The sequence below is a fragment of the Schistocerca cancellata genome, chromosome 1, assembly GCF_023864275.1.
Source record: "Schistocerca cancellata isolate TAMUIC-IGC-003103 chromosome 1, iqSchCanc2.1, whole genome shotgun sequence".
Taxonomy (NCBI): domain Eukaryota; kingdom Metazoa; phylum Arthropoda; class Insecta; order Orthoptera; family Acrididae; genus Schistocerca; species Schistocerca cancellata.
Genome location: NC_064626.1, coordinates 331,947,486 through 332,091,664, shown reverse-complemented (window position 1 = coordinate 332,091,664; position 144,179 = coordinate 331,947,486). Strand labels below are relative to the sequence as shown.

The 144,179-nt window shown below is 40.7% G+C and overlaps 1 protein-coding gene across 2 annotated transcripts; it reads left to right on the top strand.

Annotated features, from left to right (window-relative positions):
- Nucleotides 1-54,302: 54,302 nt before the first annotated feature.
- Nucleotides 54,303-141,239, top strand: LOC126173278 (GDP-mannose 4,6 dehydratase). Of its 2 annotated transcripts, none has more exons than XM_049920945.1 (7): nucleotides 54,303-54,440; nucleotides 94,517-94,759; nucleotides 94,848-95,040; nucleotides 95,121-95,353; nucleotides 95,875-96,090; nucleotides 118,506-118,574; nucleotides 139,533-141,239. In XM_049920945.1, the coding sequence occupies exons 2-7, from the start codon at nucleotides 94,652-94,654 to the stop codon at nucleotides 139,593-139,595; spliced, it is 882 nt and encodes a 293-aa protein (XP_049776902.1). In that variant the 5' UTR covers nucleotides 54,303-54,440; nucleotides 94,517-94,651; the 3' UTR covers nucleotides 139,596-141,239. The 2 variants fall into 2 exon arrangements, with proteins under 2 accessions (XP_049776902.1, XP_049776901.1); XM_049920944.1 differs by having other exon boundaries at nucleotides 54,312-54,576.
- Nucleotides 141,240-144,179: the final 2,940 nt, after the last annotated feature.

Below are 144,179 nucleotides of genomic sequence, written 5' to 3'. Positions count from 1 at the left end.
ATGTGGCGCTCTAAGAGTTTTCTGGAGTCACTTCCCACTATTTCTCGTTGAGTAGAGATTTCGTCATGTGAAACACAAAATGTAAATATCACATAACATTACAGTTAAATATTGTGTGCTTTTAAAGTACAACTTTTTATTATTTCCTATTTTTTTAAATAAAAAACAAAATGGGAGTTCGCTTCTATGCACTTTCCCCTTCAAATGTCACTGCTGCTCGTTGGCTCACAGCAACTTAAGCTTGTTGTGTAACCACACCCACAGAAATAGCGACATAATCGAGAAAAACCGTCAAATATTTATAATAAGTAAGAATATAACTATCACTGCTGGTCTCAGAATCCATCACATACGCGAAGATAAAAAAAGAAGAAACAGTTTAGTTACGACAAGCTTTGAAACTGTTACCTTCGACATGGTAATCTGATGCTTCTAATCACACGACCAAACGTAACGATGGACACACTGGAGTAAAGTTTTTTTCATATTTAGATCTCCTGATGACTATGTTGTTAGTTGATATTTAATTATAAGAAATCTTACCAAGGGTAACACGGTTGTGATAAAACTTCAGTGCACCCAAAACAATTTTAGTAAGAAAACAAATACCACCTGCATGTAAGGGAAACATAGCGCTTGCCAATTGGTCTTCTGGTTCTGCTTTTCATTGGTCACTTGGTTAGAACTGGGAAGATGTGTTGTGAGTAGTGGTGTTTCTGTTCTCACCAACAACTACGCTATTCCCTGCCTGGACCGAGCGAGGTGGCGCAGTGGTTAGCACACTGGACTCGCATTCGGGAGGACGACGGTTCAATCCCGTCTCCGGCCATCCTGATTTAGGTTTTCCGTGATTTCCCTAAATCGCTTCAGGCAAATGCCGGGATGGTTCCTTTGAAAGGGCACGGCCGATTTCCTTCCCCATTCTTCCCTCACCCGAGCTTGCGCTCCGTCTCTAATGACCTCGTTGTCGACGGGACGTTAAACACTAATCTCCTCCTCCTCCATTCCCTGCTTCCTGACGTGTTTCATGCACGAATCAACACAACATTCAATTCCAGTGCGATTTTATTTCATTTCTGAAAAAAATGAAAACAATGGCCAGTAAGTACACTGCCTCTAGAACTAGGAGATTAGCAGCAGGTGTGTGTGTGTGTGTGTGTGTGCGTGTGTGTGTGTGTGTGTGTGAGTGTGTGTGTGTGTGTGTGTGTGTGTGTCATCCCAAGAAGGAATAAATAAGTAAACGTAATATGTGTAATAAAAAAAGCAAGTTGTAAAAAGTGCATAAATTGTGAGACCAAGAATTGTATAAATTGTTTATTATATGCAGGAAAAAGCTCCATAGTGTGATGTGGCAGCTGCTAAACTGAAAATTATTTATTGAAAATGCCTATATCAATGAATATAATCAGATTCTAAAATCTTGGAAGAGTGGCAGGTCTGCTGATGATGTTTACATGCCAGCTGTTGGTTAGTTTGCCATTGCAGACACCATTTTCGTCTCTGAGTTTTCTTTCTTTTATACATATGTTCGTTTCTCTTGATTTATCCCTTTGCGAAATCTATTTTTGGGTCCAGCATTTGGGTCTCGTCTTCCTTGTATTTAACTCTTGTCACATCTCTAAGGCCATAACCTGGACTATATTATTCATATTCTCCCATATGATCTCAACTCATGCCATACTGAAAGCTGTGCAGCTTTGTAGAATCAATGGCGTCATGTGTGAAGGTAGCTCCTGATGCCATTACAGCAAGCCACAAGCCGTGGCACAACATTCGATGTGTATGTGTGAAGGTGGCTTAAGTTCTTCAATATTTCGCAACATGCCACGTAAAGTAGAACCCATAGAAAGCGAGAACGCTCTTTGTGTAATAAGCAGAAAGCAAGGCGCCATACTGTTTTTGTCACGTTCAGTAGAAGCCCGTATTCGGCGGGTTTTATGTTGTATGTTAAATACTATGAATACAAACTGTCTCTAACACCCAAACCTCCAGATGTCAGACACTCAGATCGGTACCAAACGTTGTATGTGGGTCACTCCAAAAGAAATGCACACTATTTTTGTAAAAATACAGTTTTCATTCTGCATGTGTAAAGTTGTACAGTGTGTAGATACATCCTTCCCGCTTGTTTTCAAATTTATTTCAACCTGTTACAGTGAGTGGCGTCGTCACAGCATGTCTTCAAGATGACTGCTACATTTGACGTTCGTCACAAGCAATGTGCTGTCATAGAATTCCTGTGCTGTGAAAACGAGACAGTGTGAAACATCCACAAGAAGTTGAAAAAGATGTATGGAGATGCTGCTGTTCAAGTGGGCACGGCAATATTGAGGATTGTCCTCACAGTGGCAGACCTCGTACCGCACACACTCCAGACAATATGCAGAGAGTTAACGAATTGGTGACTGCTGACAGACGCATCACAGTGAACGAATTGTCACGCTACATTGTGACAGGGGAAGGAAGTGTTTGCAGAATACTGAAAGTGTTGGCATGAAAAAAGGTTTATTCCAGGTGGGCTCCCAGGATGTTGACAGTGGCTCCCAGAGAAACAAGAAAAACGTTATGCAGCGAACTTTTGAAACAGTACGAGAATGGTGGAGATGAATTTCTTGGAAGAATTGTGACAGGTGATGAAACATGGCTCCATCATTTTTCACCAGAGACGAAGAGGCAATCAATGGAATGGCATCATGCAAGTTCACCCAAGAAAAAAAAATTCAAATGTCAGTCAAAAAACCATGGAAGCGATCACAAAACTCGGATGGACAACACTGAAACACCCGCCTTACAGTCCTGACCTGGCTCCATGTGACTGAAAGACTCTCTTCGTGGTACAAGGTTTGAAGATGATGACTCCCTTGTGCATGCTGCCAAACAGTGGCTCCAACAGGTTGGTCCAGAATTTTACCTTGTGGGTATACAGGCGCTGGTTCCAAGATGGCGTAAGGCAGTTAAGAGGGATGGAAATTATGTGGAGAAATGACAATATTGTTCCTAAAGGATGTATCTACACACTGTAAAACTTTCAAACATGTAGAATAAAATAGGGATTTAAAAAAAATAGTATGCATTTCTTTTGGAGTGACCCTCGTATGTTGATGGAATATTAACCAAAACACCGATTTAGTTCGTGCTGTGTGTTGTCATCCAGTAGAAAATGCGTAAATGCTAATTAAAAATACCATCAGGACTACAGAGTACAGGAAAGGCATATCTGTGAGTAATTGTTTCGAAAACTTCCCTTGGGGAGTTGATACAATGTGAGACGGTTCTACGAAAGGTGATGTGTTCAAACCCTGCTGACGACAATTTCTTTTTAACTGTGTATGCATGAAACTGTTATGTAGGAGAACATTTTCTGACATGTAAAAGGGCTTTTCCGAGTTTGTAGCAATGTTCTATTGACAGTCTGCTTTCACTTCTTAAGTTGAAAGTAGCAAACCTTATAGAGTACATTTGTATAGATGGGTGTGGTGTTCTGTTGGACATGTGAAACAGAACACCACACCTGTCTATAAAAAACAAACTCTGTAGGTTTGCTACTTTAAACTAACGAAGCGAAAGCAGACTGCCAGAAGAAAATTGCTACAAACTCCGAAAAGTCCTTTTACATGCAGAAATATGTTCATCCCTATAGCAGTTTCATGCATAAACAGTTGAAAAAATATTGCCATCAGTGGGGTTTTAACACATGACCTTTTGTAGACGACATGGCGCTCTACCAACTCATCTACACAATATCTGCAAATAAATTGCACACAAACATGCTTTTCCTGTGCTTTGTAGTTTTGGCGTCACTTTTAATTACCGTTTACAGATGTTCTACTGCACGAGCACAAAATAAATCGATGTTTTCTTGATACTCTGTCAACATACAACGTTTGGTACTGATGTGTGTGTGTGTGACATCTGGGAGGTTTGGATGTAAGCGCCAGCACATTGACTGTCACTAGAACAGATCTCTGTAGGCTAATTGATTGATTGAGGGGGTCATGGGAAATCGTTATTCGTACGATTTGTTGTAATAAAATGACGGGAAACGCCGTATAGGTGGTTGAAGAATTTTCGTATGTAGTTATTTTCGCGTTATAGCTCTCATGTTATGGGAGAAATCCCGTTTTAAGGCGACCACCCATTGACGGAGAGTTCATGAAAACGTGTCACTCTTTCAGGGATTTGTTATAATTAAATATCAACAACATTTTGCCTTTACAACATTGAACACAAAATGCGAGGAGGCTTGAGGCTGACGTTTAGCATAGCGTAGTTGGTTGAAATGTTACCATCTGAAACCAAGGTGTGGGTGACTATTAGGTTCGCGCCTTTTTTCTATTTTTGCGTTTTCTATAAGGTTGTGGGAGTTTCCTATGACATTAATAGAATTAATTTCTTTAATTCTTCATGCTATGCAAATGTAAGTGCGCACTCTGTCAGGGGTGAGTTTGTTCGATTTGGTAAACTTTTTTAAGCTGATGTCCTTCTTGAGTGGCCATGTATGTTACATTTTTGTCTTATTACACGTTCAGGTATGTTGGAATTTTTTATTTATGTATACCACAGACAGAACAACATGACAAGCATTAGGAATTCTATGAATATCTATTTTCGTTGAACTAACTGCATGGTTTTTAGAGCCAAATGAAACTGACATCTGGCGCTGGATAGTGCTAAGAGCATAGAATCACATTAACAAGTTTCGTCGTGTGTGCCGATGTCGTTGTATGTCTGCATGCATGCCAACGTTAGCTTTCTCGTCCCGTTTGGTGAAGGCTTTAGGGTACATTTACACTGCAGCCACATTACTGGTACCTCACTGCTCATAACTGGCACATCGCATCTTGCTGCTAGCAGGGAGTTTTGTTGCACTTACCCACAGCCTCACTGCTAGCACATCACTACTTGCTGGTCACACAGCGTCTCTCTTTCCTGTTAGGAATCTTAACCCTGTAGTTGCTCACATCGCTAGTTGGGTGGATTACTTGCAGTGTATTTCCTATGCCTCATCTGACGACAGTAATATAGTTTCGTTGACGCCCACAGTTTGATTACTGAAAACGAGAAAGAAGAAATGTTATGAATGCAGCCTTTCAATGTAGATCGTCCACATGGCAGATAGTTTCATGGGTTCTAACAACAGCTCAAAAATATCTAGAACATTTTTTCAGCTAGTTACACATGCTGTAACACATTTTCCAGTACATTTTAAATATTATGGACCAAGAACAACTTAAGATCTGAAGATTAGACCTAAAATTATTAGCATAATTTCTGTTGAAGAGCGATTCGTGGGCCTACTCACTCTGCAGTAGTAATTCGTCAGTTTTTATCCATATCTGCTTCATACACCACATCTGCCACTTTTAGATTTTTGTGCCGATATTCTAACGAAAAAAGACGACAAATTAAGTCAAACAGGGGCACTAATTATAAAAAATTATTACATCTAATATTATCCATCGTGAAGTAGTTACGATGATCTGTATGCCTCTCATTCCAAATAGCTCCATGTCCAAAAACAGCTGAAATAAGTTCCTGCTTAAAAATCGTTACTTATAGTTCTCACAACATTACTGTCTATGTATGTTGGCTGCATTGGTAGGACACTGAAAAGTTACACACAAACTCTCTCTTAATATAATACTTATAACGTTTCAAGTGCCAGTATTAAATGAGGAATGTAGGAATATACGACAGCTTCCTACAGCTCTATCAGTAATGGCAAAGGTAAGATTAATCTAATAACAGCTTGCGCAGTGACATTTCAGAAGTCCTTTCTCCCATGGTGCATACCTTAATGTAAGGTATGCACGCTCTGCTGTGCACTTCACTTTAGTTTTCAGAGTACACATGTAGATGGAGATGTAAAAATAGATGTTTGATGTATGAGACCACCTCAGGGTTACACTGTCCATGCACAAGGAGGTTTGCATGCTCTAGATCCAGAGGGCTCTGCTGGTGGCAGCTTAGCTAGCAGAAGGGTCACTCAGGTTGGACAGGCCAAAGGGGAGGAGCCCGATAACGTTTGTCCCACAGTGGCCTATCGCTCCCCCTTTCCTATCCAAAACATGTCCTCAACATGTCCTTTTCCTGTCATTTCTTGTTATATGTACAAGACCTCAACAGCAGCGACAGCAGAGAAAGAGTCTTCCGGAAGGGTGAAACTAGTGGAAGAGGCACCTTTTCTCTTTGGGTACAAAAAGAGTACAAATAGTGACTGTACCCCAAAGGGGCGGCTACAGACAGCGTCTCATAGTGAGCGGCTGATTTTAGGCTGGGCAACCTTCTACCTATGTGGTCAGTAACGGGAAACTATCACATTACATTCCCAAGCAGTACATGGTATGTCTCTCCATGCGAAAGATTCCAGAGTTAAAACTTCCCTCATTTGCATCTCTGGGAGGGGATCACATTGAGAGTAGACACATTTGAAAGGAAGAAAGGGACAATGGAGGAAGGAAAGATTGGAACATGGAATGTGAGGACACTACTGCAAGCAGGAAAGCTAGAGAATGAAAAACAGGAGATGAAAACGAACAGATTAGATGCCTTTGGTTTGTGTCAAATGAGATGGGAATAGAATGGGGAGATAGAAGGTGGAGATTATAATCTCTTTTACTCAGGGGAAATCAAGAGTCGTGAAAACAGAGTGGGAATATTGATAGACCAAAAGCTGAAAAATAAGGTAATGAAGGTACAATATACTGATGGAAGACTGATGATGATATGGCTGAAGGGTAGTTCAAAAGATTTGATGTTAATACAGATATGTATGCCAACCAGCCAGCATAGAGATGAGGAAGTGGAAGAATTTTATGATAAAATACAAGAACTCATCGTGAAAGAAAATAGATGCCTGCATTATCATCATGGGAGACTGGAGTGCAGTGGTGGATGAAGGAAGAGATAAATTACTTTCTGTAAAGAAAATTCATTAGCAGTGGGTAACACTTTATTTGAACACCACAAAAGGAGGCATTACACATGGATATCAAATTTGAATAGGGAAAGATAACAGCTGGACAACATCCTGATACAAAAAAGGTTTAGGAACTGTTTGAAGAATGCCAAAGCATATCCAAGAGGATATGTAAATTCAGACCACAACCTAGTAGTGGGAGAAATACAAGTGAAGTTGAAAAAAGTCTGGATAGGTAAAGAAAATGAAAGACTTAACATAGAAAGACTCTAAGGGGCAGGAAAGGCATCAGATCTGGAAAACAGATTTATGGAAAAATGGGAAAGAGGTAGCATTGATGAAAGTGTTAATGACAAATGGACAAAAATGAGGAAAGGACTCATGGACTCTGTCAAAGAAGTTGTAGGAATTAGAGTATTCCAAAGTACCAGGGAAGAATGGATAACAGAAAATATGTTGAAAAAGATGGGGAAAAGGAACAAGAGATGCTACTGGTCTGTTAAGAACTATAGGGGAAATATCTTTGCTGTTTTTATAGCTTTAGAAAAGGCTTTTGACAAAGTTCAGTGGAACGAGATGATGGATATTTTGAAAAGGAAAGGAGTAGATTGGAAAGAGAGATGGCTGATACACAGTCTATATTTACACCAGAAAGTAAGATAAGGATCGAAAATGAAATGCCAGGCAGAAGCAGTATTGGACGAGAAGTTAGACAAAGTTGTTGCGTTTTCCCACTGTTGTTTAATGCATACCTTGATGGGATTATTACAAAAGGCTTAGATGGGAAAAGAGGAATATGTATTGGTGGAAAGAGAGCAGAATGTATAAGATTTGCTGATGACATGGTATTAGTGGCAGAAAGTGAGTGGACAGTGAATAACATGCTGAAAGATCTGGATGAAGCTTGTGTGGAATATGGGATCCAAATAAATAAGGCAAAAACATAGAGTTTGGTCATGAGTGCATGACACAGACTGTTCACTATTAAAATAGAAAAGGCTACCATTAGCCAAGTAAGTGCATTTAAATATCTTGGAAGCACAATAACTGAAGACTTGAGATGTTACCAGGAGGTGGAAACTCAAATTGCCATAGCGAAAGAGGCATTCAACAGAAAGAGGAGACTATTATTTGGCAAATCAGAGAAAGGCCTAAGGAAAAGGCGTGGCAAACGTTTGGCCTGGAGTGTGGCACTATATGGGACAGAAACATGGACGCTGAGATGAGAAGATCAAAAAAGGTTAGAAAGCATATGAGAAGAGGATGTGGAGGAGAATAGGGAGGATAAGCTGTATGGAAAGAGTGAGTAATGAAAGAGTATTGGAAAGGATTGGTGAGAGAAGATGTCTGCTGAAGGTTATAAGAGAAAGGAAAAAGAACTGGTTGGGACATTCATTGAGAAGGGAGTGGTTGCTTGTAGACGCTTTGGAAGGACTGGTTTGTGGGAGAAGACTGAGAGGAAGAAGGAGATACACGATGATAGACGACATAAAGGGAAGAGGAAATTATGTGGACCTCAAGAGGATGGCAGAAGACCGGACAACCTGGAGAACTAGCATGTGAAAACCTGCCTTTTGGCAGAACACTAATGATGATGATGTTTAAGAAACTGCAGAACGATGAGCAGTCGAATACAACACTGCTAGAGTGACCTTGAAACAGCTCAAGTGTCGGGACATATGTCGATGATCATTACACAAAACACAGACTAGCTTGATGATATCACTAACTGGGGAAGATCGCAGCTAACAGTGGGATGAGCTGCAAAGGTGCATGTTAAATGGGCCAGTGAGACTCTGTGGGATTTGTTTTATTATTTTTTGGAAAGGTGGTGACATAAAAGAGCGACAAAACAATAATTCTACATTTGCTATGGTTCTACACTCTAAATCGAACACCACAAAAATCGAAGACCACTCGACCATAATGACATGGTACCACTAAGAGTTCTTCACGTATTTCAAATATTACCTCCTTAATAACGTTCACCACAACTTTTCGCTGAATAATCTCTGTAGTAACAAATGTTCTTGTCATTTATGTACCATTGTTGTTGTTGTGGTCTTCAGTCCTGAGACTGGTTTGATGCAGCTCTCCATGCTACTCTATCCTGTGCAAGCTTCTTCATCTCCCAGTACCTACTGCAACGTACATCCTTTTGAATCTGCTTAGTGTATTCATCTCTTGGTCTCCCTCTATGATTTTTACCCTCCACGCTGCCCTCCAATACTAAATTGGTGATCCCTCGATGTCTCAGAACATGTCCTACCAACCGATCTCTTCTTCTAGTCAAGTTGTTCCACAAGCTCCTCTTCTCCCCAATTCTATTCAATAGCTCATCATTAGTTATGTGATCAACCCATCTAATCTTCAGCATTCTTCTGTAGCACCACATTTATGTACCATTATAAGTTGAATATATAAGTATCAGACAGAGTTGATCGCTTCTAATGCATTTACCATTCGACCTTGTAAACAGAATATCCTTCCATGTTTCCTCCTTGCTTATCGATGACTGGCAGAATAACAAATAAACGCTTTGCCCTCTTTCACTGGAATGTTTATAATTACTTATTTTCCTCTCTCCTCATACAATAATTTAAAATAATTTTGGATTATTGGCGTCTCATTTGCAACAACATTGAGCAGAACAATAGAGAACAAAGCAAGGATATTAATGTTAGGCGGCCCCTAGACGGTCAATAATTGAGGTGGATCCAAGTAAGGGACCGAGTCATTGCTTGTTTTATTAATAAACCCAAGTAGGTCACCAGCATGTTAAACTCTGTTACCTGCAGCTGTAACGAGTAATTTCATGCTCTGGTAATGCCCACAAGTGAACTTTGGAGGTACTGTTAAGTGTTTGTAGAAATGGAAAGATTAACTACGGAGTTTCCCAGTAGGGCATTTATGACTCATGTTAATTGCAGTTCACTTCTTGTGGTATTTTACGATTATACTTGTCGTGGCGAAATCGCCGATAGTATTTTCATAATTTAGCTTGGGAAGTCATTCTGTGGTTATGGTGTTTAAATCCCCAAATATTCTCTTACTGCCTTTGGTGAGGTTGCCTTGCAAGAGTTGTTGATTTGTTTCTTGTCTACCCCACCATACTGCTGTTTGGTGCGGTGCAGTATAGTCGAAGTGTTCCATAGTACCACATCTACTCCCTCGCCTGTTTTAAGATTTGCGAACCGCATCCATATCGACGGATAATCCCAGTATGCTATTTGAGTAAGTTGGTTGCGCTGTGTTAACGTTTTGTACATCGTGGAAAATCTTTCCCATGCCGCTTGTGATCCAGAAGGATGCACAGTGCACAACAGTGTGTGAGTTAACGAGCATTTTGCTCTCATTTAAGTATATGGCCGAAAGAGTCAGCCTACAAGAATTGTGAAATGAACCCTGTCGTCGAGGACTGTGTGCCACTCAGAGCGCAGTGTCATCACACGATGGGGAAATTCACAGGCGTCTATTGTCTATTGAGGCCTAAGCGCTGTAGTGTGCGAGTGAGACAGACGAGAACCTATGTCATAGGGGAACCCAGTAGAAGCCGTTTGTGGCTGCGGAGACGTAGCAGTGTTAAATATGGCGGACCTAAGATCGGCTATATAGGAAACCATTTTTGGAAACTATTTAATTCTATAGTAATGCAGGGAATGAAGCCACAGTAATTTTAATATGGCTTCCTCCATAAATTTTCATGGTGATCCCAATAAAACTTGAATATTGATCAAATACCGGGTGATCAAAAAGTCAGTATAAAGTTGAAAACTGAATAAATCACGGAATAATGTAGATAAAGAGGTACAAATTGACACACATGCTTGGAATGACATGGGGTTTTATTAGAACCGAAAAAGTACAAAAGTTCAACAAATGTCCGACAGATGGTGCTTCATCTGATCATAAAAACTATAATTAGCATAACAAAGTAATACAAAGCAAAGATAATGTTCTTTACAGGAAATGCTCAATATGTCCACCATCATTCCTCAACAATAGCTGTAGTCGAGGAATAGTGTTGTGAACAGCACTGTAAAGCATGCCTGGAGTTATGGTGAGGCATTGGCATCGGATGTTGTCTTTCAGCATGCCTAGAGATGTCGGTCGATCACTATATACTTGAGAATTCAGGTAACCCCACAGCCAATAATCACATGGACTGAGGTCTGGGGACGTGGGAGGCCAAGCATGACGAAAGTGGTGGCTGAGCACACGATCATCACCAAACGATGCGCGCAAGAGATCTTTCACGCATCTAGGAATACTTTTTTTTGTTCTAATAAAACCCCTTGTCATTCTAAGCATGTGTGTCAATTTTTACCTCTCTATCTACATTATTCTGTGGTTTATTACGTTTACAAATTTATACTTAGTTTTTGATCACCTGGTATATAATAGTTTAGGATTTAATGTTAAAGTAAAATTAACAATTTGTGTAACAAAGACCTGAATGCTAAAGTCTGAACGCTTTGGTCGATCTTAACGATCGATATTTCATGTAGAAGAGCATGAGTAAAATGATAAACGTTGTAAATATCAAATCTGTGACTTTATTTGTTTAAAATATATAGCAAATTTAAATTGTCAGTATTTTTAATTAAACATCACGTCATCATTTGCTCCACACAAAACACATTAAACAATGACAGCAGGACACCTTATTGAATCATTAGGTTATATAATATTTGTCATGAAGTTAAGTGCATAATAGTTACTTTTATTCTTTATTTATTTATCAGAAAGCACACTGGTGACATTCAAAGTTAAGAAGGAAATTGTACTGGTTTTATGTAAAACAATTTAACAATGGGTATTATTTTTACTTTATTTAGAATGTGAAAGTGGTCAAGCTTTGATTATTTAAATATGTTGAAATGTAAAATAGTGTAGAATAAGCTGTAAGCAATCAAATGGACGGCTTCACTAAAGGGAACTGCCCTAGTCAGTGGAGTGAGGAAGTTCGTCGTGCGGGAAATGCGGCCGGGGACGAGCAGTGGGGGAGTACTGGTGCAGATACGAAAGTGGACAGTTCGGCTGGAGACACCAAAAGGTACAGTTCGGACTGAGACGCGAAAGCGGACAGTCAGTCTTTAGGCAGCTAGGAAGTGAAATGAATTAAAAAATTTCGCGTTGTGTGGTATTGTGGGACTTAGCCTCTGAGTGGTGAGCAGCTGTGCGTTTGATGTGAACTCTAACATTTCGTGTAGATAACTTGTATTTCGCGATGAGATTGTGAATGATCGAACTGTGTCAAATGGATATGTGCTCTCGTGTAACTGTAACTGTAAATACGACCACTTTCGCTATTAGTTTGCTTTCTGAATAAACATAATTCTAACCAAATCGCAACTGCGTGGTCTACATCATTTATGGCTCGTTAATTTAGTTCCTGATATTACCGTTATTATATGTTATCTTAACTTTGTATTTCGCAAACTTGCCATCAGCCAGACAATTTAACCACAGAGTCACAAGTGTCTAATTTAGGGCGTGTAATGTGACATGTGCAGTTCAGTCCATAAAAGAGTTTGAGCCAAGACATTTCGGCAAAGAGGAACAGCATGTGAGCCCGAACATCTTTGGGACGTTAGCTCACAAGTGCATGACCATGACGAAATCAAAGGACATGTATTGTATATTATTTTATGTAATGGATGTAACCATGGAGCTTAATAGTTGATTTTTTTTAATTTATATTGAAAGGAAAAGATCTACATACCTGGTTAATTATAACATCTATACTTAATTATTTGTCACACTTATCTGGGTGTCTTATGCATCACATGCAGGGAGGCTTATGGTGTAAAGTGTTTAAAAGGAAGGAAATTATTATCTGATATGGTGCAGATTGTAGAGGCTACAGGGTTTGAGTGTATGTTCATAATAATCAGATTTTATTGCATTTAAGTTGTTGTTATAATTAACATTTTGTGATCAATATTTTATTGATTTAGAGATTACAGAAGATACCATAGATGTTAGTGATGTCCTGAGGTTAGTTAGGTTTAAGTAGTTCTAAGTTCTAGGGGACTGATGACCTCAGAAGTTAAGTCCCATAGTGCTCAGAGCCATTTTGAACAGATGATATCCAGGAAAATTTTGGTATTGCCATGTGTCATTAGAATCTTTTATTTAACCTTGCGTTATGAAATTCGTATTTTTTTCGTTTGATTCAAAAGGATTTTGTGTTTTAAACGCTGTAAATTGACTCTGAGAGCTGCTTTTTGATCTGTTATTATTCAATAGACTGTTGATTAAATGATGCTTCATGAAGTTCCATTAAGAAACTATACTGAAGATCTTGCTGTTCATGATAACGAATGTTCACTTTCTATTTTAAAATCAAGCTAATAAAGTTGTAAAATTTAAAAAAACGCCTTTATTAGAGAAATGGTGTCTGCCTGTAGTCCCCACAACTTCCACATACTCACGGTATTGGCCTTCAGACATTGTCTGATATTTTCCCCAGTATCTATACCAGCTAATGCCTGTGGGACCACGTCAATGTTCATACATTACCTACTCACAAATAATTGTATTATTTCACGACACATTTCTATAACTATTTATCAAATACACTAACTTGACTTTCCACCTGTAAATTTAAAGTCTTTGAAAGAATTGCCATTCCCAAAGTGTTGTAGCATAATAGGTAAACGCTAACTTGGTGGAAATATGTCTCTCATTATAGTATTTTGTTTTTTGATCATGGGGATCTTAGCATCCATGGAAATTGAACTAGGGGTGAGGGGGAGCTGGAGGACACTAAAACGTAATTTTTCACATAAAAGAATTGGTTAGTTTTGATACAAAAACATTATCTCCTAGAGAACTGATGGGTATTCAGTCAGTATTTGTTACATGAACATTACTTCAGTACTGTACTAATAACAACAAACAAACTATTATACAGCAATTGCTGAAGCCAATGCAGTGCCACATTTGGTTAAGTGACAGGTTCTAGACTTGTATAAGAATTTTGAAACAAATAAAAGCACCATACATCAGAAGCGAAAAGGGAGGGAGATTGGGGAAAATACCTAAAAAAGGGGATGCCTAAATGTGTTGTTAACTATTTCCAGTGATGTATCAAATGTTTGAACATCAAACACAAAGTGTAGTGATAATCGTTTTTTATTTCCAATCTCAGTTCCATCAGGCCGTTTTTGTGAGTGATCTTTAACTCTCTTTAACCCCATTTTTCATCCACTTTTTTTCTGCTTCCAATAAAATAGAGTAATAATCACAGCAGCAGCGTCTTTATCATCGACAGTCCGAGCAGCAATATTACTGCCTAGTACTATAGAGCAGTGAGGGAAGAAACTTAAAAAATATTGCACAAAATTATTGTACAGTGTTATTGACCATCTGGGGTTCACTTTAGTTTTTATCATAGAAATAATTATGCAGTCTGCAAGAGTCAATTCACAAGCGAGTCTGTGGACAATACAATGTCTCCCTACCATTCACTAAAGGCAGGGCATGCACCAATAGCGACTTCTAAAAGAAAAGGGCTTTTCTTGTACAGTATTATGTTATATGCATACAACTTGTAGTACATGATCACCTCATGATTTGCGGGATGCCTTCCTTTATGCTGCACAGATTGCATAGCCTTTCTTTCTTGGGCTTCCTCGGTCAGCCAATTATTTACTGTTTTTATTTGCATATGGAAGCTGTAATATATATATATATATATATATAATATATTACAACTACCACTAGATGATAAACAATTTTGTTACAGAAATCAATACAAGAAAAGTTAACCACCAAAATGTCCACAGTGTCTTTAAATTTTTTTTTTCCTTTTTCGAAGCAGTTTCTTTCCAGTTGAGTTTCTGAAGCTCCCATGAGCGGTGTTTCCATAGTCCAACAATTAATTATGACATAATAATGGTAGGCTACTCTGTATTGACAGGGCACTTGTTAGATTACCACCAGTCAAAGCAGCTTAACAGATGTAGTTCACTGCACAGCATGTCTGGTGCGGTCAGTGATATCCCCAATGGAACTATGACGACCTGACAATTAATTAGGAGACTGAAGAGACCAAAACACATATAGGGGCCCCACAGTGACATATATTACATAGAAACTTTTCACACTTGATGTGCTTGCAGCTTCACTCTTACCAGACGACATTTCATTATACAATAGTTAAAATCCTTGTTCACTCAGCTCATGTATCAGCTTTATATATTTGCGCTTGTGCTATTAGGTTTCTATTCCATTTTAGTGATAGAATACTATACACTCATTCACACATCGTACGTCTATGATCACTATGAACAGCAGATTTCACATTAATAAAATAGTCCATCTATAGCTCCTTATATGCACAAATTAACATCTTACTAAATGCTTATTTCATACATACACTCATTTCAATACATTTGTTGTGTCCTTTAAAATTCTAAGTTAATCACATGTAACTCACGTATGTTATGCTAATATTTTGAAGTTGGACTCTCTTTTTCCTTATTGGGCTCCCACAGATGTGATATGGTGCAGCGCATCAACTTAGGCTGCCAAATCAATTGAATGATCCAATCTGGACTGAACCATATGCCTTCTCTGCAGTTTACTTGAAATAAAAATCTATCACTGCCGCTACTACTTCTACTATTACTATTACTACTCAATAGTTAGGTTGAAGTTCAGTTTTAGAAACACAAGTCAGAAATTCTAACTATTTCAAGCTACTCATAAAAGAAGAAAGGGAACCACTTGAAGTAGAGCTCATCAAATTAATATTCACATCCTTCACGTTCTAGCAACAGTGTGAATCTACATGCTAAAAAAATTTCTATTTCCTAGTACTTTTAGAGCATATTATCTACTAATTCATACACTCCTGGAAATTGAAATAAGAACACCGTGAATTCATTGTCCCAGGAAGGGGAAACTTTATTGACACATTCCTGGGGTCAGATACATCACATGATCACACTGACAGAACCACAGGCACATAGACACAGGCAACAGAGCATGCACAATGTCGGCACTAGTACAGTGTATATCCACCTTTCGCAGCAATGCAGGCTGCTATTCTCCCATGGAGACGATCGTAGAGATGCTGGATGTAGTCCTGTGGAACGGCTTGCCATCCCATTTCCACCTGGCGCCTCAGTTGGACCAGCGTTCGTGCTGGACGTGCAGACCGCGTGAGACGACGCTTCATCCAGTCCCAAACATGCTCAATGGGGGACAGATCCGGAGATCTTGCTGGCCCGGGTAGTTGACTTACACCTTCTAGAGCACGTTGGGTGGCACGGGATACATGCGGACGTGCATTGTCCTGTTGGAACAGCAAGTTCCCTTGCCGGTCTAGGAATGGTAGAACGATGGGTTCGATGACGGTTTGGATGTACCGTGCACTATTCAGTGTCCCCTCGACGATCACCAGTGGTGTACGGCCAGTGAAGGAGATCGCTCCCCACACCATGATGCCGGGTTTTGGCCCTGTGTGCTTCGGTCGTATGCAGTCCTGATTGTGGCGCTCACCTGCACGGCGCCAAACACGCATACGACCATCATTGGCACCAAGGCAGAAGCGACTCTCATCGCTGAAGACGACACGTCTCCATTCGTCTCTCCATTCACGCCTGTCGCGACACCACTGGAGGCGGGCTGAACGATGTTGGGGCGTGAGCGGTAGACGGCCTAACGGTGTGCGGGACCGTAGCCCAGCTTCATGGAGACGGTTGCGAATGGTCCTCGCCGATACCCCAGGAGCAACAGTGTCCCTAATTTGCTGGGAAGTGGCGGTGCGGTCCCCTACGGCACTGCGTAGGATCCTACGGTCTTGGCGTGCATCCGTGCGTCGCTGCGGTCCGGTCCCAGGTCGACGGGCACGTGCACCTTCCGCCGACCACTGGCGACAACATCGATGTACTGTGGAGACCTCACGCCCCACGTGTTGAGCAATTCAGCGGTACGTCCACCCGGCCTCCCGCATGCCCACTATACGCCCTCGCTCAAAGTCCGTCAACTGCACATACGGTTCACGTCCACGCTGTCGCGGCATGCTACCAGTGTTAAAGACTGCGATGGAGCTCCGTATGCCACGGCAAACTGGCTGACACTGACGGCGGCGGTGCACAAATGCTGCGCAGCTAGCGCCATTCGACGGCCAACACCGCGGTTCCTGGTGTGTCCGCTGTGCCGTGCGTCTGATCATTGCTTGTACAGCCCTCTCGCAGTGTCTGGAGCAAGTATGGTGGGTCTGACACACCGGTGTCAATGTGTTCTTTTTTCCATTTCCAGGAGTGTATTTACAAAAAATATGCAGTTGGACAGTTGACTCTTGACCAAAATCAGCTGTCTTCATATTTCTTGTATGAAGAATAATTATTATTGGCTTATCTGCAGCTTATTCACCTCAAGTAAAAGTATTGATACATCGTTACATGCAATGGTAGCACTTCCTATATGTACTGTTTTAGTATGTAGGAATTTGAAAACTGCTATCACAGTCCCAACACAACATTCATTACCTGCACTAGCTCATAGAATTTGCTATTTCACTGTGTATAATTTTATTTCTGTGTGGAATCACAAAAGACATCAACTTCGTATACAAAGCGTGTGTCATGTAAGATATAACACCCCTTTTATTTCGTGAACGATTACACATATCGAAATGCTTGGATCCTTATACTTTTATAACTGAATTCTATAGCTCTTGAGAAGACAGTTAATGATATAGCGTTTGTTACTGTTTATGTTGAAACCTGTCATAAAACAATCGAGAAATGTCCTAGAATGTGAAATAATGGTGGCCAGAAATGGCATTTATGGTGCAAACACTGCTAAGCAAGCATCTCCGAATATGCTGCATAGTTGTATACTATAAGATACGACTACACTGTGAGAACAAAGCTTTATTTCCCCCTGAACCAACTTAAACTTAGATGCAGGATCACCTACGAATGTATATGGAAATACGACACAGGCTAGAATCTAGCGAATCACAATCAGCTTAGGAAAACTGTTTCACTTTGTATAAACTCCCAGATTTACGTGCACTGAAACAGAGAAATCAATTGGTCGTTCTTCAAAAATAGAGAGATCTAACATGCGCAAAGGCAAATACTGCATTAAATACCTGAATGCTAGAAGGAATATTTGACATATCTTTCCTTATATGTGGCTGTGTACTTCTTACAGGTAAAATAAATGCTGTTGGATAATTGTTTCAACCACACTGCCCGAAATTATATCATATGGGATACATTTTTTGAATTAAACATTTTATTAAAAATACTTTGGTGACCACCTGTACACTGCAAAATAAATATTCTTCTTAATGAAGAATGCCAACAATGCTGAAGGTAAACACGTAATGGCAATGTTAGCAGCTACGTGCAATACATAATGTCGACTTATTTGACATTGCAACGCAATTTTGTACCCACATAAATGAAATAAACAATATACTAACAATGATTTCGTAACCACCCAGATCACATAACATAAATTTTGTCTTCCAAACAGATAACTTTATCGTTTATTGAAGCATGTGTTCAAATTGTGACCATGGACTGAAAGGCACATTTGCAACGCCTTTCGAAAGAATTATGAACAAATGTGGATGCTATGGTAGAGCATACACTGGGGATTCGACGACACATATCACTGGAGTAGCTGGGACTTCGTATTAGAGTGCATTTTTCAGTGCTCCACAAAGAAAGAAATCAAATGGAGTCTAATCGGGGGACCTCGCAGGCCATTTGACAACAGAACTGTGTCGTATCCAACGTCCAGAAAAGTTCTCATTTAGTATTTGCGAGCCGGCCGGTGTGGCCGTGCTGTTCTAGGCGCTTCAGTCTAGAACCGCGTGACTGCTCCGGTCGCAGGTTCGAATCCTGCCTCGGGCATGGATGTGTGTGATGTCGTTAGGTTGGTTAGTTTTAAGTAGTTCTAAGTTCTAGGGGACTGCTGACCACAGATGTTAAGTCCCATAGAGCTCAGAGCCATTTGAACCATTTTTTTAGTATTTGCATTGCAACATGAGACAAGTGAACTGGACAAGCATCGTGTTGCAGCTGCATACCCTGTCGAAAATACTATGGCACCTCTTCTAGGAGAACTGGCAGAGTGTTCGTCAGAAAGTGTGTGTACGAATGTCCAGTTAGAACGCTTGAGATGAAATAAGTTCGCACAACGTAATTTCCTAGAATTCTGCACCATACGTTAATGCTCCATGGCTTTTGATGAAGCTAGTGGGGATTTTCAGCTCCCCACTTGTGCATGTTATGCAAACTTACGTTAGTGTGGTTATTAAACATTGCTTGGTCGGTAAAGAGCACACGTTGGAAAAACGAAGGATCGTCTCTCAGTTGCTGAAGAGCAACCTAACAAAATTCTGAACGTCGTTCGAAATCACGATCGTCCAGTGCCAGGTGTAGCGACAGGTGTTGGGGATGGAAACTCTGTTGATACAGGATGCGAATGACACTCGCCTGGCTGATTCCACCTTCCTTGACAATATGCTTCGTACCACTATGTAGATTCATTAGCATCCTAGCCAGAATAGCTTCTTCGTGTTCTCTGTCAGTTGCAGTCTTCTTTCTTTCAGTTGCAGTCTACTTTCTTGTCCTCTTTTTGACGTTCAAGCATCCTGTCCGCACTAGCTTCTGAATAATTCCTGCAATTTCCTGGCGCATTGGACATAGTAAATCCGGAAAGACAGTCCTATATCGCTGTACTGCTTTTACGGCATTTCATTTACATTCCCCACATAAAAGTATTATATCCATCTTCTTCTCATTGGTGTACACGTCTGCATGCAACGAATGTTGAAGCAGAAATAGATGGCCTACAGTGCAGACAACGAAACAGACAAATGTGTTGACATTCTGATGCAGCCGAGCACTAGAGCCCTACTTGGCGATGTTTGCACCACGAATGCTGATTCCAGCCATTGTACTCTCATATTCTAGGACATTTCTCGATTTCTTTATGACAGGTTTCAATGTCAACAGTAACAAATGCTATATCACTGTAGTGGTCTTCTCAAGAGGTATCGAATGCAGTTGTAAAAATTATATGGTTCCCATTAAAAAATACCTACTTACTTCAATATCTCTGTTGATACCAGCTCTAAAATCATTAACCAAACAAAAAAGTGCTTGCCTTTCGACACTTCTGCATTTTCCGAAACTTGCGTTTCGATATTTGTAACTGTTCACAAAATAAAAGTGGTGTCAAGTCTTACATACATATTTTCAGTCATCGTAAAATGTACTTGATCACGTAGCTGAATGAATACAAAGACAACAACATCCACTTTGTATTACTGTTACACCAGTGTAACAACTTAGTTGATTACACTTGCAGGAAATACTTAGCTTATTTTTTCAATGAGTGTGCACAAATACACATTTCCACAGTATGAGATTGTCTCTTTCTGTTATGTAATACACGTTCATGTAATATCTATACTTTATTAGCCGAGTAAGTGGGATGTGATCCTATACACAGTATGTCATACAGTGCCTACGTTGTTTCTTGCATTACATTGCTTAGTTAGTTTCGTGCTCAATAGATCATTTTGTTTAATAAAGTGTAATGTCGTGGAATGAGTAATTTTTACATTCACATCACAAATTAATTTGAAAATATGGGTACATACTGAACATTTACAAGTTTTTAATTTAGTTTAATTTTTTTCAATATACACACACGTGTTAGTAATTTCTCCCCACTACCTTTTACTCATTACAATAAGAGAAATTTTCTGTGGAGTAGAAGTAGATGTGAAGGAGAAACTTTTTCAATTTGTTTTAAAAGTTCACTTTGCTGTCTGTCAGACATTGTATATGACTGGGTAAGGGGTCAAAATTTTTTGTTGCAGCATTGTACATCCATTATTGTGCTAAAGACAATTTAATTTGAAGTAATTAATATCATTTTGCTTCTAGTGTTGTAGTTATGTAGATCATTGTTCCTTTTGGACTACAGTGGATTATTTACAAATACATTTCTCAAGGGAATGAATATACTGTGAAGCAGTAGTCAGAATACTCAATACCTTAAACAGATGTCTACCAATAGTCATGGGTGGGCACCATGTGTTATTTTTATGGCACATCTTTGGGCAATGAAAACTTTTTTTCTTATTGATGTGTTACCCGTAACATTATTCCACCTGACATTATTGAATACAAATATGCAAAATACGTCAACTTACTGATTTGTCTCTTCCCAAGATCTGCAATGATTCTAAGTGCAAATGTGGCTGCACTAAGTTGTTTTAGATGCTCCAAAATTTGCTTTGTCCAGTTTAAACTCTCATCAGTATGGACTAAAATCATTGAAGTCCCCACCTAATTTGTTGTTTCATCATGTTTACACTTAACATTGGTGTAGTACCCCTAGATGTGCAGAACTGAATATGTTGTGTCTTTTCAAAATTGAGAGTTAAACCTTTCACAGGAAACCAGTCAACGATACTTTTAAGAATACTGTGCACAATTTCTTCTGTTTCTAAAGATGTGTTTCGATTGATAACAATACTAGTGTCATCTGCAAAAGGAACTAGTTCTGATTGTTTATATGAGATGGGAAATCGTTTATATATATGAGGAACAAAGTGGATGTACGACTGAGTCTTGGGAATGCCGTAAGTGATTTCTTCCCAGTCAGAATTACGTCATGGGATTGTATTGGTTGAATTAATAAGTAAAATTTTCTGCATTGTTTTGATTGGTTATGACATTACTGTTGGTTGCATATACTATCAGTCCTATAAAACTTCAATTTATCCAGGAGAATACTGGATGAATGCCTTAGATAGGTTGCAGAAAATACCGGTTGATGCTATTTTTTATTTAATGCCTGTAAAATTCGGTGAGTGAACATGTAAATGGCATTATCAGTAGAGCAAAACTTCTAAAACCCAAACTGTGATTTGGAAAAAGATATCAGTAGTCAAACAGGTTCGTAATTATTGACATCTCTCCTGTCACCTTTCATAAAGAGCAGTTTAAGAAAGCTATATTCCAGTCTCTCTGCGAAAATGCCTTGAGTCAAGGATTCATTACATACACTCCTGGAAATTGAAATAAGAACACCGTGAATTCATTGTCCCAGGAAGGGGAAACTTTATTGACACATTCCTGGGGTCAGATACATCACATGATCACACTGACAGAACCACAGGCACATAGACACAGGCAACAGAGCATGCACAATGTCGGCACTAGTACAGTGTATATCCACCTTTCGCAGCAATGCAGGCTGCTATTCTCCCATGGAGACGATCGTAGAGATGCTGGATGTAGTCCTGTGGAACGGCTTGCCATGCCATTTCCACCTGGCGCCTCAGTTGGACCAGCGTTCGTGCTGGACGTGCAGACCGCGTGAGACGACGCTTCATCCAGTCCCAAACATGCTCAATGGGGGACAGATCCGGAGATCTTGCTGGCCAGGGTAGTTGACTTACACCTTCTAGAGCACGTTGGGTGGCACGGGATACATGCGGACGTGCATTGTCCTGTTGGAACAGCAAGTTCCCTTGCCGGTCTAGGAATGGTAGAACGATGGGTTCGATGACGGTTTGGATGTACCGTGCACTATTCAGTGTCCCCTCAACGATCACCAGTGGTGTACGGCCACACCATGATGCCGGGTGTTGGCCCTGTGTGCCTCGGTCGTATGCAGTCCTGATTGTGGCGCTCACCTGCACGGCGCCAAACACGCATACGACCATCATTGGCACCAAGGCAGAAGCGACTCTCATCGCTGAAGACGACACGTCTCCATTCGTCCCTCCATTCACGCCTGTCGCGACACCACTGGAGGCGGGCTGCACGATGTTGGGGCGTGATCGGAAGACGGCCTAACGGTGTGCGGGACCGTAGCCCAGCTTCATGGAGACGGTTGCGAATGGTCCTCGCCGATACCCCAGGAGCAACAGTGTCCCTAATTTGCTGGGAAGTGGCGGTGCGGTCCCCTACGGCACTGCGTAGGATCCTACGGTCTTGGCGTGCATCCGTGCGTCGCTGCGGTCCGGTCCCAGGTCGACGGGCACGTGCACCTTCCGCCGATCACTGGCGACAACATCGATGTACTGTGGATACCTCACGCCCCACGTGTTGAGCAATTCGGCGGTACGTCCACCCGGCCTCCCGCATGCCCACTATACGCCCTCGCTCAAAGTCCGTCAACTGCACATACGGTTCACGTCCACGCTGTCGCGGCATGCTACCAGTGTTAAAGACTGCGATGGAGCTCCGTATGCCACGGCAAACTGGCTGACACTGACGGCGGCGGTGCACAAATGCTGCGCAGCTAGCGCCATTCGACGGCCAACACCGCGGTTCCTGGTGTGTCCGCCGTGCCGTGCGTGTGATCATTGCTTGTACAGCCCTCTCGCAGTGTCCGGAGCAAGTATGGTGGGTCTGACACACCGGTGTCAATGTGTTCTTTTTTCCATTTCCAGGAGTGTATTTCAGATAAGACCACACGTATTATATGGGAATAAATATTAAGTACTCTATAGGAAACACCATCAAAACTGGATGAGCTTTTCTTTTTGAAAAAAATGTATATTTTTCTTAATTTCAAAAGGAGAAGTAGGTGATCTATTCATATGACTGAATTTTACGAATGGGTACAAAAATATCGTTCTATAAACATGTATTTCAATGTATTCTCCTTGGAGAGATACTAATGTAGCCTGCAGTAATTATGTTTTTGTAGTTATTTCCGCTAAACTCACCTTCTTTGTCTCAGCATCATTCCCTTGAGACCCTGTAGTTTTTGCATATAATAACCTTAGCTGTAGTTCTTTCATTAACTCTATATACTTTCACATATAAATAGTTCCTTAGGTAATGCCATGCACACTCTTCCTTCTAGTATATAGTTACATAGCTCACTGTGTAAATAATTAGTTTCTTTAGCTGTATGTAATGTAGTAAGTGGTTGTAGATGGCTCGTAGCTTTCCTGCTCCTTTAACTGTAAGTTATATATTCTTTTCAGTGGTGGATAATTATACAAATGGTATGCTATGTGAAATGGAGGCGATATCTCGACCAATTGTTTCCAATCCGCAATAGGATTAAAACCTATGGGTACTGTACTTACACTTCAAGGGGAAAACAAAGTAAAATGTAAATAATCTTTACACAGTACAAGACATTGTAACTAAAACTAATAAAATCGTATGCTATACACATACAGCTCTGCAAATATCAATGTAGCTATGGTGATATGATTCAGAAACGTTGCAGTCGGTTTTGCGAAAAGAAAAATATTCCTCTAAGGTATAGTTTTAATACCAAACATGTTTGCACTTAGGATTCACTGTGTGAACTTCCATAAGTGGCTAGATTCCATTTGAAAGGCATTTCCCTGTCGCTATTTATATGGTCTCAAAACTACCATATATAATACGATAATTTAAATATTTTTGGGTGCAGCACTACTGCTTATTTCCCTTCCCTTCTATACGAAAAAAATCCCACAGTTCATGCAAATGTGCATCGATTTCAACAGAAATTACGTTGAAAAATAGCAGCAAGTCCAGGCGTTCCATCTGTGTATCATTCATTGCCAGCAAACGTGTTTTACATGTGAAAAGAATTGGAGACTTTATTTTATGGACATGACTGAAACTGTTTAACCAGTTATAATTCTGTCACCAATGTCTTTATCTTTTGTTCGATTTATATTCATCATAACTGAGTAATTGTTTTATCATACATAATTTCGAAGATCTTTATGTGAGAATAGGCCACATAACTTACCTGAGTAGGGCTGCTCTAATAAAAAGCAACCAGAATGTAGGATATCTATAATTAAAAATGGGCCTGAGTATAACAATTGCACATTACAGTTTAATTGTTCTAATTTAGTTGATTTAGGGTAGCTTCATAATAAAACTTCATCTCCTTTATTGCCGGCCGCGGTGGTCTAGCGGTTCTGGCGCTGCAGTCCGGAACCGCGGGACTGCTACGGTCGCAGGTTCGAATCCTGCCTCGGGCATGGGTGTGTGTGATGTCCTTAGGTTAGTTAGGTTTAAGTAGTTCTAAGTTCTAGGGGACTTATGACCTAAGATGTTGAGTCCCATAGTGCTCAGATCCATTTGAACCATCTCCTTTATTGTAAGTGCAGGTGCATTTTAACTGACTGTCAAATGATTTTTCTTAATTGCTTTGACAATCAACATTATTACAGTTTGGCAAATCTTTCCCTCTAATGATTCATCGCCAAGTGGTGTCGAGGGTTATACACTCCTGAAAATTGAAATAAGAACACCGTGAATTCATTGTCCCAGGAAGGGGAAACTTTATTGACACATTCCTGGGGTCAGATACATCACATGATCACACTGACAGAACCACAGGCACATAGACACAGGCAACAGAGCATGCACAATGTCGGCACTAGTACAGTGTATATCCACCTTTCGCAGCAATGCAGGCTGCTATTCTCCCATGGAGACGATCGTAGAGATACTGGATGTAGTCCTGTGGAACGGCTTGCCATGCCATTTCCACCTAGCGCCTCAGTTGGACCAGCGTTCGTGCTGGACATGCAGACCGCGTGAGACGACGCTTCATCCAGTCCCAAACATGCTCAATGGGGGACAGATCCGGAGATCTTGCTGGCCAGGGTAGTTGACTTACACCTTCTAGAGCACGTTGGGTGGCACGGGATACATGCGGACGTGCATTGTCCTGTTGGAACAGCAAGTTCCCTTGCCGGTCTAGGAATGGTAGAACGATGGGTTCTATGACGGTTTGGATGTACCGTGCACTATTCAGTGTCCCCTCGACGATCACCAGTGGTGTACGGCCAGTGTAGGAGATCGCTCCCCACACCATGATGCCAGGTGTTGGCCCTGAGTGCCTCGGTCGTATGCAGTCCTGATCGTGGCGCTCACCTGCACGGCGCCAAACACGCATACGACCATCATTGGCACCAAGGCAGAAGCGACTCTCATCGCTGAAGACGACACGTCTCCATTCGTCCCTCCATTCACGCCTGTCGCGACACCACTGGAGGCGGGCTGCACGATGTTGGGGCGTGAGCGGAAGACGGCCTAACGGTGTGCGGGACCGTAGCCCAGCTTCATGGAGACGGTTGCGAATGGTCCTCGCCGATACCCCAGGAGCAACAGTGTCCCTAATTTGCTGGGAAGTGGCGGTGCAGTCCCCTACGGCACTGCGTAGGATCCTACGGTCTTGGCGTGCATCCGTGCGTCGCTGCGGTCCGGTCCCAGGTCGACGGGCACGTGCACCTTCCGCCGACCACTGGCGACAACATCGATGTACTGTGGAGACCTCACGCCCCACGTGTTGAGCAATTCGGCGGTACGTCCACCCGGCCTCCTGCATGCCCACTATACGCCCTCGCTCAAAGTCCGTCAACTGCACATACGGTTCACGTCCACGCTGTCGCGGCACGCTACCAGTGTTAAAGACTGCGATGGAGCTCCGTATGCCACGGCAAACTGGCTGACACTGACGGCGGCGGTGCACAAATGCTGCGCAGCTAGCGCCATTCGACGGCCAACACCGCGATTCCTGGTGTGTCCGCTGTGCCGTGCGTGTGATCATTGCTTGTACAGCCCTCTCGCAGTGTCCGGAGCAAGTATGGTGGGTCTGACACACCGGTGTCAATGTGTTCTTTTTTCCATTTCCAGGAGTGTAGTTTAACTAATCCTTCTCATGAGACATAAGTTCGGTTGGTGTGAAACCTGTGGGTCAGTGTGGAAGGTTATTCACTATCTACTTGAAAGGAGCGAAAATCTGTAAATTGTTTATTGATTGGAGCAAATTGCCAATTGGTTTGATCAAACTGCTCATCTTGGTTTTTAAACTGAGTGTTCATTTGCTGACTATTTTGAACAGTTTGTTGAGTCACACTGTCAATCTGTTGATTAAACATCTCAACATATTGTAATATTATGTTCATGCCATTTCACATATCTGCCCATAGACCTTGTATTACCAGTAATGAGCGATTACTGCTAACTGGATGTTGATTGTCTAACAAGTGAATTGTGAGAACTTCTAATTTCAGCACTATTTGTTCATATTCATTTTATTCGTTATATGAGTTTGGACTGAGGAGGCTTGCTAGGGTCGTCACTGCAGTTATGCAAAGCTGCTGTACCAGTGTGGTGTAGTGGTTAGTGCATCCACCTATAATCTGTCCAAAATTACTTTAGGATTGACAGAGAGTACAGAAATGGTGGTGGTCTTGGTGGGGGGTGGATTGGGCGAGAGAACCCACACAGCAAGCCCTGGCCACTTTGCGCCAATACTACACTACCTGCAGTTTGCAGCAAATTCTTGAAGTTGCCAAACCTTCACCCCACACAACACTTCCTGCTTGCAGTGGCCTTCAGTAGCAGCCAGTTTCCTGTCCTGTGTGATCCTTGGGCACTGTGACTTTCTGTGTGTTCATTTTTAAGTTGTTGAAGTTGTTACTGTTATTCATTGTTATTGCTACTTGGTACTCAACGGCGTCAGTGGGAAGTTCGTCGAAAGCTGTAAATGCAGAAGTTCGATGTCGTTCTTTTTGCCATGGGGTTGCCTTATGAGGGCAATCAAGAGAAATGGTTTGCGTGTTATGTGCCTACCTTGATAATGAAAAACTTGATGATGGCTGGCTGCTATCCGTTAACAAGGTGTTTGACAGAACTACTGCAGCTTTGAGTATAGACAAAAACACTGTTGTGAAGATCAGGAAGGAAATGTTCAACAAAGAAAGGGGAGCTCAAGAACATCGAAACTGAACACACCTAGGAAGAAAGGTCATATGGATAAGCGGATTGTCAATATCGATTCGTTTGTAGAGGATGCGATTTGTCGTCACGTTTATGATTACTACCACAGGAACATTAGACGTTCAGGAAGTTGTTGGTCACACTCAAAGAATCAGGGTTTTTTCAAATGAGCCACACATCCTTGTCCACATTTTTACACAACCTTGGCTTTCACTATGGACATTGCTGTGACCTTAAGCTGTTGATGGAGAGAGAGGATATAGCTGTATGACAATGCCAATTTTTGAGGGTCATCCATAACATAAATATCTACGAAGTGGTGTGACTTGACGAAATGTTGTGGTCACGATGTCTAGCAGGGCTAGACAGAGGACACAGCTAAAGCAACAATGAAAATGCCTTCTGACAAGGGTGTCAGACTTATTCTTCTTCACGCAGGCATCTCCAGGGTTTTCTGCCAAACAGTCTCAAAGAAAACAAGAGATTATCACGAAGAAATGAACTGCGTTACATTTACAAAGTGGTTCGAAGATTCACGAATATCAAATCTTGGAAAAAGTCAACAACTGTAGTAGATAATGCTCCTTACCATTCAGTTGTTGTTGATAAGGCACCTACCATATCAAACTGAAAAGAGGAAATGATTCATTGGCCCAGTGTCATAATGGCGTTGTCATTGATGACATTTAAAAGGTGGAGCTCATGGAAAAAACATCTCTCCATAAGCCACAGTTCCCTTGTACGAAATCGACGAACTGGAAAAAAAAAATTGGCAAACAGTCGGTAGGCTATCACCTTACTACCATCATTTCAACCCAATGGTGTTAATATGGGTCAAATTAAAGTGTTACGTTGCCAGGAATAATAATAATGTTACCCTCGCTGTAGTTGAAGCACTTACAAGTAAAGCTGTCAGGAATGTCACCACTGAAGACTGGAAGAAAGCCATCAAAGATATGCAGGACACCATGAAAAGGGCATGGCAGATAGAAACTCTTTTGGAAAATGCAGTGGAGGAGATTACAATTTCACTATATGACCACAGTGACAGTGACAGTGATAGTGACGCTTCATGAAGCGGTCATGCCAACAATAGTGACATCAGTGGAGTTTCTCCATTATTTCCAGAGAAATCGAGCACAGGCGGATCCAACAACTGTATGTGTATGGTGTGCGCAGTTTACATTTGAAACTGCCTACGCAACGAAATATACCTTCTTAAGTTTTCCAATTATTATAATAAAGCCTCAATAGCAACTAATTTAAGAGGAAATTCATCTCAGACACAGGGTCCAAAAGATATTATGTTGTACGTTAAGTAGACCCTAGATAGTCAATAAAATTACGCAATATTTCATAGTGCACAGTGTTATTGACTGTCTGTAGATGAGGTTGAAGACTGTGCAATATGTTGCTGGATCTAATGAAACTAGAAAATGGGAAAAATTGCTTAGATTGTATAGTCTCTGGCCGATACTGTACATATGTTTATCTTTTCAGTTCAGTGTCTTTTTGCTAAACTATTTATTTTGCACGATTTGGTTTGTTGTGAAATGGAAATAGCTTCGAAATCAGCAACCTTCTTGTTCATTTGAGAGTTATTATAACTATATTGTGGTTTGTCAGCTGTACAGTGTGTTAAATGAAACGAGTTTAGTACTCACAAAAGAAAAGAGAGAATTACAATCAGTTGTTGTCCAAATGTAGAGAAATGTACCTGGAAGCATGTAACCTTCCATTAGGAAAGAAATTAAATCTATTATGGGCGAATTATAAGAGAGAACTGAAAAGAAATGTGAGTGCATCAAAATGTGAAGCTGTTGCTGATGAGCTACTGGAGCCAACACACTGACAGTTTAATGCCATGAAATTTTTGCAACTTTTTTAAAAATGTTGGATCTAAATAAATGAAAAACTTAAAGAGATGTAATCATAATTATAAATGTAACCATTCACTAAAGTACATCAAACGAACTAGGGCCATTCCTCAGATATTTTTGATAATCATTTGGCTTATCTCAATTCACTTAGTAATTTTCATGTGTCAATATTCCTTTCTTCTTTACCACTACTTCTTCCATCTACACTTCGTCTTTTCTTTATGTGAGCGCAAAGACAGCCCAAGAGCCAAACAATAGCTGGTGTTCATGTCCACCATGTTTTCACGTCTGAAATATGACACTAATATTGTACAATATCGATTCACTGTCTGAGTTAATATTATTTCCCATTATTATTGATAATCTAGGGACCAATTTAAGAGAGTAGTAACTACAAAAATAACAGCCATTGCCACAAGCTAGTTGTAGCTTTCCTTAATGTTGTGTGCAAAACTGAAGGCAGATTAATGACCTTATTAGGAGAAACTGGCCACTGAATATGGGAGAACACACAAGTCTTTACTTTGGAGGTCTGTAAAAAATAAATATTTGCCATCACAGCATACTGCGTGCAACATTTATAGTAGATTGCTTATATTATTTCTTTAAAAAATGAATACAGATTACGAACATTTTAGAGAGACTGGCAATTAAATCACCACATAATACCTCCCATATTCAATTGCTGGTTTTTCCTAGTCATCTCTATTATATTGATTCATTTTTTCACACAACACTACAAAAAATGTTTATTGTGGATATTGCAAGTGGTACCTTGTGACGCTGAATATTTATTTATAGCTCTGGTCAGGTATACTGACAGATAGTTATTAGTATACTGTTGCCAGACTGTAAGTCACAGGACTGTATAGTCATTTGCACCTCTATTACGTGTTGTAATAGTTTCTACTTTCGTTAAAATCAATATAATTACGTTTTTATGGTGAAATATTAATTTAGGTTATGTCAGTCATTTTCTTATGTAAGCGATGTACATGTGCATTACTTGAATTAAAAAACATTTTAAAAGTCTTGCGAGTCAATTCATTACTTGCAGTCTACATTGTGTAGAATTATTACAGACAACATTAGGTATTATAATTTTATATCAAGTATAAATGTACATAAATGAGTGATAAAAATGCATGTCAGGCTAAAAAAAATATAACCACTAGAATTTAAAGCAAATTAGCATGCTAAAGAAATTACATAGTAATTAATATGATACATTCTAAATGCATTATTGTTAACTCTATGATAGCTGAAATCTATTTCTGCAATAAAGCCAGATTACTGTGTGACAGATTGCTGTAAATACCTGCTTTGCATTTCAAATCAAACAGTCGTTCAGCACACCAGTTACCCATGGAGTCCAATCTGTATCAGTGTCTTAATCAGAGTCGTTTGATTTGCTTGAAGAGCATTGTTGTTTGGTATTTTTCCTGGGAGAATCGAAAGTTGGGTAATTTCCTTCAAGATGTAAGTAGCCTGTTTGTATCTTGGCAGCACTATAGACTATGTTAATATCTTTGACAAAGCTCTGTGCCCTTGGCAAGAGATTCTGTGGTTGGAGAGACTAGCAGTTAGCGAGTGGATAGAGAAGAGTATGGACATGTTTTTTCCTTAGTGGAGCCTCTGTGTTAGTAGGACATGCATTGTAAAGTGAGATGCAAGGAAATGTATGATGACATATGCTTGATTGGTAATGTCTGGGCAGTGGAATTATTGGCAGCTATATAATTTTTGGACCTGGATGTCACAGGAATAAGGTAAAATTTTCTAAATGCATTGTTTGTTCTTCAGAAAAATCTTTCTTTTGATAACCATATGCCTCCTAGTAGTTAGAGTCTATAGTACTTAGAATCTTTTTATTTACCTGGCTGTAGTTGCTGCTTACTGTAATTGCTGTAGTTTATGCTATGAAGATTTTCTGTGAGGTAACTGACAAAAAAGGAGGTTTCCACTATTGGGATTCGTGACTGAAATGAGTTTAGGCAATTAACAGAGTTGGAGGTATTCTCATATTTCTTTCATTTCAAATGTTTTGGATTTTTATTATTGTTAGGATTTCTTGGAATTCAGGGCCACACTTTTGCGTTAATTATTGGGAGACATGTTGTCACTGTATAGCAATCAGATTACATTGGTCTTTATATTGTATGCAACAAATGAATAGGTTAAATTTGACTTGTCTTTGTCAAAGAAAATTCTGTAGGTCAGTGTTTGAATGATAAAAATAATTAAAGACTTAGTTTCACCTGCTGATCCTCAGCCAAGGATGCTTCACTGGAATCTTCAGATTTCCTTGTAATCTGAATAATTAGAAAGTAGTTATTGTTTACGGCTAGCACGTAATTGTAAGTATGGAATTTCCTTTGTAGTTGTAGTTTCTTATTTTTGTACTTTATTCCCATCAGCAAAATGGCTGTGGCGTTCATGTGAATTTGCACTAAGTATCTTGCAGTCTCTTTTGTAACTAATTAGATATTTATTATTTTCAGTGCTATTTTAGTGTTTCTTCTTATTTTTGCTTTTCAAATGGTTTTTGTGTGTTATTGTGCAAAATAGTGTGATAATCATGGCGAGTGAAAAGCGTAACACTATGCTGTAAAGCAAATTGAGAAATGACAGCAACAATGAGTGTAACTTGTTAGCACCACCTAGTAACGAACTGACAAATGTTCAAGACGATAATTTGATATTAGTGGATAGAAACTTGGACCAGACAGTAAATAATGGGGTAGAAGTTAAAACAATCAGTGAACAGAGAACTATTGACGATCGATCGGTCAGTAACAGTTCGCCTCAGGAATGCGAAATAACAGAATAAAACCTTGCAAATACTTTAGATTCAGGTTTTGCATCAATACACTTTTCTCATTTAAGTCAAGGCACACTCTTTGCTTTTCAAAATACTAATATTGCCGGTGCTAACGCGCTGATGAAGAACACAAGAAACATGTTTCAGTCACTAATGCATTGGTATTGCAATTAATTTAAAAATTTGATGAAACAGAGAAATAAACACAGCAACAACTTCAAAAGTTAGACATAATTGACGATATTAAATAAACACTTGAATAAACATGTGAATGTTCAACTGCAGAGATATACAAAATCGAATCGAAATATCAAAACATTTCAGAAGATGTAAAAACACAAATTGGTGAGCATTTTCAGTCTATTTTATCGCAACATGAAGACACGTTACAGAACAATGAAGAAGCAACGAAAGAACTGCAGATCACTGTGTACGAAAATCACGATACATTGTAGGCTAAAATTGACTCTGTTGCATCTACTGATATGGTAGCACAACTTGTTAAAAAATCAGGAAAACTTAAAGGACACAGTATATACGATTACAGCACAAATTGACACTCTAAATCTTAGTTCAGAAAAACACATGGAGGAAATCAGTACATTATCAGAAAAAGTAACTGAGCTTCCGGATCAGTGAAAAAATTTATCTATAAAGGTAGATGATGATTTGCATGATACAAGAGGAGTACGAGACATTAGGAAATTTAAATAGAGTCAAAAACAAATTAATATGCAACACAAAGCAGAAATATGGGAATTACGAGACCAGTTTGGCACAGGTGATACAAGAATTACATATTTCAGAAGATACTCGTGTTCCAACACGGGAAGAGGGATCTAGAAATACTGAAAAGTCACACACTAATAATTCATGGTATTTCCGAGATCTTGAAAGGAGTGATCATGGTGCACTGAGCCTTGAAGTGGTACCACCAACACAATCTAAGAACGAGTGATTTGCGACACTGTGACATGATGACTTCGACTAGAAGCTCTACATCACAACGCGTAAATTTAAAACATTCAAGAATTCTAGTAATAATAAATGTCCACGAGATTCGCTTCATCAATTTTCTCATTGTTTTCCTCCTAATCGGCCATTATAGCATAGATTAGAATTTATGTGTGGCTATTTAGAAAATGAACAAGCTGTAAGAATGCGATCGGTTATTCGCTATCTAAAACAATATACCAATGACAAACAATATCCTAAAGAGTGTGCATTATTTTTGATAGTATGTCAATTAGGAAACAGCTTGCTTGGAACAACAACAAAAAAGTGTTTGCAGGCTATGTTGATCTGGGCAACATTGTGAATACAGATGCAGAAGAACAGGCTACTGAAGCTTTACTTTTTCAGATAGTGTCATGCACTGAAAGTTTTAAGTAACTAATTGCATATTTCTTTGTGCATAAACTATCATCAGAGATAATGACTGAAATTGTGAGAGTTTGTATACTGAGATAGTTTTCTGTGGGTATTCTTGTAAGGTTAGTGACATGCGATAGTGTTGCTGTCAACATTCATACACTGAAAAGTCTTCAGTGCTCATTGAATCTGGATGATTTTGACCCTTATGTCAAGCATCCTCCCAATGACCCTGATGTCCACACCATTCTTGATCCATGCCATGTGCTGAAATTATTTAGTAATACCTTAGCTGAAAAGAAAATTATTGATTGTTAAGCTGGATGTGAAGTGAGACTTTGTATTATTTACAAGAGTGTGAAACTTTAAAAATTGCCAATTTATTCTCTGGTTCACATGTGAATTTCTACAATAAAAAAATGAACATCTCTTTAGGAGCCCAGACAATAAGTTCCAATGTTGCTGATGCCATTTAATTTCTAGAGAGTTCCCAGCACCTAGATTTTCAGGAGGTTTTTGCCACTGTAGAATTTATGAGAATTATTGACAAACTTTTTGATGTGCAACTCTAGGAATGTTCAAATTAAGGGCTTTAGACAACCATTGCGAGCTGAAAATGTAAATTATTGGACGGAATTTCTTTGTCACACAGAAAAATTTCTTCAAACATTAAGGGTTGATGGTGTGTCTGCATTAGTACATTCATGAAAAACATTTGTGCTGGGATTTTTGATGTGGATACATGGTGTTAGAAACCTCTCACGAGAGTTTGTGTTTTGGGATACTGAATGTCAAAAGTTTTTTTTTAACATAAAAACTCTCACATGATCATCTAACATTTTTAGATTTGCTGAGTGCTAGGAACTTATTACTGTTCCTTGCATGTAACTAACTGATCATACTTACTGTAAGACTCCTGCGGCAAATCCAGCTGCCTTTACTATTAAGGTTGACAGAGGTGGTTCGCTTCTTCCATCTGTAGCAGTGTTTAAAATAGTGCAACATACAGAAAAATGCTTTCGTTCCGCTCTAGTAAGATTTACCTTAAACTAAAACCATTCTTGTGACAGACTTATTAACTTTATTCGTTGTTTCTTTGGTGAACAACCAATGTATGTGGCAAAACACGTATTGTAGTCTGCCACAGATTGTGAAGACATGTTTGAGTCACAGTTAATACAATATATTGCTACTCGCACCTTCAGATTAGATTAAAGGCATGCACAAAAAAAAAAAACATCTGCTGCACAAGGTAACTATTCTGGCATGAGGCAAAGGTTGGGAAAGCTAATTACTTTTGCCAGTGTATGACATGTGAATATATATTGTATGAAGAAAAACAATAAATTAAAATTTGATGTTGACATGTTACTAATTTTACCACCTCATGCCTTCCCCAAAATTCTTGCCTGTTAATTGTTAACGTAACCTGTTATACGATTCCTGTTAACATTAAAGGTATTTCCCCTGTCAGCAGCTGAAATTACCAACAAAGCAATGGTTTAGCAGTTTTTTTCTAATGTTGTGTACAGAAATTTTATCGTTACACTTTCAATCATATGTGTTATTGTGTGAAAGTTCTCCACATATGTGATGGGGTAACTATAATAAGAACTTTTTCATGTCAATGTTTTGGTCATTTTGTATACAGTTCCCTCATTCAGGAAATAAAACGCGAAAATTGAAAGCAAAAAAATCTATTGCACAGAGGTAAGATTTTTGAGAATCATAATTTGTCAACAGCTTTAGGGGCAGCATAGAAAATACGTATGTAAACACAGCAGAATAATTGTGAAATTGCACTTGCAGGGAATGGTTAGAAGGTACAAGGCAATAGTTAACAGTGAACTATAAACTAAACACACACAACGTTATATAGTGTACATAAATGATAACTGTATTTTTTCTATTTAGCAGAACATTTGACACATTGTCCCAGTTTAACATGGCGACTGTGACCTCAAGTGTCATAGCTTTTCTTCATATAGTAGTCTCTCCAGTTTAGTATTGTGCTCAGTGGCTCACACACATAACTAATGTGATGCCACAGCTTGTATCTTTCCTTAATGGCACCCCACTACCATTCATATAGGATGCTAAAAATTCTATGTGGTTGCACAGTTTCCAATATGGTAGCAATTGGAATCATATGAGTGGATATTAAGCTGGGTTCACACACACAACAAATGTAGCGCCACGGCTAGCGGCTCTGTGTAATAGCTTCGCAAGGACACCACAAATTCTACATAGTTACACTGCTTTCAATATTGTGTCAATTGAAATCATTTCGGTGGGTATGGATGGTACAGTGTAGGTTATGGTATCGGAGCTGTGAAAAAATTTAAATACAAGAAAGAGAAATTTTGGATCCAAAAATAGATTTGGCACAGGGAAAAATCAAAGGCCACAAACTGATTTATAAAAGAAATGACGCTAGGAGACAAAAATGGTGTCTGGAGTGGAAACTAACCAACAGCTGGCATATAAATATCTTCATGAGACTCTTCCAAGATTTTAGAATCTTATTCTATTAGCTGATATAGGCACTTCAGATATCTAACTTTTAGTTTAACAGTTACCACATCAAACTTGGGAGCTATTTTTTTGCATACAATCCACAGTTTATAAGATGCTTGGTCTCACAGATCGTGAAGTTTATACAATTTACTTTTTTTGTTACATATGTTAAGTGTATTTATTTATTCATCCAAAAATCGTTAAAGATTATGGGATGGGTCATTTATGTGTGTCAACACACACACACACACACACACACACACACACACGCATACAAAAGTGTGCCCACTCACTGCTGATGAAAATTAAACGTAGCTTGCTGTTCTTCTACATTACACTGTATTACATTAGTACTTGTTCCATAGTTCATGAATAAGACATTTTGTAATGTGGTGGAACACATCAGTTTAACATAAGTTTTCATTACATATTTTTTATGATTGCTTCACTTATATCATCAGCAAAAATAGCTAGCCTTCCATCTTCATCAACATAGAGCAGCAAGTTATTAATATATATTAAGAACAATAAGGGACCCAAGACTGAACCCTGTGGAACACCATTCTTGATACATCTTCAGTTAGAGAACTCTGCTGATTTTTGCAGACTATCTGTACTGTTAATTTCAACTTCCTGCATTCTTCCAGCTGAATATGATTTAAACCACTTGTGCACTATCCTACTTATATCACAATACTTAAGCTTATCTAGAAGAATTTCATGATTCACATAATCAAAAGCCTTTGACAGATCACAAAATATCCCAATGGATGATGTTCAGTTAATTAGAGCATTTATTATTTGATCAGTGAAAGCACATATAGCATTTTCTGTTGAAAAGCGTTTCTGAAAACCAAACTGACATTTTGTTAGCATTTCAATTTTTCAAACATGTGAAGCTACTCTTGAATACATTACTTTTTCAAGAATTTTGGTTAAAGGGTCACGAGTGAGATTGGGCAGCAATCTTTAGCATCAGACCTATCCACTTTTTATGCAATGGTTTAACAATAGCATATTTAGATCTACCTGGAAAAATGCTCTATTTCAGTGAGCTACTACATATGTGGCTGAGAATCCTACTTATATGTTGGGCACAAGCTTCTAGAACTGTGTTGAAAATGCAATCAATTGCATGTGAGCTTCACTTTTGGGTGAATTTATTATTTTCCTAATTTCAGTAGGAGAGGTGGGTTTAATTTCAATTTTTTCAAATTGCATACTTATTGCCTCTTCCATATACAGCTCAGCATTTTCTAATGAATAGCTGGATCCTACAACAATTAAAAATGATTATTGAAATATTTTCTACTTCTGACTTTTTGTTAACAAACATTTCATTGAGTTTTATAGAAACACAGTCTTCCTGTGCTCTCAGTTACCCAGTTTCCCTTTTAATAACATTCCAATCTTTTTTTTTAAATTTTACTCTCAGATGTGCTAATCTCAGCCATAACACACACACTTCTCGATTATCTTGTAACAGTGCAGTAATTTCAATAATGTTTGTTTCTGGAGCATTCCTCCTCCTAGCTGTAAGATACATTTACCTTTTCTATTTTCAAGATATTTTTATCCCTTTTGTAAGCCATGGCTTTTTATATGGTTTCTTACAACTATGATTCACTATTTCTTAGCGAAACTGTTTTCAAATTTACCCACAAAGGTATCATGAAATAGGTTAAATTTTAAATTACCATCAGGTTCTCTGTACACTTCGACCCAGTCTAACTGTTGCAAGCTTTCCCCAAGATTTGCGGTTGTTAAATCGTTAATTATACACACTATTTTGGAGGACTGTTTTGTGTTAGTATGTGGAGCTATATCATATACTGTAATTACCTATACATCACGATCAGATAGCCATTCTTAACAGGAAAAGTTTATATTTTGTTAAATTTATCTTGGTCTACAAAATCATTATCTATCAGTGTGCTGATTTCCTGTACCACCCATGCAGGAAAATTAGTAATTGACATCAAATAATACTTCAAGGTCAAGCCTTCTATCGGATTCTTTCAGAAAATCTACTTTGAAACCCCCTCAAAATGAATTTGCTTGCCTCTCTCTGACAGATAGCACAACAAAGAACACGTGTTTCTCAAAAATAGGTATAAATTTCCGAAAGGAGATCTACACACAGCTACAATTATAAAAGAACAATTATTTAACTTAAGCTCACACGCTTGTGTACATTGCTCTGCACAAAATTTTTAGTTTCTAAATTTATTACACTATGATAGATGTTAACATACATGGCAACTATTCCTCTCTCCATAGTGTCTCTACTTACATGTGCTGGAAGCTTATATCCACCTACGTTTACCCTTTCCATGTCTGTGACTATATGATGTTCAGGTAGGCATAGTGCATCTGTTTCATCCTCAGTTTCTAAATATTCTAAACAAACAAGAAGCTCATCTACTTTGTCTGTTAATTCGCTGATATTCTGATGCAATATACGAACATTATTTTTCACTGTATTTTTATGGGAAGCTTGTGACATACGGACATCATTTTTCACTGCACTTTTATCAGAATCTTGTGGTACTTGAACATCTCTAGTACCTGCCTGTCTGAGTTTCTCATTAAGCTTAACTTCATTCGATATTGAATCATTAGCCTAAGAAAGAGTTACTCCCATGAATTTCAGTGTCGCCGCTTTTAAAGATTTTGCTACCATCCCAGCCAATTTACCCTTTCCTTCTGAGGTGCAGGCCATGATTTGTGAAGTTCCACCCACCAATAGCAACAACAGGAATCAAACCTAGGCCTGACAAAGTAGCTGCCTGAACCAGCTGATCTAGCTCCATATTGACCCTCCTGAAAGAGCAGTTCAATTGGGACCAATCATACCGCAAAAAAAAAAAAAAAAAAACAGGAACCAAGCCAACATTTGTATGGTTCATTGTAGATGCTATGTTTACCATATCACACTCAGTATTCTAACCCTGATCCCTGTAAATACAGTTTCCCACTCCATCCACGATCACAACATGATCCTGCTTTGTAAAACCTTTGCACAATGATCCTGCATCCTCTATCACTTGGCTAAAACAAGCACTGGGCTTGAAAAAACTTGTGACCTGCTACCTGTCGCCTAATTTTTCCTGCAAGATCTGGCAAACACTTCTTCTATGCCTATTACCCAACAACAGAACTTTCCTCCTACGTTCTACTTTTTTTGAAACAGTTTGTTTCCAGGTGAAAGTCTCTTGAGTATTAACTACACTTACATCTACCAGAGCCTCTTCCTTAGTTAACTCAGGCAGCAAGGCAAATCTATTGTTTGTACCGTTAATGAAAGTGTCAGATGCTGTTCTCTGTCTGTGGCTCCTGTTCCTTGCTACTACATCCCACCTATATCCAGCCTTCTGCCCCCTTAACCGCATCAGTTGCTTCCAAGCACTACCCAATTCAGCCTTACAGGCCCTAATCTCCCCTTCCTGTTCAGCTATTTTCCTATCCATTGAAAATACTCTGCAAAACTGTGGAAGAGATTCATTTAGTTCCCCAATTCCCATGCCACTACATTCACCCTAATGTAACAGTCTGTCACAACAGCTGCATAGAACGCCAGAACTATTTTCTATGCCACCTCAAACATTTCTCATTCATCGTTGTTCACGATATTTTTACAAAATTTATCTAAATTATGACACTAATATTCTATTAACTACAGATTACAAGAGTCACTAAGGTTACATGGAACACTAATATAGTAACGTAATACTCTTAAAATAACGTTAAAACTCAAAACTTGTATACCCGAAAAATTAAACCTAAGTTCACATATGCGCGATGTGGACTTCATGCATTTTAAAAAGATAGCACTTAAATAAAACCTTTAATTCCCCAAGCATAACACTACTAAATATATGTGTAACAAAACCGACCTAGATTCTTCACTTAATACTTATGTAAACTTCTTAAATTTTTATGTAAACCTACGTCTAAACTACATAGAAACTGGACCTCAGTTACGTTTTTCTTCTTTTGTTGTTTGAGAAATACTCTGAAACGAATGAAACCTTCATAAATAATATGGAATAGACTCTAAATAATTAATTAAATAATGCACATATTTCTGTACTTTTTAATAACTTTTCTTAATAGTGTGCAATAGTTTTTACAATGGTTAACTGTTTGGGGATAATTGCTCCATCTAGCTATAAGAAACGTTTCCCTTTTCTGTTTACAATTTATTTTTATCCCTTTAGTAAACCATGACTTTTTAGTTGGTTTCTTACAATTACGTTTCACTATTTTTTTAGGGACACTGTTTTCAAATATACTCACTAAGGTATTATGAAATAGGCTACATTTTAAATTAGCATCAGGTGATTTGAGAAGCTGTAAAAGTGTATCTGTCGACCATTTTTTCCAGTTTTTTCAGTAATAACATGAAAACTCAGTAAATATAATAGAGCACAGCAGCAATTACTCCAAGATAAATGCCACAAATGCTCATGTTTCGAAATCCCGCCACCAGGGAACAGTGGTGGAAGGAAAATGGCAGTACACAGTACAACCAAGTTGAACTCTTTGTTGACTGTCAAAAGCTGTGTCTCTTAAGTTGTACCACTAAAAACTGGGAGTTCACATATGCAAACACATTGCAACTGCAGTATGCCACTAGCTATGGCAACAATTTTGTTGTGTATGTGAACCTGGCTTTAATGGTATTGTGCAGGGTCATAACATTAGAGCTGCATCAAGAGATAAATACAAGGAGGAAGAAAACCAATGTCGGATTCGAAAAAAATATTTCACTCAGGGATAAAAAAGTACACACAAACACATTTATATACGAAATAAGTCTCTGCTATGGCAAACTAATCAACATCTGTCGTGTAAATATCGTCTGCAGACTTACCACATTTTTGAATCTTATTATATCTACTGAGTAGGCATTTGCAATAAATAATTTTTAGTTTAACAGTTGCCAAATCACACTCATGGACTGTTTTCTCCATATAATACACAATTTATACAGTGCTTGGCCTCACAAATCATGTAGTTTATATGACTACCATTCTGTGGTATGGGGAAGATGTCATTGTTGAGTGGCTGTAGGAGGAGACAAGATGACTTAGACAGGATTTCTAGTTAGTGTGATGAATTGTAGCTTGGTCTAAATGTAGAAAAATGTACGTTAATGCAGGTGAGTAGGAAAAACAATCCCACAATGCTCGAATACAGCATTAGTACTCTGCTGCCTGATGCAGTCACATCGATTAAAGGTCTAGGCCTAATGTTCCAAAGTGATGCGAAATAGAGTGGGCTAGAAAGGATGGTAGTAGGGAAGGCAAATGGTCGACTTTTTTTTGGGGGGGGGATTTTAGTAAAGTGTAGTTCATCTATAAAGGAGACCATATATAGAGCACTAGTGTGACCCATTCTTGAGTACGTCTCAAGTGTTAGGGACCCTAAAAGGTCAGACAGAAAGAAGACATTGAAGCAATTCAGAGGTGGACTTCATATTTGTTACCAGTAGGTTCGATCAGCATGCCAGTATTTCCCTCTGAGGGAAAGATGACGTTCTTTTCACGAAATACTATTGAGAAAAATGAGAGAAACGGTATCTGAAGTTAACTGCAGAACATTTCTACTACTGTTAACTTACATTTCATCTAAGAAACACAAAGATAAGAGAAATTAGGGCTCATATGGAGGCAGATAGACAGTCGTTTTTCCCTCACTCTATTGGCTACTGGAAGAGGAAAGTAAATCAGCATTTGCGCTACTGGGTACCCTCCACCATACACTATATGGTGACTTGCGAAATATGTATGTGGATATAGATGTATATTACCAGGAAAAATATATAGTTCATGGATTTTGTCTGAAAATACTAGCATAAAAATACATGGATGGGTAGTATACTGCACATAATAACAGTGAAATTTGCACATACAAATGCAATGAATTACAGAAATCTTCTTGTAGGAGTAATAAACATCCACTCAGTTTATTATTTAGACAAGAACATTTCATCCTACGTTTGTTGCTCCAGCCACATACAAAATTTTAAAATCACAGAAAATTGTGTTATATATAATACATATAGTTGACATTTACACAGAAATAAATTCTGAGCTATGACACATTTGTGAAAAATATTCAATCATATTAAAGTAAGCACTTAATGAAAGGCACAGTTTGCATACAATAAATGAATCTAGTTATTTGCCAGAAGTTTACTACATATACTCATTTCCAGTGTAAAGCTGCTACTTATGAAATCTGAACTCTGCTAATTTCAATTGTTTTGCAATTTTGTACCCATTTTGGTTTATACTAAAGCCTTGTTTACGCTTTATAAATGACATTGCACATTCTAGTGTTGTGAGAATGATAATTTGGATGGTTTTGAAACTGTCAATGTACCTTTCTTTCTTAATTATACTTTTTTGAATGTAGAAGTATGGAAAGGGTAGTTTATTTAACTTTTGAAATAATTATTTTAAGAGTGTTAGCTTTGAACCATTAGTATTTATTCTGATACTCGTTTTTTATAGCATATTTAGTTTTCAGGTTTTTCTTATGATCCCAAAAGTTGAGACCATAGGTAAAAGAAGATGGATGTATAGGAAGTAGACAATTCTGCTACACTGTCTACTATATATATGGTGCAAATTACATGTAAAGTAATAGAAAGGGTGTTTATATTGTAGTGAAATGAAAGATGCAGACTTATTGGTCCAAATTTTCGACGATAAGCACATCTAAAAATTTGATGACAGTTACCATTCCTAACCACCTACTTTGAATTCTGAGGCTGCAGTCATGATGTGACTTTTGTGTAAAGAATATAATTAGTTTTTGAAAGATTTTCATTTTAACCCAGTTTTGTATGTCTTTGGAAACTATACTTGGAGCTGTTGTTAACACCTGGCTGATTTCAAGTATAGTACCACAACATTTGTGTCATCAGCAAACAGAGTTATGTCAGTAACATTGATTAGAATCCTGATATACCATCTGTAATACAAAATATCAGACTGTAGTATCATAATTAATTAGCTAAGTATTGCAGTAGAAATTGTTATTGACCTAATCCAAGTTCATCATAGATGTTCTTGGAAGGATGTGTGGTAAATTTTCAACTCTGCTGAGAAATGAAACAATTAGTATAATGTCATCCAAATATTGTATTTTTCTTTTACTAGTTCCTAATAAAACAAAAAAACTTATTTTCTCTTTCTGTAGAGTCGAATTTTTCACTGTTAAAGAAGTTTATTTAGTCTAATTGTTTCTTCTATTTACATTTCTATGTATGGACAATGTAGAGATTTTCTTTTTCCAGATAATGCAAAACCTAGAGCAGTTCTTGCTATCAGATATTTAGCATCTTCTGTAGAACAACACTCTTAGGAAAAATATACCTGTCCTTCTGCAGCTATCACAAAGTGTCACAACAAGACAGCAAACAATAAAATAAGGATAAATAATTCAGAAAATCATGCTATCCACCACTATACTGCAAGTGATCGATGTAAGTGTATAGTTTCCCTCAATGTTTGCAGACGGCGCCACTCTTTCCCCACCAAAGTCAATGTCAAAACTTCCTTTCTCAGAGTCCTTGACGTTGACGTTAATAATGTCTTGAAGTTTTGTGTTTGAATGTCAAATTCAGAATGCGCCGTGGAATGCTTTGATGTTCCATAATGCCAATTGTGAATTAATTTTTACTCCAAAGCTTATAATCTGTACATCATAAGAATAAACATGATCTAAACACTATTCTTCCACATCTGCTTCAGTCTCATTGGATTTTGTTTCACGTGGAGCAGAAGCCAATCTGTGACCAGTATAGTCAAAAACAGTCATACAGATATGTTTTATGCTGTGCACATAGACTGAGCGATAATGCTAGACAACAGCTTTACCAGTGCATTAAACATGGGACAGCATGCCCAGCCAGCAGTCCAACTAACCTGTAATGATTTGAGCAGTTGCAGTTCAGGTATAAAAAGAGATGAGCAAACAAACAATATATGTCATTTAATTTTTAAAGAGAATGAAATAATATTCGGCAAACCTCCAGCACTACTTCCAGCTTCTTAGGTGACCAGACAGCAAGCATAAAATGCTCTTGTTCTCACCTGACATAGTGTTCTAATTACAAACAAGACTGGTGAAAATTTCTAACTTAAACACAGAGTAATTTTTCTGAGTGTGCTGCAAAAGAATACTGCAGGGATTTCACCATACTGTTGAATACTGCAGTCTCTGAAGGTGTTATTTAGTCAGTTTTCTGGTAATCTCTTAGCACCTTCCTTCTCCGAATCGGAGAAATACTTTTCAGTTTTGAAAATGCACCTGCTACATTGATAATGAGCCTATCAACAACAGAATCCACGAAGCCAACAAGGAGCCGCATTTTCTCCTCTTCTTTCATGACGAGCCTTTCCATATCCCGCCAGCCATCTGCACTGACACGTGAAAAACCTGAGTGCGTTAGTTCCAGTACGTCTGGCAGCTTCACAATCTTGTTATTTCTCGATCCACACCCCTTAACTTGGCTCCAGATCGGTTCTCTTCATACTGTATTGGCACAGTGGCAAAAGTAAAAATGTAGCATTTCTACAATATGCTCGGTGCTGTGAAAATGATTGTTTTCCACGTTTCTACAACACTTATCAACATCTGTGGTATAAAACGATGGACATAGTCCAAATAAAAGAGCATTTGGTTTTTCATTTTTGCCTTAAAAATTAAACTGTTATTTATCCTTAATTTAACCAACTTTTATTAAAAGTCTTTCATAAAATATCGATAATTAAGAATTTATAGGTGGAATAAAAACAGGAATTTTGTGTGCATTATTTAATTAGAGGTCGTGCATTATTCATAAAAAATGATCATCAATTTTACAATTACAAGATGTAGATATTTCAAATTGAAGGAGAAATAACAATGATACAGACGATATTTGAACCAGCGAACCACGAACTGCCATACGCCATACAATCTATTGCGCTACCGATCCCGCTATACGTCCAATGTGTATTTTTGCCTCGACTGCATCTACCACACGTATTCGAAAACGTCAAATCCGACCATCTCTGTGAATTTGTGAATAATAATGAGAACAATCTATTTCTCGGCATTTTTAACAGTGTTCCACACGCGTGTTTCACTACAGAGCAGGAAGCAGCCTCAGTCATTTTCATATTGTTCATCAACAGCGTGACAATCAAGGTGCAACACTGCAGAGGCTGTGACTGTTCACACGTTTTGAAATAAAAATTACATAGCTAAAACTTGATTAAGAAAAACGTTGATGCTTACTAATACGTTTGAAATATTAAAGTTTCATTTAATGTAACTTAGTAATAATATATCTAATATATAAGTATTACTTATTACCAAGAGCGTAACAACACCAGTGTATGTATGCTACTGTATGTATGTACTGATGAATCATCACGTCTGTGTTTGTTTACATCAGGTTTATTTCACGGTGCTGGGCGACTAGCGAATATTGATGTACCAGCAGCGAGGCTCAGCAAGAACGCAACAAGGCTCCATGCAAGCAGAGATGCGCCAGCTGTGAGCAGCGAGGTGCCAGCAGTGTGGCTGGAGCATAAATATACCCTAAAGACATCGGCACACGGCACGACACGGCACACGGCACACGGCACACGGCACGACACGGCACACGGCACACGGCACACGGCATCGGCGTGCATGCAGGCGAGATACCCCACATCACGTCACACAACACTGTCGGCACATGCCACGAGCTTGTTAACGTTATTTTGCACACTCAGGGCTATCCAGAGGCGGATATCGGCTTTATTTGGTTCGCAAACCATACAGTTTGTTCACGAAAATGGAATCGCATAGAATTTCTAATACTAGTCATGTTGTTCTGTCTGTGGCATACACAAATAAAAAACTTCAACATCCCTGGACGTGTAATAAGATAAAAAATGAGATACATTCCCACCCAGGATGGAAATCAGCTTAAAAATGTTCACCAAATGGAACAATCTCATCCCTGGCAGAGAGCACTCTTGCATTTACATAACATGAAGAATTAGAGAAATTAATTCTATTAAGTTCGTAGGAAACTCCCACAATCTTATAGAAAACGCGAAAGTGAAAAAAAATGGACTCACTAAGGCGCGCATCTTTCACCCACCCACACCTCAGCTTCAGGTGGTAATACTTCAAACAACTGCGCTATGCTAAACGTCAGTCTTCATCCCTTCTCGAATTTGTATTACAGTGTTGTAAAAGCTTTAATCACCGAAATGTTATTAATATTTAATTCTAACAAATCCTAGCAAGAATGACACATTTTCATGAAACTTCCTTCAATGGGTCGCTGCCTTAAAACAGCTTTCCTCCATAACACGAGTTATAACACGAAAATACTAAACAGGAAAATTCTTGAACAACCAATACGAAGTTTCCCATCATTTTGTTACAACAAATCACACGAACAACGAATTCCCATAACCTCCCCCTCAATCATTCAATGGCGATTCGTTCTCGAGACATTTATTCCTATGGTTTCACGTTCAACATAAAAACCACCAAATACGGGTTTCTGCTGAACATGACAAATACAGTATGGTACCTTGCTTTCTACTTGTGACGCAGGGAGCGTTCTCGCTTCCTATGGGTTCGATTTTACGTGACACATTGTCGAAATATCGCAGAACTTAAGCCAGGTTCCCACACACATCTGCTGTAGCGCCACAGCTTGTGGCCTGTTGTAATGGCATCGTGGTCCACCGTTATGGCCTTAGAGCTGTGGCAACAGTTAAATGGAAGGAAGACGAAACCCAAATGTTGGATACGAAAATAGATTTCGCACAGGAATAAATCAGCGAAAACAAACACATTTATAAAAGAAATAGCTCTCAGAGACGAAAGTGCTGTCTGTAGTGGCAAATTGACAACAGCTGACATGTAAATATCATTGGCAAGCAAGACACTCTTCCAAGATTTTAGAATCTTCTTGTATTCGTTGATACATGCATATCTAATATTTAGTTTAACAGCTGCCATATCACACTCTAGAGCTATTTCCTGCACATAATCAACAATTTATATAATTTCCAGAATGAGATTTTCACTCTGCAGCGGAGTGTGCGCTGATATGAAACTTCCTGGCAGATTAAAACTGTGTGCCCGACCGAGACTCGAACTCGGGACCTTTGCCTTTCGCGGGCAAGTGCTCTACCAACTGAGCTACCGAAGCACGACTCACGCCCGGTACTCACAGCTTTACTTCTGCCAGTACCTCGTCTCCTACGTTCCAAACTTTACAGAAGCTCTCCTGCGAACCTTGCAGAACTAGCACTCCTGAAAGAAAGGATATTGCGGAGACATGGCTTAGCCACAGCCTGGGGGATGTTTCCAGAATGAGATTTTCACTCTGCAGTGGAGTGTGCGCTGATATGAAACTTCCAGGCAGATTAAAACTGTGTGCCCGACCGAGACTCGAACTCGGGACCTTTGCCTTTCGCGGGCAAGTGCTCTACCAACTGAGCTACCGAAGCACGACTCACGCCCGGTACTCACAGCTTTACTTCTGCCAGTACCTCGTCTCCTACCTTCCAAACTTTACAGAAGCTCTCCTGCGAACCTTGCAGAACTAGCACTCCTGAAAGAAAGGATATTGCGGAGACATGGCTTAGCCACAGCCTGGGGGATGTTTCCAGAATGAGATTTTCACTCTGCAGCGGAGTGTGCGCTGATATGAAACTTCCTGGCAGATTAAAACTGTGTGCCCGACCGAGACTCGAACTCGGGACCTTTGCCTTTCGCGAGCAAGTGCTCTACCAACTGAGCTACCGAAGCACGACTCACGCCCGGTACTCACAGCTTTACTTCTGCCAGTACCTCGTCTCCTACCTTCCAAACTTTACAGAAGCTCTCATGCGAACCTTGCAGAACTAGCACTCCTGAAAGAAAGGATATTGCGGAGACATGGCTTAGCCACAGCCTGGGGGATGTTTCCAGAATGAGATTTTCACTCTGCAGCGGAGTGTGCGCTGATATGAAACTTCCTGGCAGATTAAAACTGTGTGCCCAACCGAGACTCGAACTCGGGACCTTTGCCTTTCGCGGGCAAGTGCTCTACCAACTGAGCTACCGAAGCACGACTCACGCCCGGTACTCACAGCTTTACTTCTGCCAGTACCTCGTCTCCTACCTTCCAAACTTTAGGCAAAGGTCCTGAGTTCGAGTCTCGGTCGGGTACACAGTTTTAATCTGCCAGGAAGTTTCATATCAGCGCACACTCCGCTGCAGAGTGAAAATCTCATTCTGGAAACATCCCCCAGGCTGTGGCTAAGCCATGTCTCCGCAATATCCTTTCTTTCAGGAGTGCTAGTTCTGCAAGGTTCGCAGGAGAGCTTCTGTAAAGTTTGGAAGGTAGGAGACGTGGTACTGGCAGAAGTAAAGCTGTGAGTACCGGGCGTGAGTCGTGCTTCGGTAGCTCAGTTGGTAGAGCACTTGCCCGCGAAAGGCAAAGGTCCCGAGTTCGAGTCTCGGTCGGGCACACAGTTTTAATCTGCCAGGAAGTTTCAATTTATATAATGCTTTGTCTCACAAATTACGAAGTTTATAGGACTCGCTTTTTTGATTACATAATTAAGTTTATTCCTTCATTTGATATGTCATTGGCTTGCAAATAATGCGCGCGCACACACACACACACACACACACACACACACACACACACACTGCTGCAGAAAATCATAGTTGCTGTTCTTGTAGTTCTAGAAGCTGCGAAAATGTACCTGCCGAACATTGTTTTTATTTTTTTTCAGAAATAAAATAAAAACACACTGAAATCGAATGCAGTACGGCAGCAGTTACTGCAGGATAACTACAACAGAATGATCACGTTTCGCAGCACTGCCGCCAGGGAGCAGTGGTGGTATAAAAAAACAAAGCACAACCAAGTTGAACTTTTTGTGGCGCGACAAAAGTTGCGCTACTAAGCACTAGGGACGACGAGAACAGAAACAACACTATCCCCACCACGTTGTCCCAGTTGTAACCAAGTGGCCAATGAAAATTTAGAGCTTGTTTTCTTACTCTTTGGCGCACTGTAGATTTATCACAAACCCTTGGTAGGATTTCTTATAATTAAATATCAGCTAACGACACATAGACAAAGTCATCCGGAGATCCTAGTACGAAAAAAAAACAAACCTTTAATCCACCATGTCCATCGTTCCGTCTGGTCGTGTGGTTTGAAGTGCCAGTTTACAGTGTCGAAGATCGCAGTTTCAAAGCTAGTTGTAAGTAGCCTGCTTTTTTCTTAAATCTTCGTAGGCAGCAAGCTTAAATTGTTGTTGGTGAACGAGCAGCAGTGACATTTGCTAAGGAATGCGCCTAAAAGCAGATTCCCATTTCGTTTTTTATTCAAAAAATAGAAAATAGTAAAAGATTGTGCTTTTAGCATGTAATATTTATTATGTTGTGTGCCATTTACAGTTTAGTAGTAGGAAATAAACGAAAAATTATTAAGAAAAAACTTTACACTTAGATAGTTCAGATAGTGGCTCCCAAAATCGGATCCCATGTACGACTAATCAAAATAACACCAAACAAAATTAGAAGAAGGTATTAAATCGGATAAAACATAATCTAGTTTCAAAGTAGGTAACTTCCAGAAACTTACAGATTTCTTTGTTTTTGTTTGAATCCAAGAGCCCTGTTATAGGATGTTCTTGTTGGATTTATTCTGGTAGTTTGGTTTTGTACCATACAAGAACTAGCCTACATTTTCGTCTTTGAATGGCTGTTTGTTCAGTGTTATTTCTCTCTGATAGTTCATAGCCCATCTTCACAAGTCATTGCTATTAAACATAAAGGAAGAAGCTTCCATAGCAAGCCAACACTAAACCAGCACTTCTTCAAAATCTTCAGCCAAACGTCTCGGTCTAACTTTTGTTTTTGTTGCATCATCAGGTGCACTGTACTTCTTGCTGGATAACATTATGAGTTGTTTCGGAACATTAAACTGTCCACTGGCTTTCTTCTAACTCACATGTTTTGTAACTACATCAGTAGCTTTCATCATTTTAGACAGACTCCACTTTCTTTGATTGTTGTTGTGTTGTGGTCTTCAGTCCTGAGACTGGTTTGATGCAGCTCTCCATGCTACCCTATCCTATGCAAGCTTCCTCATCTCCCAGTACCTACTGCAACCCACATCCTTCTGAATCTGCTTAGTGTATTCATCTCTTGGTCTCCCTCTATGATTTTTACCCTCCACGCTGCCCTCCAATGCTAAATTTGTGATCCCTTGATGCCTCAGAACATGTCCTGCTAACCGGTCCCTTCTTTTTGTCAAGTTGTGCCACATACTCCTCTCCTCCCCAAATCTATTCAATACTTCATCATTAGTTATGTGATCTACCCATCTAATCTTCAGCATTCTTCTGTAGCACCACATTTCGAAAGCTTCTATTCTCTTCTTGTCCAAACTATTTATCGTCCATGTTTCACTTCCATACATGGCTACACCCCATACAAATACTTTCAGAAACGACTTCCTGACACTTAAATCTATACTCAATGTTAACAAATTTATCTTCTTCAGAAACGCTTTCCTTGCCATTACCAGTCTACATTTTATATCTTCTCTACTTCGACCATCATCAGTTATTTTTCTCCCCAAATAGCAAAACTCGTTTACTACTTTAAGTGCCTCATTTCCTAATCTAATTCCCTCAGCATCACCCGACTTAATTCGACTACATTCCCTTATGCTCGTTTTGCTTTTGTTGATGTTCATCTTATATCCTCCTTTCAAGACACTGTCCATTCCGTTCAACTGCTCTTCCAAGTCCTTTGCTGTCTCTGATAGAATTACAATGTCATTGGCGAACCTCAAAGTTTTTATTTCTTTTCCATGGATTTTAATACCTACTCCGAATTTTTCTTTTGTTTCCTTTACTGCTTGCTCAATATACAGATTGAATAACATTGGAGAGAGGCTACAACCCTGTCTCACTTCCTTCCCAACCACTGCTTCCCTTTCATGCCCCTTGACTCTTATAACTGCCATCTGGTTTCTGTACAAATTGTAAATAGCCTTTCGCTCTCTGTATTTTACCCCTCCCACCTTTAAAATGTGAAAGAAAGTATTCCAGTCAACATTGTCAAAAGCTTTCTCTAAGTCTACAAATGTTAGAAACGTAGGTTTGCCTTTCCTTAATCTTTCTTCTAATATAAGTCATAAGGTCAGTATTGCATCACGTGTTCCAATATTTCTACGGAATACAAACTGATCTTCCCCGACGTCAGCTTCTACTAGTTTTTCCATTTGTCTGTAAAGAATTCGCGTTAGTATTTTGCAGCTGTGACTTATTAAACTGATAGTTCGGTAATTTTCACATTTGTCAACACCTGCTTTCTTTGGGATTGGAATTATTATATTCTTCTTGAAGTCTGAGGATATTTCGCCTGTCTCATACATCTTGCTCACCAGATGGTAGAGTTTTGTCAGGACTGGCTCTCCCAAGGCCATCAGTAGTTCTGATGGAATGTTGTCTACTCCCGGGGCCTTGTTTCGACTCAGGTCTTTCAGTGCTCTGTCAAACTCTTCACGCAGTATCGTATCTCCCATTTCATCTTCATCTACATCCTCTTCCATTTCCATAATATTGTCCTCAAGTACATCGCCCTTGTATAGACCCTCTATATACTCCTTCCACCTTTTTGCTTTCCCTTCTTTGCTTAGAACTGGGTTTCCATCTGAACTCTTGATATTCGTGCAAGTGGTTCTCTTTTCTCCAAAGGTCTCTTTAATTGTCCTGTAGGCAGTATCTATCTTACCCCTAGTGAGATAAGCGTCTACATCCTTACATTTGTCCTCTAGCCATCCCTGCTTAGACATTTTGCACTTCCTGTCGATCTCTTTTTTGAGACGTCTGTATTCCTTTTTGCCAGCTTCATTGACTGCATTTTTATATTTTCTCCTTTTGTCAATTAAGTTCAATATTTCTTCTGTTACCCAAGGAGTTCTACTAGCCCTCGTCTTTTTTACCTACTTGATCCTCTGCTGCCTCACTACTTCATCCCTCAGAGCTACCCATTCTTCTTCTACTGTACTTCTTTCCCCCATTCCTGACAATTGTTCCCTTATGCTCTCCCTGAAACTCTGTACAACCTCTGGCTCTTTCAGTTTATCCAGGTCCCGTCTCCTTAAATTCCCACCTTTTTGCAGTTTCTTCAGTTTTAATCTGCAGTTCATAACCAATAGATTGTGGTCAGAGTCCACATCTGCCCCTGGAAATGACTTACAATTTAAAACCTGGTTCCTAAATCTCTGTCTTACCATTATATAATCTATCTGATACCTTCTAGTATCTCCAGGAGTCTTCCATGTATACAACCTTCTTTCATAATTCTTGAACCAAGTGTTAGCTATGATTAAGTTATGCTCTGTGCGAAACTCTACAGGCGGCTTCCTCTTTCATTTCTTAGCCCCAATCCATATTCACCTACTATGTTTCCTTCTCTCCCTTTGGTTTGCGTTGCAAGGCCAGGTCAGTCAATCATCCAGACTGTTGCCCCTGCAACTAGTGAAAAGGCTGCTGCCGCTCTTCAGGAACCACACGTTTGTCTGTCCTCTCAACAGATACCCTCCATTGTGGTTGCACCTACGGTACGGCCATCTGTATCCCTGAGGCACGCAAGCCTCCCCACCAACAGCAAGGTCCACGGTTCATGGGAAGGTTCTATGATTAACGTTCCCTATTATCTTCCTGGAATCAGCAAGGAAATCACAGGGGATAAGGAGTGCACTTGTAAAAGGTCCAGGTTACGTAACTAAAGCTTATATTTTACACCAGAATAATTTTTTACCAAACATATCAATGGTTGGTTGGTTAGTTGGTTTTGGGAAAGGAGACCAGACAGCATGGTCATCGGTCTTATCAGATTAGGGAATGATTGGGAAGGAAGTCGGCCGTGCCCTTTCAGAGGAACCATCCCGGCATTTGCCTGGAGTGATTTAGGGAAATCACGGAAAACCTAAATCAGGATGGCCGGACGCGGGATTGAACCGTCGTCCTTCCGAATGCGAGTCCAGTGTCTAACCACTGCGCCACTCCGCTCGGTACATATCAATGCATCAAAGCACAACAGATATGTGGCGTCTTCTGTCATCGTTCAGCGCCATGACACACGCGAGTGTCTGAAGTACAGTGCCGCGAAACTTTCCCGCTGGACGCCAGAGACGCTATACACAAGCGACATTTGTTCTGCGATTTACTCTTTGATTGTTGATTTCTGTTCCACGTTCTACTCCTTAGCGAAAGCGTGAATCCAAGTGTGTTAGATACGGAATAATTTACCGTACTGAACTTTTCTCACGCCTTCGCGCGAGTTATCGATTGCAGTGTATTATTGTCTGTTCCGACCGCAGGGTTTCGTTAATAAATTATTACATCAAGCTGAGACAAGCCTACTTCCCTTATTCAGACTATAAGCACACGGTGATGTTAAACCGTCGATCGCGGTATTTCAAACCGGTACCGACAGATATGCAGTGTGTGAAAACCGTATCAAACATTGCTACGAAAAATACCAATTTTCCATATATGCGTTTCACTCTGTGTATATAATTGCTTTTCAGATAATTTATTTAGCGCCCCTTTGATAGCATTCACGAAATAGAGCTTGTTTTTTTTACAACAGCGCTAACGTTCAACTACACCAAACATTTCAGAACGAAACTCTTCTAGAAGCTTCACATTTCAGTTCATACACGAATAGTTTTCTAATTTCACTGTTTAAAACAGTAACACGAAAAAAGCACTGAACATAATTTTCACAAACAAATACAATTATTGCAATTGATATAATTTTCAGAGGAAACACTTTTCTCACACAAATAGGCAGATTTTCAAAGAAGCGGCAGTACTTAAAACCATAAACAAAAATCAGCTGTTTTTATAAGCACACGGGTGGAACGGCGCTTTCGATTGGCCGTCCAGTTTTGATTTTCATTGGTCGCGGGACAACGTGGTGGGGATAGTGTGTCGTGTAAGTTCTCGCGTAGAGGGTGTGTAGTACGTCTTTCTGGAGCAAAGCACCAGACATACGTAAACAAATATATGTTTGTGGTTTTCTCTGATTTGCGGGCGGGTGATGCTTCGTGGCAACAAGATAAAAGATAGGCTACAAAGGTATGACAAATCCACGTCGAATGCTGGATAGTGTTGCTTAAAAGCGAAAGAGAGCGACATGGACTCCGGCGATTCAGCAGCAGCAGCAGCTGCTTGTCAGCGAAAAGTTGCGCTGATAACCGGCATTACAGGACAGGTACCATAGTGTTTTAATTGTAAGAAACAACATTTATTGAAATTTCGTCATGATGTTGGTTTGAACGTCGTGGATCGGAAATGGCACGAAATTAATAGATGTCCTGTTAGAGAATGACAACAGGATTATGTTGCAAGACATTCCAAGCACAATTAAAAAGAAACAATATAATTCATATTTTAGGATAATGTACACCTGGTTATACACTGATGTTTTTTTGGAGTGCCGTTTAAATAGAAAAATCTGTCTGTGCACAAAATAATAGGTGTCACAAAACAAAAACCCGTTTCTTTTTATGCAGAGGGTCTCGCGAGTGCAGCTATCTTTCTTCAGAGCTAATGAGAGAATAGTGAGTTTTCTTCAGTCTAAAACGTTTTTAGGCAAACTTCCTTTATATCTGTTTGATTTGTGCTGGCTATTATCTTCGCTTGCTCACTCTGCAGAATTCTGTTCGCTTGCTGTTACAGCAGTTAAGTTTTCCCCCCCATCGGTAGCACAGCGTGTTAAAATGAGCTTCAAAGCTGAGCATGGCTGTATCAGTTGTAATGTAAAGAAATTTTCGTGCTACGGAATACTTTTTTCTCGAGCGCACAGAATAGCGTTTAGGAGCACTTCCGGGGACTTGGAAAATAATAACACAGCTGACTGTGATCATTTGGAAGTAGCAGCACTGGAAAAATTAATTAAACAATATCATCCTTCCATTAGTTGCTGTGAAGAGAGTAGATGAAGAGTAAATGCAGAATATTCTGAGTGCATTGTAAATTGAGGAATAAAAAGGAACATTTGTTGAGTCCATCACCACCCCTCCCCTCCACCTATCCCCCAAGCAAACTGTCCTATAGCATCTTGCGCACCTACATGACTACTTTTATTGCCAACTTCTCCACTCTTGCCACAACTACATCCGCAAACACAGTAGCTCTTGACAGCTATTCTCCCATCTTCTCTCATTACTCACTTGTCCTATTCACAACCTTTGCCTGTCTACCTGATGTCACCTATCAGTAACCATGCTTACTGCAAATGCAAACTTGTTCAGTCCATATACCATCCTCTTTGGGCAGGGTTGATGTGTTTATATTTGTGTGAAGTAATTTGGGCAGCTGTCAAGGACCTACATAAGGAGAGAGAAACTGGGATTTGAGCTCCACTCCTCCCAAGCCTCTCAACTGTTGCACAGTGTTTGTTGTTTGCTTGATTTAAATTTCTTTCTAGCTCATTTACATAAGTGTTAACTCCCCTCTTTCCTAACTTTGTTGATAAGAGTTTAATTTACTAAAATTTTTGTTCTATTGCCCCATGAAAGAAAAATCTTTATTTCTGTCCATGTTAGATTGACTAACTTTCCTTAACTGCACACTTAAAGGAATACAATTAATTGATTTGTAATGGCTTCTTCCATTTCAACTTTCATTGTATTGAGTTAAATGTAATATGGATGTATTCCAGTGACTTGTGTTCCCATTCTTTCTGATCAACTAATAACATTTTCATTCTATGTATGAATACTTTTGTAAATGTGCACTTAGACACTAATCATTTTATACATTAGAACACATGATGATGAGGGATTGATTGGTATTTGTATGGAGCTGATCTTAATGTGATTAATCTTTAGTCAGTATCTATTACTGTAATGTGACTTCTGCACTGCTTGCCTTTTCTGTTTTTATTCTTGTCCCAATCTTCTCACATCTCTTAGACTTTCCTAAGCCTCCTATGATCCAGCTTCACTGTCCCCAATTCTTTTTTTCATTTCATTGCCCTCTGGTTTGTTTGGTTTGAAGTCTTTTACTTTTGTCAGTGACATTATGAAGGCTCCATTGTCAGAGATATTTATTGAAAGGTCACAGTTAGCACAAACCCATTTTAAAAGTGGTTTTCGAAATTCAGTGTAGACTGAGTTGTTAATGAAAATTCAATGGCAGTGAGATGTTGCTTATTTACTGTTTAGAATGGTATAGACTGTGATGAACATTAGTGACGCATTATGCTGAGGTGAGACTCCTTTCCTTCTGTGGGCAGTGTGCTACAAACATGAAATGTAAGCACATCTGATGGGTCAACTTAATGCTCCAATTTGTCACTGTTTGATGGTTTTCTATGAATTCTTTAATACCTATGTGCTGCCTGCCACTTCTAGTTTATTCTCAGACTATTTTGCAATTTCTGCCTTGAGCCATTTTCAAGTACCTAGCTACATTTGTAAGTCATTTGATCATCAAAATATCTGCAGTGGCAAATATTGCGCAGTTTTTTTAACAGAGTGTATCTAGGTACATAAAAATGGCTTAAGGCTGATATTGTACAGTACCATAGTACAAAAATAAACAAAAAATCAACAATTGTAGACAGCATGAAGTCAATCAAAAATTACTGTAATTTATTCGCCGTGTATCATTAAAATTCCAAGGTCGATGCACAACGCTGTGGGTTTAACATCTCTAGAAAAATGGATTTAACAGTTGAGAGTTGACTTAATCTCAGGCTTAGGAAATTTGCCAAGATGAAAATACTACAGCTTTGAGCCTGTACTTGAGGTGAAGGTACATTTGGACTGCCCAGTTAGTAATACACTGACAGAGAAAGGTAGGGATTCAGGTTGTGGTACTGGTTTGGCACACAGTTCTAACATGTCACATGTATTCTATACAAGAACAATGTTTACATGGAAATTATGTCCTAAGAGTTGTTCATAGATATCTCTTTATTTACCTTACCGGGAATTTATTTTTGATTGTTATCTTTGTTTCAAATCATTTGTTTTCAATAAATTTCAATATGGGTTTAGTTGTAATTTTGTGTAAATTTGGGTTAAAGCTCAAACTCCTGATAAAATGTGCTTCACCAGTTACCCTAATCCCTTTCTTTTTTGGCGCAGTGGTTAGCGCACTGGACTCACATTCGGGAGGACGACGGTTCAATCCCGCGTCCGGCCATCCTGATGTAGGTTTTCCGTGATTTCCCTAGATCACTCCAGGCAAATGCCGGGATGGTTCCTTTGAAAGGGCACGGCCGCCTTCCTTCCCCATCCTTCCCTAATCCAAGCTTGTGCTCCGTCTCTAATGACCTCGTTGTCGATGGGACGTTAAACACCAATATCCTCCTCCTCCCTTTCTTTTTGTTCTCTGCTCTTCCATTATTTTATTCACTTTTTGACTTGCATGGAATGTATGTGAATGCAGGCTTTCTTCACGAATTTCATTGATGAAATCATTGTCAGGTATCAGAGATGTTGGTCACTGTTTCAGTGAATAGGAAACTAAAATCATTTACAAGATAACACACCACATCACTTCATAAATGCACTGTTAAACAATGGAAAGTCCAGATTAACAATTACGGAAAGGATAGATTGTTCCCCATTATAGAGGTGAACTTTGAGTTCCAGACAGGCACGATGAAAAGACTGTTACACAATGAGCTTTTGGCCAAAGCCTTCTTCAGAAAAACTTGTCAGAGACCTACTCTCCCGATCCCTGCAGTGGAAACACTTCTTTGCCACTAATCCCTCTAACCAAAGCCAACTTAGTCACAACGTTGAACCATGCATCTCCCAGCTCATACCACCATCCAATTGAGACACTCTCACAATTTTGAGAAAGTTTCATCTTTCTACATACAAAAAGTTTTAGAGGGCATCACTGGGACATTCAAATCAAGGGAGACCCAGGAGGTTTAAACTACTAAGCATATCTGGTGTGCTGAGGCCAAAAGGATCTATAGGGACATGCAGGCCCGAAAGTTCGCTACCTCCTTTGCATCTGTTCTTAAACAGGCAGCTCAGGTGACTGATGGTCTTCCGCAAATTGAGGTTGCTAGTGTTAGCAGTAGCACTGGTGTTTGTCAGTGCACTTGTGCTGCTGCAGTTCTTTCGAAGCCTGTATTTCTTCCCAGACCAACAGACAAGGCTGTGGTTGTCAACATTGCAGAGCTCCCTGCTCCTCCACAGGTTCAGACTGGTTGTCCAATGCAACCACTACCAGCTCTGCAGTTGTGGCCCCAAAACCTCCCCAGCCAAAAACCCAAAATCTGAGATGAAAAATCAGCTTACAATGGAGATGAAAAGCAGGCAGTCTGACGATGTCGACATCACTCTGTGTGGCATCTCTCATGACTGATCTACAGAGCTGATGGACCTCGATTTATGTGTAGGGCACAGATCTTGCCCCATGAATGAGCCTCCACTCAATACAAGCTCACTTCTGCAGCAGAAAGACAGACTAAAAGTGCAACCCCTATGATAGATGGCTCCCATATTACAGTGAAGCATTAATGGATTCAGGACACATGAAGGAACTGAAACTATTAGTACAAGGACAACCCATGTTCTTGTGTTTGTGGGAAACATATTTCAAAGTGTCAGATGCTCCTGTACTGTAGAGGAGTGTCTTCAAACAACGTTTGGAAACATCGCCCAGACAATGGCAGAGCATTTTGCAAAAACTACTGCCAATGCCAGGCAAAATCCAATATTTTGCCACTACAGTGTGACTGCAGAGAGGGGCAAATGGGACTTCAGATCCAACAGTTCTGGCTTCTACAGCTCCTGTTTCTCCATGTGGGAGATAGAATCGGAAATGTCTGAGACTCAAAATACTGCTTCTCATCACAACAAAATCTGGTATTATATGTTTCGAGATCTGCCTACAGCATCAAAGGAAATCCTCCTCTAGTGTTTTAATTTTATGTAGCAGGTAGGTCACTTTCCCAGCTCATGGAGAGAGACAATTTTGAGCCCTCTCTTCAAACCAGGAAAGGACCGCACGTGTCCCAGCAGTTACTGGCGTATTGCCTTAACGACCTGTGTAGGAAAGATGCTGGACAGTCATCTGGTCTGGGTACTAGAGACCAGGCAACTTCTTAGTTCCAGAATGAGATATTTTCACTCTGCAGCGGAGTGTTTCATAACTTCTTAGTTGTTCTCAGTGTGGGTTCCGGGCAACCTAATCTTGCTAGAGGCGGCTGTTCGGCAGGCTTTCTTATGTAAGCATCATTGTCTTGGTATTTTCTTTAACATCAGTAAGGTGTACAATACTATTTGGAGACTCAGTACTCTCTTGCAGCTCTATCAGTGGGACTTTAGTGGCCACCTCTCCGTCTTCATATGGTCTTTTTGTGTAAGCAGTTTTTTAGATTCTTCGTTGTTGACGCACTGTCACATCATTTTGTGTGGGAGAGTGGTGTCCATCAGAGCAGTGTTGTAAAGGTTACAGTCATTGCCATAACCATAAAAATTATTACATGTGTGGTATAGAGTCCTGAACGATGCTCCTTATTTGTGGCTGATTTGCTGTTTTCTGTTCCTCGTCCAGTGTTGCAACAGTGGCTCGCAAGTTCTAACTTACATTGCAAAAGTTCGAGGAGTGGGCTTCAAAGACAGGTTTTTCAGTTTCTGCAGGTGTGTGTGTGTGTGTGTGTGTGTGTGTGTGTGTGTGTGTGTGTGTGTGTGTGTGTAGATGCCCAAGCACATGGGTATTGCAGGGAATGAAAGGTGCAGATGTAGCATCCGAGGAGGTGTGTCCCAAACCTCAGTTAGTTCAGGGTGCTGTCCTCCTGCATGCTGTCTTCTCACTGTTGATGTACAGAGTCATGTGTCAATGGGAAGATGAGTGGCTGGAAGTGACAGACAATAAGCTCTTGTCTAGTAAAGCACACAACATGGTTGTGGCATACCTAATACACTTCATTACAATAAAATGAAAACTAAAGTTATTATGCCACAATACCCATTTTCATACCCAGTTGAGAATGGAGAACAGGACGGAGTAATGTTTTGTACAAAATAGTAAGGACAGATTTTATCTGGTGGCTATGTATGATAGATTCCTGCGAGGGCTCCTGCCTAAGGTTACAGATGGTGGCTTGATGGATTTGATGGCAGATGAAGCTCGTGATGTCAATGGTAGTTATGAGAGAATAGTTAAAAGTTACACATAAGAATTAGAAACCTGATACAAATTTTCCTGCATCAAGGGGCATTCTGGTCAGCATTTTCCTCTGTGTTAGAAATGCCTGTTTCATAAAATTCTGAGGCTTGGGCTTTGGGTGGAAAAAGCACAAAATAGAAATCAGCAATTCAAATGGACAAATTAAAATGTGTGAAAGATTTTCTACTATGTAATAAATGTTTTATGAATTTATTGTGCATGTATATCACAATTTTAGTTATTTATAACGAAAAGTGCATTAAATGAATATATACCTTGGGCTGCGTTATAGATCAAACTATTACCACAACCTTTATATTGTAGTCACATTCATTGGTATCACCAACTCATAATTATATTGGAAACTTCCTGCATGACTTAGATCGTGTGCTATGCTACAGAACAGTCTTTCATGACAGGGAGACCACTATCAAATTTGAACAAACGATTTTATATGGCTCTCCACAAGACCTGTGTAGATGTGATATACAAAATGATTCATGTCATTTTTCTCAGTGGCACACTATCTCCACTTACAACTTTACTGGTCTAGTAAAAATCAGAAACCAATCCAGGACACACAAATGAATTCAACAACCTATTATAGCAAAACACACGACGGCATTTATTTAGTATAAGTAGAGTGTACAAATGCAAACATTACAGATACAATCTATGTACCTTACATCACACTTCGAAGTGGGGCCATATTGTTCACTAGACCAGAAACTATTTTAGCACACTGGACTTGCATTTGGGAGCACAACAGTTCAAACCTGCATCCAGCCATCCTGATTTAAGATTTCTGTGATTTTCCTTAATCGCTTCAGGCAAATGCCGGGACGGTTCCTTTGAAAGGGCACAGCCGACTTCCTTCCCCATCCATCCTAACCCAGTGGCATTGGTGACCTTGCTGTTTGGTCCCTTCCACCAAATCAACCAACCAACCAGAAACTGCCCCCTGTGCTAAATTGAAAGGTGAATGTCATTACACTAAGCAACACAGTATGCTCACTGGAGTCCAGAGAGCCCAAATCAACATGCAGGAATAATGAAGTTGATGCTTTCTGGAAATAGGAATGAATACTGAGGAACTACATTTTATTTGTGATAATACACATTCAGAAATACAGCAGTAATGTCTTAACTACTAGAAGTGTAGCCAGTAAAAATCTTTCTCATATCGTTTAAATTTGTACAAGCGAATAACAAAATTAAATTCAGGGAAAAAATCTCTAAATATTGACTTCTGTTTCTCATACAACTCCATTCTTGGGATCGATGTTGCAAAGTTTAGTGTAGAACTCCCTATGTTGTTGAGGAAGAAATGGCAACATTGGCAGCAGATCTTTCAGTTTCGCAACTGATAAACGTGGCTATTCTTTCAGATGAAGTATGGGATGGCACACATCAGCCATTGTCTTTACTTTTGCGTACACTGACTTTTCCATTTTGCTTTTTCACAGTAAGCATTTTAATAGCTATTTGATATTGGTGAGTTTGGGACACTTTGATCATACTGCATTTGGAGATCTTATGTACCGGCTTTGACAACAGTGTTTAGTAGTATGCATTTTAATTGCCTAGAATGGGTTCATAGCTTTAGCTAACTCAACAATCTTGTGTAAATCATGTTAAGCAAAGACCTTGCTTACCTTTGTTTCTTTCTCTGTAATTGAAAAACCTTCCTTCTGTTACAAAGATGTTTTATTGATACACACAAAAGCTTACCACACAAAGTATGCCTCAACTAACTGTAGTAGTCGTTGATGCATGATACATACACACAAAAGCTTACCACACAAAGTATGCGTCAACTAACTGTAGTACTCGTTGATGCGTGGTACATGAAACACTAGAGGGAAGCACTGCTCGACACAGAGACCGTGCACCACATATTCGTAACCCCCTGTGGGTTCGGGGGTAAGAGTAGGCCCGTGGTATTCCTGCCTGTCGTAAGAGGTGACTAAAAGGAGTCTCAAACATTTCGGCCCTTATGTGAGGGTCCCCTCTTGGGTTTGACCGCCATATTTCAAAATTATTCCAAAGAGCCAGCCAACTGGGGAAGGGCACCTTACTTGGTGCATTGTGTCCATCACGCATTGAGACCTTTAGCCAGCTCATTCATCTTTGCATTGCAGTCCCGCTCGCTCTCCATATCTTGGGTGAGGATACATTCCTGGGTGTGATTTCCGCCATGCACTCTGCAGTGTTGCTTTCTGCACTGACGATGACCATGGACCACTTGCCACCTAATATCCAGCACAGTAGCCAGTCTGTTGTGGTGAGACCACCATGTACCCTGTTGGTTGTAGCCCCCTGACAACACATGGATCGCTCTGCTGATGCCTGCGCCATCAACTCCCCACGTATGCTAAGGAGTAGATGCCTATCTCTCTGGGGCATCGGGACTCCCGGCAATGGCCATCCTGCCAGGTGGCCCTCGCTGTGGCTGTGTGGCACCTGTGGGAAGGACCCTTGGTCGGAGTGGGTGGCATCAGGGCAGATGACCCGCAATGAAGCGTGGTACATCATATCTTGCTGGTGGCCAGCCGCCAGCAGTCTCTAAGAGTTCTTGGGTTCAATTCAACACTCAGAAATACGATCCCAAATTGTTCCCCTCCCTGGCCACATTGTGGCAGTGACACTTATTTGCCCCGGTTCCTAGTTTGTACGAGAGCTGATGAGTCTTTCATGTCAACGAAGCCTCAATTCTTCATAGAGCATTTAGAGGACAAGTTTGAGGAGGTGGAGGGCTTGTCTAAAATGGGCTCTGGGTCAGTATTGATAAAAACGGCATCCTCTGCCCAGTCACGAAGGTTACTTGCTTGTGACAAGTTGGGGGATGTTTCAGTTACCATCAACCCCATAAGGGTTTAAATATGGTCCAGGGTATTATTTTCCATAGGGACTTTCTTTTGCAGTCTGATGACGAGCTGCATGCCAATTTAGAGTGTCAAGGTGTTCATTTCATCCAGCGCATTCATCGGGGTCCGAAGGATAATCAGATTGCCACTGGTGCTTTCATCTTGGCCTTCGAGGGTGATACATTACCGGAGAAGGTCAATGTGATGGTCTACCACTGTGATGTCAAGCTCTATATCCCTGCCCCGATGTGGTGCTTTAAGTGCTGGAAGTTCGGCCATATGTATTCCCGCTGTACTTCCAGCCTCACATGTCGACATTGCGGATGCCCATCACATCCCAATACTCCATGTGCCCCGCCTTCCATCTGTGTCAACTGCAGAGAGCATCATTCACCTTGCTCGCCAGACTGCAGGATCTTACAGAAAGAGTGGAAAATCATGGAATATAAGTCCCTGGACCGACTGACCTATACTGAGGCTAAGAGGAAATATGAAAGACTCCATCCTGTGTGAATGACTTCCTCATATGGCACCACTACGACAGCCATGATAGCCCCATCAGTTCAGCGAATTCCAGTCGGCTCACCGAGCTGTACAACTCCACATGCCCCCTTGCCCATGGGGGGCACTACCCACCCTGTTGCTCCTGTGCCACCTACCTCGTAAGCAACATGCCCCCCCCCCCCCCCCCCACACCCATCGGGGACATCCATCCCCGCTTCTAAGCTGGAGAAGTGTCCAACTTCTTCAGCTCCTCTCGCTCGTACGGGGTCCCTTGAGTCCCTCCCTTTCCAGGTTTCCACAAGTGGGAAGGATGACGCTCGGCAGTGGCATAAGTGCCCACAAGCAGCTGGTCGTAGGGATTCGTGATCCTCCTCCATCCCGGAGACTGAATCAGTGAAGCCCTCCCAGCCAGCAAAACCCAAGGAGCAGTGAGAAAAGTCCAAGAAGAAGACCTCTAAGAAGAAGGAAGTTGCAGTGTCACCCACACCACTGCAACCTATAAGCTCTGAGGGTGAGGTAGAGATTCTGGCATCCGCTGAGGACCTACATCTCGCTGGACTCTCAGACACAATAGATGTCACTTGCACAGGTACTCAATTGGTGGCAGCAGGTGACCCAGTGGCGTAATCTGCCTCCTCGGTCCCTTCACGCCTTTCTCGGCCAGCAGTTTTTTTCACCATCTTGCTGAGCTCCGGCAACTTCTCAGCCTTCACCCTTTCCCCTGCATTGCTCTTCAGGAAACTTGGTTCCCTGCTCTCCGTGGCTATTGGGGTTATTATAAGAACCGGGCAGCTTATGAGAGGGTATCTGGTGGTGTCTGCATCTATGTCCTTGACTCCCTTTACAGTGAGTCTGTCCCTCTACTAATACCTTTAGAGGCTATCGCTGTTCGGGTGTGGATGCCTCAGGCTGTTACTGTCTGCAGTCTCTATCTTCCACCGGATGGTGATGACCCGCAGCATGTCCTGGCTGCGCTGATAGCCCAATTGCCTCCACCTTTTCTGTTATTGGGTGACTTCAATGCCACAGCGTCACTCTTCTGGGTGCCATTGATGCGGTGGCTCACTCGGTCAGCCCCGCCCGGCATCGTTATTGCCGCAGAATCACCCAAATCAAACATAAAAAAACCACAGACATAGTGAACAATGTAAATACTGTCTATTTAACCATATTATTTTCCATTAATGATTTCCTGTCTTGTGGTGAAGCTTTACTCATTCACATGTGAAGCAGTTTATTGCCCACTGACAATTCTCTCAATATTAGCTAGGCATGACAAAACAGAAAAGAAATATGTTTACATTGAAGTTGAGCAGCCATTGTTACAGTGTACATTAATGAGATGCTGTTTGAAAATGAAAGCACCCTCATCGCTAGCGTAAATAGAATAGTTCAGTGAGTCATGAAATTGGAATGTCGTCATATTTTGTAGTAGTGCTCATTGGTGTGACAGCTGAGTGCAAGATGCACATTGTGAAACAGCCACCCCAACCATCTACTGAGATGTGTACAATCCACTCGAGCGAAGTCACTATCAAAGGCAGAGACGACAAAGTAATTAGAAATCCATAAATGTTCTTACAGAATATTCCTTTGAATTAATGCATTATTGAAGTTATGTTTTTGCTATTGATTTTATTTTGAAGTATCTAAAACTTCATAAGCAAATTATTCTTTCAGAAGAAAAATCAGAGGGAAAAGGAGACAGGAATTGCTAGATTCATTGTGTGCTGGAGATCAGTATTCCAGAATCTGATTTCTGATGCAATCATTATTGAGAGGATCTACTTATTTCTTAGAAATGGCAACTACCACTAAAATCTTCTAAAAATATGACTCCTTTTTCTTCAAGGAGAAGCAGTAATACAAAAAATGACTGCGATTGTGTTGGTTGGAGCCAAGGTAGGATGAAGAACATCTGTGAATCGAAGATGTTATCTGCATCCCGTGTCCTGGCTGGTATAACTTGGCTAATGACCTCCCCAATAGTTTATACAAGGTCAATTTTTTTATTTAAAGAATGGTATCATGAAACCACCAAAAGCTTCTGCAATGTGTATTTATTTATCAACAACCAGTTTAAGTCAAATGACCATCTTAAAGTCACAGATACAGTTACATCAATTAAAGGAATGTTCCTTGGTTACAAGACTATTGTCAGTTGCAGCATGTGTCGCTTAACATGTGTGTCCATTTTTGTTGATATTTTTTTCCCATCAGTCATGAAGTGCACACAAATTGAAAGTACATTGCACTGTTATGCACTTTGTCTCACCAAAGTCGTATTGTAGTGCTGCAAACTCACCAACCCCTCCATCCTTGGCACCTCCATGGATCTTTTGTGCATTTAACTCTCTCTCCAATCTCTTGACCTTGATGTATGTGGAGATTGTCCACCCACAGTATCACCAATCTATGTGTAGAATCTAGCCATCTGCGTGACGGCATATTGTGTGCCCTCTGTGTGACTACCACCCAGTTTTAGTAGCATATGAGTAATGCCTGTTCTATTTAAGTCATCATTCATGCGATCAGGCCCAGTGGACTGTGCACCATCTGTCTCTGTCTTCTGCTATCTGTCTCCAGTTTTCCGTGACTCCCAGCCGCAACAAGTGTTCTTTCACTCCATCGATCCACCTCTTTCTAGGTCTTCCCACTGGTCTGCTGCCTGATGGGATCCGGTCCATTGCAATTTTAGGCCACCTTGTTGCCTCCATTCTAACTAAATGTCCAGCCCATTGCAGTCTTTCGCTTCTCATCACTCCCAAGATATTAGGCTCCTTGTACAACTCTTCTAATTCTGTGTTAAGGCGCCTTCTCCATTCTCCAGTAGGCTGATCTCGGACTGGTCCAAATATTTTCCTGAGGACCTTCCTTTCAAATGTAAGCAGTCAGTTAAGGTCTTGTTTTCGAGTGCTCCAGGTTTCAGAATGTTATTAATGTCTTACACGATTAATGTCTTACATGATCATAGCTTTAGTTGAGAAGTTCAGTGGGAATTCCATCCTCTCCTGGACTTTTACCATTCTTAAGGTTCTTAATCTGGTTCCTTATCTTTTCAATGGTGGGTGGAGGATATTCTGGGTCCACTGTTACTGGGTCATCAAACTCTAGTAGTGTGGTCGGTTCATCAGAGTTTAGTAATTCTCTGAAGTATTCCACCCATCTTCTCCCAATTTTTTGATCTTCTGTTAACATTCTTCTGTTGCATCTTTTATGAATTTGTGATGATGGTATGACCCTTCTTTAAAATTTTCACTTTTCTATAAAGCTCTTTATACCTATTTCCATGGAAGTCTTATTGAGCTTCCTCCATGATGCTTTTTACATATTTTCTCTTTGCGTCCCTCAATGTAGCTTGTGTCTGCCGCTGTATTTCTTTGAACTTTGATTTTCCTTCTTCCAGCATATTACTTTGTATCCACAGTAGTTTGGCCTGTTGTCTCTCCCTGATAGCTTCCTCAACTCCTCATGGAACCACACTCTTTTTTTCCCTTAGTTCGCTTTGGGATTACTTCTTGGGCTGTTTCTTTAATGGTCTTTGCAATCACCTTCCAGTTATGATCTACCACAGTATCTCCTTCCTCTTCATTCAAAGCTTCAAAACAGTTTGTCAGTGCTATCTTGAAAGTTCTTCTTATATTATCTTTAATCAGATTCTCCTGGTTGTATTAAGTGACTGCATTCTTTCGCACTTCCTGGCTCTCCATATTGTTTTCATCCTTCTCCTCACAAGGAAGTGATTTGATCCACATTCCGCACCTCTTGCCGTTTTGATATTTTGTATCCTCTTCTTTATTCTCGTCTCTACAAGTAGGTGGTCAGTTTGGTTCACTGTCTTCCCATCCGGAGACACCCAGGTTCCTTTATATATTTCCTTCCTGTCGAAATCAGTACTAATGATAAACAAGCCTTTTGCAGTCGCAAAGCTAACCAGCGTAGTGCCGTTATCACTGCTCACATGGTCCCCATAAAGGCTGCTTCTTTCCCTATTTTCACATTAAAATCTCCAAGGATAATTTTGTAATGTTCACTTGGTACATTGTCTAAAACCGTTTCTAATCCCTCGTAGAAAACACCTTCTTTGATGTCATCGCTTTCTTCGGTTGGGGGCATAACAATTTATATATGTGAATGTGTGTTTTCCTGTGTCTATGGTTAGGAATGAGATTCTGGGGTTGAATGATTTAAAATGTAGGAGAGTGGTACAGAGTGATTTTTTTCGCTACAGAACCAGTTCATAGTGAGTGGCTTGCTTATGAGGCTCCATGGAATATGACATAATTTTCCATTTCTGTAGCTGTGGTTTCTGTCTACCGTGTCTCTTGCAGAGCCAGTAGATCTACTTGATACTTATCTGCTTCCTTTACTATGCATTTTGCTGCCGCAGGCTGGAATAGGCTTCTGACATTCCAGGTCCCTAGTTGTATTTACTTCCATAGTCCTTGTTCTTGCTTAGGTCTTTTTACAGAGATCAGTCCTATCCGAGGCCCTTCTGTGATGCTCGTACCAGTGACTATTTTTTCTTGGACGGGTTGGTAACCCATCGCCAACCCCCAACCTGGAGGACCAGGATTTTTTATTCGGGATTTTGTGCTGTAGAAAGATTGGCTTCTCCATGCCTATAGAGGCCTTTCTGCCCTTTTGTACAAATACCAGGGAATGACAGGAAAAGGAAATGGTGAGGACAGGTTTGGGATAGGAAAGGGGAGGGATAGGTCATTGTGGGACACACTTTGTCTGGCTCCTCCCCTTTGGCCTGTCCGGCTTGGATGACCCTTCTGGTAGTTAAGCTACTGCTGGCATAGCCCTCCAGATCTGGAGCACACAAACCTTCTCGCCCACATGGACAGTGCTACGTTAAGGCGGTGTCCCCTATCTATTTTAGTAATCATCAATATTTTGTGTTTTATTTCTTGCACTAACGTCTTGGTATCTTCTTGTGAAAGAATGGCTAGTACATTTATGAAAGCTGTTAATGTACATCTGATGATTTCTGTAGTAGATTGAAACCGATCATCCACAGATAAAGTAACAACTCACATGTGATCATGACTGTGTTAACTAAACAAATTGTACATTGTTCTGCAGTGTGGTGGGGAGATGTTCACAGCCCTACCCTCTCAGGAATGGGCCCGTAGACCATCAGTTAGTGGCTAGTGTCCATCCAGCTGTCTGCAACAAGTCCTGGTACCCTGCTTTGCTGATGCCTGCACTCTGCGCTGGGCCCATGGCTGTGTTTCATGAACCACAGCACTAATGTTAGTGGCACGTAGTGGAATCTTGCAGAGGTAGCCCCTCTTTGGTGAATGATCACACCTAGCTGACTGAGGTGAGTGGCAAGGGCGCCACTCACAGCATTATCAGAAGATGGCTGCTGTGTCCTGGGTCTGACTCACTTCCTCCTGGCAGCAGTCTGGCTGCTGTTGGAATGGACTGGCAGGCATGCTACACAGTGGCAACAAGTCTGGTGGACGGACTTGGTGTAGGAAGCAGGTATACCGGCGGAGTCTTGAATGAGTGCCTGCGGCTGGCAACTCCACATTGTCTTGTTATCTGGTCACCTGCACTATAGTCAATGGCCATGGACAACAACATGTTAATCATGATGCTCACTGATGACTATCATGGGTAGTTACAGCAAATAGAAAGGCCACAGTGCTGCAAATAAGTAGCCATCTGAATGTTGGAGAGCAAAAACAACTAGCCACATGATCCAGAATCAGTTCCTTGCTGTGGTGTGCACAAGGAACCACCCCATTGTGTACTTCTGCTCACTATGTATCACAGGGCACAGAGTTTAAAATGAGTGCATGAGCCACTGCCATTTGGCACTGGATGCATGATAACCTGAGATGATAAATATTGATATAAGTAGTTACATAACAATGGCAGAAAACCTTTACAGTGAAAATCACCTGAGGTTGAGCCATCAGTGTGACAACTTGTAACCTTTCAGGCTGGTAGAGGAAGTATTCTCACACTAGGGATGTCATGAATTGATGCTCCTCATGTCTGCTGTCATCTCATCGGCAAACAACACAAGAACCTATTGTCAAATCATAGGCATACATGAGGGGGTACCCAAAAAAAAAACCAGAGTTGTTTTTTAAAAGCTATATATTTTCAACTTGTTTGCCAAACAACCTTCCCCTTCCCCTTTGGGGTTCTCTCAAACCCGTCTGAGAGGTGCCCTCTTGGCTGACCTTCTTAATCAACTTAACCTCTTCTGCTTTAATGTAGGAGCACCCACGTTCCTTTCAGTATCCACACCCATCTGTTCCCATGTGGGCCTATTCTTCTGCACTGCCAAGCTTGCCCATTGTGTTGAGTGGACTGTTCTCTCCGACACATACTTGAGTGACCATTTCCCGTGTGTGCTATCCATTTGCTGACTCCTACTCCACCTCCATGCGCCCCCTCCCCCCTCCTCCCTCCTCCTCAGGGGCTCACCACTCATTTGCCGAGTATGGGATTGGCGACAGGCTCCTGAGCTGGGGACTGGTAGGTGCCGCCAGCCCTCTGTCACTGTAAGCTCTGGCCATCCTTCAGTGAATACCGTGAAGTGCAGCAGTGGAATGTTGAGTGTTTCAGAGGATGGGGGCCTTGGATTCAGCACCTGGACCGTGAGGAAGGTACACACCTCTATAAAAAAAAAACTCCTCAATCTCAAGGTGTGCTACGTGCTGATGATGTGAATGGCTGTTGAGGTAAAAATGTCTCTAGTGGGCAACCGCTGGGGCACCTGCCACCCCCCAGTTGTATAAGGCTTGCTCAGGCATGCAGGGCTCTGCCTGGGTTGACAGTGGTTTCCCTGGTGTCACGTAGGATCCCTATGTAATGATATCATCAAACTACTACTCCTCACAGGACGGGGGTGCTGTCAGGTAGTACCTACACCCACTCATCAAAGAAACCTCAGTTGTTCAGTGTTCCCTAAAAGAAGTCTCAGAATCATAGTAACAGGGCATTAGCACGCCATAACACTTTCATTGTAATCAAGAGACCAGGGGGAACCTTTGAGAAGGTTTTGCCTTTCTATATTCACAAGGCTTTGGAAGGTATTGCTGGACATCGAAAGTGTCAAACAACCTTGTTATTGAACGCTTGTAGTTGAAATTGCTAATTCAAACCAGATATCTTAAGCTTCTGGGATGTAAGGCCTTAGGTGACTACCCAGTCGAGGCTGAGATGCATAACACCCATAACTTTAGTACCTGCTCCGATATAATGAAGGTGGTACCTGCAGAGTTACATGAAGGATGGAAAAATAAGGCCATCATGGAAGAGCAGAACTATATGAGGAGTGTCAGTGGCAAATTGGAAATATTGGGAACATTTATTCTAACGTTTACTACTCTGGAATTACCTGAACATATCCTTGCAGGCTATATCCATCTTAAGGTTTACCCATTTGTTCCTAACGCAGTGTGATGCTTCAAATGCCAAAGATTTGGCCGTACCACTATGAGATGTAATGGGAGGGCTACGTGTGGCAATTGTGGAGGCCCAGCTCATGAATCAGGCAGTACTTGTACACTTTCTCTGAAATGTGTAAAATGCTCCAGGGATTACCAGTGTGGGGTAGAAAGTGTGCAGTTTACAATGAAGAAAGGAAAATGTAGGATTTGGAAGTCAAGAGATGCATACCCTGTAGTAACACTGTTCACGTTTACGTCGCACTTCACTTAGCGTAGACCAGGACTGTGTCCTAGGCATACCCGATGTCAACTGACTGGGCACGGCCCGTGCTGCTGGAGTTGTTGTTGTTGTTGTTGTTGTTGTTATGCTGGCAGAGGTCGCGACCCTATTCTCGTGTGCCCTCTGGTGGACGGGACTCTACTTGCGGCAACTACCATCCGTGACGCGCTGTGCCAATGTGCGCCTCCCGCGATCTTTCTGGTGGCTACTGCATTCCTCCTCCTTCGGGGGGTGAAGCCACTGTGATCCACTGCGTCGGAAGGTGGAGCGTCGGGCAGGAGCGATGACCTCCACATCCATTGGAAGGCCGGAGTCGAGGGGATCTGCCAACCCTCGAGCCGGAACCTTTGAATATGGCTGGAAGTGACCCACACGAAGAGGCCCCCGTCGTCCCACAACCGGAGCTCGGGACAGAACGGGCGACAAGCTGTCTAACTCCGGATCCTGTTCCACCTCGGAAGGGGCAAGACCCAGTGGCGGGGACGATGGGGAAGGGATGACCACAGGTGAACCAGCCTCCTGAGAAACCGGGCCTGCTAGGGGGGCCAGCTCTCGCTGGGGCATCTCGAACGATGGCGATGCCGGTGCTGGAGCTACTGGAGGCTGCCAAGGCTGAGAACCATCGCAGTGCGGCAGAGTCACAGCGGGGAGAGGAGGTAACGTCCCCTGCGAAACCAACACAGGTGCCGGTAATGGGGAAGCCGGTGTCAGAGAGGTCGGAGGGTGAGTGCCCGAACGTGGACGTAGCTGATTTTGGTGACGACATATCACTCGGTCCCCCGCCCACAAGGTATAGAGCCGGCGGCCATTTCGGCGCAGGACCACCGCTGGTATCCAACGTGGATTGCGACCAAACCCACGGGCCAAGACCGACATACCCAGTGGAAAGCCAGGTACTCCGTTTTGCGAAGACTGGCGAGGACCAGGCCGGAGGAGGTGCAGCAGAGTCCTAGGTTGATGCCCATGGAGGAGCTCTGCGGGGCTGCGTTCTCCCATTGGTGTGGTTCGGTATGCCGTCAGGAAAAACGTCAATGCTTCCTCCGCAGGAAATTCGTGCACATACTTTTTCACCTGCGTCTTAAATGTGCGCACCATGCGCTCGGCTTCCCCATTCGATTGTGGATGGAAGGGGGGAGAGCAAACGTGCCGAATACCGGAGCGCCGACAAAAATCTTGGAAGGTCTGCGAAATAAACTGCGGTCCATTGTCCGAGACCAGGGTGATTGGCAGACCTTCCACACAAAAGATTTTTGCTAGTGCCTGGATTGCCACTTCTGAAGTGGTTGAGGAGCAGCGAACCACATATGGGAATCGGGAATAAGCATCAATGACAATGAGCCAAAAGCCATTGAAAAACGGGCCCGCAAAATCGATGTGAACACGTTCCCGTGCTTGGGTTTGCTGGCGGCCATGAAGAGAACGCTGCCCTGGGAGATGCCTGTTGGCTCGCACACTGGGAACAGGCATGTTGGCTCGCACACTGGGAACAGGCGGCCACCAAGTGCTCAATTTCTCTGTCAATACCGGGCCAGTACACATGTCTGCGAGCCAAGGTTTTAGTACGGGAAACACCCCAGTGCCCCGCATGTAATAACGAGAGGACCTCCCTTCGTAAACTTGCAGGAATAACCACACGAGGAGCTGTATCATCGGTAGCCAGAAGGAGAACTCCTTCCAAGACCGAGAGGCGGTCTCGTAGAATAAAATAATTACGAAGAGGGTCCGAGGCCCGGCCCGGAGGGCGGGATGACCACCCCTGCTGAATGAGACGAACTACTTGCCGGAGAACCGGGTCTGCTGCCGTTTCCCTGGAGACTCGAGAACTAGTGATCGGGAAGCCATCAACCGCTTGGCGGGATGCCACATCCAAATGAAAACACATAATCTCCTCTCGATCGAACGTAGGATCCGGGCCCACTGGAAGACGGGAAAGAGCGTTGGCGTTGGCATGCTGTCCTGTAGGGCGAAAATGAATGTCATAATGGTACTTAGAGCGGAACAAGGCCCAGCGCTGTAGTCTGTGGGCCACCCTATCCGGAATCTGAGAGGCAGGGCCAAAATAACGATTTTAACGGCTTATGGTCAGTGATTAACTGAAACTTCGTGCCATACAAGAAAGGGTGAAACTTGGTAACAGCATAGACAATGGCCAAAGCCTCTTTTTCCACCTGGGAGTAATGGGCCTGCGCGGGACTAAGTGTTTTAGACGCAAACGCCAGTGGTTGCTTGGAACCATCTGCGTTGCGATGGGCCAGGACCGCCCCCACCTCATCCTGCGAAGCATCTGTAGCCAGGACCAACGGCTTATGGGGATTTTCGAAAAATATTGGCCTCCCGCCACGGCGGAGAACAATTCATCAGCACGAGGCAAAGGATAAGTGTCCACCACCAATTGGGAATTAATGGTGTCCTTGAAATCGCCACAAAGACGTAATTTTCCCGAGGGCTTCCTTACAATAACGAGGGGCGAAGCCCACTCACTGGGAGAAATGGGAAGAACGACCCCTGGGGCTGTCAGCCGGTCTAGCTCTTCCTGTACCTGAGGGCGGTGAGCCAAGGGGATCTGCCTCGCGCGTAGAAAACGCGGGCGAGCCGACGCCTTCAACGTTAAGTGAGCTTCAAAATCTGAAACACGCCCCAGGCCCTCCTCAAAAATATCTGGAAAGTCTGAGATCAAAGATTCCAATGATTGATAGGGAACGTCTTCGGAGACCAACTGTATGGTGTCAGCGATAGAAAAACCGAAAGCTTGAAAGGCATCCAGGCCAAAAAGGTTAGCGGAGCTCGCATCACTGACAACAATAAAAGTAATAGGCCGAGTGACTGATTTGTAAGTCACGTCGGTAGTGAATTGACCCAGTAGGGGAATGAACTGTTTACCATAACCGCGTAGATGCAGGTAAACTGGCGCCAACGGGGGCGATCCAAGGTCGGAATAAGTTTGTGCTTTCAACAACGAAACTGCCGCGCCCGTATCTACTTGCAGTTGTAACCGGCGCGACCGAATCGACACCTCGATAAAGAGTTTGCGTGCCGATGCGTCGGGAGCCTGGCTCGATGAAACTTCCTGAATGTCAACGTCCATGTCCTCTGTACCTGCTTCGATTCTTTTGAGGCTGAGCGGCAAACTTTAGCAATGTGACCTTTTTTATTACATTTGTGACAAACGGCCCAACGCTGGGGGCACTCTGACTGATCATGATGTATATAGCACGATGCACAGGACGGCAACAAGGGCCAGCGGTCGGAATTCTGTTTACACGCTGTGCGGGAGCGGCCGTAACGGCTGGATTGTACCGCTCGCACGTCGTCCACCCCGGACACAGTGGACGCGGCCGCGCCGCCCTGAACCGCCGCAACGTCGCACCACGCTTCCAGCTGTTGTCCTGCTGCGTGGGAGACTTCATACGATTGAGCAATGGACAGGACTTCCTCGAGGGAAGGGTCTTCTAACTGCAGGGCCCGTTGCCAGACCTCCCTATCAGGGGCCGAACGAACAATGATGTCGCGTACCATAACGTGGGCATACGACTCTCGCGACTGCTCCGTGACAAAATGACACTTGCGACTAAGACCGTGCAGGGTAGTGGCCCACGCCCGGTAAGACTGATGGGGCTGTTTCTTGCATTGATAGAACTCGACCCTAGCCGCCACAACATGCGTGCGGCGGCGATAATATGAAGACAGCAATGAACACAATGAGTCAAAAGAAAAGGACGAGGGTCCCTGCAACGGCGCTAGCTGCCGCAAAACTTGATACAGCGAGGGAGATATCCAAGACAAGAAGAGAGCACAACATACCTCCACATCGGCAACATGAAACCCCTGGAAATGCTGCCGAAGGTGATGTTCATATGCGTCCCAATCCTCCACCGTCTCGTCATACGGGGGAAAGGGAGGAGGGAACGGCGCTGGAGCAGACGGCGTGGAGAGCAACGCCGGAAGCACTTGTTTCATGGTGGCCATGAGCTCCGTCTGCTGCTCAACCAAAACCCGCACTAAATCCTCCATGCCGTGGAGAAGCTGCGAAACCGGAACAACGACGCAACACGCGAAAGAACGACCCTACTCGTCGCCAATTGTGTAGTAACACTGTTCACGTTTACGTCGCACTTCACTTAGCGTAGACCGGGACTGTGTCCTAGGCATGCCCGATGTTAACTGACTGGGCACGGCCCGTGCTGCCGGAGTTGTTGTTGTTGTTGTTGTTGTTGTTGTTATGCCGGCAGAGGTCGCATCCGAATTCTCGCGTGCCCTCAGGTGGACGGGACTCTACTTGCGGCAACTACCGTCCGTGATGCTCCGTGCCAATGTGCGCCTCCCGCGATCTTTCTGGCGGCTACTGCATACCCTATGTTGAAGCTACAAAAGCTTTCAAAGCTATGCAACCTCCAGTTCTTACTACTTCTTTTGCTTCAGCCCTTAAGACGTCAATTGCCAAAAGTGATGCCTCCACACAAACTCCGACCCCAGATTCAAGTATGAGTACATGCTGTTGTTGGTGCACCTATGGGGGAAACACTCGACTTGAAACAGAAGTCATTTGGAAGCCGTCTGAAATGGGCTTACCATCTAAGCCACGTACCACTGCTCACCAGCAGAAGCCAACTAAGCTGTCCCTGCAACGCAAGCAAGCAAGCAAGCAAGCAAGCAAGCATCACCTCCCATAAGTAAAGGAAAACATCCTTCAAAAAGTAGTTCCAAGTCCGAGAAAGTGGCAGTTAAACCTTCAGATCAGCAAGTTCTCCCTCTCTGATAAGGACTGTGCTCTTGAGGATATGGACTTCCAATTGGAGGAACCGGAGAGCTGAGAACTGGCTAATGTTCCCCCTGACCTCCCTCGTAAATCACTACCTCCGAGATAGGAAAGCAAGAACAACCTTAGCTAAACGATGGCTTCCACAGGGACTTATTCATTGCAGTGGAATTAAAATAGATATTGCTCACACGTGGAAGAATTACAGGAGAAACAATTCTGCCTCTGCTTACAAGAAATGCATCTTAAAGTCATTGACACACCTGCATTATGGGGTTACCATCCATACACGAAGGATGATCTTACTGGAGACAGGGATAAAGGTGGAGGGGCTGTTTTCATTGATGACAGATTCCACTCCTCTCCTGTCCCTCTTACCATGACCACACAAGTAGTTGCCATGAAATTTCTAGCACTCTTTAATATCGCACAGTGTTCTTTGTTTCTTCCACGTAATGATGCTTTGGATGCAGATGTTGTGACAGAACTCGTTTGGGCACTCCCACGCCAATTCCTCCTTGTGGGGGACTTGAGTGGGGCTCCGCTACCACTTGGTCCAGGTGTTGGATGATTGAGCGACTCGTCCATTCTGAGAATATCTGCCTTCTGAACGTGTGTCAGGTGACACTTTTTTCCACAGGTACAGGGTCTTTTTCAGCCACTGACCTTTGCTTTTGTTCCCCAGCTACTGCAGACTCAGTTCTGTGGAAAGTGGCTACAGATTACTATTTTAGTGACCACTTCCCAGTGTGGATCCATTTGCCAACTAGGACGGTGGCCAACATGAGATCATGCAGATGGCTGTTACAAAGTACAGATTGGTTGAAGTACAGTTGGTCGGCTATTTTTGAACTAAAGGATTGTGCACAGGAGACGGAGGCCCATATTACTTGTTAGATCCAACAGGCTGCTGCAGAGTCCATCTCCCAGTGTAGAAACCACTTCAGACAATGGTCTGTACCTTGGTGGAATGACAACTGTCGATTGGCATGGCCAGACCAACAGCTTTGCAAACTTCAGACACTGTCCAACTACAGAAAACCTTCATGCCGTCAGATCTGTGTACGCCCTGAAGCAAAAAGACAGCTCCTCTTTTGTTTCAATCAGATCTGGTTTGATGGACCATATCGTGTGACTTGGAAGGAAGCAATATTAATTCCATTCTGGAAAACAGGCAAGGGCTTTATCACCCCTAACAGTTACTGGAGTGTAGCCCTTACCAGTTGTATGGGGAAGACTCTTGAACACACGGTCAGCTGCCACCTCGTTTGGCTGCTTTAATCCCGAGATTACCTGTGTGCCACACCCAGTGCAGTTTCAGGTGCTACTGTTCCACCCGTGACAACTTAATTCTACTGGAGTTGGTGATGCAGGAGTCCTTCTAATGCTGAAACCATTTGGTTTGTGTGTTTTTTGACCTTAAAAAAGCATATGACACTACTTGGAGATAAAACATCCTTTGCCAGCTTCATGAATGGGGACTATGTCGATGACTGTCACTTCTTATCCAGTCCTTTCTCAAGGACCGACATTTTCGATATCGCATTGGCGATGCCTCGCAACCTTCTACTCTTCCTTTGATCTTAGAACAGCTGACCATTAGAGGGCTGGAAACCTGGGCCACGGCAATTGGTTTTTGGTTCTCACCCGAGAAGACTACATGTGTCAATTTCAGCTGTGCTTGTCCAAGTTTTAACCAATGAGTGCTCACAATGGAGGACAATATTTTATGTTTTCAAGAAACTGTCCATTTTTTTGTGTTTATTATTTACCTCGAAATTGACTTGGTTCCCACACCTGAAATACCTGTGAACAAATGGCTTCCCGTCATTGAATATTTCGAAATGCCTTAGCAGAAAAACGTGGGGAGCTGACAGGTCCAACCTCCTGCAGTTTTACAGAGCATTTGTTCAATCACGCGTAGATTATGGTAGTGTGGTCTATGGGTCAGCCTTAACTTACTTAGAGATGGTAGATGCTGTCCACCATGAGGGCATTTGGATATCGACTGGAGTGTTTCAGACCAGCCCAATTCCAAGTCAGTGTTCAGAGGCTGGTGAACCACCACTCTGGATTCGGCGACATATCCTTTTGGCTCATCAGGCACTGAAAATCTCAGCGTCACCTGTCATTGTCATTTAGTGCATTGGTCCAACCCACCTTTGGATCGGCCCCATGTGACCAAGCCATATGGGATATTTGCTACAGGCTGTCACGAGGATCTGGATCTATCAGGCATCAAAATACACAGCCTGGGATGGAACACATTGCCGCCTTGGTGTCTTCAGAGGCCCAAAGTGATTTTAAGCTTGACACAGTACAAGAAAACTTGTACTCCAGATTATGTTTTTACAACTATGTTTTTGTCCATTTTAAGTACATACCACAGTTTTATCATTGCTTACACTGATGGATCCCAGCAAGAGAATGTCCTCATTGTTCTGCTTTTTCCCTGATAGTTCTTTTACAGTGTGTCTTCTGGAACACTTGGAACTGGAACGATTGGGTACTTGTACGGACGCTGATGACCACAATGTTGAGTGCCCCACAAACCATCATGACCATCATCATCTTCCTGAACAATTTACAAATTGTGATGTGGAATTACATGGCATTATGATGGTACTGGAGAGGATTCAGAGACATCACTGTACAAGGTATCTTGTCTGTTCTGATTTGCTTAGTGCACTGCAAGCACATACCAAATGTATCCAGTAGGCCAGCTGATTCAACTCAACCATGACTCCTTACAGCAGCTCCAACGCCATGGTAACGAGGTGATCTTTCACTGGGTACCTAGCCACATTGGGATACAGGGAAATGGCATGGCTGACAGAGCCACCAAGGAAGCTTGTCGGGGTGGTGCTGTCCATCAATGTCTCATCCTGTTGCACACCATCATCTCATTTTCTGACAGATGCATCATGTGTCAGTGTGAGACTGAATGGTTGCAGGTGACAGAAAACAAACTGGGGTCGCTCAAATTGACCACATAGGCATGGGGGACTTTGTCAGTCTCACCACTGGAAGGAGGTTCTGAATCGGACATAGCCCGTTAACACATGGCTTCCTCCTTCGGCGGGAGGATGCACCACTCTGTGAAGTTTGTGGTGTCATTTTCAGTTCAGCATATTTTAGCAACGCGTGTCATATATATGTTCTGATATTAGAGTGACCCTCAGTCTCAGTTGAGATCTGCCCATCATTCTTGCAGATACTGATTCCAGTGTTACAAGAGTGGTGAAATTTTGTGAACTGTGAGGCCTCATCCATAAATTGGTGGGGAAGGGTAGCAGACTTTACTACATTACCAACTGCTCCGCCTGGGGGGACAGCATTCATCCCCGCCCATGAGATTGGCTTGCTGACTTCTTGCCAGGGCACTGATGATGACCTTGATGTTCAGTGCCCCTCACCTCAAATCATCCATACACACCCAAATGGCAACTTACTAAGGCTGACTGGAGGATTTACTCCTCCGTGGTGACCTACAGCGAACATTTCCCCAGTTGTGATGACTAGGTGGAATATCTTACAAATGTTATCCTTACTGCTGCATACTGTTCCATTCCTTGTAATTCCTCTTCACCACGCTGTCCTGGTCCCTTGGTGGACTGAGGCGTGCCGTGACACAAATCCCATGTGGAGACATGCTCTCCACATTTTTAACCATCATCCTATGATGGCAAACTGCATTCATTATAAACAGATGCATGCGCAGTGTTGTCACATTCTTCAGGATAGCAAAAAAGCTAGCTGCCTTTCACGCACTAGATCTTTTAACAGTTCCACTCCCTCTTCCATCATGTGGGCCAACATCCGACAGCTCTCTGGGACCAAGATCCATTCCCCAATTTCTGCCCTGACAGTAGCAGACCCTATTGCTATCTACAACACCTTGGGGCGCCATTTTGTGGAGATTTTGAGCTCCTCATACCATCACCCTGCCTTCCTCCATCGGAAACAAGTGGAGGAGGCTCGCCAAACCCTTTTCTCAGGATAGAACCATGAGTGCTACAATGCCGCCTTTACTATGAGGGAGCTAGATCAGGCTCTCACTTCGTCCCGATCCTGCATCCCAGGGACATACGGTGCTCACATTCAGATGTTGCAGCACCTTTCTCTTGTGAGCAAGCACTTTCTGCTTAATACCTACAACCACTTCTGGGCTGAGGGCACATTTTCCAGATGCTGGTGTGAAGCCACTGTCATACCCATACCTAAGCCTGGTAAGGACAAACACTTTCCTTCTAGCTACTGCCCCATTGATCTTACCAGCTGTGTTTGCAAGGCGATGGACTGTATTATTCATGCCCATTTGGTACGGTGGCTTGAGTCTTGCAATTTACTAACTACTGCACAGTGTGGATTTCAAGTGCTCCATTCTGTGGTTGAACACCTCATCACTTTGTGCACCCTTGTCATGAATGGTTTTCTGTGGAAATCCCAGACTGTGGCTGCATTTTTCGATTTGGAGAGAGCCTACTACACCTGCTGAAGGACTGGTATCCTCCATACTCTCCACAAGTGGAGCTTCCATGGCTGCCTGCCCTGTTTCCTTCAAGAATTTTTAAAAGACAGAGTTTTCATGGAACATGTGGGTTCTGCCTTGTCGGACACCTTTATATAGGAAAACGGTATGCCTCAGGGTTGCGACCTGAGTGTCGTCCTCTTTGCTATCGCCATTAACCCTCTAATGGCCTCTCTCCCACTGGGTGTCTTCAGCTCTTGTTGACGATTTTGCCATCTATTGCAGTTCTCCATGGACTTGCCTCATTGTGCGGCGTCTTCAATGATGTCTTGATTGTCTTTACTCAGGAAGCATTGACAATGGCTGTCATTTTTCCACTGACAAAACTGTTTGTATAAATTTCTGGTGGTGCAATTTGTTTCTTCCACTGTCCTTACATCTTGGTCCTGTTGCTCTTTCATTTGTTGAAACTGAAATTTATGGGGCTCATGCTCGATAGGAAACTTTCTTGGTCCTCCCACGTCTTACCTGGCAGAGCGCTGTACACTGTCCCTCAGTGTCCCACATGACCTCAATGGTACTTCCTGGGGTGCAGATCGAACCACCCTCCTCCATTTGTACTGGTTCCTTGTCTGTTCGAAACTTGACTATGGATGTTTTGTTGATGCATCTGCACTTCAGTCCCTCTTACGCCTTCTCAATACTAACCACCTTGATGGCATCCGTTTGGCTGCTGGCGCTTTCTACACTAGCCCGGTTGAGAATTTGTATGCAGAAGCTGCCAAACTACCGCTGTCCTACCGCCATGACTTTCTCCTCAGTGGATATTGAAATACGGCAAATGTTATTCCGGACGAGACACAAATTGAAAATATGATCACTATTTTTTATTTACTTAAATTTGCCATATTTCGTGACAGTACCTTTTCCATTAGACGTTTATACGGCGATATAGTCTTGGCTTCAGTTGTCTAAGTATGATTCCACAATGCATCTTTGTTGGTTGCAGAATTGACGTGGTTCAACGTGTTTCTCTCATTTTGGTGTTTCAAATACAGTTTCTTCAAATGTAGTTTCTTCTTTTTTTAGTTAATACAAAAATAATAGTAACATACTTCAAAATCATTTATGACGGCGACCTTCACATTGTTCTTCCAACAACACCTTGGTCAACACACACCAACAGTTAGCTGCCGACTAGGTACAGTCAAAGACGACTCCAACGTCAAAGATGTTTTACACCACACACAATCTTCCAGTTGTAATCAGTCTCTTTGCTATTCTTCGATACATTTTCTAATAGTAATCAATATGCTTTTACTCTCAAAAACAGAAGTAAATTAACATATAATAAGACAAATTATAATAAATCCTGACAAAAATATAAGAAAACATTTACAATTCGGTATCGACAAATACGGTAAAGAAAATAACATCTCCCAGATCCATTACAACTGCTCCCCAGGGCTTTTGTTGTTATGGACATACACAACAAAATCCCGACCACACTCAGTAATGGATCTGTATTACACAATTAGTACATTAATGATGCAGTCTGATAACCTCTTCCAAATTTGGACTCTTTGAATCTGTGGACTTGTTACTGGCTGTTGTTGCAATGATACTTCCCCATCAATCTCATACACAAAAATGCAAGTAAAGGAATTATTTGACATGACAAATATACATGGTATAAATCATACATGAGAAATATTCTAACATACAACATACAGATTGAAAATAATAGAAAGGCAAAACTCATTTCCCAGAATAAGATTTAAATTTTTTTTATAAATATTAATGTTAATTTCATTATACTTACATATTGTACAGTAAAAATGATACTGGACATATATAGTGTAATGTGTTTTTCTCTATATTTGCCTTATATATATTTTTTTTTAACTCCTGATTTTTTTATATTTTTTTATTAGTCATGGTTTTTTTGTTTTTGTACATTTTTTCCTTATGATTTTCTTTTTAAATTTTTTTAATCATGTTTTTTTTAATATTTTTTTTGTGATTTTCTTCTTTTAGTACAGCTAAAGATACATCAGTATTATCTAAATTTTTTGCAATTATTTATGTACACTTGCCTCTCTACTACAATATTACTATAAGTCACATTCTTGTGAAGAGTACTTTTGCTCTCCACAACATCAGTATAAACAACAATAAACTGCTCATATATCATGAGGCTTTATCTAAAATTGGTTTTGAAACTTATACCTTTGCATGCATGTCCTCACATGCATGCCTTCACCCACAGGGAAGACTTAGCTTCCAAAAATTAGAAAAATTCAGAAATGCTCACTATGGAGACTTTTTTTTGTAAAAAAAGTAAAAATAAATCTTTCTCTCATTTTTTGTTACAACAGTGTTTTTTTTCATCAGTTTCAATTAATATGTGACTTCAAATTATTAATTTATACATGCAAATATACATACTTGGTTGTACAGGCAGTTTTGTTCTAACAAGCGTATTCCAGTGGAGGACTTTTGTTTTAGATGATAATAGGTTATTTCAATTTTGAATTTTTTTTTTTTTTTTTTTTTTTTTTCCCGAAACCACTACTATAGGATATGCCCTGATACTCCTTTCTATTATATTACATCCTTCCATCTTTTTCAGCACTTTCTCAACAGCAGGTCTTTTTGATATTGCAATACTGTATGGTTTTATGAAAAATGGTTCATGAGGTTTTACCTGAAGCTCACACTGATAACCGTTTACCCTACCAGGTATGTCACTGAAAACATCACTGTATTCCCACAGCAGATTTTCTAACTGTTGTTTTTGCTTCCCAGATAAATTTTGTGTTTCTGAAATTTTCAAATTTACTAAATTCCCAAATTCAACTTCATCAGTATCAAATCTATGAGTTTCAATATTCTCCAATCTATTTTCTTTTAGTAAATTGATACTGTCAAAATTTCCAATACTCTGATCACCAAGTGTGTTCACAAAATTTGTCTGAATGTATTCCCTTTCACTAGTTTCTATCAAAAGTTTTCTTCCAACCCAATCAAATGCTGTATTTACTTTTACTATCCAATTCATACCCAAAAGAAAATCCTCATTAAATTCCTGAATTACAAAACATCCATGTGTGAACAATTTGCCTTCAATTAAAAATGTCACTAAAGCCTGGCTTTTTATCAATTTACTGCTCTTCCCAGTAGCACCTTTTATCTTTACCCCAACAACTGGCATTTCAACAAAATCTTTCCCCACTTTCAATTTCTTGCTTAACCTTTCAGATATTCCCGAGATCTCACTTCCTGTATCAATTAAACATTTACCAATCCATGACCCAATTTGAACTTTTATATAAGGACTGCAAAATTGATCACTTTTCTCAGAACCTGTATCCTCATGTAATAAATCACTTTCAATATCCCCAAACCTATACTTATCAGAATCATATGGTATACCTTTATATGTATTATTTGTCACAGTTATAAAATTTGCACAAGATACAAAATTGTCGTTAGTACTCTCTATTATCTCAAATAGCCAAGAATTTTCATCCAAATCACATTGTATACTATTGAAGTACTTATCCTTCAGTTTTTCAAAAATAAAATATCTCATCTTTTTCCACCACTCAGGACATACAGTTTCACATACATTAATAAGCATCTTTCTAAAGTTCTTGTCAAAAGAAATAGTTTCACTGTTCAGCCATATATTCATAAGAAATGTGTGTGTGTCATTAGTATCTGTAAAAGTTTCACTTAGGTTAGTAGTTATACATGTGTCATCGTTATTTGTGTAGTCAGATTCTTTACCAACAACATCTAAATTCACACTTTTACATACACCCAGCTTGTGAGTCTTATTCATCCTGGTAACATCCCTGGGAATTTCTATAATATTCTCACTATTTAATCCATTTTCAACCATGTGTATACCCAACTCCCTATTTAAACTAATGAAACACCTTTCCTCAACATCATCATCATCAATACCATTACTATCATTATCAACTTTATCATCAACATCATTATCATTATACATATTCAAGTCATACACATCCAAATTATCCCCCAAAATATTATTTCCCCTTTCTAAAGGTACCAGATCCCTTTCACCAATATTTTCATTCTCACAGCATGCATTCTCTCTTTCATTCACACACATCTCTGAACTACTACAAATTACATCATCTGACAAAGTGTTGTTCTTTTCTGCCCAAGTGTAAAACTCTGTTAAATTAAATGGATCACAATTACTTTTATCTACTGTATGTTCTTGTGTACTGAAAATTTTATTTTTATCAATATTATTTTCCTCTTGAAATTTCTTCAATAAGTAACAACTAATAACCTCATGTGATAGCTTAGGTTTGGAACTGTCATGTTTGGGTTTATGATACTCACATCCATTGGTCCTTTCATCATGCTCACCTTCTGCCTCAACCTTGCGGACCTTCAAGGGGGGCGTCTACTCGTTTTTTGTTTCCTGAATTACAACTGGTTCCTGTTTGAACTGCTGATTGTGGTTCTGCCAATGTCTCTGATCAACATTTCTGTTCCCATTCCTATGCCAAACATTACCCGATTGTCGGTAGTTTCTATTGTACTGATCTCTATCAAAATTTCTGTGATTTTGATCCCTAAAGTGTTCTCTATTTTGTTGATTATTACCGCGAAAATCATGTTCTTGCTTTGGATAAAAATTATGGTCCTTCTTTTGAAAATTGTTATATCCCCCTGAATTTTGACTGTTATTTCTGCAAAAATGTTGTTCCTGTTTTGGATAAAAATTATGGTCCTTCTTCTGAAAATTGTTATATCCCCCTGAATTTTGACTGACACCATGATAATTGTTTTGTTCCCTTTTTTGAAAGTTATCATTTCCCCAATTTTGACCGTTACCTTTCTGAGTAAACCCACTGTGTGTTCTTGTTGTTACCCTATCCAACTTTTCAATATAATTGAGAAACTGCTCTACATTACTATCAGGACAATGAACTAAACTCAGCTGCATTGCTGATGGCAATCTTCTCTTCAAGGTATCAATTTTGATCAAGTCATCCAAAGGTTTTGTTAAATGAATAAGTTTTTGAAGTTCACTTTTGCAAAATTGTTTCATGCTCCCATCTGATTCTCTATAGTTTTGCCCATTCAAAAATTCACTTTTGATTCTAGTTTGTTTAAGATCATCCCAAAAATTTTCCAGAAATTTTGATTCAAATTCTGAAAATGTCATCCCCATAGTTACAATCTGGTTTGCCCAAGTCAAAGCTTTCCCTTCCAAGAATTTTTTCACAAATTTAATTTTCATATCATCTGGTGAGTGAGGTAAAAAGCAATCCTTACAATACAGCATAAAATCAACGGGATGTAAGGGTCCATCTACCGAAAAGTGCTTCACTGGAATATTAGATACAAGATTACATGTGTTGACATTGTAATTTTTGCTTTGAAATTCAATGTTAAAACTTTCAATTTTTTCGCTAAGTTCTTTGACAGATTTTTTGTTTTCTAAATCATTGCATTTTACTTTTTCTTCTAGAGTAACCAAACGATTGTCAGTTTTTTGTTCTACATTTTTTACTAAAACTTTCGTGTTCTCATCCAAATTTTTAATTTCCCCTTTAATGTCATTAAAATCAATTAAATTTATTTCCCTATCTGCCAGTAACTCATTTTTTATAGTATTAATTTCACCGCTCAATTTAGCATCAATTTAATTTACTTTTGCTTCCACAGATTCAATTTTTTCCTCGGCATTACCAACTCTGTTCGAAAGATCACCCACTTGGGTATTGACTGCTTGGACTTGCAACAAAATGTTATCAATTTTTTCATCCCAGTAAGTCTTATTGTCGTCAAGTGTTTGTTTAATTTCTTTCGTGAAATTTACAAGAAAACTTTTTAAATCAAACTTATCGGTTCTTTCACTTTCATTTGACCTGTCCTGATGTTCGAAGTCTGTTAAATTACTACTTTCTACTTTAGGCACAATACTCTCGAAAATCTCATAAGTCATTGTGAAGAACAAAAATTTATACACAACAATACAGAACAAGATAAAAAGATTGTTTTAACAAAATACGATGGTTTCGTGACTTATCTGGAACACTCTTCTACTGTTGCAAAACCACGTTTTCCATCTATGTGATTGTTGACCAAAATTCTTGAAGTATTTTCTTCAGTCGAAAATTATATTTCTTGCCGAAACATTTCTTCTCCAAAACTTTTACTTCCCGATGAGCACAAACACTGTAACACACATTCTGAAGAAACTGGTATTAACACACAAAGTTTTCTTCCTCGTAGCACTGTTGAAAATCTCGTGAACACAACATCCCGGCTGCTGAGCCCCCAGTTGAAATGTTGCAAATTTAATATCCCGGCTGAGACACAGGTTGTAATATTGCAAAATGTTTTCCCGGACGAGACACAAGTTGAAATACGGCTAACTGTTATCCCGGCTGACGCCCACAATTGAAATGCGGCAATGACACAAGTTGAAAATATGCTCACTATTTTTTTATTTACTTAAATTTGCCATATTTCGTGACAGTACCTTTTCCATTAGACGTTTATACGGCGATATAGTCTTGGCTTCAGTTGTCTAAGTATGATTCCACAATGCATCTTTGTTGGTTGCAGAATTGACGTGGTTCAACGTGTTTCTCTCATTTTGGTGTTTCAAATACAGTTTCTTCAAATGTAGTTTCTTCTTTTTTTAGTTAATACAAAAATAATAGTAACATACTTCAAAATCATTTATGACGGCGACCTTCACATTGTTCTTCCAACAACACCATGGTCAACACACACCAACAGTTAGCTGCCGACTAGGTACAGTCAAAGACGACTCCAACGTCAAAGATGTTTTACACCACACACAATCTTCCAGTTGTAATCAGTCTCTTTGCTATTCTTCGATACATTTTCTAATAGTAATCAATATGCTTTTACTCTCAAAAACAGAAGTAAATTAACATATAATAAGACAAATTATAATAAATCCTGACAAAAATATAAGAAAACATTTACAATTCGGTATCGACAAATACGGTAAAGAAAATAACATCTCCCAGATCCATTACAATATGCATACCGTCTGCCATGTGTGGCCACTCATCCTATGCCTCATTCTTCGATAACTCCTTTGATCGCCAGTATGGGGCATGTCCCTCTTCTCTGTTACCTCCTGGTTACCTTTTGGCTCTTGATCCAGCAGCTTAACTTCATGCTACCTGCAACTTTACTGGTGGGTTTGAATCCTCCACCACCTTGGCTTCGTGCTGTGGCCTGTGTTCATGTTGGCCTTCATTCACTTCCTAAGGACACTACTCTAGCCTATCTCTATTGCTTTCACTTTCATGACCTTTACATGGAATTTCACGATAAACTTTGTGTACACCGATGGCTTGCAGACTGACCATGGTGTTGGGTGTGCCTTCCTCATTGGTGCCAACATTTTTTGTATTGGCTTCCAGAAAACTGCTTAGTATTTACAGCAGAGCTCTTCGCTCTGTATCAGGCCATGCAGTACATCCAGTGGCATGGGCTTTTCCATTGTGTCATCTTCTCTCAGACTCTCTCAGCACCCTTCAAAGCCTCTGTGTGCTGCACTCCATCCATTCCTTAGTGCAACGGGTCCAGGAAAGATGTCACTTGCTCGCTCTTGATGGAACCACGGTGATATTTATGTAGGTTCCTGGTCATGTTAGTTTGACAGGAAACGAGGCCATTGATGTTGCTACCAAGGCTGCAGTCCTTGTACCTCAGTCCACTAGTTCTTATATTCCCTCCAATGATCTCCATGTTGCCGTCTGTCAGCAGATGGTGTCACTTTGGTATCACCACTGGTCCTCCCTTTATGGGAACAAGCTCCGGGTTATTAGGCCTCTCCCAGCAGCTTGGATTACCTCCTCTTGACCCTCTGGGCATGAGGAGATCATTTTAACTAGGTTGTTTATTGGGCACAGTCTCTTTAGCCATTGCCATTTGTTGAGTGGTGCTCCCCCACTACTTCGTGCACATTGCACCCAACTTTGACTGTCCACTATTTCCTTATGGGATGCCCTTTTTTTAATCACTTACATTTTACATTCCCATTTGTGTTTGCCGTCTGAGTTATCGGCAGTTTTAGTGAATGACACATAGGCTGTTGACTGCGTTTTACTTTTTATACATCATAGCAATACGGCGAAGGCCATTTAATTTCTTGTTCTGGACCTCCATTTCTCTATGGTGTATTTTATAGATGTTTCTCCATCTCCCTATTTTTAGCTGTCTTCTCTTCCTCCGATTGTGATTGGCATGTAGTCATTTCTAATTCCTTTCTTTGTCTTCATGTTCTACAATTTTGACATGGGCATGTGTGACACTAATTGTTTTTGTGCCCTAAAACAAAACAAACAAACAACCTTATCCCCTTCAAAATACTCTCCATTACAATTAATACATTTATCCCACCAGCGCTTCCACCATTTGAAACTTTTTTTTGTAGCCATCTTTAGAGATGGCTGACAGCTCCTTCCTTGTTTTTTTCTTGAGTTCTTTAGTGTTGTCAAATCAGTGTCCTTTCATGCCCCCTTTGATGTGTGGAAATAAGAAAAAGGTGCACGGGGCAGCGGAACCGTGCTATTTTTAGCTAAAAACTGTCTAACAGAGATGGCTGTGTGTACAGGTGCATTGTCATGGTGGAAGAACTGGTCTCCTGTCTGCCACCAATTGGGTATTTTTTGACGAACACTGTTGCACAATCTCTGGCAGTTGGTCAATTTTCTGTTGATGGTCTGTGAGCACAAGCTCTTGAATTTTTTTCAATATGTTTGTCGATTCGGGCAGTTGATGGATGTCCAGAATGAGGTTTCTCATCAGTTGACATGTCGCCATTTTTATAGCGAGCAAACCACTGTACACTTGAGTTTTTCCCATAGTGTCATCTTGGTAAGGTATTTTCAACATTAAAACAGTTGCAGCAGCATTTTTACTGAGTAGAAAAGAAAATTCCACAGCTGCCTGTTGTTCACTTAAATCTGCCATCATAAAAACAAAACAAGAACAAAACAGCCCTAGCAATAACAGTCACTAGAGATGAACACAATAAGCCAGGTTAAAAATACTGGTGGCACTGAACTGGGGGTGAGTTTCGCTATTCACCCCTAGCAGCAGAAATGCATACTACACAAGCTCCGCCCATGGCATTGTTATTCCGTTTTTTTTTTTTTTTTTTTTTTTTTTTACTGTCTTGTGTGTTATGCTGCAGTCAGCTTGCACCCTCAGTACAACAGTGCACCATGATGTCACCAAAATGGTTTTAAGAACACACCACAGTCATGAGAATGCTTGAATCCACTCTTTTACCTCTCTGATTAACTGATCTGCAACCTGTTGACTATGAAGCATAGTTAGAATACAATCAACTAACGTTTGTGAACCTTGGGTCCAGTTTTCACCAGTTTCTGACTTGTGGGCAGTGATTAATTGATCATACATCACAATAACTTTTGAATACTTCTTATATCTTGTGGAGTATAATCAGGAAGCATCGGTATTTTCATTAAAGTGAAAGTGAAAACTGTGCACTACTGGATAGTAGGCCCATCTATGAGTCAGTTGCTGATGACTCACACTGCATACAGCATTCAGGTAGTTCTTTATATGCAGCTTGCCTGCGTGTACATCTCCTCGGGTTTTATGCAATATAAAAAGAGATTTATTTCTAGTATGCAAGGAAAAAATTGTTAAATGTTAAGGATGTAATATATGATATGAGATGTTTTAAAGTGAAAAGAATCATTATAGCTGATGGGCAATCTATTCTAAAGTTAAGGGTTCTAATCTTTGATTTTCTGATGCCTAATACTGCCTTGTGAAGATTTGGTTGTAGCTTATTTCTAATTTAGTTTATACTAATAGCAGTCACATAAATTTATGTTTTTTCTCATTCCAGTAGGTTATAATTAAGGTGGAGCTACTCACAGAGGCTCATTGTGGGATATGATCATTGCATGACAGTGAAACTTCATAGATATTCTGTGTTAAAGCAGAACAGATTTATGCTGGAAAAAATAATTCCAGTTTTGGACACCAGTTGCAGATCTGGCATTGTGAATGCAGGACAGACATACAGAAATATTTCCAAATGTAATGGATTAGGAACAAGACATAGGTAGAAGGCAGTGAGAAAGGCAAAATGTTGATTTCATTATTAACCACTGCTTGAACAATTTATTCAATATGAGCACCAGAGACATCAGTGAAATGCTGCATTCATAAAATGATGTGATAGGCTGTTGCTCGCAGTAGTTCTGGTGGAATCCAAGCAACATTTTCCTGTATACTGGCCTGGTAAACATGTTCTTTTAGCTATCCCCAGAACCAGAAGTCACATGGATTGAGATCAGGTGATCTGGGAGGCCATGCATCTAAACAATCTCTGGAGATAATGTGTTTATGGAAGGTGGCATTAAGGAGATCTTTCAGTGGGTGAGCAACATGAAGTGTTGTATGAAAATAGTGGTGTCCACACAGTTGCACTCTTCCAAAGCAGAAATGACATGCTATACAAGAAGGTTCCGATGACCTGCAGACATTATGGTGTACTGACTGGCCCTGTTGGTGTAATGTCTTCAAAGAAGGACAGTGACATATGGTGAGTGCAGTGGCTCTTCTTGCTTAACATGTGGTTTGACAATACCTCAGATTTGGCAGTTCTATGTATGCACTGCACCCTGCAGAGTAAAATGTGGCTGGTCATTCTGTAGAATGTTGCCCAGCAACATGTTATCAACTCTGATCTGTGCCAAAACCAAAGAGTAAATTTAGAGTATGCTACTGATCATGAGATTTCAGTTGCCGCATTGTTTGGATCTTGTATGGGTACCCCAAAAATTTCCATGCTGTTGATCATGAGGTGAACAAATCTTGTGACCACTGCACAAGCACTAGCACTACCCAGGCTACATGCTGCTTGGCCAGTTACAGCAACAGCAACCTCGTCAATAACTTCCAGCAGGATAGGACATCTTTCTCTTCCAGGTGCCACACCAAGCTCACTTGTGTTTTCAAATTTCATTATAATCTTCTTTAACCCATTTAAAGCGTTGGGCCTCTCCTCAGACCTTTCAGCTGGAGATTCTCTCTCAGTGTAGTGCTGCAATTCACATAAAACAGGTTCACCAACAGCACGTGGTCTCTCTTGTTGGTACATGTACTGTTCACACAGATTATGGCTTGTCAAATGACTGTGGATGTCATACCATCAAACAAGCAGTGTACACTACCAGATCTGCGCCTGGTGGCCAAATTGAAACTAATTTTCCAGAATGAGATTTTCACTCTGCAGCGGAGTGTGCGCTGATATGAAACTTCCTGGCAGATTAAAACTGTGTGCCCGACCGAGACTCGAACTCGGGACCTTTGCCTTTCGCGGGCAAGCGAAACTAATTTGTTTTCCAGCATAAATCTGTTCTGCATTAATGCATTAGCACATCTACCAAGCTGCATTGTAATACAATAATTGTAGCCCATTCTGGATCTCAGTGAATAGTTGGTATATGTCATAATTTTTGATTCAAGTTTTCACTTGATTATTAAGTTGGAGGAAGGGATGATGTCTGCTGAAACCATTACAAAAGTAACTTACTCTGCATAAACCACTACTAAAAGAAAATATTTAGTTTATACACAATCGGAGCAAAAGTGTCAAGACACAATTGTGCAATGAGGAATTGACCTCAAGATGTTATGAAAGCTGGACCTGGCAGTGTAAAAGGAGGCAGGGAGTATTGTGTTGTCAGTAGAGAAGCAGTAACAGCAGAATATGTTGGTCAGGAGAGCTCAGTGACTGAACGTCACTGGACATTACATGAGTATCAAATCCATCAGGGGCATTTCAATTCTTCTAAAACTATCCAAGTCGACTATTGGCGATATAATTGTCATGGAAGCACAAAGGAACAGCCACAGCTAAATCAAGACCAGATAGATCTTGCATACTTATGGGGAGGTCCTGTTGTGCATTGTGAGGGATGGTTGTAAAAAATCACATGAAATCAAGAGAATGACTCACTCATGAGATCCAAAGTGCTACCAGCAGTCCAGATAGCATAGTGACTGTGCCTAGGGAATTACAAAGAATGGTATACTATAGTACTCTACCAGCTTCTAATAAGCCACACATTTCTGTAGTCAGTCCTAAGCGTTACTTAGGAAGTGTAAAGAGCAGTGCCACTGAACAGAGGATCATCAGAAATGAGTGGTCTGAAGTGATGAATCATGCTGTACCATATCGCAATCCAATGGAAGGGTTTGGAGTTGGTGTATGTGTGGAGAATTTTGACTGGCATAACATGTAGTGCTGCCAATGAGATAAGGTGGAGGTAGTGTTATGGTATGGGGGTGCTTTTTGTGGGTAGGGTGTGACCCCCTTACTGTACTTAAGGATGCTAAATGTGGAAGGATATGAACACATTTTGCAGCACAGTGTATTGTTTACCACTGAGTAAAAGTTCAGAGATGATGATTGTTTGTATCAGCTTGTAAATGCACCTTGTCATAAAACAGCATCTGTGAGGCAATGGTTTGCAGAGAATAACATTCCTGAGTTGATTGGCCTGCCCAGTGTCCTGATCTGAATGCAATGGAACACAGGTAAGTACGAATGTCTGCTTTGCTCCAGACCCCAGTGCCCAACAGCACTACATTCTCTGCCTTTGACTCTTGAGGAAAAATGGTCTGCATGCCCCCACAGACATTGAGACACCTCCTTGAAAGTTCCATCAGCAGAGCTCAAACTATCATAAAGGCAAATGGTATGTCCAAAAATGAGTGTCTGGATACTTTCGATCAGGTGTGTATTTATTAGAGATTATACAGGGTGTCCCATGAACAGTGGTCAATATTCAGAGGTAAGACAGGAAAGATCAATCAGAGCAAAAAAGGCCAATAAACATCAACTCAAAAATGCATATCATCTTAAGAGCTCTGAGCACTTGTTCATCTTTGCTACTGTGAGCACACCTCTTCTATTGAACATGTGCTGACAACTCTTAACATATCCATTTTAGAGCCCATGTTTTCTTATTTTGTACCTTACTATCTCTGCCCAAAAAATGGAAAGCAAAGAGCTTGAAGTAGGAGAGGTTTCACAGAACTGAAGATGTGGTAGTTCTCATAGTTCTTAAGGTATGCATTGTAGAGGCTATGATTAGTAGCCTTTTTTGCTTCACTCAGTTGTTTCTGTCATATCCGTGAGTACAATTAGTGCAGTGTCTGTATAGTTAGATTCAAATGTCCTTCAGACATGTATTGAACTAGACAGGCACTGTTAAATACAGACACTGCACTAACTGTATTTCATGCAAAAGCAAGGCAAACTGACAAGAAAAACATTCTCTCCTAATGCAGGAGAGAATTGTGGAATGTAGATACTGTGACATATGGAAGCTTGGTTCGAAAGTGTGCACGAATAATCAAAATGATTAAGACAACTCCTCACAATAAGTGGGAAAACTGGGTTCAGATCCTGGTCCGGCACAAATTTTCATGTGTCTGTAGTAAACCATGCAGCTAATGTAATATCATATTTGCAGTTTGCAAAAACATTTCATATCCTTGAATACTGAATTCCTCATAGGTCACCCTGTATTTGTGATCCTTATTATTATATAATATTCTGATGCTCTTCATATTCCATTTTATTCATAGTTTTTAAGGATTGTTTTATTTGTAGGATGGGTCATACCTTGCTGAATTTCTGCTTGCCAAGAATTATGAAGTACATGGGATTATTCGTCGGGCAAGTACGTTCAATACTGCCCGAATACAACATTTGTATGCAGATCCAAAGTCTCACAAACAAGGAAAAATGAAATTACATTATGGAGATATGACTGATAGCAGTTGCCTTGTGAAAATAATTAGTTCTGTGAGACCAAGTGAAATCTATAACCTAGCTGCACAGAGTCATGTGAAGGTACTTTACTAATACAAACTGTGTTTTGTGAATTGAGAACATGTATGTGCTTTTTTAATGAGCTTACAGACTTGTTATTTTTCTCCAGGTCTCATTTGATCTGAGTGAGTACACAGCTGAAGTTGATGCTTTAGGAACTTTACGTCTTCTTGATGCAATCCGGACATGTGGGTTAGAAAAGGCTGTCAGGTTTTATCAGGCTTCAACTTCAGAACTTTATGGAAAGGTACATGAAATTCCACAAAAAGAAACAACACCTTTTTATCCTAGATCTCCATATGGTAAGTTCTTGAGTGGTTTGTGTTATTTGATGTAAATTCTTAGCTCAACAATGTCAGCTGACGTCATCTTATGTTCCCAGCTTGTGCTAAGCTGTATGGCTACTGGATTGTTGTGAACTACAGGGAAGCTTATAAAATGTTTGCATGTAATGGCATATTGTTCAATCATGAGAGCCCGAGAAGAGGTGAAAATTTTGTGACAAGAAAAATTACACGTTCAGTTGCAAAAATTCATCTTGGGCAGATGGAGTGTGTTGAACTGGGAAATCTTGATTCAAAGAGAGATTGGGGCCATGCGAAAGATTATGTGGAGGTAAGCTTTACATTAGTTGCCAGATCACCATCAGTCTTCTGCCCTAGGGTGGGTCTTCACATGCAGCTCTCCTTGCAGTCCTGTCATTTGCTACCCTCTTAGTTTTCTCATAATTGCTTTCTATCCTTATACTATCCACCATCTTGTATCTCCTTCTTCTTCTTCTTCTTCTTCTTCTTCTTCTTCTTCCTCTGTTCAACATTCCTTCCACAGCACCCGTTGGTAAACAATCTCTTCTCATCCAGTGTCCAAGTTGGTTGTGTTTCCTCTTCCTTCTAGTTCCTTCCTCCCAGTTGCCATATATACCTACTGAGAATTGTTGCAAAAATGTAAAATGTGTCTAATGGGTGCTGTAATAGTATACAAATTTTCCTTAAGTTTCTAGGATGCATTTGACTTAAATCTTACTGATTTGTTGCAACTCTTTGTAATGAGAGGAACTTGTATTGATTTAAGAAGTGTGTTACTAGTCTTTCATTTTTCACAGTTCATTATATTTCTGTGTTTGACACTTTTTACAGGCTATGTGGCTTATGTTACAACAAAATGAACCCGAGGACTATGTAATTGCTACTGGGGAGACACACAGTGTCAGAGAATTTGTAGAAGCTGCTTTCAATCATGTTGGTAAAGAAATTGCTTGGGAAGGAAAAGGAGAAAATGAAGTTGGCCGCGAGAAGGACACTGGTGTTATAAGAGTAAAAGTTAATCCAAAATACTTCCGCCCTACAGAAGTGGTAAGTCAACACTTTTGAATGTTGCATTTTAACCACATTTCCACCAGTACTTTGACTTCCTTTCATTGTTCCCTGAAATATGGGACATTCTTACCACCATTCGTAGTCAGTGAAATATCCTAGACCATTCTTATGTGATTCGGAACCCCCCCCCCCCCTCCCACCATGCCACATTTGTCATATCCCTCTCTCAAGTGCAAGACCTGCCCTAGCTAGTACATCATAGTTCAGTCCCATCACAAGTACATCTTACCTAAACAGAGGCAAGACTATCTATGGAAGTCGTTCAGTCATATAGCAACACTGCATTAACTTAGTCATGCACTCATTCTGTTCTGTAGCTTCCATCAAGAGAGGAGAAGCTTCAGGCATACATTAAAAAAAGACAAGTGAATCATAAAAATTTAATCTCTATGCTGCATTAACAGTGAACTATGCGATACAACTTAATACTATATTCTTATGCCCCTAAATTTGACCTAGTAAAATAGTGTGTTACTACTTTCAGAGCAACTGCTGCTTCCCTATTTTTATTAAATAGCTGCTGCTTACAAGTTTGTAGCTTAATATGTACTTGATTACATTGGTAGTTTTTCAAAGAAAATAGTTAATTTGTATACTCGTGTAAACAAAGAAGCCTATTTACTATAAACTACTACCTGTCATGCAGCTTTACAATGAAGGTATCAGCTTACCATATAACTAACAAAAATTTATATTCCTCCAATCTAGGACTGATTGAGACATTTTTTTAAATTTTCTATTAAATTGATTGGAATTCCCAATTTCTTCAGAATGAGATTTTCACTCTGCAGCGGAGTGTGCGCTGATATGAAACTTCCTGGCAGATTAAAACTGTGTGCCCGACCGAGACTCGAACTCGGGACCACAGTTTTAATCTGCCAGGAAGTTTCATATCAGCGCACACTCCGCTGCAGAGTGAAAATCTCATTCTGGAAACATCCCCCAGGCTGTGGCTAAGCCATGTCTCCGCAATATCCTTTCTTTCAGGAGTGCTAGTTCTGCAAGTTTCGCAGGAGAGCTTCTGTAAAGTTTGGAAGGTAGGAGGCGAGGTACTGGCAGAAGTAAAGCTGTGAGTACCGGGCGTGAGTCGTGCTTCGGTAGCTCAGTTGGTAGAGCACTTGCCCGCGAAAGGCATAGGTCCCGAGTTCGAGTCTCGGTCGGGCACACAGTTTTAATCTGCCAGGAAGTTTCATCCCAATTTCTTGCTTCATCCTATGTGAGAACTTTTTGAATGTGTTTGCAGCAGAGGATAATTCCGCCCTGCATCCTAGGCAAATCTACAAAGGAAAAAAAGCCTGTATTGTGACTGTGTAAAATGTGGTTTAGCTGATATTTACTTTTATTATCAGCAACAGTAACATTTGCATAGCCTGCTATGTGGACACAATCCAGCTGTCCAACCAAACAAATGGCCTTGTCAGGCTGTAACCAAGAGCAAAGTTGATAACCATGTAGCAGAGTTTGTTACTGAACATGTGATAAGTTGCAACAACTGCTTCACAACCTACTCTGTCTGAATCATCTCTCCCTTTCTCCACTAATGGCAACTTATCTGAATTGCATGGATAAGAATTGTCCTTACAACACATTCTGTGTTTCCCTGGATTCAGTCTTTGCTAGTCTGTCTTCCACACCCACCTCCACTCATGTCCTCATATCCCCACATTCACTTCATTAATCTGCACCTACACTGTTCTCTCCACTGTCTCCCTCATCCTCTGTTCTGTTGTTCTATCTGATCTCCCCCAAACGTACTCCATCACATCATCATTTTGTGACCCATGTAACATCCTCCACCTTTGTCAGGGAGGGATTTCTGGTGCCACATTATATGCCCCTCCGCCCCCACCCCCCTCTGTTCCAGACATAAGCCTCCCTTACACTCCCAACCTCCCTGTTCCTTTCATTTGTTTCATCTGACTAACACAGCTTCTTGCCTCCTCACTCTTGTCAAACTGCTGTGCTGCCCAACAATTAGTCATTGCAAGTACATGTTTCAAGAACCTGTTCAGTAGGTAGTATACATGCCTGACAGTCAACAAAGATTTCCGATTGACTGTATTTAGTAAAACAAAAATTCTGGATAGTCTGCAAGAGCTGTCAAGTGCTTATAATGATACTGACCTTTACTTAGTGCTAATGAAATGTCAGTTGAAATTTGAGATGTTGAAGAAGAAACAGCAACATTAGAACCTAGACAAGTTGAAGAAACTAAAAATACAGATTGCCCTGATCACACAGTGATGATAAACTTACTCATTGTGGTGAACTATAATGGCTGCTTGGTGACCAAAGCAATCTGTGACAAAAGAAATCACAACATTTCAGAAGAAATTAGACCTATGAAAAGTAAGTACATGCAGAAGAAGATGATTGAGGAGATTAAATACTTGTTTCTAAAAGCTTTTGAAAAGCTTTATATGAAAGACACTGCAATATTTTGCACTGGTAGAATGGTACAAGAACAAAAAATAATGAAAACTTTGCCAGAGTTGTTCACTGCCATCACTGATATTTCTTTTTTTTCTACTTTTTTTTTTATAAGCAGTGAAGAAAGGGAAGGATTATCTTTAATTGGGAATTGTCTGTCACTGTCAGAAGATCAGCATGCTACAGTTTGCTGATGACATAACAATGGTCCCCAAAAGTGAATAGGAATTGAGTCTGGTGCTTAATGAAACAAAAGATCTTCTAGTTGGGACTGTAATACAGGCATTGGAGAGGGGGGGGGGGACAAAACTACAGTAGGTGAACAGACAGGATGGTTAAATTTTGAAGAAGTTGACAAGTTGTGCTATTTTGACAGTAAAATAGATAAAGAAGGGATAGACAAGAAAGGTATAGTAGCAAGTATTACATAAATCTTTCTGTTAAAAGAAGCAGCTGCCTCAAAAAATATAAAATTGATTCCAGCAAAAGATTCATGGAAAACTTTATATGTGGGTTGTGACCTGAGTGTAAAAAATAGAACAATCAGTGATGAGCACAGAAATGATACAATGTGAAGCATTTGAAATTTGTTGCTACAGGAGTGTGTTGAAGATCAGTTGACCTGGTTGAATAAGGTACGAAAACATCCTACTGAAGGTAAACATAAAAGTGCCTAATAAAGAATGAATCAATGTTTGGGCACATTTTATGTCATGAGTCATTGCTGAAACTATATTTGAAGCGATAGTGAATGAAAGAATTGCAGAGACAGGTCTACATATGGGAACATAAATCAGAACAACAATAATGTGGAATTTAGCGGTTACGCGGGAATGAAGAGGATAGCCAATAAGTGACAAGAATGGAGAACTGGATTCAACGATTCCTATAGTTCATGGGTGAAACATTTGGTAAAGTTTTCATTCTGTATTGTCTTAACCCACTAGTCAAAATACTGAGACTGTACATTATCCTGATTTCATACTGGATATGATAACATGCAGAACTCGAGATGTTATTGTGGGTGGAGAATGAATATTAGCGTAGTGTGTATGATGATATTCCTACTGTACAGCCTTAAATTTAGACTTTTGTAAATGCAAAACTTATTTATAACAGACTGATATAAAATTGGACCCTAACAAGATTTCAGCATTCTGTAAAGAGTGGCAGCTGCTTCTTTATGCTCGGAAATGTAAATTTAAACACTCATCTAATCTGCAGAATGAAGCAAAATGATCACATAAATGCAGATCTGGGCAGTACAGCTGAAAGTCTTTGGTTCCCAAGCAGCGTTTTAGGAAACAGGAGTGCAGCCAATACAAAAACAAAAAAGAAAGCTTTTAAAATATTTTTTGAGAACTGAATAAGACTATTGTTTAAATGATTAATGGAAAATCTCATATAAAGATGTGAAACAAATACTAACAAAGAGATAGAGGGGCTGGCCAGTACTTACCTCAGCTCAGTACAGCCGATAGATACACATAAAACAGAACCGAAAATTTACGTTCCTAGCTTTCGGAACGAATGTTCCTTCATCGGGGAGGAGAGAGGGGAAAGAAAGGGAAGAAGGGAAAGGAGATTCAGTTACTCACAACCCAGGTTATGAAGCAACAGGGAAAGGAAAATAGGGAGGGTAGCAAGGATGGAGGCATGGTTGTCAGAGGGAAGCCAAAGATATTCTACTGTAAGTACTGTGCCAGCTTCAAACCAAAGAGGATGCATACAGAAGTAAAGAGGTATATAGTATAAAGATAAACACAACTATGTAGGATGAAAAGATGCGTGAATGGCTAAAGAGGAAAGGGAAAGAGGAGAAGACTGAAGAGTGAATGGGAGTGGGGTTGTTTAATGTAGGTTCAGTCCATGGGGATGGCGGGATGAAAGGATGCGTTGGAGTGCAAGTTCCCATCTCCGCAGTTCAGAGGGACTGGTGTTGGGTGGGAGAAGCCAAATGGCACATACGGTGTAGCAGGTTCCTAGGTCCCTAGAATTATGCTAGAGGGCATGCTCCGCTACTGGGTATTGGGCATCTCCTAGGCGGACAGTTCGTCTGTGTCCGTTCATGCGCTCAGCCAGTTTAGTTGTTGTCATGCCGATGTAAAAGGCTGTGCAGTGCAGGCATGTCAGTTGATAAATGACATGTGTAGTTTCACACATAGCCCTGCCTTGAATTGTGTATGTTTTACCAGTAGCGGGGCTGGAGTAGGTGGTTGTGGGGGGATGCATGGGGCAGGTTTTGCAGCGGGGTCGGTTACAGAGGTAGGAACCGCTGTAGACAGAGGTGTGGATGTGAGCTTCAACAAGATGAAGGTCAACATCCAGGAAGGTGGCTTGGGTTTTGGAGAAGAACCAGGTGAAATTCAGATTCGAAAAGGAGTTGAGGTTATGGAGGAAATTAAGGAGTGTTTCTTCACCATGAGTCCAGACCACAAAGATGTCATCTATATCAAACCCACAAACAAACAACAGTACCTTCACTTTGATAGCTGCCATCCTTTCCACATCAAACGCTTCCTTCCCTACAGCCTAGGTATTCGTGGCAAACGTATCTGCTCCAGTGACGAATCCCTCAACAATTACACCAATAACCTGACCAGTGCTTTCCTCTCCTGCAACTATCCTGTAGACCTTGTCCACAAACAGATTTCCCGAGCAATACATTCCTCCCCGTCCAACAACAATGTTCCTACCCCCAGACCACACAGAAGCATCCCCCTTGTCACCCAATATTATCCTGGCCTCGAAAACATCAACAAATTACTCCGCCAGGGATATGACTTTCTCAAGTCAACCTCTGAAATGAGATCATCCCTTGACAAAATTCTCCCCACACCACACAGAGTTGCCTTTCGTCGCCCCCCTAACCTCCGTAACATCCTTGTTAAACCCTACAATATTCCCAGACTACTTTCTCTACCCAGCGGTTCCTACCCCTGTAACCGACCCCGCTGCAAAACCTGCCCCATGCATCCCCCCACAACCACCTACTCCAGCCCCGCTACTGGTAAAACATACACAATTCAAGGCAGGGCTATGTGTGAAACTACACATGTCATTTATCAACTGACATGCCTGCACTGCACAGCCTTTTACATCGGCATGACAACAACTAAACTGGCTGAGCACATGAACGGACACAGACGAACTGTCCGCCTAGGAGATGCCCAATACCCAGTAGCGGAGCATGCCCTCCAGCATAATTCTAGGGACCTAGGAACCTGCTACACCGTATGTGCCATTTGGCTTCTCCCACCCAACACCAGTCCCTCTGAACTGCGGAGATGGGAACTTGCACTCCAACACATCCTTTCATCCTGCCATCCCTCTGGACTGAACCTACGTTAAACAACCCCACTCCCATTCACTCTTCAGTCTTCTCCTCTTTCCCTTTCCTCTTTAACCATTCACGCATCTTTTCGTCCTACATAGTTGTGTTTATCTTTATACTATATACCTCTTTACTTCTGTATGCATCCTCTTTGGTTTGAAGCTGGCACAGTACTTACAGTAGAATATCTTTGGCTTCCCTCTGACAACCATGCCTCCATCCTTGCTACCCTCCCTATTTTCCTTTCCCTGTTGCTTCATAACCTGGGTTGTGAGTAATTGAATCTCCTTTCCCTTCTTCCCTTTCTTTCCCCTCTCTCCTCCCCGATGAAGGAACATTTGTTCCGAAAGCTAGGAACGTAAATTTTCGGTTCTGTTTTATGTGTATCTATCGGCTGTACTGAGCTGAGGTAAATAAGACTATTGTTTGGCATTAATACCACATTGGAGTAAAAGAAGATATTAAGTGTAGCATTTGATATGATAGGAGAATGCCAAGATTGTTGAATATTCTCATTTGGCAAATTGTGAAAGAAAGTTGCTGCTTGATATGAAGTGAAGTGATATAATTTTGAAAATGAAGCTACAATATTTATGTGAATAAATGAAGGTACATGACACTTCTGTTTTTGCTCAGTTATGTTTGCCAGATACAAAAAAAATTTCATACAGTTCGAAGAATTGGTCCAGTTATGTAGTGCTTTCACAGCCTTCCTTTCATACAGACTTTTTAATACATATCGCCTAACTCCTCCTACTTCACTTTCATGATTGGAGGAATGGTAGATGTAAAAGACCATTAAATTTGTTGACCTAGTTTATATTTCGATATCTGATGCTTAGCACAAATCCGTCTCTGCAAAAATACAAAATTATTTTGGTTAAGAAATAACCCCACAGTCCTACTGTTGACAAAGTAACAGGCAATTTACAGCATTGTATCTATTTTTTTGTTAAAGTACACTAAAAAAATGAGATGCACTATGAAGGAACTATCTGAATGTGATAATGGAGATTAGTTGAAGTGGTGTACATGTACATACAAATAGATGATTACAATTTCAGAAAAACTGGATGATTCATTCAAGAAAAGAGCTCCACAAATTGAGCAAGTCAATAATGTGTTGGTCCACTTGGCTGGCCCATATCGAAGCAGTTATTTGACTTTGCATTGATTAATAGAGCTGGAAGATGTCCTCCTGGAGGATATCGTGACAACTGCTGTCCAGTTGGCGCATTAAATTGTCAGAATTCTGAGATGATTGGAGGACCCTGCCCATAAAGCTCCATATGTTCTCAGTTGGGGAGAGATCCAGTGACCTTGTTGGCCAACATAGAGTTAGCTAAGAACAAAGTCATTGGTAGAAACTCTCACCATGTGTGGATGGGCTGAAATGTATGCCCAGGGTAGCTTACAAACAAAGAAGGGCATAGAATATTGTTGACGTACCACTGTGCCATAAGGATACCACTGATAACAACCAAAGAGGTCCTGCTAAGAAAAGAAATGTTATCCTAGACCATCACTCCTGGTTGTCTAGCTGTATTGACAGTTTGGTATGCTACCACTGCTTGGAGCATCTCCAGACATGTCTTTGGTGGTTGTGGGGGCTAAGTTCAAAATGGGACTCACCACTGAAGACAATTGTATTCCAGTTAGTGAAATTCCAGGGCTGACAACTAAGAGTGATAGTCCAGGGTGCAATTTCTTTTCATAGCAGGACCGTTTTGATTGTCATCCGCATCCTTGCAGCACAGCAGTATGTCAACAATATTCTATGTCCCTTTTGTTGCACTTCATGGCAAGCCATCTTGGGCTTACATTTCAGTAAAATAATACCCTCCTGTACATGGTGAGAGTTTTTACTGCTTGTAAGCCACTACCTCGGCCAGCAAGGCCTCTGGATCTCTCCTCAATTGAGATCATTTGGAGTGTTATGGGCAGGGCCCTCCAACTATTTCAGGATTTTGTTGATATAAAGCACCAACTGGAAAGAATTTAGCATGATATCCCTCAGGAGGACATCCAACAATTTTATCAGTCAGTGCCAAGCTGGATAACTTCTTGCATAAGGCCCAGAGGTGGGTCAACACATTATTGACTTGCTCAATTTGTGGAGCTCTTTCTCTTTAACAAATTGTCCAATTTTTCTGAAATTGTAATCATTTGTTTGTGCGTACATATGCATCACATCTAGTGATTTCTGTCCCATTTGGATAATTCCTTCATGGTGGTCTTTTTTTTATCTTGGATTGTGGTCCGGAAAGGTGGTTTAGAGAGAGAGAGAGAGAGAGAGAGAGAGAGAGAGAGAGAGAGAGAGAGTATTTGTTTATGTCAGTGGAAAACTGTTTGTGTAAAAGAACTTCATTTTTACAGTGAAGAATATGTGAAGACATGTCATTGTAATGACCTTGGTTCATTTATTCATTCATTCATTCATTCACTGTGTTCTGTAAGGCCCATTGTGAAGGAGGATCTTTAGTCTACGTATTCATTAACAAAAGAGAAGCTGGTGTTAGAAACTAAACTTGCAAGATATGTTAACAATGCACTACATTCAAACGGCTGCTGATTTCCTTGCTAAATATTAAGTAATTGCTGTTTATGTCTCACTGCTAATGTAATATTTATATGACCTCATTGATATTTATATAAAAAAAACATTAATAATGCTTGTAACGGTGAATATAGTTTCATATAAAGCATGTAACAAGATCCTCAGCAGTTGAGTGTGGATAATTAAATTAATAAACCACATTTTAAATGTTTTTAGACTTTTAGGTATTCTCCAGTTCTTGGTTTTTCCAATGGGAGCTTGTTCATGAACCTTCTGCTGAAATATAGAATCCCACTATGATCTGTAAGTGAGGGAGAACTACCTGCATTGAACCTATTTTTGAACCATGTATTGTGCTTGTATAAATCAAAATTACACTGTAACTTATTTTTAACTTCAAATACAGTCGTCTACATTGCACAATCCTCTTACTACTCATTTTAACTGAATAAATACTTTCTATACTTCACCTGCATTATCGCAGTAGATAATTCCATAAATCAGGGAGTGAAATCATGCGTGTAAGTCAGTGCCCTGATCTTTATGCCAGCACTGTGAGTAATACTTATAAGTGAAAAACATTCTGGACTGAGCTTCTAGGTAATTTTGTTCATGTATTGACAAACTCCAAGGAGTTTTACATGTAGACAAATCTTTCATGAACCCACTGAGGTAAAATACAAGTTGAGTAACTTCAAAAGTAAGTTTTTTTGAAGCATTTCTGCTTTCTAATGAAGTAGAGCATCAAGGTATGAAAATAAATGAGGACAAATAAGCTTCATGAGTTGACAGAATATGGAATTTCCCATTAATACTGATTCCCGTGAAAGGAGATTAATTGCTAATTTCTTCTCTGATATATGTAATAGTGACCCAATTCCTAACTGATTTGGAAAGACAAAGATCTTAGCTGTCTTAAGCCTGGAAAGCAAAGGAATAGGGCACAAAGTTATTGAGCAGTTCCACTCCAGAGGGAATGCTATAAATTCTGGGAAAAGGTATTTATAGCAAGAATAAATGAGAAGATCAGTGAACGTACTGTTATCATATCGAGCTGATGAAGCTGGCTGCCATGTGAGAAATAGCTGCAAAGATGTGTGTTGCCATCTAAATAAATGGGAAATTTTAAGCAGGCCTTGAAACATTGTCAGCATGGTAGAACTAATGGCACCATATGGTGCAATGTGTAACCATGGACTAAAGATTTTTGCACATTATATGGAATAAGGTATTGGCCCAGTTATTGAATCATATGCTGGTCAACATACGCCATCAAATTGCCTTCCCTTTTCAAGAATTCATAGCATTCACTCTGAAGTAGAACTGGTCAGTAACTTCCTGAACTATTCCTTTGTCTTTAAGTAACTGTGGCAAGAGCCTGAACAACAGGTGTAGATGTACTATAGCATGTATAACAAATCCAAAATACTATTTTGATAATTGCTAGTTACTTACTGAAATCTGGATCTGCTCTAATAAATCTAGAATGGAAACGATGACTGATTGCTACTTTTTACTGTTTTGAAAATTGATCATCATACTATTTCAAGAGATTGTGTGCAACCATAACAGAAAAGTGAGACATTTGAAGAAAGGCTTGCCTCTAAGCTCCATCCTGTACACGTAAGTTGCTGACAGGCCAGAAACCACAACAGTACAATTTGATTAAGCTGACAACATGGACATAGCAGGCAGTTGACGTGTATAGAAGAGCCCATGAAAACATTATTGAGTGGTGATCTCTGAACTCTGGGAACCTAAACATTTCATTTTATTTAATAGCAAGTGGACTTACTAACCACTGAATTTCTAAAATACTTTTCTTAACATTATCCTACCACAAAATGTATGAAAGTTATTCTGTACAGGTCTTTGGTCTACAATCAATGTCTTATCAACATTTTAGTTGGTACCCATAAGGAAAGTCATCTTATAGACTCTGTGAGAACAATTGCAAACAGCTTGTGCTGCTCAGCTTTTAGATATTGTCCACAAAACAGCAAGGTGTGCAGCACCTGTGTGGCTGCATGGCAGGCATATACAAACACTTGACACCTATCTGAACTCAACAGTTGAAATCATCACAAGCTGTACTCAGTCCACCTGTATGTTCCAGCTTCCAACAGTCATGCGTATTGCTCCTCCTCTCTTTAGAAGGTGAACAAAATTGGTACAACAGTTCAGGAAAATATCAGGCCAACTACTTCCAGTACATGAAAGCCTAGACAGAGCCAATCCTCAGACACTTTGGTTCTGAAAAGCATGTATTAGAACCTCAGTGGATCTTTGTATGAGTGGGTTTGATTTACAACACAAATGAGAGGAGTTATGGAAGCAAACTTTTCTGCTGGACATATCTTCCAAAACAGCAATGGTCTCTCTCAGCAAATATGGAGACTGCTGAAAGTATGTGCACTGGGCATGGAAGAATTGTATGTATGCTCCATAAATAGAGCCAGTTAGATTTCAGTCGAATGTTGTTGTGAAGTAACAACAAAGCAGGTCATATCCAGGACACATTTCACTCTCCTATATGACTAGATGAAGTGGCTCAGCTTTGAACAGATAATATGATCATTGTAATATTTTTTAATTAATGTATTTTAGCATTTTTATTTGTTGACTTTGCACTGTTACCATTCTAATGAAAACCTGTATGGAGTGCCATACACCAAATGAATAATGATTGTTAAAATGTGTTTATAATACATGGAAGACGTTCTATTGCATTAGAAATTGTTTAATGGAAGTCTCTTTTGGATAAAGACTTAAATTTATCTGTAGCAAACTTGTTGCAGCTCTATTCAGTTACCATCAGTTTTTTGCCTGGGGTGGTTCTGTTTGGGATCATCAACAATATGCTTGTGAAATGAGCAGATATTATACATCTTGCATAGTTGTGTAAAGTCATTAGAAGGCAATTTACATAGGTGAAGAATAGTAACAGGTTCAGTACCAAAGCATTTTGGACTGAATACTTTATGCTTTTCACTTATTGAATTTGGCTTTAATTGTGTAGTTCATTTTGTTCTTATGGCCATCTGCTATTTGTTGTGAAGTTAAGACTTTTTGGGAGAGTGATACCTACGATGCCTTAACGTTTTACTTTATTGAATAGCATTTTATTGTTCACAAAGTAAAGGGCTTTACCAAGATGTGGAAAGTACCAAGAGGATAAACATCTTGTTTAGCTGTGCCAGACTGTCGTTTGTGATTTCACGTATGGCTTCCCTTTTGAGAATCAGTTATGGAAGCCAAAGTTGTATGAAACTTACAAGTTGTGTGCAGAAAATCGAAACAGTTTTCTGTTTTAGGCCACGTTCAAGTAGGAAAAGACTGGGTGGATTCAAATGTCAGTGTAATTGGAGGGTGACTTGCTCACCTCCACTTTTGTAGTAGCGTGTTATTATGGTGTAGTTAAGCCTGTCAGAAATGAACATTGTCATTGACTAATAACAAAGATAGCTTTAGGGTGGTCACATCAAATCAGCATAAGATTTTAATGCTTTGCTAGAAACATTGTCTTTGTCAGAAGAATTTGTAGTTAGTAACAAACATATTATTTCTTTACTCGCCATGTGTTTCTTTTTAAACACAATTTCTATCAGTGAAGTATATAGTGACTGTTGAAGTAAATCTAATGCGTCTTTATTTTGTTGTTTATTAGTTGGTTCAATATTTGTTACAACTGTCAGTAAGTAATCATCGAATATAGTGGCAAATGATGACAATGTGTTGTCATTTCTGCCTCAGTTACTACTGTATACAAGCTCACTCTCATTCACCTCATGGGTTTTGTTCCACCCCCCCCCCCCTTTTTTTAAGGGTTTCATTCTTGTATGGAAAGTAAATGTTTCAAATTTTTAAATAAAATACTATAGAATTTTACAATACTGATGATAATACAATACTGATGACAATGAAGTTTCACCTGTTGATTGTAGTTTTTACTCTGAATTATCTACACAGTACTTCCATTTGAAAGGGCAGAACCATCTGGCCATCCGGATCAAGATTTTCTGTAGTTTTCCTAAAATGTTGAAGTTAATTGCTGGGATGGTTCTTGTGAGAACCTCAACCTTAGCTTATGCTGAGACCGAACTGTCAGTGAAGTGCTAAACCCAGTTTTTCCTCATGTATTTTCTATCCTGAAGACGTATCCATTGGCCAGGTTTTGCATATAATTTCATTCTTGTTTATTTAGTAGAACCAGTTCAAAATGCTATAAAAAATTTCAAAATGTATTTAAATTTTGTGCATAGTTTGGTAAACCTTGTCTCAGAGTTATATCTGCAGTGTTTTCTCAAAACACAGCAACTGAATTGTTGTTAATGGTTCTGTTGTAACATATTTTTCTTTTGTGAACTATACCTAACTTTGGATTGTTTGGTTGAAGTTTGAACATCATGGTCAGAAGAACCATTTATCATTGCTGTTATGTCTAAATTGCTGAACATATGAAGCACAAAAAAGGTTTTCAGTGGTTGTGTCTCCTTTCAGGTCTGAAAATGTTTATTGAAATTCTCTCTCTAAATGTCTCATAAAATTGTATGATGTCATTATTCTTAGCTTGGTGTTTACAAACACACTGTTGTGGCATAGATTCCAAAGTACTTTCATCACAATATTCATTACCCACCAGGACATGTGCGTTAGCTCTGAATTTTGTATATGTTGTTCGCTGTTATTAACTGCATCACTCGGTTGACACGCAAATTGATTAGATATTCGCTATGCTCCAGTGAAGAACAAAATATTAACAGCTGCACGAAACAGTTTTCCATTTTTTGTGTGTTACTTCGCTTGACGGAATTCTGTTCTTAATGAGTGTGTTGGTGCTTTCTTCCAGTCATTATTTTCACCACATATACAACTTTAAATCATTGTTCCTACTGTAAATATAAAAGATCATACACTTTACACAGAGGAACGTTCCTCTTTGTCATGAACCCAGCAAGGTATTAAAAGAGAGAAAATCAGGAACTGTTTTAATATTTGTGCAGTTGCATTATAATAGTTTATGACAAAGGTTACTGTATAATAAGTATTGCAAAGTTAGCTTCAAATGTTGGTATAGATATTATCAACTGATTGAAAACTTAGGTTGTGCTAGATAATCTGTTGTCGTGAAACATGGCCATTATGTTGTCATATGTCTTTCATTGTTTAAGAAACTTTTTGTTGTATCGTGAATAAAATGAAGCTCATATTAGCATTGTAGCATGTTTTCTTAGAAACTACACAGAATGTCATCATTGGTAATAAAACATACCATCATGTTGACGTCATTTGGAAGTAGCTTTCTAACACTTTTTGTACCTGTAGTAGGAAAATAATATTACCAAAGAATTTTGTATTAAAAAGTGTCAATGCCATCTTGTATTATAACCCAGTTGCCAGAGAAGAAAAAATTTTCAGCAATTTGAGAGTTATTAAGATGTCATGAACAAGCCATCTTGTGGCAAATATTAACTTCACTGTGTAGAATCCTTTTTATCAGAACATGAGTCTCAAAACATATCTGTTTACTCTGTACTTATTTGCAGAAAGCTCTGCCCAGCCATCTTGTTAATGGTACAGTGTAATCTTGCACCACCTGCTAATGTTTACAAGCTCAAGCTTAAGTGTGGTAAACATGTTTGTCCCTTCATTAATATTCAGTCCACAAAAGTTTATTGTGCATTAAGGAACTCTAATCTTGTTTGTTAATGTATGTAAGTAAATTATGACAATTTAATAATTGTTAAATGTTGGTTAATGTGGAATATGAAGTAAACTAACTTTTTCTGTATTATATTAAGGCTTTTTATGGCAGGCTTGTACAGGTAAATATCGTTGTAGAAGATAATTACGTTACGCAGAATTGCTCTGCCCACTGATTTTATGTAAATTGAGTCATTTTATATGTAAAATATGGGATTAGGTTGTCATCTACACACTTATTAGGTTTAAAATAGAAGATTTTACCAAAAATAAACATTAATGTATTTCTGAAACACATTTTAATACAAGATTTAAACACTTAAGTATTTAATAGTCAGACACACAGTAATACACTACAATCACTTCCATTAAGTCCACCTATGTCCTAAATGGGCTGTGTTTCTTGTACATGGGAAGAATCTATGGGTGCTATAGCCAGTTCAGTTTCCATGTCAAATTTCCATACATTCAAATCATTTGTAGGTAAAGTGCTTTCAGTAGGTGTTTGGTATTCATTTTGTAAAGAAATGTTCATCAGTCATGTAGTCTTAACCGCCAGTTTACTGTACAACTCTTTATAACATTTAAGTTAATGTACAACTTTTTGCTTCACTATTGTATTCCTTACAGGATCATGTTCTTCAAAAATTGTCATTGGAGCATCGATCATTCTGAAGGCCTCCACAAGTCTCTTAGTTATTTGTCAGCTTTCTAACAGGCTGACCTTCTTTGACTTCTGTTTCTTCTTAATTATCACTGAAAGCTACCATGAGTTCTTTATATATTTTATTCCATTTAACAATGGTTTCCACTCTTCTGCTCCTCCAATGGGAACCTCTGTAAGAGGCTTCCTGGCAGACCTAGGATTGAAGAGGACGTTCTCTTCTTGCCTGTCATGTACCAGGGATGCACCATTTTTATATATTGTAATCTATTTTAACCTTAGTTAGGCAGCCTTTGTGGACTCACATTGTAATGTGTGTATAGGGTTTTTTAAAAGTATTTCTGCTGGTTCTCTTTAGATTTACTATTTTAACCATGTATACAGGAATTGTTGTTCTTTTAAAAATTCTGCATATGCACCTGAGGATGGGACATATGTCCTAAAACCTGGTAGCGCTTTCCATTTTAGAAATAAATAATTTTTATGACTGTAGCAGATTTTATTGTTGACAATGAGTAACAGTTGTGTATGTCCCATGAAGAAAAACGTGTATCAAATCTTCCTTGGTCGGATCCTCAAAAAGAGAACTGAGGCAGTCACACACATCCTCTTCCTCAACATTAATGAATCCAATCTGCCTGTGCTAAGTCTGCAATTTCTCTCATTGAAACAGTGATGTGAAATGAATGTAGAAGTAACTCCCAGGACAGATGTAGTGTTTGATGACTTCATTGTTTTTATTTGAACCAGTAATGGAAAGTGAGTGGCTGTGGACATTATCAAGGAGAAGAAGAATTTTGAAAGGATTTTTTTCTTTCTCACAGTAGGTCTTCAATTTTCTGTTCATTAACAAATAGTCGCTGAAAATAACAGATGTCATCCAACCTTTCTCATTCCATCTCCAATAAACTCCCAGCTTGCTCTTATCACAGTAGTATAGTGCACTAGGATTTTGAGAGTGATAGGTCATAACAGGTTTTAATTTGTAAACCGATGCAGCATTTCCAGTGAAAAGAAGGGTGCAACAGTCGTTGGAAGCCATAAATACAGGTCCTGTTTTGCCTTGTATAGAAATGAGTGTGGCTAGGTGTTTGTTTCTAAAATAAGTTTGTTTCACAAAGGTTGAAAACCTACTTTGCCATATAGTCTTTTTCTGTCAGTTTCTTTGAACCTCTTCATAATTTCCTCAGCTCCAACCTTATCTGCTGCAGCCACCTCTTCTCATTTTAAAGTTGTGAAATCAAAAATGATATTTGAAGTGATCAAACCAATCTGAGGTGCCCAAGAAAGGTGCTGGGTCATCCTCATCTTTCATTAAATCTGCATACAAGCTTTAGTTTGAATAGTAGATCCAGAGAGATGCTTGTGCTGTTTGTTTTGGTGCTCAATCCAATGGTTTAGATTTTTTACATTCTTTCTGTTGCCTCTGAGCAAGATTTGATCACTCTACTCTCACTGAAGCCAATTGAAGTTCTTTGAATTGATTCTGCATTGTCACAAATAGTTCACACAGATTATTTACTACATCCCAGAGCACACTGGATGTCAACAATACCCTCATCTCTCTTACAGTGATACAAAACTTCTAACATTGTTTCTAATGAATATGACCTTCGTACACACCTTTCCCTCGACAGGTATACTATCTTTCCTTTTACCTGACATTTTAAATACAGACCCTGTCCAGTACAACTTCACATCTCTACTGTCATGAACTGACAAAATACATCTTAACAAAGGTGAGAGAAAATGCGCATTTAGATGTGCTAAGGCTTTACTGCTTCTGCATACTACTAACAGGTGACAATACTGGATGTAAAATTAAAATTGCATATCTTTGAAAATGCAGGTAATGGGTTGTGCTTGTACTGTGGTTTTCCTTTTTTGTAGCATAATAATCACGGTTTAGGCTTTATCTAATAGTATAACATTTTCCCATAAAAAGACCATTTATCTTTCATGAAGGAAAACATATCTACACTGTTTTCTCCAGAGTCTCAGATGCTGGATAATTCAGGTGCAGTTGTAAATATTTTATTTGTAAAAAATGAATTGATCATTGAAAGCATAAGATTTGTAGGTTTGGAACAATATGAAGTGGTATAGCATTAAATACACTGGTCTAATACCGGTTCCCAGTGTTGTGATCATGTAGTATGCAGAATACAATGGCTTTAATATATTCTACATTGTGTTCTTTGAAGGGCTTAGAATTCTTCTGATTCCAAACACCACTCTCACCTCATTGGAGCATATTGTCAAAATCGCCTATCATTTGTGGATGTGATGCATATATTTCCTTTATCCATTTAGTGTGTTTTGACATACTCCTTCATGCTATTCATCCTCTCTCTCTCTCTCTCTCTCTCTCTCTCTCTCACTGTCTGATTATTCGTTCAATTTGTACTGGATCTATTGTTCGTTTGATGTTTCTGATTCAAGAATGATTTGGAAATTATATGAGTGGATACAACTATTTTATTACAGGAATCTGATATCAATGGATAATTAATTTCCAAGCTGAGACTCTGTGATGATTGCTTTCATTCGTCATGAATTGTTGTCAGCATTTCACATGGGACCCAGTCCCTTCATCAGATATTGGATAACTGCATGTGAAAAGAAGCAAGGACATGGTAAACACAAATGAATGAAAGTGTCCCTAAAATGTCAGTATATGAAAGAAAAATGGAGACCAGCAGCAATGAACTGATTGTAATATAGTATTTTATTTACAAAAATCCATAATGATCACATGCTCATTTAAGGAATATGTTTCCTTTATTAATAAATATAATATTCTAAGTGTACCGTTACTGTTCTCACAAATCTCTTTTCATCTCCAATGTACTACTCTGTTCTCATTTCAAGCATATAAATGAATCACATGAATATGTCATAAATTTTATTTAAAGACTGAAAATAAGTGCAAGAAAATAAATGATGATAGAACAAGAGAATAATTAAAATCCCAAAGAAGGCAGTTTAATAATTCACGAATGCAATTTACTGGCATAAATTGCTTACAGATGAATGGAAAAATTGGTGGAAACTGACCTCAGGAAGGAAATGTAGGTATATGCAATGAAAAGAATGGCAAACCTATCTTTATAGCATTTGTAAATCTGGAGAAAGCTTTGACAATATTGATTGGGTTACATTCTTTGAAATTTTAGGTTCCTCCATAGATGATCTAGTGCACTTTGGATCCAGTGCTAATGCACATACATGTGCTGAAGCTCCTTCTGCTGTCATACAGTTTCTGGTTCTTTCCTCATCTTCAGGTGTTCTCTTTGCAGATAGGTCCATAGATCTTTCACATGGTTTCCCATTCAAAGATCAACAGGTTCCCTTAATTTTTTTTTGTCCCATATAACACCACCAGTACTACCCTTTCAAACTTTTAAGTTTGGTTTTAACTGGCAGATTTTTTGACAACATTATCTGCTTCAGACTGAATACAATTCCGTGAACTGGTTCTTTTGTCTTGTTATGCTCGGTTGCTACGACAACACCTAATATCTTCTTATCTTATTTTCGGCTCAGAATTCCTGTTTTCTTCTGTCCTTTCACACAGGTCACCACATTCTAACACTTTGGATGACTTAAAGTGGTGAAATATGTGTGTAAACTCCCACTTCTTTAATGATATGACCTACTTGAGATGGTAAACCAATGTTCCTTGCTGGTTAACTTGCTGCTGCAACTTCCTTTTCTCTTCTTCTCTGAAGTATATCTGCTAGGAAAAGGAATTTCTGAAGACTCTTTCTACTTACAAAAATAAGCAGATATACGCAGTTTCTTTTGCTTCATTTCATGACATATATTTGAACATCAAATTTTTACAAAACTCATTCTCCACATAAACAAACACTATCAAGTAAGTCTCTTCGCGTGTCCAAAGGTTAAAAAACAGAGTTCATTTACACATAAGAAAAGGTTGGCTTAAAATCCAAGTCCATTCTCATTCTGAATCTGAACACACGTATTATCCTCTCCATGTCCAAAATGAACAATAATCAACAATATTTGAACAGTTCTTTTTTTTCCGACTACAACAGTCAAAGTTATAAAACCGCACAGAATACACAAACACTCCTTGTTCTTTCACTACGGCTTCCATGGTGTAACCAGCAAGCACTTGTTGGTGCCGTTTGACCGCCATGTCTATGGTCTTCTTATTACACACTTTGAACCTGCGCAGAGAGACAGGCGACTCACAGTAGATGGGCTCTCTCATAGTTATTTTTAAAGTATCTTGTGTTCGAGACGGTAGAAGGCTGAGTGATTCTAGAATTTACGCAGAAATTCTCGAAGCACTACAATGTCAGTAGTATATTATATAACAAGACATCAGTGATTCATGTGGTAGAGGGTGGAACTCAGTATGAAGGCAGTTGACTCTGACTGTGTGGTGTTAGTATGTGTATGTATCTTTTACTGAAGATAGAAAACAGACACCTTTAGTGACAGTGTATATTGTGTATGAGTAAATCACAATTGTGACAGTGCCATTTGAAAAACAATTACGATGTGATGTAAAAGCAGAAATCGGTATGTAAAATGAAATGGGACTCTTTAATCATCAAATTGTCAAGAAGTTGAGCTATTCAAGTACAGTGATTGATAATTTCGTTAGATTGGTGTCATGATATGGACAGAACAGAAAATATGGGCAGAGTAGAAAATTATATGAAGCATAGAAAGGGTTACTTTTGCATAAAGCAAGGGCCACAAACTGATATTCTTCTCAACTTGTTACTGACTTAATGTTGCCACTAACTGCCAAATGTGTATGACAAATTTTGTCACATGACAAAGATCTTGCATTCAAGAAATGACTGCGGAAACCCACTCTAACACCCAAACATAAACAGGCTGGAATGGAGTGTATTGAAAAACATGCGTCATGAACTTCACAGTGATCTTCAGTGATGAGAAGTAGTTTAATTTAGGTGGTCAGTATGGATTTTTATATTATTGGCATGATCTGAAAACAGAGCAGCAGGTAAGAAGTCAAAGAAATTTTGATGGTGGAAATGTTATGATTTGGGCAGCCTCCTATGATAGAGGTAAGTCACAAGTTCCTTGGCTGAACACTAGAATCATCTCTGACATGTACGATAAGATGCTATAGACAGAGTTGATTAGAATGTATGAGGACTTAGGAGACGAAAGTCTAATGTTTTATCAAGATAATGCATCTGTGTATATTTCTGGTTTGAAGATAAAGATATCGATGTCTTGGCCTGGCCTGCATGTAGCCTAGATTTGAACCACATGCAAAACCTTTGTGTAATACCAGCAAGGTGTGTTATTGCAATGGAAGTCAATTTAAGGTCGTATATGAGCTGAAAAGAACAACACAAGAAGAGAGGGTGACAATTTTGCTGCAAGTGTAACTGACTCTAACAAATTCAATGCCAAAGAGAATTGCTGAGATAATTAGCAAGAACAAATATTGGACAAAGTATTAACAGTGCAGTAACACAACAGGACAGTTGGTGCCTTTATACCAATTTCCATCCAGGAAATGCAGATGCCTTATGCAGTTACTCATGTTATGAAAGAGACTATGTAATTCTGTCTTGATTGTTTGTCTTATATGTATCTACTATTTTCATAGCAAATCCGATACATGTGTGGCTCAGCTTTTGTACTATTACCTTTGTGGTCCCATGCCTTTATACTGATTTCTATTACTATAGTGAGACATGACATTATCTTGCTGTTTGCACTGAAACTCTTCACTTGGATTAACAAACAGTCACTCACTACAAATGCTGTTCCATGTTTATGCCTTCCATTCTCTCTGCAGCCTCCATAAAAAATTACTGCTTTATTCACTTGTAAAATTCCTTCTCGACACCATGTAGTTTCTTGTAATGCCGAGACAACAACTTGATATTCCTCCAACTCTGACACTGCAGTTTTGACAGACCTCTAACATTCTATGTGCTGACTTCTTAACTAACCTGTCTAGCTTCCATCCTTTTCTGGGGCATGCTTGTAAGATTTTTGATATTTATAAATGCTGCACTGGTGACGTTACTGGCACTGCGCAGGTTTCTGCTCCTGGGCTAGCAGGATTTGTTCTCAGGATTTTTCCCCTAGGAGGATGGATTTCTCTACACTTCCAGAGGTCCCCCTGCCTTATAGAAGACTATAGAAGCTTTTGAAATGTGGTGCTAAGGCAGGATGAGATTAGATGGGTAGATCTAATAACTGATGAGGCTGTACTGATTCAGGTGAGCTGCATCAAACCGTGTTTGTACTGAAGAAGAAGACGACGACGACAACAACAACAACAGTAACAGAACAAAGAATCCCACTTTAAATTAATTCAAAATGGAAGAACTCTGTGATAGTTTGAACTGGTTTTGGCCACAGGAGCACAAAATTTGTCATGTGATATACATTTTTTATATGTGGTGTACAAGCTCTAGTGTTGATGAGTTGCAAATATATGTACAAATAAGAGGTTAAAACAGATTTTTGATTTTGTTCCCTTGCATGTCACTCAAGATGCCCTGGGCTACGTGCTCTGTTCCTTATTGTAAGACTAAGTGGCCCCACTCTGTAAGCAGCATGCTGTGTATTTACTATTTCCTGCTTATAATGGGGGAGGTGTGGTTAATTATCAGAGCCTTAGTTGTTGCATGAAGGGTTAACAAAATGGTGGTCCAGAGGCAATGTGTCTAATTCTAAGTGTCACTGTAAATCTTCATTTCAAACTCTGCTACTGCAGAAATGTCTTATCAGATGTTAAACATACATCTTATCCTTCTGTACTTCAGTTCTTTCATCTGAAAGACATTACTTCCATTTGATAAAGAAATGAGAGTTAAGTATTGTGAGAAGCTTTAAAAATATTGTGACTGGTGAACTTTATTATACAATGTATTTTATGAGTGATGAGGCTCGATTTCACCTTCCCGACTGTATGACCCAAACAGGCTTTGATCTTAGCTGCACCACCATTCATATTTTTCAAACAACTTTTTCTTTTCATTTTTGTATCCTGAAAATAAAAATTTTGTCTTAGAAGCAGAATTTTGTTAACTATTTTTCTGTCTGCCCTACCTTTGCAATTTGTTTCAGTGTGGAATAGTTTCCTATAAATATAGATATTTATTATTTACTCTCCCTCAAGATGAAAGTAACTGAAATATAGAGATTTCACACTACCATTTATATGATCAGTAATTAGCCAGATTACTATCCGTTATTTGCCATTATGGGAATGGCATCTTTGTCAGACCAAGCTCCAGTTTGTCAGATATATGAGCATCAAAACTTTTACACACATTTTGGTTAAGAATAACTTTTCTGAGGCACCATGAAATATTGTGGGGAAATAAGTTTGTTGAAATTTTAGTGTAATAATTGAAACACTTACAAATTAATCCAAATCTGGATGCATAACAAATTATTTCTTTATTATATTTAAAGAGCTATGATCTTTATGCCAACCTCCCATTTGATGACAGCTTTATTTCCTGTATAGAATTGTTTTGCTTGGCAAGTGATGATCAGTTTCCTTTCCCAGATTAAGTTACTTAGAGAAGTAGTATATCATCTTTATGACATATTGTTTTGTTTTGTCATGTTATTAAATATACCTGATATTGTCCTAATTTAGAAGTGCATTAAAACTTTGAAATTGAAACACTTTTAGATGTGTTTTGTGTTCTTCCTTACAGGATTTACTCCTTGGTGACCCAAGTAAAGCTCGAGAGAAATTTGGTTGGAAGCCAAAAGTCACTTTCAAAGTAAGGTTAAAACTGTTAAATTTACATATTGTCATAGTTATATGTTACAATGAAAACATTCCAAAAATACCTTTTTTGTGAGCCATAATTTACATAAAAAGTTTGATTTTTCTCAGGTACATTTTAACATTTGTTACGTAAGCAATGATTACAATTAACACATCATGTAAAAAAGACTGATTGCTTTCCTACCAAAGCATTTTCCTTCCTCCCTAACATACAGTTCATGCAGTCTTAGTTCTAGTCTAGTCCTTTCTAATATCTTTACTTGTGGAAAGGGTAGACTGAAATGTGATGAAATATATAAAATGATTCTTTCAAAAATGTTGTTTCAGTTATTAGTGTTCCAGCATGTATTGGAGAGCTCTATAGTTGCCACAACTAACTATGAGAAGTAGATGGTGAAGGCCCTCCACATTTTTCTTGACATACCATGTTAAAGATTCACACCTGAAATCATGTACTTGTTCAGTTTGAACAAATATAGCTGTCTAAGTATATTGGGTCAAGGCTTTATTTCAGAATTTCTAAATTTTTTTGACCTGACCAGACTCTCAGATGAACTTTATTTTGCTTATGTTATTTCTTATTTGAAGACATGATACAAATATGTCAGGAATGTAATGCAAGAGACCAGAATGGGTCCCTCCAGTGCAAACTTTCTTATGTTTGTATAAGCAATGGCAGCTGGAGACTTTTGATACAGTCACCTTCATTCTGCCAACAACTTCTTCAGAGAGGGTGAAAGAGAAGACACTGATTTGAGTCACTTTCTTGCGCTTGGGTGGGAAACTGTTCTGAAAGGCACAAAAATCAATAATTTTCAATGGCTTGAGGTTGCAGTAGGCAATGGAAACAACTGCATTAAAGAACAAAAGGTGTATACACAGGACATGTGGCCTGTAATTGAAAAAGTGTCATAATGATTTCTCCACTGGGAAAAATATGCTGGATTTGTCCCGCACTTGGACCTCCAGGAGGGTACTGCGAAGGAGGAGGTAACCATGAGAAAAATGCTGATTAACAAATAAAAGAATAACATTATATGAATCAGAGTGTGGAATATCATAAATTTGAATGTTGTAAGAAAACTAGAAAATCTGAAAAGGAAATTCAAAGGCTGCTTTTAGTTATAATGGGGAGTCATTGAGGTGAAATTGAAAGAAGATAAGTATTTTCTGGGCAGTTGAATATAGGGTAATATCAACAGTAGCACAAAATGGTATAACAATAGTGGGATTAGTTACAAATAAGAAGGTGGTTCAGAGAGTGAGCTACTGTGAACAGTTCAGCGACAGAGTTGTTCTTGTCAGAACTGACAGCAAAGCAAAACCGATGACAATAGCTCAGGTACATATGCTGATGTCACAAGCAGAAAATGGAATAGACAGAGAATGTATATGAGAATATTGAACAGATAATTAAGACTGTAAAGGGAGATGACATTCATAATAATTACATGGAATTTAAATGTGGTATTAAGGGAAATATTCAGTCATAGTTACAGAAGGTTTGGTGGCAGGAACGAGAGACAAGTGGGTCTAATTCAGTTCATCAATAAATTACAGCTTGAAATAGTTAGTATATTATTAAAAATCACAAGAGGAGCTGTGGGAAGATTCCAGCTGGATTACATCATGGTCAGACACAGATTTCAAAATCGTGTGTACCTAGGAGCAGATATAAATTCAGATTATGAAGAGTAGATTGGAGTCTAAGAGAATCGTCAGGAAGAATTTGTGTGGTAAGAAGTGGGATACTGAAACACTAACTGAAGGCAGATAGTGAAAGAGCAGGGCATTTTACTGGCATTACAAATGAAAAATGTATCTAATTTCATAGATAAAAAATACAATTGAAAAGATTATTAGGTTTTATGAAGATGACAATAACAAATGTTTGATGCCTGGCGAAAAAGATTAGGTTGTGTGTGAAAGAAAATGGTACTAGGTTCAGAGAAACAAAAGCTTAATATTGTGTAATTTAAATGAACTATTCACTGAATTAAAAAAAGAAAACCCCGACATTAAAATTGAAAAGTCGAAATTTTACAAGTTGTTGTAGTGGCATCTGCCACCCACGATGTTTGTTTGTATCACCAGAACGTAAAGTTGATGATTCTCCTCGTGTTGTCGAGGGTGACTGTTTTTGGACTTTTGAAGGTTTTTGCTCTTTTCACTTTTTTAAAATGCTTTTTCCCCCTCACTCATGTTGGCTTTTTGTATTCTGGTCCCCTTTTTGGATTTGACCTCCACTTTCCAAATTTTACAGAAGTGGAGGCCATTTGGTGAAGAGCGCCTTACTGTGGTGCGCTACCTCTCCATTGTGTGCTGTTACGTTTTGCATTTACCAGACAAATGGATCTACCTCTGCATCCAAAATCCAGCATGGTAGCAAGTCCATCGTGGTGGGATTGTCATATACCCTCTTGTTGGTAGCACCTTCACAATGCAGGGATCGCACTGCCAATGCCTGAGCTGTGACCTCCATGTGTCAGCCAAGGAGTAACTGCCTGTCCACTTTGGGGTACTGGGACTTCAGCCAATGGCTTCTGTGCCAGGTGGCCTTTGCCTTGGAAAGGTGGTACTCAGGGGGAGAGCCTCTGATCGGAGTGAGTGGCATCAGGGCACATGATCCGCAATGAAAAGTATTGAACTTAATGGTGGCCATGCCAACATAGCCATCTCATCAATCAGGAACAGTGATTTTAATGTAGAAGTTTACAATCCAATGGCATTTCTGTCATTGACCATGCCTCAAGACGAGAGCTGGGCAAGGAGAAATGGAAATGGACAGTTTGCTGAGATCTTTGTTTGTTCCCACACTGACAGTGGCTCTTTCGCTGGAATGAAGCCAATGTTTTTTGTTGAAAATAATGAAGATCAGTTTGAGGAGGTTGGAGCAATAAAAAAGATGAGAAATGGATCTTTTGCTGACCAAAACATCACACATGCTTCAGGCCTGTGTCTAGTTAGGAGATATACCAGTCATTTCTTCCCATAACAAGCTCAATAGAAATAATGGTGTTAACTGATGAAGAGCTGCTTACTAATTTGGCACAGTGTGGAGTCCATTCTGTTCGCAGGAGGTATTCAAGGATAACAAAGTGGACACTGGAGCTTTTATCCTAGCCTTAACTGGCAACACGTTGCCTGAGAAGGTCCAAGTCATGGTTTGTAGGTGTCATTTAAGACCTTATTTTCCTCCTCCGATGAGATGTTTTAAGTGCCAAAGGTTCAGACACATGTGCTTCAACTGTGCTAATGAGGCTATTGTAGAGCACGTGGGTGGGCGTCCCACAGGGGCATCCCTTGAGACCAACCACCTCAATGTGTCAACTGTCCAGAACTGGATCCCACTTGTTCACTGCAATGCTTAGTGTTCAAGAGGGAGAAGAAATTTCAGGAGTCTGAAATGCTTGACCGCCTGTCTTATCAACATGCAAGGAAAAAGTTTTAAAGACTTCATCTGACTAATTATGGTCTCCAATTTTGCGACTGTAGTGTCACAATGTCACAGTCCACACCTCATGCAATGACAGTGTCTTGCACGCGACACCTCAAGGGCCTGTTCTTATTCCATAGCCTGCCCTATAGGTGGAGGAGAGAGCATCAGCTCCTTCATCCTCACACTGTCGATGCAGCCATAGATGACAGTCATCCTCTGGCATCAGGGACAAGGACATTTGTCAACATGCCCCCACTCAAGACAAGGACCAGCAGCCACAAGCTGCAGGCCAAAGAAAAGTACAGTTCTCTTCGTTCCTAGAAGATAAAATGGGAAAATCATCACAGAAATTGAAGTTTCAAAAGCATAAGAAGGATAACCAGAAAGGTAAACTACTTTCTGAGGCTTTGGATGTTCTGCTCCAACCCTGCTGCAGTCGAGCCTGTGCACATGGATGACCGATTGCACGCAGTCAGTTGGACCACACAACCTTGTAGGAAGGTATCCACATCCATATTTTCCATTTGACACTTTCTCAGACCTGATACCAAAGCTCATTCAATGGAACTGAGCTCCTTCAATGGAACTGTAATTGCTGCTATTGCTGTTTCACCGAACTCTGTCATTCAATCGCTACTTACTCTGTAATTGGCATAGCGTATCAGGAAACACAGTTTACAGCAACACATCTCCCTGCTCTAAAAAACAACCAGCCCTACTGTACCAATCACGTTAATGTTGAGAGAGTGTTCGGTGGTGTCTGGACCTTCATACGCTCTGATATTTTCAGTGAGCTGGTGCTCCTTACCACTGCACTAGAAGACATGGCTGTTAATGTCTACATGTCAGTTCAGATGACAATATGTAATGTTTATCTACCCCCAGATGGACCTTTCCATTACCAAGAGCTGTTAGAGTTACTGACACAGCTCCCTGCCCCCTTCCTCTTACTAGGAGACTTTAACGCCCATAATCCTCTGTGGGGTGGTGACACTGTCTCACAGAGGCTGAGTATTAGAACACCTCCTTTCAAAATTGGACGTCTGCCTATTCAACACTGGATCTGCAACCCATTTCAGTGTGGCTCATGGAACATTTTCAGCTATTGATCTCGCAGGTTGCAGTCTGAGTGTCTTACCCCTGATTCAATGGTGCACCACAACCTTTGTGACAGCGACCATTTTCCTATTGTTCTCATCCTCTCCACTCACAGACATCTAAAAGATGCTCCAAGATGGTCGCTTCAGAAAGCTGATTGGCAGGCTTTCTCCTCTGCAGCCACTTTTGCAGCTATTTGTGTGATGGATATCAACAAATTGTTACAGAATACTATTGATACTATTACTCATACTGCAGCAGCAATGATAACCTACTCCTGCAGTTCGTCTTGATGACCGCTGGTGCCATGGTGGTCTGAAGACATAGCCACAGCTATCAGGGAATGCCGCAGGGTGCTTCAACAGCATGAGCACCATCCCTCTATGGATAATGTAATAGCATTCAAGAGACTCCAGGTGAAAATGATATTTTTAATAAAGAAAAGGAAGCAGGAATGTGAGCAGTATGTCTCAACTATGCAATTCCACATCCCATCGTCCCAGGTATGGACTAAACTGTCCTGAATTTGTGGCCATCCACCACCCACGGTGGTTCCTGGCATCCGTGTCAATGATAACATCTGCACTGACCCTATGGTACTTGTCGAATGTTTTGTGGCACACTTCACTGAAGTGTCTGCTTTGCAATAATTACCGTCCTCATTTCCTGGCCCAGAAACACCTTATTGAGTGCCACCCACTGTCTTTCCATGCACATTTTAATGAATAAGTGCTTCACAGTGCTTTGGCAGCGTGTCACGATATGACCCCTGGACCTGACAAAATCCACAACCAAATGCTTAAACATCTTCGTGCCAACAGCATGAAACACGTCTTCTGGCTTTTTATTCGCATTTGGCAGGAGGGAGTATTTCCCTTTCAGCAGTGGGAAGGTATTTTTATTCCTGTCCTGAAACCGGTAAACGACGCATATATTTTAACTAACTACCAGCCAATCTCCCTAATGAATGGGCTGTGTAAGCTACTCGAATGAATGGTCAACTGCTGTCTGTGTTGGTGTCTTTAAGCCAGATGGCATATATTATGATCACAAAGTGGCCTTTGGGCTGTCTGGTCCACCACGGATACCTGGCCCCCAAGGGGCCCACAGTCCTTTTGTGGGTACGTGTGTGGCATGCACGGGGCCCCGAGCTATTGCAGTGTCCTTTCCTTTCCTTTCCTTTCCTTTCCTTTCCTTTCCTTTCCTTTGAAGGCTGCATTACCATCCCTGTTCCTCTTCCTCTCTCTCCTTGCCCCTTTGTCCCTGCCCCCTCTTTTCCCTCTTAGTGGAATTCTTTATGTCCAACTGGCTATCCTCCTGGCTTTGTTTTGGTCTGTGCTATTGTTTAATTTGCTATTTCCATCTCCTTTTTGGCATTTTTGATCCCCTTGGGGTTTGACCTCCATTTCCAAAAAATTTCCGTTCAGCGTGAGCCATTTGGGGATGAACTTCCTACCCAGCTTCCATGGTGCAGGTTCCTTTACCCCTCCCCTCCCCTTTGCACCCTGCCCCCCCTGCTAGGTCACCAGCACAGTTGCCAGTCCGTATGGTGGGGCTGTTAAGTACCCACTTGGTTGAGCCCCCTGAAACCACAGGGATCACTCTGCTAGTACCTGAGCTGTTAATGCCTCGTGTATGCCCAGGAGTCGATGCTCATCTTTTTGGGGCACCAGAAGTCCTGGCAATGGCTGCTGTGCCAGACGGCCCATGCTGTGACTGGGTGGTGCCCACGGGGCGAGCCCCCGATCGTAGTGGGTGGTACTAGGGCAGATGCGTTGCACATGAAGTGACAAAAGCTTCACTATCCTGGCCATTCTGTGGCTGTCTCTAAGAGTGGAAGCAGATGTGACACCCCTTCTTCTGATCCTTCGGCCTTCCCCCTGGGAGGAGGGGCAAGCTCGCCGGCTTAGGTTGAAAACTTTCCCTTGGTACCTGGTTTGTACCAGGACAGATGGTGGTGGTTTTGCCATGACCAAGCCTTTGTTTTTCGTGGAGACAATTGAAGATAAGTATGGCGAAGTTGAATCGATGAGTAAAATGCGGTCCGGTGCATTGCTCATCAAGACAACTTGTGCTGCCCAATCTGATGCCCTGCATGCTTGTAACCATCTTCGTGACGTCCCAGTCTCCGTCATTCCGCACCAATCTTTGAACTCAGTACAGGGCATTATTTTCCACCGAGATCTTGTTCTGCAAACTGACGAGGAGCTCCGTGCTATGTGCAGCGAGGCCCTCCAAACAATCGCATCCCTACAGGTGCCTTTATCCTGGCCTTTGAGGGGGATGTCCTCCCTAAGAAGGTCAAGGTAATGGTGTATCGGTGAGATATAAAACCTTATATTCCACCACCGATGTGAGGTGTTTTAAATGCTTAAGGTTTGGACACATGCCTTCCTGCTGCACCACTGATCTCTTCTGTGGCAACTGTGGGTGCCCCCTCCATGAGGGGAGTGCCTGTGCCCCCCCACCAATATATGTAAATTGTAATGGACAGCATTCTCCACTCTCCCTTACATGCCCGGTGTTTGTGAAAGACAGAAGAATTCAAGAGTACAGAACCTTAGATCGGCTCACCTACAATGAGGCTCGTAAAAAATATGACCGGCTCCATCCCGTGTCTATGACCTCTACTTTTGCTTCAATTACGTCCATTGCCCCTCTTACCCCCTCCTCTTCCCAGCCCCACCCCATTCACCCCATGCCTTCAGCCTCCTCCTCCTCCTCCTCCTCCTCCTCCTGCTGCCCCTCTCTCCCACTCCCCCTCCTCCTCCACCCTCTCCCACTCCCCCTCCCCCTCCCCCTTCTGATCCTTCGGCCTTCGCCTCCCTGGCCACCCCCTGGGAGGAGGGGCAAGCTCGCCGGCTTAGGTTGAAAACTTTCCCTTGGTACCTGATTTGATTTGTACCAGCACCTTTGGGTGCTGCTCCCCCTCCCCTGCCAGAGAAGTGCTCCCCTCTATCGGCAACCGCCGGTACTGGAGCTCCCTCCCAGAACTCCTTTTCCCAGCACCCCCCTGAAAGGCGATCTACTGCTCCACATCAGCAGTGTGGTCCATCGCTGGTGGGCGCCAAGATGCTTGGTGTAATTCCATGCCTGCCCTCGCTGAAGTCTGCCCTTCTCTTCCTTCCCAAGAGAAGAAGCAGAAGCGCAGAAACAAGGGCAAGGCCTCTCTGGTACCCCCTGAGGTGCGGCCTTCCCCTCCTACAGTCAATGAACCAACGGTGTCTGACCCCACCTATATGGATATTACCCCATCCTTATCGGTGACGGATAGCGACTCGGTGGCGTGACCGACTCTGGTACAATCACTTCCATTGTGGACTTCGGCTTGAGAATCCTCCAGTGGAATTATATTGGATATTTGCGTCACCTTCTGGAGTTGCAGCCCCTTCTTTTCTTCTACTCTGCCACTTGTATTGCGCTCCAGGAGACCCATTTTGTCAATTCTTACTCACCCACCCTTCATGGGTTCCACGCTTCCTGTCGGAACTGAATTGGCCCCTTGCGGGCTTGTGGTGGTGTTTGCACCTTGGTCCGCAAGGACATTGTTAGTAAATGGGTTCCCGTCTATACCACTCTGGAAGCCATTACTTTCAATGTCCATCTGGCCACTCCAGTCACAGTCTGTAATCTTTACCTCCCACCTGACAGGCCGCCTACATCCCATGCCCTCACCACCCTTCTTCAACAACTCCCTTCTCCTTTCCTGTTATTAGAGGACTTTAATGCTCAGAACCCTCTTTGAGGTAGTCATACAACTACTGCCCTGGGCAGGACAGTTGAAGCTGTTCTGGCAGGGCTTAAACCTTTGTTTACTAAACACAGGCACTCCCACACACTTTAGTGTGGCGCACGGCACTTTCTCAACCATTGGCCTCTCCAGGTGCAGTCCGGCCTTCTTCCTTCCATTGAATGGGGTGTCCACGATGACTTACCTGACAGCAACCATTATCTGATTGTTTTGACCTTCCTTCAGTGTCTCTCGCTCCGTCACCTTCCCAGGTGAGCCCTATCTAAAGCTGATTGGGGTGCCTTCTCCTCTGCTCCCATTCCCCCTGTATAGCCACACGACAGTGTTTATAAATCTACTCAGACCTTGACTGCCTCCATCCTTTCAGCAGCTGTTTCAGAAATCCCTTCTTTTTCAGGTTCCCCCACCAGAAGATGGTCCCTTGGTGGACTCTGGAAATTGCTGCAGCCATAAAAGACCTCCACTGTGCTCTTCAACACTTCTGGCGGCACGCTTCTACTGCTCTTCTTCTGGTCTTTAAATGACTCCGTGCCCAGGCCCACTACCTAATCAAATTTCTGAAACAGATTTGCTGGGAACGATATGTAGCTGCCATAGGACACCACACCTCCTCTTCACAAGTCAGGGTGAAACTCTGGTGAATATTTGGCCACTGTCCTCCCACCGGGGTTGCAGGAATTTCTGTGAATGGTGTTGTCGTTACCAGTATAGACTTTGTGGCAGAAAATCTTTCTCAACACTTTGCTCATGCTTCGGCATCGACTCAGTATCCACCCAAGTTTCTTCTCCCGAAAGAGTGTTCAGAGCGACTGCCTTTGTCTTTTGTTTCTCGCTGCTCAGAACCATATAATGCCCCATTTAGCGAGTGGGAATTTGCCAGCGCCCTTGCCCTTTGTCCTGACACGGCTCCTGGACTGGACCGGATACATAATCAAATGCACAAACACTTATCGGTGGCTGGCCACCATCGTATATTGACCTTCTTCAACCGTCTGTGGAGTGAGGGAGTATTTCTTGCCCAGTGGCAGGAAAGCATTGTTGTTCCGGTGTTGAAGCCATGGAAGCCGCCTCTTCGGTTGGATAGCTACCGTCCAATTAGACTTACTAACACCCTCTGCAAGCTCCTTGAATGCATGGTGAGTCGGCGGCTGTTTTGGATCCTTGAATCCTGCGACCTTTTGTCATCGACTCAGTGGTTTTTGCTGTGGCCGCTCTATGGTGGATAACTTGGTACACCTAGAGTCTGCTATCCGGTCGGCTTTTGCCCATCAGCATCTCCTTGCCGTCTTCTTTGATCTGCAAAAGCCTGTGACACTACCTGGTACCACCACATCCCTACCACCCTTCACGAATTGGGCCTTCGTGGCGCTCTGCTCGTTTTTATCTGTAATTTTCTTTCTTGTCGCTCTTTTCGGGTCCAGGTTGGCTCCTCCTACAGCTCTCCCCATCGGCAAGAAAATGGGGTTCCACAGGGTTCCGTGCAGAGTGTCCCTCTCTTTCTCATAGCCATTAATGGTCTAGTGACAGCTGTTGGGCTGACAGTGCCCCCTCTTTGTATGCTGATGATTTTTGTATCTACCTCGCCTCCTCCGTAATGGGCGCTGCAGAAAGCCGTCTACAGGGGGCAATCTGTCGGGCCCACTCATGGACTCTCTCCCATGGCTTTCAGTTTTCGGCAGCAAGACTTGTCATGCATTTCTGCTGTCACTGTACAGTCCATCCCTATCCGGAACTATTCCTCGATGGCCAGCCCCTCGTGGTGGTAGTCACCCGTCGCTTCTTGGGTCTGGTATTTGATATGCCCGGTTGACATGGCTCCCTCACCTTCGCCAGCTGAAGAGGACTTGCTGGTCCCATCTCATTGTTCTTAGGTGTCCGTGCAATACCGCCTGGGGTGCAGACCACTCTGTTCTCCTGCGATTGTATCAAGTGCTGGTCTAGTCTCGTTTAGACTATGGAAATCCTGTCTGTGGTTCTGCATCGCCTTCGACACTGCAGATACTAGACCCGATCCACCACTGTGGGGTCTGACGTGCGACTGGTGCCTTCTGGACTAGCCCCGTACTTAGCCTTCTCGCAGGGGTGGGGATTCCGCTACTGTGAGTTTTGCGCCGGCAACAGCTGATATCTTATGCGCTCCGCATTCGCTGCACTCCAAAGCACCCTAATTATGGTCTCCTTTATCCAGACACGGAGATCACCCTGCCACAGCGGCGGCCATGATGTGGGCTTACCATGGCTGTCCGCATTCAGTTGCTCTTTTCTGAGCTCCAGCAATTGCCTTTACCACCTTTCTTCTCCGCTCACGCATGCACCCCTCCATGGTGCGTATGTCGGCCACAACTCTGTGTCTTAATCTCTCAATTGATTCAAAGGATTCTGTCCCTCCGATGGCTCTTCGCCACCAGTTCTCCTGTCTCCTCAGTTCCTTTCAGGGTTCAGAAGTGATCTATACTGATGGCTCCATGGTTGCTGGCCGCACTGGTTTTGCTTACACCTATGCGCGATGCACGGAACTTTGCTCCTTGCCAGATGGCTGTAGTGCTTTTATTGCAGAATTGGTAGCCATCTTGCACGCACTGGACCATATCCGCTCCTGCTCAGGACTATCCTTCACTATCTGTAGTGACTCATTGAGCGGTTTGCACGCTATCGGCCAGTGCTTCCCTTGCCACCCGTTAGTCATTGCTATCCAGGACTCCCTTTCTCTTCTCTCTCAGCATGGATGCTTGGTGGTTTTCATTTGGACCCTGGGCCATGTTGGGATTCCTGGCAATGAACTCGCCAATTGACTGGCTAAATTAGCTACTAACAGGCCATCTCTTGCTATTGGCATTCCAGAGAGAGACCTTCGCTCGGCATTACGTCACCAGGTTTTGGGCTTTTGGGATGCAGAATGGAGCACTCTTTCTTCGCTGAACAAGCTCAGGGCAATTAAGGGTTTTACAACTCCATTACAGTCCTCCTTACAAGTCTCTCATAAGGCCTATGTTGTCCTCTGCCGGCTCTGCATCAGCCATACTTTTTTGACTCACGGTTATCTCCTCCGTCATGAGGACCCTCCTCTTTGTTGTGGATTGATGTTGTCTGTGGCTCACATCTTATTGGACTGCCCCAACTTAGGCACCCTATGATGGACTTTCAGCTTTCCAGAATTGCCACTCCTGGTGTTGGCTGATGATGCCTCAGCGGCAGATCTCGTTTTACATTTTATTCGTTATGGGGTTTTTTGTCGCTTTATTGAAGGGAGGGGCCTTCCACCTTATCGGCGAGTGGAGGGGATGGCAGGCTTTCATGCTCCTGCCTTCACCCCGACTGGATTGGCTTTAACTGGGCTTGGTGGTTCACCCCGGCCCTCTGCCTTCCCACTCCTTTCCTCATGGGGCCTGTTATGTCCTGAGCATCTCTCTTGTCTCCTTTGCTTCTTCCTTCATGCCCCTGTCATTAGTCACTTTCTTTCCCTCACCTCATCTTCTGTCCTTTTCCTTCCTTCCCTGTCAATAGTTATCATTTTATGGATGTTGTAGCTCCCTCTTTTAATGTGGGATTTTATTGGTTTTAGTTAATCTGAAGTCGGAGGGACTGATGACCGCGTAGTTTTTTCCAACCAACCAACTAACCAGATACCTGGTTTTTTTGGAACCCACAGTGCACAATGCTTCTGTGCATCACCAACACCTGATTGCTGTGTTCTTTGACCCACAGAAGGCATACAGTACCACCTGGTGACATCACATCCTCTCTACACTGCACGAGTCGGGTTTCCAGTGCAGTTCACCCATTGTTATCCAGAGTTTCCATATCTCCCCAGTTTTTTCAGACCTGGATAGGTTCAACGTTAAGCAACCATTATGTAAAGGAAACGGGAGGCCCTCAGCAATCGGTTCTGAGCGTAATGCTGTTCGCTATCGCCATCAGTGGTATCGTAAATGCAATGGGCCCTCAAAGTCTCTCCATTACTGTATGTGGATGACTTTTGCCTGTACTATGCCTCTGCATCACTGCACTCCACTGAATGCCTGCTTCAGGGAGCTGTCTGGAGAGTCCGTGACTGGGCCCTGAATCACAGCTATCAATTTTCCCCTGCAAAATCAAGAGTTATGCATTTTTTTGTTGACTGCTGACTGTGCACCTACACATAGAAATTTATCTAGATGACCAGTTACTTGGAGTTGTTGAAACTTTCAAGTTCTTAGGTATTTTATTTGACCACAAGCTATCTTGGCTGCTGCATATCTGCCGGCTCAAGGCAGCTAACTCGCATAAAGGAGCTGAATGCTCCAGGTTTTCTTAGTTACTCCTCATGCGGCGCATACTGCACAGTTCTTCTGATTTTATCCCACTTGGACTATGGATGTGTAGACTATGAATTGGCAGCACCATCCGTACTGAATCTGTCGGACCCTGTTCACCACCCCTGGCATGCGGTTGGCAACTGGGGCTTTCCGTACGAGAACTGTCGACAGCTCCTGATCGGTTAGATGACAGCAGCTTGTGGCAATTTATGCAGTCACAATCTGTCAGATGCCTACCCACCCATGTCAATCAATTCTATTTTACAACCAGCAGTTCAGACTGTTTGTGAATTGTCCAAAACTGGGATGACCAGGTGGGATCCGACTCTATATTCTACTGAAGGACCTCCAACAGCCTCCGTTAGTCTGTGTTCCTAGAGATCCCTCATGACATCCCCTTGGGCTGTGCCCTGTCCTGTGATACGGATGGACTTCTTTTGTGGCACTAAGAGGGATGCTGGGCCCGTACTTCTGACACTTGTTTCTTTCAATCTACCACAATTATTCTAATTCGGTATGCATGTACACACATGGATTGAAAGTCAATGACAGGGTCAGTTATGTCTTTGCACATGCTAGGGGACATGAGAAGCACACTCTGCTGAGTGCCTACAATCTATACACTGTAGAGTTGGTTGCCATCTCTCAGGCTTTGCAGTATGTCAACTCTTAGGCCACGATGAACTTTCTGACCTGTAGCGGTTCAATGAGTTGCTTAAAATCCATAACCCTGTGCTATCTCAAAAAATCTTTTAGTTGCAAACATCCAGGACCTACAGCTGACCTCTACAGCTCTGGAAAGACTGTGACCTGCATCTGGACAATGAGCCACGTAGGCATTCCAGGCTAGAGACACAATTACAGGAGATCAACTTGACTTTGGGATACCTGGCCCAGACTTAAGATTACAACTTTGGTGCATATTTTGAGGCTCCGAGAATTGGAATGGCAGGCTACTATGGCCCAAAACAATTGAGAGCAGTTAAAGGGTCCACTAAAGTGTGACACACGTCTTTCCAGGTGTCTCCAAAAGATGCCATTGAGTTGTGCTGACTACGCATTGACCACATGGGACTCTTCACTGCAGCTGTGATAGTCCACTGATGATAGCTCATATTCTTGTTGAGTGTGCCCTGCTGGCCAATCCGCGGTACACTCTCGGCTTTCTTACCGCACTACCTCAGATGCTTGCAGATGATGTGATAGCCCTAACCAGAGTCTTGCATTTCCTGAGGACAGTGGATTTTCCTTTACCTATACTACTCTTCTACTTCCAGAGTGGTTGTGGGGCGAGAGCCTCCCCCCCCCCCCCCCTCCACTCCCTCCCTCTCCTGTGGCATGTACCCACCAAGTGACCACAGATTACTTTCCTTCCCCCTTACTCTGTTGTGCCTTTAGACTAGTCTCCCCCCCCCCCCCCCCCCTCTCTTTATGCAAGACGCTGCCTGGATTATCTCTTTTCTTTTACCTGTTGTGGTACAACTACTGCCATGCCCTTTTAAACTGTGTGATTTGCTTATATAGTTTGAGCAGCCAAGTCACCCTTTCTTTCACTTTCTTTCACTTTTGACATGTTTCTCTCATGATAACGAGGGACTGATGACCCACTAGTTTAGTCCTTTAAATAGACAATCATCATACAGTTGATGATAGATGGGGTCAGTCTTAGGAGTTGACTATAAATACGTTGTGGACGTTCAAGTTTGCAATATCAACAGCTCCAATTGTATGATCATGGAAAATGTCAAGACTATCCAGGCAAACAAGCTATACTTGGCATGCTTGAAAAATCAGAAGACGATGATTTGATATGTGACAATATAGAATGGAAACGGTGAAAATTACAAAGCCATGAGAAGTAGTTTTTGAAGTGCTGGTAGCTAATCTTGAAAACCAGAAATGCCTCATTTTCTTCTTCTTCTTCTTCTTCTTCTTTCGTTTCACCCTCTTTGGGGTACGCTGGATCAATCATTTCTTTGTGCGTTGTTCTTTTCTTAGGGCCCAGTATTTCTTCATTCTTTCTGATGTTCTTCTCCTCTCTTCTTCCGAGATGAAGGATTTGGACTTTTGTGTGGATTTGTCTTGGAACCTTATGTTTTCATCTTTAGTAATTAATTTAGCAGTTTGATCAATAAGTGAATTTTCTGAAATATTTAATTCCACTAGGTCTTTCTCAGTCTCTTTAAACCAGTTGGGCTTCGTTTTTCGGTTACGGAAGAAGTCAAAGATTTGTTTAGTTAATCTATTGGAATTCATTCTAAGAAGATGACCATAAAAATTTATTCTCCTTTTTCGCATAGAATCTGAAAGTTTTTCAATTTTCTTGTAGAGAGTTTCATTTTTGATGTATATAATCTTATTGTCTTGAAATTTTGGCCCAATGATTTTTCTTAAAATTTTTCTTTCCTTTACCTCAAGTTTCTCCATTTGGCCTTTGAAATTCATGTTAAGTGTTTCTGCTGCATACAGTGCTTCTGGCTTAATCACTGTCTTGTAATGTGTAATTTTGGGCCCCCATGAAAGGGATTTTTTGTTGTATGTATTTTTTGTTAGTTGGAAGGCCAATTCAAGTTTATTTTTTCTGGATTCCATTGCTTTGCTTTCCCCAGCATTCCAAGTAATCAATTCTCCGAGATATTTGAATTCTTTTACTATTTCAATCTTCTGTTCTTGAACTTTGAGGTATTTACATGAGTGCTTGATGTTTGTCAATATCTTAGTTTTTTCAGAGGAGATGTGAAGACCAATTTTAGCTGCTTGTTTCTTTAGTTCAAGGATTTGCTCCCGTGCTTCTTCCATTGTTTCAGCAAACAGGGCCATATCATCTGCAAAAGCAATGCAATTTACTTTAAGGTTCTTCTTTTTGCAACCCAGTCTTATACCACTCTTAATATTTGTGTTCCATTCTCTGACTACTTTCTCAAGCGCACAATTGAACAGCAATGGTGAGAGCCCATCGCCCTGTCGCACACCCGTTTTTATTTCAAAGGGTTCCGATAGTTCGCTCATAAATTTAACTTTCGATAATGTATTTGTAAGGGTCGCTTTTATAATATTAGTTGTTTTCTTATCCAAACCCATTTCTTCCAGGACTGATAACAGAGATTCTCTATCAATCGAATCATATGCTTTTTTGAAATCAATGAAGGAGATTACGTATGTCTTTGCCCTTGATTTTTGGTATGCCATAATGTTTTTGAGGTTTAGTATTTGTTCCGAACATGATCTACCCTTTCTAAAACCTCCCTGGTATTCCCCGATTTGCGGATCCAATTGCGGCTCTGCCGTGTTCAAAAGGACTTTAGAAAGAATCTTGTACGTTACATCCAGCAGTGATATTCCTCTGTAATTGTTGGGGTCTGTCTGCAGACCTTTCTTGTGGATAGGGTGGATGAGAACTGTTCTCCATTCTGCGGGGATCTCTTCTTCTTTCCAGATTTGATCGAAAACACACTTTAGGGATGTAACTGCATTTTTGTCAGCCTTTTTCCATAGTTCGGCCACTATTTGATTTTCTCCGGACGCCTTGTTGTTTTTAAGTTCTGAAATGACCTTCTGTACTTCTTCAGTCGTTGGTGGTTCTGAATCCGGCTTCTCATGGTTGTTTGGAATGGATTCAAATTTTTCAAGGATGGGTTCACAATTCAAGAGTTTCTCAAAGTAGCCTGCTAGTATTTTGCAGTTTTCCGTGTTGTTGTGAGCGATGGTCCCATTTACATCTCGAAATTGGAGGGTGGGTGCTTTGTATCTTGATAACCTTTGTTTGAAAGTTCTGTAAAAGCTCCTTGTGTTGTTTTTAGCAAATTCTTCATCAATTTGGAGGAGAGTTTTGTTTTCATGTGTCTTCTTAATCCTTTTTATATTTTTGTCTACCAGTTTTCTAACTGTAATGAAATTCAGTCTATTTTCTTCTGTTTTCTGTGATTGCCAATTTTGCCATGCCTGTTTTCTTGTTTCAATGAGGGCATCACATTCCAGCGACCACCAGGCATGTTTTTTACTTTTTTTGTTAGGTGCTATCCGTTCAGCTGTAGAAATGAGGTTTTCCTTGATATCCCCCCAGCTTTGTGTCTGAATGGTTTCTGTTGCTTTTGTGAATTCATCTGATTTTAATATCTTTTCTGTGCTATACTTCCGACCCTTAATTTGTTTCATGCTGCGTTTCCTGTTTGGGATGACTTTGAACTTAATTTTAGAAAGGTAATGGTCTGAATCCAAGTTTGCACCCCTGAGTACCCTAACGTTCATGATTTCTTTGCTAGAAATCTTCTTGATTGCCACATGATCAAGTTGAAATTCCCCAAGGCTAGGATTTGGGGATACCCATGTCTTTTGTCTTCGTGGCAGTTTCTTGAAAGCTGTGGATTTAAGAATTAAATTGTGTGCTTGGCAAAGTTCTATTAGTCTCACACCATTTCTGTTTGTTCTCTTGTGTGCAGGATAGTTTCCAACTATTTTCTTATATCTTTTTTCTTTACCAATCTGTGCATTAAAATCTCCAAGAAGAATGATGATGTTTTTATCTGGGATTTTCTGAATAATGTCATCTAGATGATTCCAAAAGGCCTCCACTTTTTCTTTGTTTTTCCTGTTATCCTCGTTTATAGGGGCATGTGCATTGATAATTGTGTAGATTTTGTTTGTGCTTGTGAATGTAAGACTTCAGATTCTTTCTGATAGGGAATCAAAGCCAACTATTGAGTTCAAGATTTGTTTGTTGATTATAAAGGCTGTCCCAAGATGTGGTACATTTTTCATTACTCTCGGTCCCACTTTCCCTTTGTATATCCTAAAACCTTCGGAATCGAAGGTATCTGTATCCATGTATCGTGTTTCTTGAATGGCTGTTATGAGTATGTTGTGGTTCTTTAGCGTATCTGTTAGATGTTTTAGTTTTCCGTTTTTCAACAATGAGTTTGCATTGAAAGTTGCTAGGTGCGTTGATTGCCTATATTGAAATTTGCATGAGATTCCAAGACACTCCGACTTGTCTTTGTGCAATGTTGCAGACTCCCTAGAATCCGACTGTCTGCTGACGTACTGGCGTACGGTGGATCGTCCTCCTGGGGTAAAATAGTTTACATCACACACTTCCATGATTGATGAAAGTTATTTTGGGTGTGGCCAAAAGGCCACAAAATGTACAACCAAGATTGTGAGTCCTGGAGGTAGTTCTTCCGCTCTCTCCGCTGTTGGGAATCTGAACTTTCTCTTCCGCCTTTGAGACTGTTGACCAGGTTTCACCCAGTAACCCTAGGCAGGTGCCCTTACAGGGTGCTACCATCCGGAGCCAGATGGACCCAGGCTTTTTTTAACGAGGTGTTACTCCTCCCCCTCCTCCTTCCTCATCACTTGCGAAATGAGGCCCCGGACTTGGGACCGGCAGTGGTGGAGTTCCTCATTTTATTGCCAAAGCTCAGGGTAAATTTCTGAAAGACAAAAAGCAAACCGTGGCAGGTGAGGAATGCTTAATTCTTGCCGACTTTTCTGAAAACCATTCCTTTTTTGTTCAAGATGAAGTACAGGGGCACTACTGGGTAAACAAACAGGCCACATTTCATCCATTTGTGTTCTGTTATAAAGATCAAGCTAAACTAGAGTGTCACAGATTTTTTGTCATAAGTGGCTACCTTGAATAGCTGTGCACACTTTTCAGCAGCAATTAACAAACTACATAAAACAGCACCATCCATCCACAAACAAACTGATCTACTCCTCTGATGGTGTTGCAAACCAATACAAAACAAAAAAAAATTATTCACATCTCCTTTCAAAGGAAGACCATGGACATAATGCAGAATGGCACTTTGTTGCATCATGCCATGGGGAGAATGGATGTGATAGCATTGGGGGTACAACAAAGTGAGCTGTCACAAAAGCTTATTTGTAGTGGACCTATGAGAATCACATCTTGACAAATCAAGAAATGTTCAAATTCTGTAAAGAACAGGTGAAAGGGATTACCTATGTTGTTATAAGATGTGGGGAAATTAAACAACTGCACATCAATGTCATGGAGGAAAAATTCAACACTTATCAGTAGATTAAAGGAACCCGATCTGTTCATTGTTTTATACCTCAGTCACACAACTTGCTCAAGTTTAAGTTCACATCAGCATCACTTGATAATGAACTTCTTAAATGTGAAAACCTTGTACCACTGACACTTCAAAATATAGACATAGTAGCTTGTAATTGTGGTGAACATTGCTGGATCACCAAAGTTGATGATATTGATTGTCAAAACCAAGATATGCATGTTACATTTTACCACCCACTGGGCAAGGATCTTGTTTTAAAAAGTTGAAAAGGATCAAGTTCTGATACTTGTTAAAAATGTACTGAACAACGTAGTAAAATCAAATAAGGTGAGAACAAGGTAATATAATAAGATGGCTTATTTTAAAAAGAGGTGATCACAGATATGTTTAAATTATGTCGCTGATACACTTTATCCATTAGTCCAGATATTGCAGACATTAAGAAATGTATTTTTGACTCATATTTGTAATTTTTTTTGTAACTTCCCATTGAATCTCAAAGTTGAAATTTATACTAAAGTCTATTAATTCATACTGAAGTCTATTAAGTGCATAATTTTTGGATTTTTGTGTGGTCCCTTGACAAAGATATTGCTGGCCGAAGAATGAAAAAATATTTAAAAAATCTGTTTTTTAAAATAGTGTATTTTTCAAGTATAAGCTTCTCATCATTGATAAGCTATAAAAAGTAACTATACTATGTAGTGTAATAGCTTGAAAAATATTAAGGCTGAGCAGTTATTCCTTCTTTGGAAAAATACTATTCAAAAATTGAGTTTTTTTGATTTGGAACCAATAACATTGAGCCACTTAAAATATATTAAGGAATACATTCAGATAGGTGATCATAGTTTTAATTTATAGTCCAGTGTATGCTGAACGAACTGCTTCTTCTTTGAAAGTCTAGGGCAACCCATTTCCAAATAAGTAAAAAACCACAGATACTTGTAAATTCAAAAGAATGCTTGTGGCCTGAAACAAAAACGGCCACTATTTCGAAGTGATAACCAATAAAAATTCTTTAAAAATAGTTTAGAATCCACCAAACAGAAAGGAATTCACCCAGCAAATATCAATTTTTTCCGAGATGGTCAAGCAACAAGTGCTGGACCACCTGGTACAGATCGACGCATGTGTTTTGTTTTTAGACTTTCCCAAATTGTGCAGTTCCCAATATCATATGAAAAGCTCCTATCTGCCAGCAACAGGATGCAGAAAGGTGGCATCTGTCCCTAAAGACAGCTCTCATGTACCACCATGAGAAATGGGCGGAGGCCCTTCCCTTGGTCCTTTTAGTCTTTACGTGGCATACAAGCTAACATCAGAGCATCGTTAGCAGAAATGGTGTATTGAGAACTGCTACGGATTCTGGCGCACTGTCTTGCACTTATACCACTGCCATCGCTAGTAGAATTGTCTCAGGTGGTGGACTATGTAGTCAAGATCCAATGACTGCCTGTTCTTGCTAGGCGAACACCCTGTTTTCATCCTCAAAGCTTTGGACGACTGTACTCGTGTCATACTATGCACAGATCTCATCAGATCGTAACTCCAGCAATTGTACACCAGCCCCTTTCTGATAATATGGCTAGAAGGCCACACCATGGAGATCTTGTAGAATGGCAGTGTTACAGAGGTCTCTTATTGAGTGAGTCAAACCAATGTGGATTGTGTACCGTCATACTTACCAGACATCACACCAATGCTTCAAACCTCATGACTCCAGGAGACAACTCTGATGTCCTCACTTGCAGTTACCACCCACTCCATCTGCAGTTATCACACACTCCATCAGCTAGCAAGCTATAACATCGCCCAGCCAATATCTACAGCAACATTGCAGCCAGCAGTCTGCACAAAAGCTGGCCGGCAAATTAAGTTTCAGTTCCTGTACATTCAAGGTGCTCCACATTGTTGGGGGAGGGGGCTGTGTGGGCATAACTGATCCAGCAATTGACAGTAGTATGTTGCTTTTGGTACACAGTTCTCTCTCTTTGTTTCTTTGTGTGTAGTTATCCTTTATTGTTGACAAATGTGTATTTAGTGCAGTGAGAAATAAAAGTAATTCTGTGCACTTAAATGCTGTGTACATTATTCTATGTGATGTATAAGTTTTATCCACTAGGACAAAATAAACCAATGCATTGACTTAGATGTGCTGCTTTGCTGTATCCAGTTTCTTCTATACATAGTACAATGTGCTAAAAATGGTTGGATTGCTGCATAAACAAAGTTTCCTCATTTTTAGGAAAATGTATGCCATACATAACTACATTTAAATATAAATCAGTGTCATCATGATTAATAAATGTATTTTGTTTTATAGGAACTTGTTAAGGATATGATGGAGGCAGACATAGAGCTGATGAAGAAAAATCCTGCTGCATAAATTTTGAATCAGCTCAACAGTTGTGCACCTTAAGTAATCTGCCTATGTCACTCACTTTTTTTGAAAGAAAAGTGAGAGCTTGTTTGTGTATATTTTGTAATACACATCTTCCAGCACCATTGGCCAAGACCAACAGTTCTGTATTTAATGTTGATCATGGGAAAACATTTGAGTGCCATTTATTTTTACATTTAATGCAGACAATAGCATTACAAAGTTACATTTTGTCTTCCACTTCTCCTGATCTGTAAATATTCCTTGGATTATATTGCTAGCACATAAATTGTATATCTGTGTGATGCAGGAAAACACTCTTGACCACCATGTGTAAGTGGTGTGTTTTGTTCACTAAGTTAAAGGTGTCCTTGCACTAGGTGAACTGTCTTCATTGCACAATCAGAAATACCTACTATTCTGGACACCATCTTATGATCACACATTAAACAATTGACAACCTAAAATAATATCTCATGATTTTTTTCATTTTGAAAATTACTTTTTCTATAAATTTTTCAGATATTAAAATAGGACCTGTTCATTTAATCTTCATAATCATCATGTTCCTTTGAGATAATGCCAGTTCAGCCACATTATGCTACATAATTTTAAAATAATGAAAGAAGAAAGTTCTAAAAGCTTGTAAACTTTGTTCCTCATTTGTGAAAATGGACTTTCGTGCACAGAAGGATAATAGAGAATTATAAATGTGAAAGGAAATAGTTTATGATAGTTGTAATGATTCTGATTAGACTATGATGGTAATGGTTTTGGTTACAAAACCAGTTTCAGTACCCATTCCCCTTGGTTGCTTACTCACACAGAATTCTGATATATATCCACATATCACTTGGCTGAACTCAAAAATTCATTAATTAATATTCATAGGTTTCATAGGTAGGTGGCCAGGTAACTGCTACTGAAGTTTATGATCATTTGGAAGAGTGATTTCCTTATGGGACTTAGATATAACGACTGGTGTGTAAAAGGCAATGTAACCATTTGTACCTAGGCCTGACATTCCTGCTTGTTATTGAATGTGAATATGCTTAAGGTATTCTGACTAGAAGCTGTTTTTTTCCTGAACTGTTTTAGAAATTTCTAGTTTTTCTTACTTCACTATCAGATTATTGACTTGTATGCCACACACATTGAAAAATAATTACCATGGATTTGTGGGTTCACGCTCGGGGAAGGCCTGGGTTTTTTCATTTACAAGTTGACATCTTATGCAGGAGCTGTGAAAGTAAAATTTCTTGCAAGCGGTATTTTTACGTTATGTTAATGCCAATTTTAATATTAATTTGTATATTTGTCAGACACTCTCTCTCTCTCTCTCTCTCTCTCTCTCTCTCTCTCTCTGTCTCTTTAGTAAATAATGACTAGCATTGAATGCCTGTTATTTTTTCTCATGTGATAAATCTTTATCATCTTTTTTTTTTTTTTTGACATCTTGCACTGTTTGTTCAATAATGATATCCTGACAAGAAAAATTTGTGTTGTATTTTGATAGATGTTAGCAAAACGTAAATATGTGAAGTTTGTGGTCAGTATTAACAGAGTGCATATGGTAACACCATATACTGAGTTGATGTACGATATTTGTTTGTCAGATCATTCCACAATAAATATGTTGTAGATCAATAATTATCTTTGTGACTAGTATCTCTTTCATTTGGAGTTTTAAGTCAGTTCACTTTTTATGTCACACCATGTCACATCACATCACATGATGCCAAATGGGGATGTGTTCACATGGGACACAGTGTCAACATAATTACATTGCTTGTTGCAGTTGTGGCGACTATTAACCAAGTCATGTATAACATCTTTGTTTTTCAAGCTCTTTGTGAGCAGTCTGTGGTTGCACGTGATACGGTAAACGTGTGTGTACCAGACTCAACAAAATAGTGGGTATTACATGTTGTACAGTGCACATAATTGGATCCAGCAATCCTGCAACATGAAACCCATACTGGTGACCCCGAATTTATTCGCAAGTGCTATAACAAACTTTTGTTCCGTCAAGCAGTACACAATGGATTGCTTGCCACCCACTACACTGCACATGTGCCAACTAGGTTTTCCAACAGATGCTTCGGCATCGTTTTCCAATTATCCACCTTGTATTCACAATAGTTTGACACAGTTTCTGAACATACCGGCTAGCTGTAATCAACAGGACAGTGCTTCTACATTCCCACAGCCACGTGTGCCGGCATCAGGTACGAACAATAACTTTTCGTTATCGTACATGAGTCAGCAGTCATGTGGGAGTGTCCCATACCAGCAGAACATTTTTTGTGCACAAAACTTCACTTGCGAACTTTTTACGTCGAATGTGAACTTTCCACATGCTCAGAGTGCTCAGCAACGGTCAATACAATGTGCTCAAACACTAGTGACTCTGTTTATAAGTTTCCCAAGAGCCAGTGTGAACTTTCCATGTGGGTCAGGGGCGGTACAATTTGTGTGTTCCTACCATGTCTGCCACATGTGTTCTGCAAACGTTAGGTGATTCTAACAATTTTAATACACCTGTAGGGAAGGGGCTCAGAAACTGTACTCTGTTGTTTTCTGCACACATCAGTCGACTGCGGTCAACTCTTCTGCACCGGTCCATTCTACGCCTGTTGGCGTTACTCCGACAAACACCTGACTCATTGTTTTCTCGACCATGGTCGAGCCAGCCGTGTCTACCATGCTGCGTGCTGCGTGCTACTGACAGTGTCGTGAACTGCTACACCGCTACTGCATCCGAGCCAGTTACGCTGCAGAACTCCAGACAGAGAGCAATTGTTTCGAACAAACCATTTTGCCAAGACTTCGCCATCTGTTGGCTTAAACTACCGCCCCTTTGCAAGGATCACCCATGCACGTGGTTTGCCTTGGTGGACCACATGCTGCAGCTACATGGCGTCACTGACAATAACTCTAAATTCCTTTGCTTACTGTGCTGCTACGGACAAATATGCATTTGTACGATGCACCATCCTCAAGTGCCTGTCCAGATCTACAGAGCTATCCACCTCATCATCGCTGGGTTCCAGATCGCCGTCGCAGCTCTGATGTCATCTCCATGCTACGCTACACTTTGGACCATCTGGTTGCTCAAACTTCCTCCGGAAGTTCAAATGCACCTTCTCTATTTAACTTCGGCCCCACTGGAGATGCTAAACTGAAGATTGCAGACCAGGTTTACAACATCCTGCCACTCATGCATGTCCCCCCCCCTCCCCACTCCAGGGGGGGGGGGGGGGGGCGCCTGGAGGCCTGAGGTGTTGGCCGCTGCCGCCATAACTCCTCCTCTACTGCAGCGCCGCTGTCGGAGGAACCTACAAACATGATCCCCAACACTGCTGCTTTGGCCTCAGGCAGCTCGACGGATGATGCTACGCACCATTCTGCTATGTGTTATGTGCATTCCCGCCTTGGCGACGCAGCTAAGGAATGTTGTTCAGCATGAGCATTCCCAAACTAATAACGTGTCCCCACTCAGGTGCTACAGGCTGCACTACATCACACAGATGCATGTCTCTTAATATTTCTTCACCTCACGATACAGGACGCTTGTACGTGAAAAATGCACTGTCTTGCCTTTCATTCCTAAGAAGGCCTCGGGAAAGTACGGGGTGGGCTGCAATCTCGAAGGGTGCATGGCAAATACAGGACATGCTTGGATCAAGGAACAGTCGGAATTGTAGTTGTAAATTGTTGTAGTTGTGCTGGGAAAGTCCCCGAGCTTCAAGCGCTAATAGAAAGCACAGAAGCTAAAATCGTTATAGGTACAGAAAGCTGGCTAAAGCCTGAAATAAGTTCTGCAGAAATTTTTACGAAGTCCCAGACGGTGTTCAGGAAAGATAGATTAGGCAGAATTGGTGGTGGGGTGTTTGTGTCTGCCATTAGTGGTTTATCTTGTAGTGAAGTCGAAGTAGATACTCTGTGCGAATTGGTATGGGTGGAGGTTATACTTAACAGCCGAACTAAGTTAATAATTGGCTCCTTCTACCGACCCCCAGACTCCGATGATATATAGTTACTGAACAGTTCAGTGAAAATTTGAGTCTCGTAACAAATAAATACCCCACTTATACGGTTATAGTTGGTGGTGACTTCAACCTTCCCTCGCTATGTTGGCAAAAATACCTGTCCAAAACTGATGGTAGGCAGAAAACATCTTCCGAGATTGTCCTAAATGCTTTCTCCGAAAATTATTTCGAGCAGTTAGTCCATGAACCCACGCGAATTGTAAATGGTTGCGAAAACACACTTGACTTCTTAGCCACAAACAATCCAGAGCTAATAGAGAGCATCATGACTGATACAGGGATTAGTGATCACAAGGTCGTTGTAGCTAGGCTCAATACCGTTTCTTCCAAATCCACCAGAAACAAACGCAAAATAATTTTATTTAAAAAAGTGGATAAAGTGTCACTAGAAGCCTTCCTAAGAGACAATCTCCATTCCTTCCGAACTGACTATGCAAATGTAGACGAGATGTGGCTCAAATTCAAAGATATAGTAGCAACAGCAATTGAGAGATTCATACCTCATAAATTGGTAAGAGATGGATCTGATACACAGGCA

Coding starts and splice junctions, on each gene's coding strand:
- LOC126173278 (XM_049920944.1), top strand. CDS start 54,499: ATGGACTCCGGCGATTCAGCAGCAGCAGCAGCTGCTTGTCAGCGAAAA. Junction 95,354..95,874: donor ATGCGAAAGATTATGTGGAG/GTAAGCTTTACA, acceptor CACTTTTTACAG/GCTATGTGGCTTATGTTACA. Junction 118,575..139,532: donor AGCCAAAAGTCACTTTCAAA/GTAAGGTTAAAA, acceptor TTTGTTTTATAG/GAACTTGTTAAGGATATGAT.